Below are 144179 nucleotides of genomic sequence, written 5' to 3' on the forward strand. Positions count from 1 at the left end.
ATGGACCTCGATATTTGGAGATGTATACGACAACGTCGAAATCGACTCTGGCACCCCCAAGGGGTGTGTGGGTCTTGAACCTCCAAAAGATCCATTTTTTCTATAATTTTTTTTTTTAATTCATTCAAAAAATTATTTTAATCAAACTTAAGGCATATGAGAACAATATTTTAACTATATTTCTTGAAATTTTTATTCAAAAATGTTGAAAATTAAGTCGTTCTGAACCAGTTTTCGGAGAACCAATATTTCCGTGGTGGACACCATATCTCTTGCTAGCTTCATCAGAAAGAACCAAATATCTTCTTTCAGTAGATGAGTATAACTAGTGAATGAACGAAGGATTTTTTTCCTGCAGTCAAAACTCATTTTCCAAAGCAATACACGGTGTAAATTGTACTGAAAACCGTACTTTTTTTTGCGAAAAGCCAAAAATACAAATTTCAATTAAAAAATGCAAAACCTTTGTTCATTTACTAGTTATACTCACCTACTGACAGAAAATATTTGGTTAAAGATAGCAGGAGTTATCGTGTACACCACGGAAATTTCGGGTCTTCGAAAACCAGTTCGGAACTTCTGAATTTTCAACATATTTTGATATGAATTTTACGAAATGCAGTTCAAATATTGTTTTGTCATATACCCTAAGTTTGATTGAAACAATTCCTTTGTTAAATTAAAAAAAAACTTATACCGTGTGTCCATGAGGAAAGTGCCCATCTTATGCGCGCGCATCAAATCGCTCGAATTTTATTGACCGACAGTTACCGCCTTATTGAGCCGCTATTAGGGCTCCTAGGGACATTCTCTGACAGTCGCCATTGGTATTGGGTCGGCTGCTCAATCAGGCGGTAACTGTCGGCCAATGAAATTCGAACAGTTTGATGCACGCGCATAATATGGGCACTTTCCTCGTGGACACACGGTAGAAAAAATTAATCTTTTAAAAGTTCAAGACTCACGTAACTCTTTCATACGACTGAATATAGCCACGGGAGAAATAATCGTTACATGAGTTTGTTGTTTGAAGTTTAAAATTGTTTGTATTTACACTTTTTCGACACACGTGGCCTTATTCAAAACATTCGCGCGATAACATCTTCGTTTAACGCTTAGTTTTGCTTCTTCATGGTTATTTTTTTGTTCATTTCTGTTATTTTTTTGCGGTTAAAAATGAACAATTTATACAAGACTGTTTGATAAACAATGACGCCAATGCTCTATAGTTGAAGAAAGAAAATGTTGACACTCTCACTTTTATCATCGCTATCCAAAAACATAAAGAAGTAGGTGCTACGTTAGTAATGAAAAATATGAGGGAATGGTTTAAAAGTCCATGGACACCGGATTACCAAAGTTTTTGAGCTAAAAGCAGTATAAGGATATATGTTTTTTTTATTTAATCTTGAGTACCTCTCTCTTATTTCAGAACGTTCAAATTGTTAATTTATTTGAAAATATTGAAAAATAATTGTAATACTAAGAGTGTTGCTTTAATCAAGTTCTGAATTAATAATTGCTAAATAAGTGACGTCACAACAGAGACGGAAGGGAAGTCGCGGGGGGGGGGGGGGGGGGGGAAGCAATAACCATGACATTAGTGTGATGTAATTTATGGATGACCCCTATCCGGAAGTGAAAACTATTTTTCTTATATCTATTTCACTGATTGAAAGATATTCTTTTCGTAAATTTGTTTAATTTACTTTTTTTACTTTCAATTATTTATTTATTTTTATGCACCAAGTGGATGAGAAATTATACGTATATAGTCCAGTCAGGTGGGGTAGAAATGATTTTGATATATGTTATTTAGTTCCAGGCCCTGATAAAAAATCCAAGTTTTCGACTTGCGGAGGGACGATGGTCAATTCGGTCCGCCGTCTTGGATTAAAGGTACAAAAATTGGTATCTTCAAAATAATCCCTCAACGGTTGATCCTACGACAAAAATGTCGAATACAAATTTGAAGAAGACTAAATTTCTTACATTTTTTGTATAAACACTTTTTGTAAGTCTAATGTAGGTATTACGAGTTACAGCGACGAAAACGTGAACATTCTTCCAAAAAATCTTCTCATTTTACGAACTCATTTCTAGCTATTCACTACATAATTACGATAATTTTGTAAATTCAAAATCCATTCATGTCCACACCATCACGAGGTGGAGTAATTATGGTATCCCCTGTAGGCCTAATCCATAAATGTACTTTTTTTTGGAATTCAATACGGCTCGTATACCGTAATTTATGGCCCCGGATATGTTTCTATAATTTCTTTCTTTTGACGGTGCGGGTCGGTTGGTGTTTATGCCTTTGCCTTCATAATCGTCTTTGTTGTCAGTGTTATCCTCTAACCCATTTTCCGCACTGAGAATCTGGGCTTCCATCCATTTCATTGCGTCATCTTCGTCGACGCTCTCGATGATGACCCCTGGTGCATTCTGGCATCATTCACCTTTGCAGAATCCGTATACAACAGAACACTTCAACCCACCTTTCCTGCAGCCACAAGTTTCACCGCATCCCTTTTCGCAATTGCATGAAATATCATTTAATAAGGTATCTGGAGCAGGTTTCTCATTGGTACTGAAATGAGCCCACTAGCATTAGAGTGGTACCCATTGGTACCAAATTTCCAGTCCCAGTTGCATGGTGGTAAAGAAGCTAGGTTGAATTTGCTTTTTATTGTCGATTTTGCGTAACGTTAATAGCGGACTTCTCGTAAGGTTTCCTCTTTCACGTTACCATCATACAAAGCAACGAGAAAGCGTGCTCCAGCGTATGTGATGTCATCTGGTTTAGAATTCTGATCCTTGAAGATGCCAATGACGGAATTGAGTTTTTTGTTTTTTTGCACAAGCAAAAAAAAAAATGTATTTTCCCTCAATTGAACAGGGATAATGCCGTGTTACAACCGCTAACCACATGTGAAAACAGGATATTTTCGGCTGCTTCTTTCACTTTCAAACTGTTCGCAGAATACACTTTTTCAGCAGCTTTCCCTCTTCCAAGCTTGTGAAGGTAGATTTTGGTTTTGGATGATCCTAATGCTGTCATCAGAACTAAAAGATCGAGGTCTTCACCAATGATAAAAACAGCGTCGAAGGATGAGCAGAAATAAATCGCTGTGTTAGCAATCCAGATATCAACATCTTCTTCAGCCTGCTCAACAGTAAAAGTAACCTGTTTTTTTTCACTTTTTTTTTCACCATAAAAATCAGACGGGCTTCACTTTTTTCATTGGTCGAAAATCGTTCTTGAAAAACTTGACCCGTCATTGTCTTATCAAAGAAAATTTCCGCAAATATCTGCTTCTTCGTTCGGCGAAGTCTTTCTGCGCTCTTTGTATTTTTCTTGTCATCATCAGATGGATATCCATCGGAAACAACGACTGCATTTGAGTCGTAATGATTTCGTAGATATTGAACGTACTTCTTACAAATTTACTCGAAAGAATCATTACGATGCCATACAAATTTATGTCAAAGATACCCCCATCCAAAACATCGATTTTGTTATTTCCAAGTTCTACACTTTTTAGCAGTAGTGTGAAAATAGCATAGAACGAAGATTTCGTGCCTTTGCGCTTTCCATCTTCCGAAAAAGCGACGAAGGGAATGGAGCAGGTTTAAATATAAAGTAATCCATCTCGTTATCGGATTTCTTCGCGATGTATATTGTCTGAAACAGTATTAGTAGGTTGATGGTATTGTTTCTGCAACACTTTTCATGCTGCTGTTGACTGCTGCCAATGGAATGACCTTGTTCTTGCGGTTAAATTTGATGGACTCGTAATTTTCGTATGTGATCATCATGTTCAACACACACTCAATATTTTTCTCTCTTGCGAAATGACAGTTTATCTTTTCATATCCTACAACTCCAGTACTTATGGAAAGAAGCGAATCAATTTCCGGAAAAGTCAGATGCTGAGAAAGCCAGTTTAATATTTTTTTCAAGTCTTGATCGTATCGAGTAATTCGTGAAGTCCTCGTATGGACATGTTACTCAGATGTGTTGAGATGAACTTTACAATATTCTTCAATGGAGTCACAAACGTCGTTCAAAGATATCATCCCTAAAGTTCACAGTGCAAATATGCTGCCACTGATTCAAGACCGACGAGGGAGGGTCACAGAGTTATGCATTGTCCGCGTCAAAGTTTGGTCAATGGTCACATCAGACCAAATTCCGGGCCAAAATTTGTCGGTGCACCGAATTGAACAGTTTTCCGTGCTAAATTCGTGCTATTTAGTCAGGTTCATTGTTTCTTCCGAATCAAACATGTCTTCCAGAAACAGATGAGCACATTTTGCATTCCATAAATGTCCACTTGAATAAAAATAGGGAAGCATTCTTTGAATAGTGTCGAGATGCAGTTGCCAGCTTCCCATTCGCTGAGCTGCAATGAAATGTTTGACGAGAGTAACCTCTTGACAATACTGCACCCATAGTTTTGTGGTAGGACCATGTTTTTTTTTGGTAAGCAATTCTTGGAATTTTGTCGCAACAACTCTGAATGGTTCGTTTTCATCTGGTTTGAGAATCATCGATTTATCCAAATAACCAAACAACTGTTTCATCAAACCACACTCGTCGTCAGTAAATTCAATGTATTCTAGAATTACGTGTGCCACCGCTAGATGTCAAAACATATGTGCACAAATTGCACAAGCGTATGCGTGATCAGCTGGCATTTTCTCTACATTATTTTCAGTGTCAAGACAGTGAAGAGTTCCTTCGATTTGCTTCCGGCTATTGTGTATCCTATAGCACCCAAAGAAGACATGGGCAGGTGAAATCTTCTCAGTCTGACGATGACCTTTGTGAATATAGGATTATTCGCGACCATTTCTTGAACTATCGCATAGAGAGGCTGACCGAAGGTAACGAAACACGTTGTTTGGTTGGACGTATTACATTTTTTGACAGCCATGAGAAGAGCTGTATTAATTGTGTCATACTGACTGGGTAAATAGTGTGTTATTGGAAAACATATTATCTTTGAGCGCGTGAAATATTTATCAGAATTTGCCTGTTCCATGAAGACATTCGCTTCTGGCGGTTCAAATTTCGACCACTTGCCATAGAGCAAAAGAAAATAAGGAGATGAAGGCAAGATGTCTTTTGAAAGGTGATGTTTTTCTTCGACTCCTGCAATTTTTTCATTGTTTCTAAGCCCATACTTTGTTTTTTATTGTAAAATGAGAGTGAAATAGAGCCAACCTCTCCAATAACCTGGGGTGATGGTAATTTTGTTAAACGTGAGATATTTCCGTTGGATAATACAGCATCGTGAGGGCATACACATTGGATAACTCCCATAATGTGAATGGTATGTGATCCTTCAATAGTGCTGACATCGTGGTCCGCATTATCACAAATAACTTGAGAGACTGCATTTTGATGAATCTATACAACACGACGCACAACGGCAGATTTTCTAAAAGCGTTGTTTCCGAGTAAGACGCCATAAAGCCCGATGATGACAGCACGTTATTGAGTTTTCTTGAATTTCTAGTATAAACATGTACTGACTCAGATTAGAAGCGACGAAAAAAAAATCGAGGTTTTGCTGCAGAAACATTAGCATGCGATAACGATTTGCATGTCCTATTCTATTTATCAAAAGAACTTCACTTCTTCTTCACACGTATTTCATGAAAGAATACCTGCAAAGATTGTGGAATCACACAATTCACCTAATTTAAAAAACGGTCGGATGGTGGATAATCTGACATGTCGTAGTTGTGTGATCGAATATACACCAAAATAACAGCAACTGCTTCTTTGACAACTCGGAGCCGTTCTTCTTCGGGATTTAAATGTTGTGCCGTGTACGAACTTTTCAAGAGAAGCTTGTATCCTGTGTCCCGGAAGCAGAAGACACGTAACTGATTATTTTGCTCAATGACGAGTATATCCTCTTCATACTTCTTCAGAAGATGAGATTTTACGATCCTCATATCCGGACGGTATTTACCTTCAATTTGTTCCATGAGTTTATCAAGGGAGAATTGACCTTCTTTGCAATTTTAGGTAAAATATGTGAAGATGTGCTCCATCGCTTAGTCAACGTCCGTCGCGGGCCGATATTCTCTTTTCCGTCCGGATGGTACTCGATTACATAGCCGCTTCTGGCCAGACAAATGGTACCTTGATTTCACAGCAACCAAGTCCGCTACATGTTGAATACGCTGTATTATCTACCGTCCCTATTCATCACCACGTTCGTTAGCTGCTTTCAAAATCGTATCTTTTACTCCTAATTTTTCTACCCGACAGATGACATCTCGATTCGATAAACTTTTTTCTGTCTGTTTATTTAAGAAATCGAGGGTAATTTCTCCAATTCGCAGGAACATTGGGTACCAAAATCAAAACGTGGAGTACTCTAACGCTGTGACATCGACGACCCTGGAGGTGCATCAGATATTTTATGGGGATGCACAGCGATCACTTTTTTGTTATTATAATTCTTCTCACATGCGACATGAACAGTGACTGAGAATAAAATTCTCAGAATGTGCATGTGTTAGCATTTTCCTTGTTCCACGTTAGATTTCAGAAGAGTCTGCACACCTCCCTCTGTCACGCCAACTGTTTCACCTTCTTTCTAATTTTCATCTCAAATGAAACAAAAATCCATTTCAGGATTTGCCACAGGGAAGCGTGATGCTACTACGTGCGACCGAACTGTTAGCTGCAATTATAATGACCTTGTGTGTGTTGAGTTGTGACCTCGGGCCTGCTGTCCTTGCCGCTTTATTTAGAGAGGCGAGACGAGGACGTGTCCCTTTCGACTATTATAAAGGAAACAAAAACGAAAGACGGATTCTATCCGCTTTGGGAAATGCCCGTTACAAAACTCATCGAAGGAAACTTGGAAAATCCATACACTAATATTCAAATGTATAATACTTGGTATAAATTCGTGTCAGTGGCAGTAAAAAAATGTATACGTTACAAGAAAAATCATTTCAATTTGAAGTCGATTTCGCTATATAATGTCATTCGGATGATAACTTTATTCATCATCATTTTGAAAAAAATTTACCGTGAGATTAAGCTTGACCATTTTCAGAAAGAATGTTCACGTTTCTGCCGCTGTAATTCGTTACACATCAGACTTACCAAAAAAGTGTTCATACAAAAATGTAGGAAATTGAGTCTTCTTCAAATTTATATGAGACATGTTTGCAGTAGGATCAACCGTTGAAGAATCACTTTGAAAGAAAAACAAATTTTTCTTACCTTCAATTCAAGATAGCGGATCGCACCCCCCACCTAAGGTCAAAAACTTCGATTTTTCATCGCGGCCTGGAACTGAATAATCAAAATCATTTCTACCCCAGCTTTAGTAGGGCAAAGGCCCTTTTCCGTCCGTATTGACTGGACTAATAACTTGCGTCTCCTAAAACTTTTCTGGTGTAACAGAATCTCCAATATCAGAGGTCGTGTAATTGAATGATGCAAATCGAAATGAATTGTGACATAATTGAATCGATCGCCTAAAATGCATTGAAGTTTTACTGTTTTCTTCTGCATAATACTTCCAGTTCTTCAGGATATGCTGCTACCAGTGGCAATTGTACTTTACCTACGTGGCAACAATTCTTTACAATTCTTTGGAGTGCGTTGACAAATGAAACAGCCTTGCGATGCTTATAACTAATGGTCATATACCCAATACGTAATATTTCTATAGTGGCGAATATTTAGTTATAAATATCACCGTCATAATAGCTTCCATTTTTAATTTTATCGATCAATTCATATACTATTCGCCTCTTTTGTATTTTCTATGTAAGCTTATCTTTATGTGTATCCAGTACCTTTTTTCTCACATCTCCTTTATATTACAAGTTAAATCCTTTCCGCTTTATCAACATACGACATTCTCTAATCCGAATCTTGCAATTATCAGTCTCTTTTCCTTTTTTGCAGTAGTAATAACTTTTGTAATCTCTTTTTCTCTCATTACATTTCCTTCGACAATTTCGCTTAACTTAATATTTTTCTTTTCGTTGTATCGACGATTCCGTTCTTTCCTCACAATCAGCTCATCCTTTTATCCTGCAGTGATGCCTACCTGTTTTTACCTGTTTCTGTGGTAATAATTTTTCACTTTGTAAGTAACAGTGCATCTAATTCTAATTCATGAATGTTTTTTTCTGTCGTGATTGATTTTCGAGGTCTAACTATACACTTATTAGAGTGTTGACCGTTCTGATTGATCTATTTCTATTTGCAGCTCCAACACAAGCTCCCGATACAAGTTTCTTATTTTCTACACATAAATTATATTTTACGCGCTTAATTTTTCGATTACCAGTCTTCCCTATCTCTTTCTCCGTAATAATAAGTTTTTTCTTGGTAACTAACGCTACATTTAGTTACCTATTCCGAGGGCGACAGATACCGCAATGGTGGGTGTACATAGGTTATACTTATAAACAAAACAACACCTTAATCGAATTGAATAATTGGTTGTCGAATTATGAATTATCAAAATTCACTTTCTCCTTCAGCCGTATATTTGTATATGCTCCCTTAATTCTGTTTACCGCCAGTAAATAACAAATTTCGTTTTCTACGAATAAGGTGACGAGAACGTGGAGGTATTTCCGGGTAACATAGCTGCGGCTCAGTTGATCTACAGTTGCCTTGGGGCATTTTCGAAAGACGGAAAAACAATCGAGGCGAATTTAATGACATCATCGACCTCTGCAGATGGCACATCACAGACCATTACGATTCAAATACCGTCGAAAGACTTGGAAGGTACGTTGCCCACGAGTGAACACGTTTCCAAGAGCGGGAGTTTGACGATGGATCAAGAAGACGACGAGACGATGCATTGCTTCTTGGCAATCCCTAGGGAAGAAGAAGAGAATATAGACACCGGGGGTATAACTATTCCTGCAGAACCAGAAGCGACTATTGATACAGCAATGGATGTAGTGATTTGAATGTGGTTGTACGAGTAGATAAAAATGGAACCGAAAATATATGCTGTGTTCCAAATTCGACGGTTAGATTATAAAAACGAGAAAGATGTTTTTAATAAATGTGAGCTTTATATTCAAGTAAACAACTGATAAAACGGTATTTTTTCGTACACAATAGAAATCCTACATATTTGAGATTACATTCGTAGAAAAGTTGACACCTACTCTTATGGTTTACTTGATGACTCAAATCGTACTATGTACCAAAAAATTCTCTTTTAGTTAATTTGAGTCGTAGTTACAAGATGTCTTATTAGTTTTAATCTAAAGGGGTTCGTGTATTCCAGAAAAAACTACAAATAATTTTCAATAATTAAGTCATATTGACAGTCAATTGACGTTCGTGAAAATGTTCAGAATTCGGGTACGAATCAGCGGTCATTTTTTAACATGGTCATGTTATGATCTTTGAACTTTGGACTCTTCAAGCATTCATTTTTTAATCCTGCAACATGTAGACTTGCATTCAATTTGAACGTTTTGGAAAAGCAACCAAAAGAATTAAAACTGTGACTGTGGCATTTGGACCCTAACACTCGATTATAATTGTGAGTTTTTGGAGTATAAGTGGACAATTTATCAAGGGAAATACTGGTGAAGAAAATTCTTATTTTCTTCGACGTTTTACAGAATTTAGAACGTATCGTATTCCATCGTATTCTCAGGCATTCTCTAAGTATATGACGTATACTAGGGAAAGCCTTATGTGTCTTCCTGCCTGACATCTGTCCAGAGGTATATCTGCTAAACCGCCTGGATGACAGAAGTCCCCAACTGGTTTTGGGATAATCAGTAGTTTACTTCAACCTGCCCTGTCTGTCAGAAGCTCGATTAAAAGTTAGTGGTTCACACAATATGCATTCATGTGTTTTCTTAAAATATCTGCCCGTCCGAAGCTGTATATAACGCACCACTTGGACGACAGATGTCCATAGGTGGTTTTCGAATAGCCAATAGCTTACTTCAACCTGCTCAGTCAGTCATGGTTAGTTGGAACCTTGATGAGAAGTTAATGGCTAACACTAGATGTATATTTGTTTTTCTTAAAATGTATGTCCGCCCATTAAATCAATTAGAGTACGGTTCGCAGGTAGGTCGTCGGATTGCCAGTGCCCCATTTCAACACGGCTAGTCAGCCAAAAGTTTGCTCTGAACTTCAGAGTTCAAACTGTTAAAATATGATTAATATGAGTTTAAACGATAAACCATCAAACTAATCTAATTTAATTAAAGGAATCATTTGCAGTTTGTCTATAGATGATTGTAGTGCAGTTGGAATTCTTTGATAGCTAACCGATCTTTGAAAAAAAAATAATGAACAATTCTACATGTATCTAGCCAACAATCATGTATAAAGTTCAATATTTTCAATAAATTCTGTCACATATCGATATAGAGAATCGTTTGTAGGGCAATAATTGATTGTTGCAATTGTTTGATAGTTAACCCCTTCTTCTGATTTAATTAAATTATAAAATTGCAAAGTTGGTGTTATGACGTCATCATTGGACAAAGATACTGTTGTAGAAAAGCCGAGTCTAGCCCACCGGTTACCGGCGAAATAATTTTTGTCTATTCGTCCGGCTATCTGTAGAAATTGTTGAAAATTTATTCATATGGATAGCGAAATATGATGAAGCATGTTGTACATCTTTGTGATAATGCTTCAATAATTGGTTTCGGTTATGCCCCTGTCAGACGTAGGCCGGACCTATTCCGTTGACTGAAGAATTCTTCAGTCAACGCCTATTCTAACCTTTGGGATGCCGCAGCAACCTTCCAGGTTTATAAAGTTGGCACCCGAAGTCAAGATAATCGACTGAAAGTTGTTTAGATCGTTTGCGCATAGCTTGAATATGAAGAATAACATTCGGTCTCGTTTGCGCGTTCACTCGTATTTGAGAAAAATGCAAATAAAGTTAGGGTGCTGAATTTCAGCACCCGTGTTTTGAAAATGGTATCACGCGATAGACTCACAGAATTTGAGATATTTTGTCGAGCCAATCGTTTGCGCGTCGTTTGCGCAATCAGCACCGTGAAATAATTCCGCAGAAAGAAATAAAATCACCAGTAAAAAAAATTATTTTTGATTATTTACAATTATTCGATTATTTGGCACCAGAATGAATTACTGCGCATGCGCCGGAAGTAGTTCAGTTCCGTGCGGTCCAGATTCCAACCGGACAGCCCATAACACGTAACAAATGTAGCAAATAGCTTTACAGCTAAAATAATGCGTTGCAATCATTTTAAATCGTTTACGTTGTTTGCGCATCGCCCAAAATTTAAAAATGTCACAATAAATCTTTTGCGCTTTCGCGCGGTGTTGAGAAAAAGTGGAATGTACACCGGGTGCTGAGTTTCAGCACCCGCGCTCTTCAAATATCAATCGCTGCGCTGGCTGTTGAGGCATGCGCAATTCTGACGAATAGATAATATGAACGGGTGTAGAATTTTTGGGCTCCTCTTGGGTCCCCTAATTTCTCTTTGCTCTGTATTGTAACACGAACGTTGTTATTTCCTGGATAATTGTTGCAGGTGCTGTTTGCGCAAACAGCGTGAAACGATCTAGCGACGAGATGCCTCGAATTTTCCAAACTGGGTTCCTGTGCGATTGATATTTGAAGTGCGCGGGTGCTGAAACTCAGCACCCGGTGTACATTCCACTTTTTCTCAACACCGCGCGAAAGCGCAACGAATTACTGTGACATTTTTAAATTTTGGCCGATGCGCAAACCACGTGAACGATTTAAAATGATTGAAACGCATTATTTTAGCTGTAAAGCTATTTGCTACATTTGTTATGTGTTGTGGGCTGTCCGGTTGGAATCTGGACCGCACGGAACTGAACTACTTCCGGCGCATGCGCAGTAATTCATTCTGGTGCCAAATAATCGAATAATTGTAAAATATAAAAAATAATTTTCTTACCGGTGACTTTATTTCTTTCTGCGGAATTATTTCACGGTGCTGATTGTGCAAACGATGCGCAAACGATTAGCTCGACAACATATCTGAAATTCTGTGAATCTTTCGCGTGATACCATTTTCAAAACACGGGTGCTGAAATTCAGCACCCTAACTTTATTTGCATTTTTCTCAAAAACGAGTGAACGCGCAAACGAGACCGAGTGTTATTCTTCATATTCAAGCTACGCGCAAACGATCTAAACAACTTTCAGTCGATTATCTTGACTTCGGGTGCCAACTTTATGAACCTCAACCTTCCGCGTTTTTCCCACGTGACGATGTGTTGTGGCTTCGGAGGCCGAACTATTCTAACCCTTGGATGGGCTGCGACAGTCACCTTCCGCGTTTCCACAATCGAGAGGTTTGTTTCTACTAGTTTGTTTCTACAAGTGGCGATCAAATGATTTGAATTAAATTAAATTAGATGAAATTAAATTAAATCAAAAGATACGAATTTAATCATCAAATGTATGAAAAATGAACTTGTAACGCCCAAAAGGCATTATGTATTATAATCCACGGAAGCAACCCACTTCCCTCGAGTCAACCACTCCTCGAATTAACTTTAGCCGTCACAAAGCACGGATATAACATATAAAAGACTGAAACTAGCCCTATAATATTCAAAACGAGTAAAGCCAAAGAGAATAGAATAATATGTATATACTAAGAAATATACCTATGTGAGGCACGCTAATCCGGCACAGCAAGCAAAAACCCATATCTATATAACGCACGGCGTCCGAGCCTCGCGCGCCGACAAAGAGGGGGAAGGAACCAAAATAGTATATAAGCCGGCACCTCGGACACAGGAGGATACTCTCTTCTTCCAGCTCTCCTTTGGAGAAGCTAATTCGCAAACAAAGGATCAACTGAGATCGCTCAGTTGATCCAATTATACCTATACATTGTGTTCTAACCGTATAACGGCTATTTAAAGAATTGTATTCTTCTATTTCGAAATCTCAGACCATTCCAAACAGCAAACCTATATAAATTTATATTATCTTTATTTACTGCTCTGCAGCTCGTCAACGACTCATAACGATCGTCATTAATTACAATACACGCATTTAATCAATTTATTCGGTAGCTGGCGCCGATATTAGGCCACACAACTTTCTGTACTATTTCACTATTAATACTTATCATTATTATTATTTTATCACCCAACATTGGCTGATCCTTTATTTTTCTATTTTTTTTGTATAATGTTATACGCCGCAGGCGAAATAGATTAAAATTCTTATTTTTATCCAACACACGCGCAAAGAGAGATTCTGTCAATCACCCACCCCTTCATCCCACCGGCTGCGTCTTCTCACTATTGCAGTGAAAGGTTCATTGCTGACACACACACACGGCTGCGGTCGTGCGCTAGTGCAGCGCACTCTGCATTGCTAAATCACACACTCACTCACACCTCCGGCTGCATCTTCTCACTAGCGCAGTGAAGGATTCATTGCCACTACACACGCACACACGGCTGCGGTCGTGCGCTAATGCAACGCACCCTGCATTGCTCAATCACACACCCATCCACCTCACCGGCTACGTCTACGCACTATTGCAGTGGTAGATTCTTCGCCACTTCACCCACGTAAATCCTCATACTCCCGAGCACAGCGGTGCACCTCCGCATCGAAGGACGAGCAGCACCCTTGGGCAGGGACCGCCCACACCAACACTTATCAACATAACCGCCCTTGAAAAGGGGATAAAGTACGTCCAACGCGTCTGTGACAGCCACAGAAAAACGAGACGTTACAAACTTTTAGGGTCGTAACTTGTAGAAACGAACCTCTCGGTTATAGGAACGCGGAAGGTGACTGTCGCACGCCCAAGGATTAGAATAAGCTCGGTTTTCGAAACCACAACACACCATCATGTAGGAAAAACACGGAAGGTTGCTGCGGGATCCCAAGTGTTAGAATAAGTTCGGCCTACGTATGACAGGGGCATAAACGAAACCAATTATTGAAGCATTATCACAAAGATGTACAACATGTTTCATCATATTTCGCTATCCAGATGAATAAATTTCAAACAATTTCTACAGATAGCTGGACGAATAGACGAAAATTATTTCGCCGGTAGCCGGTAGGCTAGACTTGGCGTTTCTACAACAGTATCTTTGTCCAATGATGACGTCATAACCCCAACTTTGCAATTTTATAATTTAATTAAATCAGAAGAAGGGGTTAACTATCAAACAGTTGCAACAATCAATTATTGCCCTATAAACGATTCTCTATCGATATGTGACAGAATTTATTGAAAATTGAACTTTATACGTGATTGTCGGCTAGATACATGTAGAATTTTTTTTTTTATTAAAGATCGGTTCAGTATTAAACAATTCTAATTGCACTACAATCATCTACAGACAAACTGCAAATAATTCCATTAATTAAATTAGATTAGTTTGATGGTTTGTCCTACCTACCACCCAGGGGAAGTTTGCGAGACAACATATTTGTAGCTAAATTTATAGTTCATAGGTTGGTAGTTCTTTCCCGCGCGTTTCCGCACATCACTATAATGCACGTCGGTATGAACAAAAGATTTACAATCAGCAAAATACCCAGAAATCTTATTGCTTACCTGCCTGTTTCCCAACACAAACAAAGGTAAAGCTCACGGAGTAATAAGATTAGATGTCGAATGTCATAGCTGATGAAAAACTGAAAAGTAACTTTGGATATCTTCAGTGGAATCTAGTAAATAAAGTATACCAGAGAGTATATTACTTTAAAACTGAAATTCACTGTTTTTTCTCCTTTCGATTCATAAACACACGTGTTTTGGAATATTTTTCTAACGCATTGCCATATACTCATCATCGAACATGTTGATAATTATTTTTTATTGAGTAATAGAAAAATGAGAAGTTACACACTTAAAAAAAAATATATCATACAACCTATGACAGGGCAAAATATCCTTGGCCGCGGACTGAAGATGTGTTAAGATTGACACATCTATGTAAAGTTGGCCCGCGAACTTCATATTTCTTTAAAAAAATTTACGTCAAAGAATTACTCCGAAATTGCTCTTAAATGCTATGTACTTTTCATTAATTGCTTCGCGGCGGATTTCGAGATAATTTAAAAAAAAAAAGTAAGGGTAAGTAGGTAAGATATGACGATTTTGGACCACGGCATACTCACGGGGTAGCCACCGATTCCTGCCTTACCAACAGTCGGTATGTTACTTACGTAGAGTAAGCCTTACTCACGGCAGTGTTACCGACAGGAACGTTACCATAGATGGCACTACCTGTACTGTCGATCGATTTTACCAACAGAACGTCCGTAATGAGATTTTGTGCTGTAGGATGAGCGGACATTTTTAATTTTTTTTTTTTTACCATCAGATTAGGGTGAAAATCTTACCTACGGAAGTGCTGACACAGGTGGCGCCCCCTCTATTGATTAGTAACTGTTATAACTGTCAAGTCTGTTATGTTCCCAATATTCACTGCAAGATGATGTTACCTCCCAACCTTGCCGATAGTTAGTATCACCTGCGGGGGGTAAGATATTGCCTGGACTGCTGATCGATATTACGGACAGAGAGTTTGATAATTGATTCTTTTGCCGTTACATGCAGACATTTTACCGAAGGAAGTATTACCTTAGGTGGCATCCCCTTTATCGATCAATCGTTGTTCTATCGAACGACTCTGCTTCGTTTCCAATATTTACGTTTAAAAATAAAGGTTGGATGCTTTGAATGGATGTTTTCACCCATTGTGATTATTTTTTTAATCTTGCCACGAAACTCCTGTTGAGTCTTGGTTGCTGGAAAATCATGGAGGCCGGAAATGTTTTTGTCAATAAATCAGTCATCGTGAAACGTTGGGGTCCATGAAACGGGAAAATTTCCGAGAAATAAGACCTTTGAAGTTGCGCCGAAAAAGGGTGACATGATAATTAAATAAGTCTGAAATGTTGTGTTACCAAGTTCGTAAAATTTTTTTTTCCAAGAAATGCATGTTGAGTCTTGTTCGACGGAAAATTATGGTGGGGATAGATAATATGTCTTATTTCATTAGTCACTCTGTTCTCATCGTCTTCTCGTCGTGAACTGTTTGCACTTGTGAAAAAAGAAATTCTCACCAAAAACGCAATGGATTTGGGAAAAATCAAATACGTCAGCCGCCTGGAGAATTTGCCGACCAAGAACATGTCGGAACACGGAATAGGCGCGGTGCATGATGTCACCGGGATAAGACAGGTCGAAACGAAATTCGGGGTACATATTTTGGCGACGATCGATGGAGAATACAACGTCTTTTTACCACCAAGAATCGCTAGGGTTTTACAAGAAGATTTTGATCAGCTGTCTGAAGAATATAATATGGCTGGGTAAAATCGTCTGCAGTTTAAATACTATCGTGGGGAATTCAACGAGTTTGAATTTCCATACAGTTATGTACCGTGAATAATCTACGCTATCTCCTCCACTTACACGAAACTCATCCGCGAGGGGATGAAAGCAGGTGTGCAGGAGGCTGAATAGTTAGTCTTCTAGCAGTATTTGAGAAAAATCAAACGCCATATAAACACTGATCTCTATACTACACTGGATGGCGTATCACGTGTTAAATTTTTGTGTCGACTTGACGCTTTAAGGCGGCGACGTTGTTTGTAGTATGTACATTTGTTAAATTCAGCGGGAAATTAAATAATGATACGAAGAAATTCAACAACTGTGCAAACTGATTTTTTATTTTATTTCCTTTTTGTTTATTTATTTCTACTAGTTTACAAACAGATATTAAATTGAACATTCTCCATTCTGACCATTTTTTAAGTGAGTGTTCTCATGAAAACTCTACGAGACAATATAAAGTACGGAAAATCGATAACATGAGTTTGAGGTAGAGTAAGGTAATAAATTGATTCCGTAACAAATTGAAATCACAACCTAACAATATTACTTAGCTATTTATTAATTTTACTTTTGATGAATATAGAAATATTTGGAATGCCGTGTTGTATTACTAAATTCAAAATACGTTATTAAATCTTATAAAAATATAGAAGAATATTGATGGCTCTGTAGTCTCAGGCGCTGGGTTGTTCAAAAGTTGTAATACTTAGCATATTAAATAAATCAACAACATTTTATTTACATTGATTTGACACGTTTGTATATAAAATGTAAAATTGGATTTATTATGTATAATGTAAATTGGATCAGCAGTATTGTGCATAAAATTTAAAATTGGATTCGTTCTGAGGGTTCGATTAGTGAAGTCGCAATCATCCTTCACAATTATTCTGTAAAAATTGATCTGATATGTACATACAATCGTAAAAGTGGTTGCTCCAGATAAATGTAGGCAGACTTCATCGACAAATTTTCATCTAAAAACAAGGTCAATTACCGAATCTCAAGTAATGTAAAGGGACTCATCCTCCAGGAGTTCAGTAAAGACATCAAGCAATCCTTTCTGCGTGAGCTTGTAAAGAGATAAAAAGGTGAATTAATAAAACTTCGATTCCCATCAAAGTTTACTAGTAGTTTATTTTTAATAATATGTGTTCTTACAATTAGTGAAAGAAACACACACTGTAAATAAATAAATTACTTTTGCATGTGGTAGTGTAACAAGCATGAATCTCTATATTGAAGTACGCCATACTATTGATGTTGCCATATAATTTAATACGTCAGGTGGTGACGAACTATATTACCGACAGCAGCTCCTGAGACCAACTTGGTCGCAGCGAAAAGCCTCAGCTTTGCGTAAGTGGTACACATGTTTTTCGTTAACAGCTATATGTGATTGGAATCTTTTACCGCATCATCGTACAAATGGTCATTCAAAAATGAAAATAGAGTGCAAAGGTGGCTGCAAAAGATGGTGCATAATTTTGACTAGATGCAGTGCATCAAATAAAGATAATAGAAATTTATATAGGCTTGCTGCTTGAAATGATTTGAGATCTCGAGTGGAAGAATACAACAGTTTAAATAGGTGTCATACCATTAGAACACAATGTGTATAATTGGATCAACTGAGCGACCTCGGCTGATCCTTTGTTTGGAAATTAGCGTCGCCAAAGGAGAGCTGGAAGAAGAGAGTCCCCTCTTGGGTCCGAGGCGCCGAGTTATACCGGGACCATCTCTAGAAACTATACAAGAACTGCGCATACGCGAATTTAAATCCGCCGTCCGTGCAGTCAGGCCACCCCGAGACCCTGCTGTCAAACTCAGTTTCTGTCGGCGATGTAGTTCGCATGCATTTTTGAGGTGAAAATCTCAAGTCATTGAGATAGTCACTCGAAAAGGCTTGGGAAGCATTTGTTATTGAAAATTGATTGTTCAAAGAACGGTCGGAATTTAATGCTGATGCTCTTTGAAAATTCGTCCTATTCGATTGAAACAAGAAATCTGTTCAAGTGTTGGGTGCTTGGAACAAACGAAGCAGATAGGTGGGGACAATTTATTCAATCATTTTCATTACTTCATACATTAAGAATAACAATGAAATTTTTTTCTTTTAACAGAAAATACAGCCAAAATAATAGCATCTCTGCTGTTCGCTGATATCTTCTCTTCCCATTCAATTCATGACACATGCAGAGATCATCGGCTACTTTTGTTGGTTGGCAAATGAAGTTGTAGATCTTACGGTTTCTTTCAATTTTAAATCTAATCTAAAAAAATCTAATCCGGAGAGTAAAACTCAGAAACATTCTGTGACACAAGTTCAAAATCAACATTTTCAAAATGTGCCTCAGTGTCACAATTAACTTTGAGGATAATCATGTTTAAGAGTAATGTTCAGAATGTTCATATGAAAATATTGACTTATCGGATTCAACATTGCACCCCTTGTTTCTTTGAAACAAATGAATATCTAATTTTCGACGAAGTTCATGAAAATATTTACTTGAACCTAAATCCAATACAATATCTTGTTCATAGTGCTCCGAACATTCTCCAGTAACATGAATATCCGGAAGGAATCCCTCTGTCGCAGAAACCGTTATAAGTTTCTTTGTTTTTAACTTGTGCCACTAGATAACTTTTGCATTGCAGATTCCATTTCCAATCTCAGTATGAGATTTTTTGTTTCGAACAGTGTTAACATGGGATGCAGAATTAATTGTAATAAATGGAGATTCACAAACTTTCAGTTTCAGTGAAGGACCATTGTAAGAGTATAAAATTGAATCTGATTTCAAGTTTTTAATAAGTTACCGGATAACTCCCTGATAAAGATTCATCATAAAAAAGTTAGTCAGCAAGTAAGTCCTATTGTAGACAAAGTGATCATTTGTAACGTGTACTAGTGAGTGAATGCATTCCTTAGACCTTGCTGGGGTTGAACGAGGCTCAAGCAAGGATGATGATAGCTGCAACTAGCTAGTCAGATGATACTGTCGATTAATATTGACTTTAAAGACATTTTCAACTGAAGTTATCCAACATTTTGAGATTGAGATTGGTTCAGTTTACACATCAAAATTCATCCCTGGAATCTCATTCAACACTTGAAACACTATTCATCTGAATTCAATACCAAGAGAGTAAGAAATAAAATATCAAAACTGCAGAAAATAAAATTTAAAAAATAATGCGGGCCAATAATACTGCTTGGATCACAATGGTGCACGGAATGATTGATCTGTAAAATTAGTTAGCAGCAATTGTTGAATAACAAACTTATTACTATTGGCTCGATAGATCTAGAATGGTGGAATATTCAAACACCATGATCTGTAGCGTGTCGTGCTCTTCAATTTTGCCACGACTGATGTTCAGAAGGTGACGATGACCAGAAGAAATTCCCTCGGATACCTGTTGTCTGATGGAACAACGGAACAACTAGGTTCGATGGTTGGAACGGTGGCACAAATCGAGAGATTTCTAGGGTCCTAGCCACCAAAACATTTTGACCATCAGGTAAGGTATGATTTTCATCCTATTATCCAAACTTGAAACTTTAAGTCTGTCAGAACAAACGAATTTTATCATTGAATACATGTGAAAATATTGTAATATGCAAATATCATAGAATCAGAAATTAACTTACACGTTTCGAAGCCTGACAACTTTAGTCTCGCTTTGATGATGGTTGTTTCCCACCTGAAAATATTAAAAGATATTATTATCAAACAAGAGCTTCTAATTGTTTTGGATACCACTAATTTTCAATAAATTGCGAGAGACAAACGAATTGCTACTTTTTGTACTTCTAAGCTTTGTGTTTTGAGATACACCATTTCTTTTATTCCTTGTTACTGATTTTATTTTAATGTTTCATGTTCATCGGTACTGAATACTGGCTTCTGGAGCACTGCACTGTAACAAATCTACTCCGGAGCAACCTTCTACTGGGTTTCAACAATCCATTTATTTTTAATTTGATGTAAATGAAGAATCTGTTTAAAAGAAACAATATTTTTACTCACCTGCCTCAGTTTGTTTAGACTCCCACTCGTTGATGACGTTCCACATTTAATTTCAGATTTCTTCTTCCAATAAATAACTGATCCAATTTCTGTAGCTTTTGATATTTGTTTCTCCATTGACGCCTTTATTGTGTAGATTAAATATCTTCTTATATCAACTACGGTATTGCTGAATGACACTTTTCTTAGAAAATTCACGATAAGTAGGAATAAATATCAACATAACCTCAATACGTTACTTTACGCGCGAGATATCCAGAGCCTTGTCACATTTCGTGTACGTTGGTCGCCTTGGTTAGCTGACGAAAATTACGCCGCGGGGCAATTTCGCTGACCAATGAAATTGAATCATTTGGCGCATGCGCAGTTCTTGTATGGTTTCTAGAGATTGTCCCGGTATACTATTTTGGTTGCTTCCCCCTCTCTGTCGGCATACGAGGCTCGGACGCCGTATGTTCTATAGATATGGGTTTTTGATTGCTGTGCCGATTTAGCGTACCTCATATAGGTATACTTCTTAATATATACATATTATCCTATTCTCTTTGGTTTTACTTGCTTCGAATATTATATGGCTAGTTTCAGTCTTTTATATGTTGTATTCGCGCTTTGCGACGGCTAAGCTTAATTCAAGAAATGATTGATTCGAAGGAAGTGGATCGCTTCCGAGGATTATAATACATGATTTTTGCCCTTTTGGGCGTCACAATAGATTCCGTGAAAAAAAAATTCAGCCAAATCAAAAATGTGTCAGTCAGAGAGGTGTTCGGTTTGTAAAAGAAAGTCCCAAATCTGCTGATGAGCATCTTAGGTCTTCTCATTCAGCTCACCTAAATTCTTTTGTTAAATATGGGTCCAACCCATCATTACTACGCGTAATTGAAATAATTATTTCTGACAACACATGGGTTTAATACACGTTTATTTACACAATCTCCTTCAAGTGCTCAATAGTAAGTTTGACAATTGTTGTATAAACTGATCATCATTTATCATATTCACAAACTGTTACCAAGTCTAGGAGGTTCTGAGTTTAATTATTCTATGATTTGATTCTCTGACTATTCTGTTCGACGTTTCAATATCTTCTGTTTGGCGTGTAAATCTCTTTTGCTTTCTATTATAAAACAGGGTATTGAAAAGTTGGAAAAGTAGAAGGAGTTTAAAGGAGTCGAGGTTTCACGTGGATCTAGAATGAACGGTTGAGGTTGACTAATATTTGAGGATAAGATCTCTGATTAGCGAGTAATATCCTGGCGGGAGGTTCTCGCGAGGCGATTGGCTCAGGGAAGCAAGCGGTGAAGCGCGAATTGGTAGCATCGTCGTTAAAACAATGGCCCTACCCCTAGTTCTGAGAATAAGGCGTTTTATTATCTCTCTGTGAGGTATGCATGGTTTCTTTTCCTACGTTTCCTATCTTTAGTCTACAAAGTTATTTTAATTGAGTTATGAGTTTGAAATGTATTGCAAGTGTTCATTACTTTGAGTCCTTGTACGTGAGATTACACATTAAGGATTTTATGTAAAGGCTAATGTTGAATGGTCAAATACGGAAAAATATGTTTAAGCTGCTTAGTGCTTCGTAGATATAGGCTGATGAAATAACGGGTAATATGGCGTATGAGAACTATTGATATAAGAGTATTGCACGTTAAGATAGTAACTGTGTACGTTGACTGAGGATATGTAAAGACTTAAAACCCTGGGTTATTTTTCGTAACAGTTCTGCGGGCCTGGGTGGGCCCGAGGGTATTAGCAGTTTCACGTTTTATCAACTAAACAGCCGAACATGCCGGTAAACGAAGTTCTTCATAGCCAACAGCTACCGCGTGCAAAACATTGGTAACATACCGTCGTCATCGTGAAATTGATAAGATGAGAAAGTCCCGTACAAGAAATATCTACGCTGCGAAATTAGACAACGGAACCAAAAGTCAACCTTGCATGAACGAGTATTGTATATATTAGCTCAACTTTGACAACTGTGAGATACAAATATTTTGGAAAAAATTGACACTGTTTCATTTTTAGTTTCAATCGTTCCAAGAATATTCATATGAAGAATTTTCGGCTTTGTTGTGCACTTTTAAAATTATGAATTGAAAAAATTCAATGTCTCAAGTTTTAAAAACATCCAAAAAATTCTGAAAGACTCCCTTCTTTGCCAGAAGCATGTTGAAGATATCTTGAACGCTGAACCTATTTTATGAGTCTTTCCCAAAATTTGGAAGCGTTCATTGGGTTTTAATTGAGAAAAATTACGCAAGGACAGTTAGCCACGTACAAAAGCACTCACTTTATTCGGGAAAACTTATACTATCAGTTATTTTTTTGTAAATATGGCACGATTCGTAACGGCGTTTTTCATGTGACAGCAGCCCGTTCATGGTCCACAAGAAGTATGTCTCGATCTGTAACTGACATCATTAGTTGGATCTAACAGAACAAGCCAATGAAATCAGCGGCCTTAGTTCACCGTTCAACGTTCAGAGCTGCACGTATTTATGACGTCACGATTTGATATTTTCAAGTCAGGTCAGCGGCGCCTTAACGTTCTCTACAAGTATGTAGATCTAATCCACCTGCCAAAAATATACTTCTATTCCACACTCCAATAAGCCAATTTATAACTCCTTCTTCATCGAGTTCAACTCCTAGCTTTTATTATCTAAGTTCTGATTACTCTGGAAGTATCGATTCCAACATTCATGAAACCTCCGAATCAAAACTTTCTACGGATGATAATTCCACACTCAACAGTCGCTTAATATCAATTTAAAGCAGTTTTTCCCGTTGATATCACTTATTTCTCAGTTGTATGAGTGAAACGAGGGATTGATGAACATCAAATTAAGTTCAATTGCTTTACTCTACTTCGGCGAAACCTTTTTCGGCGAAATAACTTTTATTCATAATAATTTATAAATTTGACCTCCTCAACACGACACACTCAGTAAACTTTCAACTTTCATCGTCAACGCCGGAATTGCAAATTATATCGTTATTGTAAATTATATCAATAAAGCGGACGGATATGCGCAATTATAATCTAGGCTATTTGATAACAAATTTCTGAACAATCTTGTGATTCCGGGTTAGCAGGCAGAGCCGCAATTTAGCCAGGTAATATAATTAGAAGTTGAAAAAAGGAACCCTGATCAATTTTAAATCTGTTTCTATCACTTTTGTGATAATGATGGCCCGAAGTTCATCGGCGTTTGTTCAGCGTGAACCTTAGAGCATATAGTAGATGGAGGGAGCCTGTCCTATCCTGGCCCATAAGTGGCGATGTTACCAAGGATAGATAAAGTAGCATGAGAACCTATCTCTCTCTTACAAAATGTGATTGGTCAGTTCAAATCAGCCACGTGATTACGTCAGAGCTGTACCAAGCAGTACGGTAAGGGTGTAGTGCCCGATGTGCCCATGTAGTGAGGCCTTAGAGCTAAGAATGCAGCAGGAAGCATTACAAAGCGTGCACTATTAATGAAACATTAACAATCGCGTTAGTAACCAAATTTCAGAATGGTTCTGAAATGCATAGTTTGTAAAATTCTCAATTATCAATAATATTAAGTTTTGTATGAACACAAGTACTGGAAATATATTTATTCTGAGTGCTTAGTGTCAAGTTAAAGTAAAGTGAGGTACTAAGTTAAGTGTACAGTTTAATAAGCAATTGTCAAAGTGTCATTATATGAATAAAACTATTATTCTTTTGTCACAGTTAATGCATTAGGGCATCAATGATTTCTTTAAACCCAAAAATTCAATCTAAATCCTAAATTCGGAAAGCAAGTTTTCTTTCGAAAGAAAATTATCCTTTTTTGTTACAATTGTGATCAATTCTTCAGTGTAAATATATTATGTATATTACATTGAAATGTATATAACATATTATATAAGATATACAATAATTATAAATTCCATCAAAAAATTTAGTTAGGTGCCTATCATTGACGCGGGTACTAAATTTACCACGCTACGCTCCTGGTTTAGAAAAAGACAGGTTCTCAAGCTACTCATTCCCTCTCTGTCGTCACACTTTTCGGCCAGAAGGCTCCCTCCAAAGAGTATAGGATAGAGTGGAAGGTCCCATAAGAGCCAATGTATAAAAGCGTACCTCGATTTTCAGCACGCTCTGGTAGCTCTGAGGAAAAGTAAAGTACCCCCACTACGATTTTGGCGCTCCCTTTAAACCGGGGAATACAGTGAAGAATTCTTAAAACTTCTGATAATAAATTTTTTGCAATGAATTCTTCAGTCAACCCTGTTATTACAGAACGATCTCATATTTTTCTCCATATCTGGCAGCCTATAAATATGTTTGCATGGATACAGAACATAACGTAAGCATCGTACATACACATTCCTTCTATGAATGTATGTGAATTTAGTATAAGACAAAATAATGAAATAAATGGCAACAAATCAAACACATTGTATCGAAATTATATATTTAAATAGGTAATCTTCAATATATAACATCAAAAAAGTACTTATATTTAAAAAACGTAAACAGTAATGTCAAATCTTAATAAAAATATATATCCGTACATAATACTGTATCATAAAGAATGGTTACATAAAATATTATATCAACTCAAAAACCTCTTGTATTTTTTATTAGTTTCTACCAAAACAACCATACACGAAAATCATTACATTTATTTTCACAACAAATGAAGAAACGTGAGCCACAACATTCCCGCGAAAGTGAGGTTATATATTCATATTTACTTACAGTTGCTGTTTATTTGGTAACGAGAAAACCGTCACTTGTTTCCCGTTATTTATGCTTCGATTTTTTACATATTTGTTATTGTCACATAATTTGATGTCACAAGAAATTGGCATCTTTGGAAAAAGTTCGTTTGTTACTCAACTCTTACCATGTATTCTTACCACTGATTCTTACTCAAAGAATATGGCGACCGCGTCATCACACCAACAAACAATACTACATCGCATGTTCACTGACGCTACACATACACGTTATACTTTTCCTCAGAGCTGCTAGGGGCGCTGTAATAGGGCGATACGGGTACCTTCCACTCTATCCTATACTCTTTGGCTCCCTCCATCTACTATATGCTCTAAGGCGTGAACTCAAACACTAGTAACAATCGATGGTTACTTAATTTCTAAGAAATATTTACAAGTAGTTTTTTTTGTCTAGAACGGTCTGCGTTTTCCGATGCAAATAAATTACATTTTCGAAAAACCATGGAAATCTAACGTAAGTTAGGAAATTAGTTTTATACGTTAGCTGCATCTTCGTTCGCAATGAAGGTATGAGCCTTGACTGAATACATATATATTCAGTCAATGGTATCAGTTATGTAATAAACATATGTACACAAATTACATAAGGTACATATAAGAACAACTATATATCTTCGTCCTTTGATCAATTTCTTTGACAATTTCTCCAATCGTTTACACCAAGAAAAGGTTTCTAACCCTGTTAACAGTAAACCAACTGTATGTTTATTGTGCACCTGTTTAGATAACATTATTTTTGTCGATCTGATGAAGTTAGATTAACAATGCTGAATTTGCCTCGAATGAATTTACAGTTCAAAAGTATACGGCGTCCATACGGGGTTCGACGAAAATTTCAGTTTGTTCCCGTTCGTCATTCGATTGGCAGAATAATATTCGACTCTACATTATTTGGGTACACACGGTGAGCGATGGTAACATCAGTTCTCGTCGCCTCTACGTACCGACCGCTTGCCGACTTGAGTTCCGTGTGCAGGGGAAAACGCAGAGGGCGCTGCTTGACTTTTTCTTGTTCATTTTCGGTTACGAAAAGTCCCATAAGGTGATGAGTCTTCAGATATTCTCAGTCGTGCGTAGCTGAACTAACATGGAACTAACACTATTTTCATGGATTGGGGTTGTGATACTGTCACCGTAACCGCTCCGCTAATACACGGTGACGCAGTACCCGCGGACTACCGGGCACTGACGGATTCCTTGCAAAGAAATAAGACTCAAATTACTCTTGACAATTTTTTTTTTTTTTTAAGCAACGGTTTTTGAGTTAGTGCCGTTTGGAGTTCACCAATCACGGCGCAGATGAGACCGAGCACGCGAGCCAAGTGCGAGACTAGTGAAGCTGAGCCCGATGCAACGTACGCTAGCCTCGCGCTAGGCTCGTGCGCCCGGCCCTATTCGTGCACCGTGATTGGTGGACTTCAAACGGCTCTAACTCAAAAACCGTTGCTTCAAAAAAAAAAAATTGTCGAGAGTAATTTTAGTCTTATTTCTTTGCAAGGAATCCGTCAGGTGTGTTGGTTCTTTAAGCCGTAGCGTACCTAGGCTTGATTCTATCTGCTGCCTTGCAGACGCAGGATATACTTCGTTGCTGCATTACAGACTCAGGGTGTGATTTTGTCACTGTTCCCTGAGTAACCTATGTTTTGCAAACGCAAGAAATGATTCCGTTTGTTGAAAATGTTTAACGGACGCAGTACGTTATTCCATTGCTGCTCCCTGGCTATTGTTTGATTCTACTGCAAATATACAACTTTTTAGCTAGTAAAGAGGCAAATGTGTTTTCAATCAAGGCAGGATAGCTAATTTGGGCACTTGAAAAAAGGCTATTTTTATGAATTTTTTATGAGATTATGAATAAAGATATTGATGTGGGGTTTGTTAGGCTTAATAAATATACTCTTGAAATATATTAGAAAATTGTTTATTATATATTTTATGCACGTTTAACTTACAAATACACCATTTGAATACAACGCCTCGATTAGTAGGTAGTCAGCGCTGGTGTTGAAATTTAAAAAATGGGCCATCTAAAGTTGAAAAATTTTCAATTTTTGGGTTCAATATATCACTAGCAACCGACTGAACTAGAATTTCAAATGCCGAAGCGTAATTAACAAAATGGCGGCGAAATAAAAGGGACAAAACTTGCATGTTTTTTAAATATTTTTTGCCAAAATAAGTGGCGAAGATGAAATTTTTTTAATAATTTTAGTTCAGCGGGTTGCTAGTGAAATATTAAAGCTAAAAATTCAAAATTTTTCCGTTTTAGACGGCCCATTTTTGAAATTTCAATACCAGTGCTGACCCACCTACTAATCGAGGCATTGTATTCAAATGGTGTTTTTGTATGTTAAAAGTGCATAAAATATATAATACATTTTTTTTCAATGCATTTCAAGAGTGTATTTATTGAGTCTGACAAACCCTACATCAATATCTTTATTTATAATCTCATAAAAAATTCATAAAAATAGCCTTTCTTCGAGCACCCAAAGTAGAATACTGCCTCAAACGTAAGTTACTCAGATATTTTACAAAAACTTCGGCAACAAGGCCACCCATGCTCAGATAAGAACATAAGTCATGTAAATTGATAAACTAATAATAAGGCAAATTAAATATTACGTAATTCTTCGGTTACGCTCTTAAATTTTGTATAAGTCAAGTTTCGAGTCTATTATTCAATCATTACGATTCTCTGCAAATGTTTATTACTTTCTCTAGGCAAGTAAGCCATTTTGCCTTTAATTTTTTATCAATTGAACGGAAAATAAATGAAGATAAATTGTCACTTGTATTTATATTGATGTCCTGTGGCAAGGTCGACATTTGAACGACGAAAAGATTAGTGGTGTATGGTTCGTACGTCAGTGTGACCTGCCCGCTGTATACGTCTGATACGTTTCTCTTACGATAGTGCGTCGGTGTGGTCAGCTGTTATCTAGAAAAAAACATCTGAAATGTAAAAAATCCCCCAAGTTATCGAAACCAAATCACAATAAGAATTTGAGAACAACTTAGATATTGCCAGTCTCTGTCGTGAAATCAGACAAGAACCCCAAGCCCTATGATCTCGCAGCAAGTAGGCATACATCGTGAAATCAGACCTCACTGTTTCGTGTAGTGATGTCGAAACTTTATTCCAAGTTTTACGTACTTAGCGCGCACATTTTTTGTTGAAAATCAATTGCGAATAGTATAGCGACAGAGTCATCACGGAGTTTAATCCATCGCATCAATTCGCGGAATCATGAAGTGAGAATATATATTGTACATGTTCTTAACTGGATTACGAATCAAAAGGCGTAAATAAACATGAGAAATGTTTTGAAAATGTTTTTATGTCAAAAAGACGAGTATTCCGTTTAAGGTCTGGAATGAGACTGTCTTTATAATAATATGTGTTTCAATAGCAACCTCATTCTTTTTATAACATATGAGTGTCTCTACATGATAATTACTAGATCATCACAAAGGGGGGTAAAACGGGAGATTTCTCCCTTTGTAACACTGCTCCTCCTGAAGAAAAAGAGTCGTCCCGACTCGGGTATATCGTGTCAATATAAAAGCGATCTAGTAGTCAACGCTCTAAGGTGAGTCGGAGCTATGGCTCTAAAAATTTGAAGGCTCCCTTCTTACTACCTGGCATTCGCCAACAGTCTCAAGGTAAACCATAGAAAACCTTAAGCAAATAGCCGAGCAATATAGCCAAAATCCAATATTTTTACATTATTCTGTCACATGGGTTTATCGTGTCAGTGTAAAAGTTTTATGTAATCCTCTTCATGTAAAAATCCAAGGGTGTCACAGGATCCGGGAAATCAGGAAGGACTCGAGCGGAAGTCCAAAAGGGATCCTGGAGTTATGATATCACCACTGGGAAAAGGAGGAGGAAAGGTGGTGGGCCGGTTCTGGGATTTCTCCGAAAACAGCACACCCTAGATTGGGAGGACAGACGTGAGCAGTGGTGATCGGACATTCGAAATTCGTTCAAAGAATTTAGTTAAAGAAAGATTCATTAATAAAGATCGTTATTAAATCATAAACGTTTATTTCTATTAAAAGAAAAGAAACGATCTTATCTGAATCTGCAGAAGAAAAACCCAGCTCGTCGATCACCAGTCGTTCTCTGGAATGAAGAAAGGAATCACGGGAAAGATGTTGTGACAGGAAACCTGAAAATGCTTACGAAATCTGACACAAAGGGTTAATAAAATACGAAAAGCATTCAATCGCTTGTCGACCTCGAAAAATAATAGTGGCTGTTTTCACTTCGTTAACCTAATCAAACCGTACCTATTCCAAAGCTCGATCTACGAAGAAAAAGCTTCTAGAAAGAAACAAAATCAGAAGAAATCAAATGAAGAAAACAAAATCAACGTTGCGTTTCTTGGTAGATTAAGACTTATACACGCTTTAGTTGGATTGAATTATAGAAATTTTTATAAACTTGATCAGCGGAGGATTCAGCGTCTATAACTAGAACAGGGGCAGGTACCGAAGAAAACTTCCCTCTGATTAGCCAATCCTCATGAACCTCAAAAATGGTTCTGAGCAACTCTAAACTCAGACCTGATTCTTCCTCACGCGATCGGGAACAGACCCGAGCGAAAGTGGTCTCTGGGGAAACTCGCAAATAAACTATCAAATCTACTGCGAGTTTAAAGGTTCGAATGAGAAGCGCGGAATTTTCTCGGAGCAAATGAGACCCAAAATCTTGGAAATTTCTCAACCTTCGACGAGTTTCGACAAAACAATTGCTACTAAAATTCGATCGTTCCATTAGTTTGACAGGCAAAGAGGTTATCTGTAGGTGTCTTTGACACATAACCATCCGAGCGTGATGTTGGAATTGATAAATGTACCGATCCGGATCTTGATATATCTATTCCAAGAGGTTAATACCAGCCACGTTTCGATATTTTTCAAGCGGTTCAAGCAATGTGAAGAACTGAGGATCCATCAAGAATCTTTTGGTGAAGGTTGACTTTCCACATCCAATATTTCCCTCTACGATGATTGTCAGCGGGCGCGTCTCTTGCAATTTAATTCTGAAGAGGAGGTTTTCTTTCCAATTTACGACAGGCTGGAAGGTAGTAAAGGTGATTGTAGTTATCTTAACCGAATCTTCAGAGATCAAACCTCGAAAGATGTGCCAGGTCTTGGCAAGGCCGTTTGAGGTCGTTGTTCTTCTTCAAAGGGAGCAAGTCGATCTAGGTGGACCACCTTTACTTTGAAGTGAGGGCCTTTTCGAATCCTGTAAACCACATCGTTGATTCGGTTAATCACTTGGTAAGGACCTTCCCAATTTCTTTGGAGTTTTAGCTTTTAATTTATCCGAAGCCATAGAAATGCTTCCCCTGCCAAAACTATGAATTTCTTCCAGGTGTCGTTGTGAATAAGAGGCATAATAGGCATAATCTGTCTGGGGTTGCGTTTGCACGGGAACAGGGCCCTTCTCTAAATCTGACGGGAGTCGAAGATTTGTCCCTGTGAGCATGGAAGCTGGCGTCTGTTTCGTTGTCTCGTGGATCGCAGATCTATAAGATAAGAGGAGAAAGGGAATCCAGGTGTCCCGATCCCTCCGATTCTGTTCCACGAAGGACGACAAATACTGAAGTAAAGTCCGATTCAAACGCTCTATCATGCCGTCAGATTGAGGGTGGAGGGGAGCTGTACGAGTTTTTATAACTCCTAAAATCTAAGTAACCTCCTTCATTAAATTTGACTTAAAATTACGGCCGTGATCAGTATGTACTTCTAGAGGAACTCCGTGCCTACAGATAAACTCTCTAACGAACGCCTGAGCTATGATAGAGGCTTCTTGATTATTAAGTGGGACCACTTCTGGCCACTTGGTGAAGTAATCAGCGGTGACCAGCGCGTATTTGTTTCCACTGTAGGTTGTAGGAAGAGGACCGAGGATGTCCATCGCCATCCTTTCGAAAAGAGCTCCCACGTTGTAAATTTGAAGAGAGCTCTGTCCTCTTTCTCGGGGACCTTTTTTCGCCGTGCAGACATGGCATCTTCTGCACCAGTCGACGTCTGTCCGGCTGCGCAGCCAAAAGTAGCGTTGGCGTATCCTGCCCAAAGTCTTATTGGAGGCGAAGTGTCCGCCTGTAGGAGAATCGTGATGGAGAGCAAGAATCTCTAGAACTCTAAGCCTGGGAACCAAAAGCTGCCACTTGATTTCTCTCAAGTCTGCGGATTCCCATTTACAGTATAAAATTCCGTCTATTAAAATTATGGAGTCCCATTGAGCCCAGTAAATTTTAAAATCCGGTCCGGCTGAGGATATTTGTTGCCATTCCGGGCGAGCCTCTGTTTCTTTCCAGGATTTCACTTGGGCGAGAGTTGTATCTTCTTGTTGAGATGTTCTCCAATCCTCCAGGTCTCCTTCGAGTGTCAACTTTCGAATTAAAGAAGGAGGGTTCCGGTATTTTTCCAGTCTTGCGCACTGTCTGCAGCCTGGTGTCTCTTTGCAAGGTCTTCTAGAGAGAGCATTGTTGTTAAGTTGTTCTTAAATTTTTATTATTTATGAAACGTTTCCTACCCCGAAGGGAGGGAAACGGTTGTTTCAGGTCTTGCCATAGGCTTGACCTGTCGGAGATTACCTACCATTCATGCGTAAAGTTGCTGAACTTTGGCCTCGGTTGAGGTTCAAGAAGGGGTAATCCCCCCCCCCCCCCTTCAGTCTATGGCTTCACTGGTGCCGAGTAGCACGTACCTCCGAGGTCCGTGCGTCGTCAGTACCTACTCCGAACCACGCCGGCAAGAACTTGCTCAGGTCAAGTCTTTGGCAAGACCTGAAATAACCGTTTCCCTCCCTTCGGGGTAGGAAACGTTTCATATTTCAGTTCTGTGCCTTCGGCTTGACCTATCGGAGAGGTGTTTAGCTACTGCCGGCACCAACCGCGTACAGTGACCCCGAAAAGAATTACCCTATCTACCCTAACTACTTGCAAATAAATCCAGGAACTTTTTTTAGATGCACATTTATTAAACACAACATCGTACAAACCATAAATCTAATTTCAAGCAATAATCAAACGATAAATCATCAAAGATGAATTATTAAGAGAGAGAATTTTAACATCTTACCATAACTATTCGACTTGACTGTCTAGCATGACTAGTTTAATTTACTGGTTCGAAACCATTTAACACTGCATGACTCTGAGACTTTGACTTTGGCCTCTGCACCTCTTTGCAGTAATACCTGAAAAAATCCTTCGCATTCTACCAATTGCCTCGCTTTAATATGTCGTTCAACTCCATACCTTGCTCGAATCTGTACGAAGCCACCGCTGAACGTATGGATCCTGGACCTGTGCTAATGTTCAGGTCCTTGAAAATCGTCTTTATCCAACCAGCAATTGTCGCTCTCGAAGCTTCTGCAACCTTACCCCTTGTCGTGATGAACAGCTTAAGCAAGCCTGGGACAGCTTTGTGCCTCTCTGCTGACACCTCTATCACTCGTTTCACCCAGTAGACTAAGTCAAACTCTCGCTGCTTTGACTTTGATAGATTCCACCCAGACTGCCTATGCCGAATGCTGACCGTCTTTGACCCAAAGTTTGGCCAAAGGGTGACAGACCTGCATGTCATCCTTTGCGCCAATAGCTAGGAGCGTAAGATCGTGAACACGCCTTCCGGATGCTAACAGCAGCAAGATCTCAGTGTGCCTGGAAACTTGGAAAAGGCTACCCTGGTCAGGGGGATGACTTTTCAACCACTCAATTAACACTTCAACATTCCAGATACTTGATCTAGCAGGTGACTTAGCTGTTTCTCGATTACCGATTGCCTTGATCATCGACCTGACCAACGGATGAGCACTCAGCCGATTCTCATTATTCGGGGTGACCAACGAGCTGACCGACTTTTTTGTTAAAATAGTCCGGTAACCCAGTTTTGCCTTGCTGTCGCCCGCTTCCAGAGTGACATATGTTTCGACTACCCTCGAGCGACTCGTGGCAAACAGATCTATCAGCGGAGTTGCCCACTTCTTGAATACTAGTTGCGTTGCTCGGCTCTTCAGATGCCAGTCCGTTAGGGGTAGTCCCCGTGATAACCTGTCCGCCCAGCAGTTGTATATTCCCGGCAAGTAGTAGGGGATCAGATGTATCTGGGCTTGGTGACTGAATATCAAGATTTCCCTGACTACTTCCAGCAGAATCTTGGATCGGGTCCCACCCTGCTTCTTGATGTAAGCCACCACAGTTTTGCTGTCGGACTGCAGCATCACCGACCTGCTCCGTAGATCCGTCTCGATTTCTTTGAGCGCTAACAGAACAGTGTAAAGCTCCTTGCGATTCACGTGCCAATTCCTCGGCTCCTGCGACCACTGACCTGCTCTCACCTCGCCGTTCAGATGAAATCCCCAGCCCTTCTCGGACGCATCTGTTGTCAAAAATATCGTCGGGTGTTCCTGGAATAATGGACTTGTCTGGTGGATGTTTTGCTTCCACCAGATACAGTCGTCCCTCGCCGATGGTGAAACTGTCCTTTTTTCTTTCGGTTCGTCTTCTTGAAGCTTGAAGCTCGCTCTCTGCAGGTTCCTCGAGAAAAGACGACCCAGTGGGTTCACGATTGCGGCAAAGTTGATCTGACCTAGCAAGGACATTCCCTTCAGCCAACTCCACTTGTTTTCTGCCAGTATCGAGTCGACGACACTCAGAATCCGAATCTTCTTGTCTTTTGGTAGGATCCTAAGGCTTCTTTCGGTGTCCCAGATGATCCCCAGGAACTCCAAGCTTTTTGTCGGGGTGGTAACCGATTTCTTGAGGTTTACTACCCAACCCAGACGCCGAAGATAATCTATTATCCACTTCACATGGACCCGCAGCGTCTGCGCATCCTGGTGCACAATGAGAAAGTTGTCCAAGTATACCAAAACTCTTATTCCTAACTGACGAAAAAGGTTCGCCAACCAGTTGCTGATCCTTGCAAAGGCCAGAGGGGCCGTCGCTAGGCCGAATGGGAGGCACGTCATGTTGTAAACTCGGCCCTTGTAAACCAGATACAGGTATCTCCGATGGCGTTCGGCAATTGGCACGTGGAAGTATGCTTGAGAAATGTCTAACTTTACTATGTAGTCGTCCCTTCTGAGAAAACGAGGAACTTGACGTTGGTTGACTAGTCGAAATTTGTGTAGCTGAAGATAGATACTGATTTAGCTGCTTTAGGTTGAAAATCTGCCTTACTGATCCCTCTGACTTCGGGACTAGAAACATGGGAGGGATAAACCCTTTGGACCACTGCTTTTTCCTACACTCCCGCTTTCAGGAGCTTCTCTATTTCCAGCGACATTTGCCAAGACTCTCTGGTCCCAAATCTTCCTATATTTCTTTTTGAGAACGGTACCGTAACTGGTTTCTTCACGAAGGGTATCTTGTAGCCTCTTAACATTTCTAGGATGTAATCCGGAGCTCCCAGTTCTTGCCACTGGTTGACAAAGTTTTTTAGCTGACCCCCGCAAAACGAATAGTCACAATCTCCTGGGCCGGTCTCTTCTGCTTGTGCTGGTTTTTGAAGACGACTTTCTAGAGCTCTTGTTTCTTGGTTTTCGAAAGGAAGACGGACCTGATGGCCGGTGTGAGCTGCTTCTTTGGTCCCGGAACTAACTTGAGTTACCTGAAGCGCGACTTGGCTGGAGTTTGGAGCCACGATAACCTCCCTCTCTAGGGGTCTTTGCAAGAAAATTCTGAGGTTTTGGGTAGAAAACTTTCTGAAAGCCACCCCGTTGGTCAAAGAACTTCGACAAAGCATCCTCGTCAAATAGGTGAGACTCAGAGGGAGGAATCTCAGCTAGCTTAGCCACTAGGTATTAGTCCTTAGGCTTAAAGGATTTTCTTTTCAACTCGATAAATTCTACCCGCTTAGCGCATGTATAGTGGAGCAGATCATCCGAAACCTCCTTGAAAGCCGAGTCATCTAAAAGGTTGTCCTTGATTTCGCTGAAAGCGTCAGGATGCTTCTGCGCGATCTTCTGCAACGCCTCAGAGAACTTTTGCTGCTGCTTCAGCAGACCATGCGTGATTGTTCCCGCCATTTCATTCATTTTTTTCAACATCGAATTGGCAAAAGTCTTAGGTACCAGACTCTCTAGCTAGCCGCTTACCCTGAGAGTGTCGAATACCGGCGAGGCTTGAAGCTTTTTCTGAACTTCTATGTATATAATTTTGTTCCAGCCTGCGATACCCAGTTTCTGACACTCCAAGCCCTGCACTTTGATTTCCGGAGCAGGTGCCGGCACCGCCCGCACTTTCCTTAACCTGAGGAACCAATGTCAAAGCATCCAGGTTAACTACCTGCCTTTCTTGGGTCGGCAACAAAGCTGGCGCTTCCCACGCCGTGGGATCCACGGCTGACTCATACTCTGACAAGGTCTCGTCTGTAGAGCCATCTAGACTATCCTCAGACCACTCGGGTTCAGCGCCCCTATTCTCGATCTTATCCATCAAGACCTGGAACATGTTCTCCATTCTTTCTTCTATGATGGAATATCTTGATCTTTTGGTCGGTCGGTCCTGCTGACCCGAGCCTTTTCTTTTATTAGAAGGGTCATTTTCATCCTGCTCCTCATCTGAGGTCTCTTCCTCAGGCCTCAACAAGTCTGCTGTCTGCCTGCGGGAGATGAAATGCTCCTTCAAAGGCCTCAAGGCATACAAAAATAGCTCTGCCTGGGTCGCTGAACGTTTTACCTCGTTGACCACTGCCGGAGGACTCATAATCAAGGCCCTGCAGAAGGCCCAGTTCAACATTTAGACCTTGTAGTCCCGATACTGCTTTTCCGGGAGGTCTTGGATTGAGGAATTGAAGGCCCGTGCAATCGCTACCGTGGGCAAGGCAAATCTCAATTTGTTGAGCATCTGGGGATCCAGCTCATTCCCGAAAATCTCCTCCTTAGAGAGGCTTACTACCCTCCAATTCCTCCAACTGACTGGCAACCACTCCTCCGCCGCTAATTTCAGCCTATCCAGAATCTTGGTCTGCTCCTCGGTTCCAGCTGCCTCCTCTACCAACTCTTCCACGATCACGAAGGCCGACGCTGGAATCTCCATCTGCAATTTTACGAAGAAGACCCAATGTCAGCAAAGGGTCTTAAGTTAGTCCGCTTGAGAAGGGTGGCTGCAAGCAGGCGATATAGGAGTTTGCGCTATGCTAACACGATGCTACTGTGTTGCCCACATGATCGCTCCCTTTTGATTGCTTTACTAGGATTTAACACCGGCATCGGTAAGCCCCCGAGCCTAAAGGCTGCGGAGATACTCCTCGAGCCATTGAGGCTGCATAGCGGAGACTTTCATAGGCGGTTGCGTGTCAACCTGAGCAGTTGAGCCTTCGCCGAGCGAGCCATCGGGGCTCCTCGAGCCATTTACATCTGCTGCTAGTTCGTCCCGAACTGCACATGCGCTTCCGCCCAGGCCATGGCCGCGTACCACGGTCTTACATACAGGTCTTGCAACGAAGGTAGTGGGGGTGGTTCATTTCACGGGCGGTTATTTATTTCACTTTGTGGCCGCCAGGACGGCGTTGTGATCGTAGGATGGATAATCAACGCGTGCGCAATACAGCGCCAACCTAATAATAATATTATTGTTATTATTACAAGCAATGAATTGTTATGAATGAAAGTAGTTAATACAGTATGATGCACGCGCTGATTTTAGGTTATATGCTTCATGTCAAATATAATTTTGGTGGCACATTTTCATCCCTACCCCACGTCATCCCTAGATAGCAGCGCCGCGACATGGCTATTTCAAACACTTAAAACACGGACAACAAGAGAACCACGCCGCTCTGTAGAAAATTGGCTTCGTTGCCAGACCTGTATGTAAGACCGTGCCGCGTACTGAGAGTACCGAGCCATGACGCCCGTGACTGCGTCGTTAAAACCGCTGCCGCGGCTGGCGACCCGCCACATAACCTAAAACAAATAAACTCATTCATTGATATCTTACCTTTATTTCTCGGCTTACAAGTACGGGTAATTCTTTTCTTTTATTTCAAAACCGTTTACTCTAAATAAAGATTTGTTACCGATTTTTCACGCATGCCGGTAATTTTTTACCGACATTACACGCATACATTACCGGCATGTGCGTAATGTCAGTAACAAATGCGGCCAAAATGAGATTTCGGTGTTCTTCGTAATCGAAAACCAGATCAGCTGCCATTTCGTCATTTTACCATCAAATCTCATGGAACTTGGCTCAAAATGTGTGTTTCATGACCGCCGAGTGGCATCATACCGGACAGTCCAATCCATTTAGTGCAACTGTGAAAATTTGACCAATTTCTGTGGGTGGTAACCAATCTGTGAATATTTTTTCTAAATTTCGAAAAAGTAAAAAGACGCTCCACTTTTTGCCGAAATAAGGCTTTAATTGCCCAAGTTTCACTCTGACCGCTTGAGCGGTATAGGAGTTTTGCATCCCCGCGTTTTCGAGGTGTACAACGCGTCTTCATAAGCACCTCAAACACAGAATTTTAGCATCGAAATCTCGCTCCCTATTGATTTGGGCATGAATCTGAATCCGTATTCGGCCGGTATAATATTGTTACAAAGGGAGAAATCTCCCGTTTTACCCCCCTTTGTGATGATCTAGTAATTATCATGTAGAGTTACTCTCATGAGTTAACACTCATATGTTATAAAAAGAATGAGGTTGCTAATGAAACACATATTATTATAAAGACAGTCTCATTCCAGACCTTAAACGGAATACTCGTCTTTTTGACATAAAAACATTTTCAAAACATTCCTCACGTTTATTTACGCCTTTTGATTCGTAATCCAGTTAAGCTCGCGAACCTAGTATTCTTTTGTAACGTCGTCCAACGTTACATTGGCGTCAGAAGCGGGATATAGAGGTTTTAACGGGTTCGAATCAGTGCGCGAATTGTAAAATGAGCGTAAGCCGTGGTACTCGTTCGCGTCGTCGGGGAGTTGTGGAGATAACCCCTCTAGAACGGGTCCACAACTTCCTGCGCCGGTTGTTTCAACTCAAACGGCTTCAGTTCCCGTCACTTGCGAGACCCCTTCAGCCGCACCTTCATCAACTGCTGTGTCCACCATGGATCTTCTCAAGATCTTGCAGGCACAACAGGAAACGGTAGCTCAACAACAGCAGCGACTCCAGGAAATCGCTGAAAAACAGCAACAAGCGGCTGAAAGGCAGCAGCAACAACTTATAGCTCTTCTACAGGAACAGCCAAAGGAAAAAGTTAGTTCGGAGTCTCAGATGCCTGAGCTGTTTCGGACCACGGTGACGGCCCTGCAAACGGTGAGAGAATCGACAGAGACTCCTCAACACTCTCCCGATCCAACCGCCAGGCCTTCCCCTAACCAGGAAAACCTAAGGTCTGTCCTATTCCCAGAAATAGTAGAACCCACCACACTAACTAGGTCAGAGATGCGAAAGAGGGTAACATTTGATGTGTCCCCCTCTCGCCCGGTAGTCAGGGATGACCGCGTCGTAAACGCGATGCGGAATGCCCCTTAAAATACCTTGGACGATTCTTTCTTGAGCCTCCCCGAAGGCTACCGTGAAACACGTCAAAATCTTAAACATTTCGCTTTGGTGAAGCCCCCTATATTTGACGGACAAATTTCCTGGACTGATTTTGAAAGCCAATTTAGAGTAGCTTCGATTCATAATGAATGGGATGCAGAGGCAAAAGCAATAGATTTAGCGATGAGCCTACGAGGCCCAGCAGTTTCAATTTTGTCGACCCTATCTTCAACGGAAATCGACTATGACAGATAAGCTCCGCGCTAACACTTAGATACGGTAGCGAACACTTAAATAAATCATATTTAACTCAGCTACAAAATCGAAAACAAAAACGAGACGAAGACCTTCTAGCTAGAGCAGCCATCCCGGATGGTGACAGTTCACGCGATTTCATCGCAGTTGAGGCCTTTATAAAAGGAATTAATGACCCCGATATAAGACTAGCTGTTAGCACGTCTGGAGTTTCCACATTGCGAGAAGCAACTATTAAAGCCCTCGAAATTGAGGCATTGAGAAACCAACATTTAGGAGCCCTAAAAATCCGTCGGGTAGAGGTGACGACAGAAACCTCAACTTAACCAAGGGCTAGCTCAGAGAAGACTCGCCCAAATACCCAAAAATTAAATACGAATAATAGAGGTAAAAATAATATGACTTGCAAAATAATAAACGTGAAACTTCTAATGATAGCAATACAGAATAACCGGTTCTAAATTGTTTCGCTTGTAATAGAAAAGGGCATGATGCCAATCATTGTTTTACTTTAGAAAAACTTTTCGGAGAGTCCTTTCGAAGCTCGAATTCAAATTCGAATACACAGAATTGGCGTAATAGGGATGCGAGTAAGAGAGAAGAAAATCCTCAATCGTCTATGTCCACTGAAACTAATACAAAAAACTAGATTCGGATGATTCCTCAGGGCAAGAATCATCGCGAATAGTCGATAGCGAAAGCCCTTTAAATGAACGATTTTTAATTAGAAGTCTAAGACAGTCTGGTCTTTACGCGCGTGGTACCGTCAACGGCGTCGATTGCCTCTGGGTGATCGATACCGGTGCAGAAGTGACCACCGTTCGATCGGATCTGTTGAGGACTAGGGAATTATTAGAAGTAAGGTTGGTATGCATGCGAAGTAGCAGCAAGAGATTGCCGAGAGCGTGTGCTAACATGGATGCAGCTTGTTAAATATATATTACTTGTATTGCCTTAATAAAATGTCATGAAGACTTAATTATGTGTTTTTAATAACATACTAACATGGCGCAGTCGGTCAAGTGAAGTCAAAAGTTTAAAAAAGAAAGGAATAGTGCATCAAATTGTCTACAGTAACTGAGCGTCAACGATACACGTGATTCCACAACAAGATGGACGCGAGAATACCGGGTCCATGTAAATTTGAAGGCAACATATTGGAAAATTTTAAGAAATTTAAACAACATTTTGAAATTTATTTGCTAGCTGCGGAAAAAAATAACTCAACAGATGAGGTTAAGGTAGCGGTACTTCTGAATTTTATGGGTGAAGAAGGAATTGATATCTTCAATAATTTTAAACTGTCAAATGAAGAAAGAAAAGAATTCAACCGCGTAGTACAAGAATTTGAGAAATATGTGAACCCAAAGAAAAATATTATTTACGAAAGATTCCTGTTCTACAACCGAAAACAAGAAGAAAATGAGCCATTTGATCACTTTGTTACTGACCTAAAAAAAAATATAAAAAAATGTGAATTTATAAATAGTGAAGATGACATGCTTCGGGACCGAATTGTACTCGGAATTGCCGACAGAGGATTGCAGGAACGACTCATCGGGTTAGAGGAGGTGACCTTAGAGAAGGTAATAAAAATCTGTAGATCCTGTGAAGTAACAAGGGATCAAGTTAAAATTGTGCAGGAAGAAAATAAAGTCAGTGTTGTCAAGAAAAAAGAGTACGTCAAAAAGTCAAAAGAAAAACATAACACATTTTTATGCACGAGATGTCAAACCAAACATGGAGTCAACCAGTGCCCAGCATTTGGAAAAAAGTGTGCTCGATGCGGGAAATTAAATCACTGGAAAGTCGCTTGCAGAGTGAAGATCGTTCAGGAGCTTGAAGAGGCGGATGAAGAAAACAGTGACGAGATAGAGACGTTGCTAGTCAAGTCTGTGATAAATGTAATATCGAAAGTAGAGTCGTTATCGTGGTATGAAAATCTAAAAGTAAGTGACAAGATTATAAAATTTAAGTTAGACACAGGCGCACAGGTAAATATAATACCTAAACAAGTGTTAGAGTCGCTGGGTGGTAAAGAAAAAATTGAAAAAACCAAAATAGTATTAGAAGCGTATGGAGGTACGAAATGGTCACCACTTGGAACTGTAAAATTAATTTGCGAAGTCAAAGGAACAAGAAAATGTCTGAATTTTGTAATAGTTGATAATGATTCGACACCGTTGCTAGGACTAGAGTCCTGTACTCAGCTAGGGTTAGTAAAAAGGATTGAAAATGTAGAATATAAAGAAAAAAATGGACTTATTAATAGACACCGAGATCTCTTTGAAGGAATAGGTAAGTTCAATAAAAAATGTGCAATCAAACTGGTAGAAGATGCAATACCAGTTGTTAGGGCGCCTCGTAGAGTCCCGTTAGCAATAAAGGAAAAACTGAAACAAACTTTAGATGATTTGGAATCTAGAGGCATCATACAAAAAGTTACAGGCCAAGTTGAGTGGGCAAGTAATTTAGTTATTGTGGAGAAACAAAATAAAACACTGAGGGTGTGTTTAGATCCAGCAGATTTAAACAAGTATATAAAGCGAGAATACTTTCTAATACCAACGGTTGAAGAAGTTTGTTCAAAACTAACAGGAAAAACTTGGTTTACAGTTCTAGATTTAAAAGATGGGTATTACCATGTAGAATTGGATGAAAAGTCAAGTGATGTGTGTACATTCAGCTCACCGTTTGGATACTATAAATTTTGCAGAATGCCTTTTGGGTTAAATATGGCACCGGAACTATTTCAAAAAATAAATCAGGAAAATTTTGGGGACATAGAGGGTGTAATAATTTACTTTGATGACTTGTTAATTGCAGGAACAAGTGAGGAAGAACATGATAAAATTTTAGCGAAAGTGTTAAACAGAGCAAGAGAAAGAAATGTTAGATTCAACCCCAATAAAGTACAATATAAAGTTGATAAGGTTAAATATCTGGGTCACATTTTTTCAGCTCAAGGCATAGAAATAGATCCTGAGAGAATTAGAGCAATTTTACAGTTAAAAGCACCAACAGACAAAAATGGCTTACAAAAAATTATGGGGATGTTCAATTACTTCCGAAGTTTCATGCCAAAATTGTCAGAGCTATCTGCTCCACTCAGAAACTTACTAAAAGAAGATGTAGTTTTTGCATGGACCAGTAAACATGAAAAAGCACTGTCAGAGTTGAAACAATTACTGACGCGAGCGCCAGTACTGTCAAACTTTGATTGTAAAAAACAAATAACAATACAAACTGATGCATCAAAAGATGGTTTGGGTTGCTGTCTGTTACAAAATAATAAGCCTGTATCATTTTCTTCAAGGAGCTTAACGGATGCAGAAAAAAACTATGCTCAGATAGAAAAAGAGTTCTTAGCGGTTTGGTTCGCTGTCAAAAAATTTCACTATTACATCTACGGGAGACATGTTAATGTGTGGACGGACCATAAGCCGCTAGTTGCGATAATGAATAAAAAATTAGCTGACATAGTGTCACCGAGGCTTCAAAGAATAAAAACGAAACTCAATAAATATCTGATAAATTTGTAATACATGCCAGGAAAGCAAATGTATGTGGCGGACTTGTTGTCTAGAAATTATTTGAGTGATGTCATAGATGACGATCCAACAATGCTAGAAGTAATACACAATGTCCAAGCAATAGTGAACATAACGGATGCTAAAAAATCAGAGTTCCAAAAAAGAATCGAAGAGGAACCAGTGTTGAAATTACTAAAAAAATTCTGCATTGATGGATGGCCATCAAAAGTACCAGATGAAGTCCAAAAATTCAAGAGCTATAAAAGTGTAATTAGTCTAGTCGAGGATATCTTGTTGTATAAGGATAGATTAATCGTACCAAGTAAATTAAGATTAGAGATGATGAGATTAGCTCATGAAGGGCATGTAGGGATAAATAAAACCACAGAAAGACTGAAAGAGGCATTGTTTTGGCCAGAAATGACAAAAGACATAATTGAGTTTGTATCCGAGTGTAAGAGTTGTGAGCGATATTTGCCAAATAACACAAAAGAACCACTCATCAATCATGAAATATTGGATAGACCTTTTGCCAAAATCGCATCAGACATGTGTGAACATGCAGGAAAAAATTACTTAATAATATTCGATTATTTTTCAAAATGGCTTGAAGTGATACCAACATCGGGTAAAACTGCTGACGAATTAATACAGAAATTTAAAGTGTGCTTTGCAACCCATGGGATACCTGATATGCTAATAGCGGACAACATGCCATATGCGTCATATGCATTTAAACAATTTGCAAAAGAATTTGAATTTCAGATAATTAATAGCAGTCCGAGATACCCACAAAGTAATGGATTTGCAGAGAGTGGTGTAAAAATAGCAAAAGCGATACTAAAAAAAGGTTGTGATTTAGATGTAGCATTGCTTAATTATAGAAACACTAAAATAACTGGAATTGACTATACCCCATCAGAATTGATGATGAATCGCAGGTTGAAAACGAAGTTACCAATAATCCAAAAATCATTAGAACCTAAAGTCATAGATAATAAGAAAGTATGTACAAAATTAAAGCATAAGCAACAGATAGTAAAGAAACAGTTTGATAAGAAAAGTAAAGAAAGGCCTGAGCTAGAGCTAGATCAAAGTGTTTTACTTCAGAGAGGAAGGATGTGGGAGCCTGCAAAGATAATAGGTAAAAGTAGTGCCCCAAGGTCGTACTTTGTTCAACAAAGTGAAACTGGTCAGGTTTATCGTAGAAATAAAATACATATAAGAGAATCAAAGAATGAGTTCCCATGTAGAACTCATGTAAGCATATATGATTCAATAATTGAAAATCAAATGAGAAATGAGCCAAATGTTGTGATTGCTGATGAGCCAAATGCTGTGATTGGTGATGAACAGAATCGGGGTGAGAGACCTCAGAGACTAAGGCAGCCTCCAGTAAGATTCAGAGATTATGAAACTTGATTTAAAAAAGGGAGATGTTGAGGACTAGGGAATTATTAGAAGTAAGGTTGGTATGCATGCGAAGTAGCAGCAAGAGATTGCCGAGAGCGTGTGCTAACATGGATGCAGCTTGTTAAATATATATTACTTGTATTGCCTTAATAAAATGTCATGAAGACTTAATTATGTGTTTTTAATAACATACTAACAGGATCTCTTTAAATCCGATGATCAGACTGTTCCCTCCCTATCGCTGCAATCAGCCACTGGAGAGACAACCCCGATTGTGAGTCAGGTTGTTGTACAAATTAACCTGTTCGGTTGTATCGACTCTCCTCATAAGGTTTTTATAGCAGATATCGAGGATAAAGGAATTTTGGGAATAGACTTTCTTACAGTTCATGATTGTGTTATCTCGACTGAGAGAAACTCTTTAGCTTCGAACAATCGCGAAATAGCTCTTTATACGAATAGGAATGGAATTTACTGGACTCCTCCTAGAATTCGAAAATTAGAACTTTCTCAAGACGAATCGCTAGATCGGTTTCCGTCACATTTACAAAACCTAATTGGAAGATCTTCGACTACGTTAGACTCGGCCCAATTAGAATCGTTTAGGTCTCTTTTATTAGAGTTTTCAGATTCTTTCGCCAAGAACAGTGGCGATAAAGGCCGATGCACTTCCGTCAAGCACAAGATCGACGTTGGACAGAATTCCCCGATAAAACAGGATCCTCGGATACTCGCGCTCAACTCCCGGGACGAGGTGAAGAAGCTTGTCGAGGATATGCTGGCGAATGACGTCATCGAGCCATCGTCTAGCCCTTGGGCTTCCCCAATTGTCCTAGTGAATAAAAAAAACGGGTCAAAACGATTTTGTATTGATTACAGGAAGCTGAATGATATCACCAAAAAGACTCGTATTCTTTACCCAGGATAGACGAAACTCTCGACCTGATTGCTGGCGCCAATTGGTTCAGCACCATAGACCTCCAGAGTGGGTACTGACAGGTCGAGATGGACTCTTCCGACAAAGAGAAGACAGCTTTCGTAACGGGTTTAGGACGATTATGGCAATTCAAGGTTATATCGTTTGGCTTGAGCAACGCCCCGGCTACCTTCGAACAGATGATGGAAGCCATCCTCCAAGGACTCATTGGTAAAATATGCCTCGTCTATTTAGATGACATAATTGTTTTCGGTCGGCACAGAGCAGAGGCCTGCCTGTTTCAGCCTGGCGAAAACTTCCTTAATATTTTGTATTTCTTCTTTGAAGTTCCGACCGAAAACAATTATGTCATCTAAATAGACGAGGCATATTTTACCAATGAGTCCTTGGAGGATGGCTTCCATCATCTGTTCGAAGGTAGATTCTGAACCAATTGGCGCCAGCAATCAGGTCGAGAGTTTCGTCTATCCTGGGTAAAGGATACGAGTCTTTTTAGTGATATCATTCAGCTTCCTGTAATCAATACAAAATCGTTTTGACCCGTTTTTTTTATTCACTAGGACAATTGGGGAAGCCCAAGGGCTAGACGATGGCTCGATGATTTTCATTATCTTTGACAGCTAATACTGCAAAAACCACTTGACAGATTATGATCGGACTTTCACACTAAGATTACATCGGCCGGGAGTACCAACCTTGTGTTTCATTTAAAAATATTCACGCGTTCCTGAGATATAACGACATGCTTCTACACGGGAAGATGGGGAAGTAGTATTAGGCCGGGTAAATAATTCTCGGCTAGCTCTCGCCTTTCACTTAACTTGGCGGACGATTCTCTGGTGAAAATATATTTTTCCTTGAAGGTCATCGTCAAGGTCTTGATTAAGGTCATTACTAAATGCGCCTTAAAATTCGTAACGTTGTTCGTTACAAAAGAATTTGAAGGGCTTCTAATCCCAGAGGTATCCACACCTTGTTTAAGTTTAATTGACCTTAAAGTTACCTTTGAAGTAAAAATGTAAGAATGATCTAAGTACATATCTCAACGTAAACTTTGGTGCTCTATCGCTTGGCGATGTCAAAAAGGAGGCTTCTATTACGAAAAAAAAGTTGACCTCGAAAGTCAAATTCCTCATTGAAAGTTACTGCTAGAATGACCTCGACCTTTTGGAAAAATATCTTGCCTGAGGAAATATTCAGCCGTCCCGTTAATTTTGTGGTATCCTCTGTATACATATATATATATACACACATATATATATATGTCGAGGAGAAGCCTCGGAAAGGCGGTGAAGACGGAAAATGATCTTCCTGATTTATATTACTCATCTTTAAGCGTAACGATCCCGACACGTCTGGTCAACTCTCTCGTTTTCCCGTGACTGTCGATTTCGTTCAAGCGTAGTTATCAACAACCCATTTGTTTGTTACTAAGGTCCATCGCCATGCTATATTCATAGCTTACCAAAATAACGCTTGACGCTTGATATGGCAGACTCATCAAGAGTTCAAATTCTTATTTATTGATTTCAATGTGATAAATTAAACAGGGATTTGTAAAAGAATACAACAACACATATTTGAAATACTCCGACATATATATATATATATATATATATATTGTGTCAAATATGCTGCTATTTCATTTATAAAAGTTTTCCTCGTGTCAGCATATTTGACACAATCTGAAAAAAATCATGTATCCTGTTTTCTGTCAATTTGTAAAAATGTTTAAATTGAGATTGGGCTTGGATGAACCGTCCAAGGACAAGACCTGGTCTTTGAAAAGTGAATATATTTGAGAAACAATTATAATAATTACAATAGAATTAGAAGGGTAAAATAGAAATCGTAAAAAATAATAGAGTTTTCACAACCAAAATGCCCTGTACGACGGAACTGTCTGAAGAGAAAAGAAACAGTATTATTTTGTTGTTGATTGAAAAGGGTAGTCTGGTAATGTAATCACAAGTGATATTTTCATAGGTGAGTAGATGTCGTATTCAGAATAAAGCAGGTATGCAGAGAATGCTTTCAATATAGTAAACGATCAAGTCGTTTATGGAAAATAGCGCGAACTAGGCGCTGCGGACCAGGTTGCACGAACTCGGTGCAAGCAATTACAATGCATGAATTAAATGCTCTCATGAAAAGTGCACGAACTAGGTGCCTTGAACTAGTATGCACGAACTAGGTGCAGTTTGACTAGGGAAAGGATTTCGTTGTCAATCTGTAGATTCGTCTGACGTGCGAAGCTGTAGTTGACTCGGCGCTGGTCAAACGAGAAGTGCCTCTCGCTCTGTGGTGGCGCTTTTATAAGAGACGGTTGGTCGGATCATCGAGCGCTCAGCAGTCGTTCGGTGACGTCACCGACATAGAAGTAGCGACTGATAACTTCTCTTCTTCCTTGCCGAGCTATACTTTTGAGTGATCATTCATTCATTGTCTGTAGGAGTGCGTTTGATAGCGTAAATCCATACATACAGAATTTATTAGTTCTGTTACAATAAAGAAAAAATAGGACTGCTAGGTTCCTAAACAGAAAATCTTTCATGAAGTGTTCATTAAATAAAAACTGAAATAATATCAAATCGTAAAAACTCACGTAAATTTGGGGGGAAAATATTAATGATAAAAGGGTAGAAGTTTATTTAAAAAAAACGATCACAAATTATTTTAAACGGTTTTATGTGTCATTATTCACGGACCTGCCAATCAGCGTATGATACATTTATACCGGGACAATCTCTTGAAACTATACAAGAACTGCGCATGCGCGAGTTAAAATCCGCCATCCGTGCAGTCTGGCCACCCCGAGACCCTGCTGTCAAACTCTGTTCTGTCGGCGATGTAGTTCACATGCATTTTTGAGGTTAGAATCTCAAGTAATTGAGATAGTCACTCGGAAAGGCTTGGGAAGCATTTGTTATTGGAAATTGATTGTTCAAAGAACGATCAGAATTTAATGCTGATGCTCTTTTAAAATTCGTACTATTTGATTAAAACAAAAAATCTGTTCAAATGTTGGGTGCTTGGAAGAAACGAAGCAGATATGTAAGGAGAATTTATTCAATCATTTTCATTACTTCATACATTAAGAATAAGAATGAAATTTTTTTCTTTCAACAGAAAATACAGCCAAAATAATAGCATCTCTGCTGTTCGCAGATATCTCCTCTTCCCATTCAATTCATGAGACGTGCAGAGATCATCGCCACTTTTGTTGGTTGGCGAAGAAAGTTATAGGTCTTACGGTTTCTTTCAATTTCAAATCTAATCCGAAGAGTAAAACTCAAAAACGTTCTGTGACACAAGTTGAAAATCAACATTTTCAAAATGTGCCTCAGTGTCACAATTAACTTTAAGGATAATCATGTTTTAGAGTAATGTTGAGAACATTCATATGAAAATATTGACTTATCGGATTCAAGATTGTACCCCTTGTTCTTTTGAAATATATGAATATCTAATTTTCAACGAAGTATATGAAAATATTCACTTAAACCTAAATCCAATACAATATCTTCTTTATAGTGCTCCGAACATCATCCAGTAACATGAATATCCGGAAGAAATCCCTCTCTCGCGGAAACCGTTATAAAGTTCTTTGTTTTTAACTTCTGGCACTAGATAACTTTTGCATCGCAGATTCCATTTCCAATCTCAGGATGAGATTTTTTTTTGAACATGTGCGATGCAGAACTAATTGTAATAAATGGTGATTCACAAACTTTCAGTTTCAGTGAAAGACCATTGTAAGACTATACAATTGAATCTGGTTTCAAGCTATCAATAAGTTACCGGATAACTCCCTGATAAAGATTCACCATAAAAAAGTTAGCCAGCAAGTAAATCCTACTGCAGACAAAATGATCATTTGTCACGTGTACTAGTGAGTGAGGGCATTCCTTAGACCTTGCTGAAGTTGAACGAGACTCAAGCACGTATGATAGCTGGAACTAGCCAGTCAGATGATACTGTCAATTAACTATGACTTTAAAGACATTTTCAACTGAAGTTATCCAACATTTTGAGATTGAGATTAGTTCGGTTTACCTATCAGAATTAATCCCTGGAATCTGATTTAACACTTGAAAAACTATTCATCTGAATTCAATACCAAGCGAGTAAGAAATAAAATATCAAAACTGCAGAAAATAAAATTTGAAAAATAATGCAGGCCAATAATACTGCTTGGATCACAATGGCGCATGAAATGATTGCTCTGTAGAATTAGTTAGCAGCAATTGTTGAATAACAAACTTATTACTATTGGCTCGATAGATCTAGAATGGTGGAATATTCAAACACCATGATCTGTAGCGTGTCATGCTCTTCAATTTTGGCTCGACTGATGTTCAGAAGGTGGCGATGACCTGAAGAAATTCCCTCGGGTACCTGTTGTCTGATGGAACAACGGAACAACCAAGTTTGATGGTTGGAACGGTGGCACCAATCGTGAAACTAGGGTCCTTGCCACCAAAACCTTTTAATCATCAGGTAAGGTATGATTTTCCTCCTATTAACCAAACTTGAAACTTTGAGTCTGTCAGAACAAACTAATTCTATTATTGAATACATGAGAAAACATTGTAATATGCAAAGATCATAGAATCAAAAACTTACTTACACGCTTCCATGCCTGACAACTTTAGTCTCGCTTCGATGATGGTTGTTTTCTACCTGAAAATATTAAAAGGTATTATTATCAGACAAGAGCTTCTAATTGTTTTGGGTACCACTAATTTTCAATAAATTGCGACACTAAAACGAATTGCTACTTTTTGTACTCCTAAGCTTTGTGTTTTGAGGTACACTATTTCTGTTATTTCTTCTTACTGATTTTATTTTAATATTTCATGTTCATCGGCACTGATCACTGGCTTCCGGAACACTGCACCGTAACAAATCTACTCTGGAGCTACCTTCTACTGGGTTTCAACAATCCATTCATTTTTAATTTTATGTAAATGAAGAATCTGTTTGAAATCAACAACATTTTTACTCACCTGTCTCAGTTTGTTGTTCATCTGCTCAGACTCCCACTCGTTGATGACGTTCCACATTTAATTTCAGATTTCTTCTTTCAATAAATAACTGATCCAATTTCTGTAGCTTTTGATATTTGTTTCTCCATTGACGCCTTTATTGAGTCGATTAAATATCTTTTAATATCAACTACGGTATTGCTGAATGACACTCTTCTCAGAAAATTCACGATGAATAGGAATAAATATCAACATAACCTCAATACGCTACTTTACACGTGAGATACTCACAGCCTTGTCACATTTCGTGTACGTTGGTCGCCTTGGTCAGCTGACGAAAATTACGCCTCGGGGCAACTTCGCTGACCAATGAGATTGAATTATTTGACGCATGCGCAGTTCTTGTATAGTTTCAAGAGATTGTCCCGGTATGTAAATGTACATGATGCAATTATATAACTTATGACTATGCATCGTTTTTACATGAATCTGATGCAATGCGCAGGGGTTGAATTACCTGATGCATATATTATATATCTGCAAGAGAAAATAATACCGGACAAGTTTCTTTGACCCACTGAAGATATTTGAAAAATTGGAAAGTGGAAATATCAATGATTAAAAATAAGTTGAATTACCCGCAGGAAAAAAAATTGAAGGAAAATACGCATGTGTAACAAATAGTTAAATTGTCTCAAAAAGGTTGGATTGATTACATAGACATGCAATATAAATAGGTGGTTAAAAATGTGTATAATCAATATATTAGTACACAACTTCACATTCATTTGACCGCTTAATTACAGCAGTATAATTGTACAACATACAATAATTAATTATCTCGATATTATAATACGTAACACCTATAGACATTTATATAAGCGTTTGAATTCCAGTATTTTGTACATAACACACAGCGATCAGTTACATATAATTACCATTCGTTTGTTTTTTTATTCAAATTTTTTACATCTTTTTTTGAACCATCTGTTTTCATTTTTAATTCCTTTTCTGTCCATTCCTCCTAGAATTGTCACGTGCAATGCTTCGCGCGAATCGATAATGCATACGTTACAGAGGCAGTCGTACATAATTATGTCACTGGTTATTTATCCGTACAATCATTGGTCGTTATTGCCATATAAATATGATATAATACAACGTAGTCATGAAATATACATTATATTATATGTAATGTGCATATCGCGTATTGTACAAGTTATATGTAGCTTTGGTAAAGTGATAATAAAATTTTATGACATTTAAAAAAAAACATAATACAGCATAATATAATGTAATTGAGCCACACGATTTGTAATCACGTTTGTAACTAGTCGCCTGGGTGTGCAATGTATACATATATACATACATGTATTCCTTATGTAATCATGTGTATTTATATCATTATATGAATGAAATATATACTCCTTATAAATTTTGGGTGCATGATAAATACGTAAATGGTGTATAGTCTGTTAAAAAATGTAAGTCAAAAACAGTTATTACTAAAAGAAAAGAGTTGAATCTTATGTGAAAAAGTTAACAAAAGAAATATATATTCTAATATACGGAGTTTGCTCGTCAATAACTTCAGAACAATCTGTTTATTCGCAATCTGTGGAGAAATGGCTTACGAATCAAATGAATTTCAACGTATCAAAATTGGATGAAAAGTATGTTTGAAACCTTAATTGAAATCATGCAGTACTGTAATTGCTCTAAAATGTATATTATTGATTTGTTTGGATTGAGATTTGTAGGTATCTCTTTCTTACCACCCGAGGTGGAAATTTTTCAATGAAATTCAACTTAATTTACTATAATCACAGTTTTTAAGACTGTTTGGCAAATTTTTGTTTAATTGTTACAAATTTTTTTTTTTTACTTTTTAACTTTATATTGATACATCTGTAATCACAGGATAAGACACACTCCATACACCATACTGCAGAGTAACACTAATTTCACTTGCATTTAAAGTTTCTGTCGTTTAAAAAATTTCAATGTTATTTTGTTCTTAGAGTTGGTGAAAAAAATGAGTGAAATCGATTCTAAGCCCATGATTTCCAAAAGTAAGTACCAAAAACTGAAAATCTATATCCGAAATATGAAAACATTTATACGGAGGGGCACAGCTGTGGACTATAAAAAATGTGAAAAAAATATGACGGGATCAAAATTTTGTCGCTTGGCTCCCAATATTCTTGGTCCGTTGTACAATATTTTCATTCATTTACTTTAATTTTATTCATATATGTATTATTATATTTATATATATTGTCTGTATGTATTCCTAGATATTACTTATTAATTATTAGTTGATATTTTGTGCCCCGTTAATTCGGGATTGGTTATACATTGAGAATTTACGTTTTGAAATCATAAATTCGAAGCGTTTCAGGTATCAATGTTTCTAGGTTGGGCGGTGCTGAGTTTCGTTTGCGTAGAATTTTCCTTAGCCCTCTTCGCCATCGTGGGTATGTGCAGGTTACATATGTATACTTGTCGTCCATGCTGTGAGAATAATTATATCACGTGTATAATACAACTTTGAATTCTAACAATACAGGCATTTGATTAGCGGATGCAAAATACTACCTGCACGGTAATATTATAATGTTTACAGTGCCACCTCGTTATATCGCGGTCTTCGTCAGCTGTCAGTTCAAAAACCATTAACTGTTCGGTGTAAACGGAAATGTGTTTTTTTTTTTTACTCAAATTTTTGAATACACGTCGTAACGATTACATGGGCATTCTTTGAAAACTCAATGACTTTTTTCCGAAGCCCTTGTAGATACCTTATAGGTGGAAGGCATTTTCCACAGTCTTCTTATGGTACAAATTTTAACTCCAGTCAGTTCAGTTGACCAAAGCCGCATATTGCATCTTGGGTAACCGAGGCACTTGTCCATAACTTCCTCCATATCACCTTACCAACCGTTATAAACCGGGGCACCATATAACGAGGTGGCACTCTAAATGTAATTTGCTTAGGCCTCGGCTGAGGAAGAAGTGAAAACAGCTACAGCACTGTAAACACTGACATTTTTTCATGTCCAGTTTCAACCGGTTCTGAATTTCGGTCTACAAAGCTCGCCAACTTGAAAAAGTTAACGATTATAAAAAAACATAATGGTTATCATTTTTTAACGGGTACATGACTCCATTCCAGAAAATATTGGCGTACATATTACCCTTTTCTACTGGGTCTTGTCTCATCTTCTTATAATGTGGAAAAGTTAAAGTGTGTCACGTATTAACGTTTTAACGCCGGGGAAATATCAGATCAAATCGACCTTCTATTAGACGTGAAATTTATGAATAAATTCAATAAACTTCTTATGTGAAGTCCCCAACCTGATAGACTACTGGTTGATATATCGACCAGCGCAAGTGGTGCTTCGAATAAAAAGAAATCTTGTTTCAAAATAACCTTCATTCGCCTTTTTCTCCCTTTTTTTTGAAGATACGAAGATATACATAAAATACTTTTTACGTTTTTTCTTGTTTCCAACAACTTTTTTTGACATATTTTTTCATAAAGTTATTCGGTTCTGAATTAAACGTCTTAATCCTTTTTCTGTAATGATCTCGGGGATTGATTGGAAAATTATTATCACTATTCCATTCAATGTAATGAATAAGACATTCGTTTGTTTATTTTGATCTGTATATAGAATGCGCTTAGCCTTTGTAAGAAATCTGGATTCAATGTAGTAAGTGATGAGGATAGGCGCATGAATCCTGTACATCCTATGAAGGTTCAGGATATTAATTTTTTTTATAATTTTTAATTCAATTGAGTGATTGAATCGTTCGAAGATATTACATGTCATGTTTCTTCAACCCTCCTCTTCAACGTATCCATTTTGCTCGAGCTTCCCCCTTTTTTGTTGCAGAAGAGGGATTGCGAATTTCTTGTTTTTACGATTATAACTAACGAACAGTGGAAGTTAGGAAAAAGTTTCAACGAAAAAATCATTGTACTTTTCGCGTAATCTACTTGACGAATAAGAACGATGCATACATTTTGCAAATTGCTTATTATTCATCGAAATATGACAAGTTTTCTTATTTTTCTACCGTAATTCACGGAGGGAGTGACATAGAAATGAAATTACCTACAAAAATATTTGTTTTTTTTTCCTTACTGCATATTCGCAATGAGCAGACTAATATATAGTATTTTACACCTTATTCCTTTCAAAAATGGATGTTAAAATGCGTATCTACTAATGTGTCTGGTCGATTAAAACTTTTCTCCGTAAAAAGAGATAACCTGCAAAGAATGATGACATAAATTTGTGATAATTATTACAGTATATGTGTCACACAACCTAAATCTGAAAAAAATTAAAGTAGTCATAATGTTTGTTTTTATTTTTAATCAAGGCATCGACAATAAAAAAGAAAGAAGTGCAATCGAACTCAATATTGACTGTATTCAGAGGTAAATGAGGTGAGAGTATTTTCTTGTTGACGAGTTACAGTAAATTCGGTGGAGATGGCCCACTAAGAGAGATAGCTGATCACTGTTATTTTCCAGAATACATGTCAGATGTCACCACGAAAATTACGAGGTGTTATTTGTCTTTTGAATGGAACATGGTCAGCAACAAACCACAATACAAACTGTTTTTTTTTTATAAATACCATCGTTTTGCTGGCGAATACCAGAAATATTAATGCCATTATACCTCAATTGTTATTTACAGTATAATTCCCACGATCCATGAGTATGAGTCAAATATAAACCTAAGAATATTGAGGTGAATGGTTTGAGGTTTTGTGTGTTAAATTTCAGCTACGTTAACGATTATGTGACACTAGTAGATATGAAAAAACTGTCTCCCCCATACTCGTATTTTTTGTCATTATGTGCGATTCAGAAGTTTTCAAATAACTGCTATCATACTGTCAATATCTAATAGGTGCTGTAAGAAGTCAGTATAATTGAAATTGTGATTTGGCAAATTAACGATTTTTCATCACATTTTCCGCTGAAGGATAGCATCACTACCGGATTTACCCTGTAGCAGGAAAACGAAAGTCTCTTATTTTCAAGAGTACTGTTTCCCATCAGGTAATTAATTTTTTTCCCAAACGTTCAACCGGATTAAAAATTTTCGCGGAGACATAAAACAAGGCAAATATAATGAACTGAAAAGTTTGCAATTGTAGAGTGTGGATTGACCCCTTAGAATTCAGGTTTCCCAGAAGCAGAAAAATACATGTCACATTTTTTTAGCTACTCTACTATTCTGAAAAATGTTAACAACATCGAAGGCGGACACCTCGCCCGGTTTCTCGTCAAATTGATTTATTTTGCAGAATGGGAATATTGTTTTATTTGTGTTCACGATTATTTACACTAATAACATTGCTGAAGATTATTTAAAAATATTTTGTTCTTTCCCGAACTTTTGAATTTTTAATTCAGATTCCACGGCTCAGTCATCCTTACTATGGGTTCTTTCAGATTTGAAAAAAGCTTATTGTCAGCTAACGTAGAAAATTCGGTCCTTTGTGAAGGCACCCAAAGATAATAAATAATAATAATTCTCTATTTTCGAAATCTTACAACATCATTTTCATCTTTAACCACCATGCGTCGAAGAAATCAAATCGCGTACCGAGATTCTGTAGTTCCTCTCACTTCCATCGTAGATTCACACCAGCCGATAACCCTCTTATGATATATTGCAATCATCAGCGTGGGCGTCCCTGATTTGTTGCTTCGTCTTTCTTGAGGCCCGTCGTATCAGACTTCGGCTCCTGGGCTTACTTCTAACTTCATCTGCAATAGCAACTACCGTCGACCCTTGCGCCGCTAAGAGTTGCTGCTGCTGCTGCTGACCTCCAGGACCGGATCCTGCACTTCCGGTTCTTCCGCCGGGCGACCCTGACCTTGAACAAAACCAACATTTTTGGTGGACACATATTTCTGACTACCGTTAAACAGAATTCTGCGATATTATGAGACCTCTGACAAAATCTGATTATATCAGATTAATTTCTGATTACATTGAGAGAGATTCCTAATTATAATGACGATGAACGGTTTTCAATAATTCTAATTTTCACCATATGGTCACGCTTACGACATTCCCTTGTAATTATGGCAATAATTTAATAGTGTTCCAACAATTAACTGATATTAGAACCGTATTTCATTGTTAACTAAACGAACCGATTTGATATAGTATGCAACGTTGGGTTTTATTGACGCATATTATGGACCACTATCTCCACCTTGTTGCAAATTTAGAATGGTAGCGACGAGAAGTCAAGTCTCACGATACGGTAAAAAATAGACTTTGTGAGCCAGATTTTTACTGCACTCGGCCACCCAGAGACGTGACCGAGAACATACCGCATTCGCAACGAATTGGCACCCGCCACGGTAGCTGAAACATAATTCTACAAAAAACATCGCAAGATTTATTGGGCGCCTAGCGTGATCAACACGACTCGAAATCTTTGCCTTCGGTAAGCTTCCGATGATATGCTCGGTAGCTCAGTACCGCGGAGAGGGGAGAGGTAATTTTTCAGAGAGAGACACTCGGTAACGACACGCTATTCCACAAATTTAAATCAAATAATATATTCTATCAAGAAGTGATAAGAAAAAACAAAATTCCAGATTCGCTCTTCGTTATTCAAAACCAAAATGCAGAAAGTTATCGTGAACTATATTATTTCTCAATCTATCGAGCTTTTTAGCTCGCTAACTAAAACCAAACGCCACTAAAAGTTCTCAAAACACTACTAAATCCTATCGGAATCTAATTGTACTCAAAAATCGATTATCGCTACGAAGTCGGAACTCGGAACTATCAATAATCCTGGACGGCGTACCGACCCGGTTACCCCGGGATCTTAACCTTGACTTAAAGTCAACCAGACAAAATGGGGTAGTATTCACTCAACACGACTCAAATGTAATCATAACTCAAAATGTAACTGAAATTCACAACTGTAAAATTCGTATCGTAACCACAAACTAAATCCACACAAATAAAACTCAAATCTTAATCACAACTTATCGTAAATTGCAAACTCAAGCACAACTAAACGCAATCTCAATGCGTCCAGACTCAAAACTTTTTTAAAATTCATAAATACTTCATTCGCCAATCCGATCACTCGATTTCGGAAATTCATAACCTGCATAAGAGGTGACACTGAATAACACGATACGGTGGCTCGATCCTGTACAGCGGAATTTGTGCGGTACGCAAATAACGAACAAAATAAACCCAATTTGGAACCATGATTCTATTCAACATTGTCAACAGATCAAAAATTTACTCCACTAAATAGCGCAAGATTCAAACTACGGTTACCAACCGAAAGAATCGGTGAACGAATTTCGAAGACTTATTGACAACGTTATTGCAAAATGGCTATCCGTTATTTGGCCAGCTTTTATTTTGTTACTCTCGAAATTCGATCGCAAGAATATAAGCATCGCTTATCGCTGAACGGCCAGAACAAAAAAAACACCAACCCCCTCGAAATCTTTCGAGATAATTTTTTACGATCTCCAAAGAAAAACACTCGCTATCGAAATTCAACTAGAATACGTCAATCCCACGCGATCGCTATGAATAGAGTGATTTCAAAATGGAATGAGCTGCCCACAACACGGCTATGCGGGTTGACAGATTACGCAACTCGTCGCACAACTGCGAGAGCATCGTGACGATACAGGTCTGGAAACTCCCGTGGTGGGGGCTGAACACTTACGACATAGCATTTAATTCCCGTTGGGGCCACGCAGAGGCGGGGTGGTAGAGTACGGCTATTTAGAAAGAAAATAGAAATAGGTCTATTATCTCTGTCTACCTGTATTGTCGGTTTAAATGAGTTTGAATAAGATTTGAATGAAACAACCCAGAAGGTTAAAGCATATTTGATAGTAGATGATAATGGCACACGTTATTTAGAGATTGTGTTTGCGAATATTACCTTACGACAGTGCGAACTAGTGACAGCGTCGAGACACAAAAAATGCTGCGTAAGCGTATTTCCCCCACCACGCAAAGGGCATAGCCGAATTCGCATGCCAAAAGTGCCCTTTCACTAAATGGATTCTTTTGATGACCAATTGTTTCCTCTTGGTAAATGATTGACCCATACCAAATTTTAGCCTTCTACCTCCATTTTGTTCGAAGTTATCGCAAAAAACGTGATTTTCAGCCATTTCGCGATAACTCCGATATTTCTACTCGAAAAATTCCAGAAAAAATCACAAATCTAGCAGACGTGCGTACACATATCGAGGATTTTTTTTCAGATTTTTCAGTATCAACCTGGACCTTACAAAAATTTTTGAACATTTAGATCGCTGGTTTCCGGTGGATTTTGAAAAGGTACCACCTTGTTCTTATTACAGTATAAACATCCACATTTATGTGATTTTCCGTAATTTTCTCAGATTTTTACGATTGGTGCGTCATTGTCAAAAAAATCAAAAACTGACATTCTTAACTATTTTATGGGCACGACTTCAAGATAAGGGCACAGCCAGATAGGCCGGTCAAAAGTGCTTTTTCACCACACAATTCGCGGACTAAATTTCGTTCCGAAGCAAGTGAAATACATATTTTCACATGTAAGTTGATAAGCCCCTTTTCTCAATTTTTTCTCGATGCGACACCTATCATAAGAAAAAATCGGCCAGAATAAAAATGTTCCTGTTTGCGGAAAACGTGAATGAGAGAATGGAATTGTGAATACGTGATTCACTGATTTTACAAAACCACACTATGCAAATCGGCATAGCACATGCCCCTAGAGGGCGATAGCTATGATGGCGTTCGATATGCCATCTGTAGGAAAAATTGGTCGAAGTGTAGCATATGTGTATTCGTCGGGCTGTTGTGTCTGGCTGTCAACCGCCCGATAAAAACCTAACCTCAAAGTGCCATTTCATCTCGCTATATCGAGACCTCATTGCATCATTAGTATTTCGGAGGTCATTCAACCTAAGGTACGTAATTTCGCAATATTACGTATATCACAGAAACATTCACCGTCACTTCGATTATAAAACATTTTTTCAGTATTACCTTTAACTTCTCGTTTTTATATTTTTAGAGCAATGAAATCAGACCATGATGACATTTCTCGAAAAGGAAAACATAGCCTACCTCATTCCTCGACCAATCGTACAAAATGTGTGGTTTGTAATGCATATCTCGGTAAATCCTCCGAACGAAAAAAGATCGTAAATTCAGAATTCGAAGTGCAAGAAGTGACTGCTCTGGGTTCTGCTCGACCTATGCGTATAGGTGATCATCTCTGCAATACATGTAGACTGAAAATGTATAAAGTCAGAACGCTACATAAAAAAGCAAATGAAGTGGCAGGGCCAATTGATGCATTGAATTCGCCATCCACCTCTCAAACTGTGAATAAACCAACTGATTCACAAAAGCCAGATGCACCCATATCTTCTCAGACTTCAAGCGCACCAACTACGTCTCAGTCTTTGTCGCAAACTACTGATTCCTCGACAGGTGATCCATCTTTCTCCGTAAAACCTACAGAACAAGATGCAGTAATTGAACGCGTAGAAATTCCATTTACTCGAGTTGTATCGACTCATAATTATTGTTTTATCTGTGGATTTAAAAAATCCAATCTGATTCAGGTTTCGTTCGATGCTCGATTACAAACTTTTGCGAAACGACGATTATATACACCTCAGGGGAATAGGTGTTGCCGAGATCACGTGATTGGAAAACGTTTTTATAATGATGAAATTGATGCTATGCGAATTTTTTCCACCAGAAGTACGGTAGAAGTATCAGAATTAACACAATTTATCGATCGTTTGGCAATTTCTATGGACAAAACTCTACTAGACAAAATCGGTGACTTCAATATGTCCGAGGAACGCTTAACGGTATTCACCGGACTATCATGGGAAAATATCATCCAACTACGCACAATGCTTGTTTCCATGAGGAATTGAGAGTGCAGAAATGTCACTCAAGCACTGATAGTTTTTCTATTCAAAATGCGTAGTGCCAATTCGAATAAAACGATTGCTTCAATATTTGACTTAGAACGTGAACAACAGGTATCAGAGATGCGAAATTCCGTATTAACATCATTCGAGAAAGATATTCTTCCATACCACACCGGATTAGCAAATAATTCACGGGAAGATCTGGAAACGAACCATACTTCTGGACTTGCAAAAAAATTGTATGGATTAGATAACAAGCTCGTACTCATTTGTGATGGAACATACATTCGTCACCAAAAGAGCTCCAACAATGAGTACCAGAGGAAGTCATACTCTGGTAAAAAAAAGTGCCCTTGTATAAGCCGTTCACTGTGTGTACGACGGATAGCTATGTGGTGGACATGTTAGGTCCATTTGTAGCTAATAAAAATGACGCTGAAATATTGCGTGCAGTTATTACTGACTCGAACAATATGACTGATCTTATGAAAAATAGTGATATATTTGTACTAGACAGAGACTTTCCTGATATCAAAGGGTATTTGGAAGAGAACGGTTACAAAGTTTTGATGCCTGCTTTAAAGGGTAAAAGATCACAATTGTCCACCGAAGAGTCGAATGAATCGAGATTCGTTACTAAATTGAGATGGGTCGTAGAAGCAGTGCATGGGATTGTGGAAGCAAAATATCGTTTATTTGATCAAAAATTAGACAATAAAATGCTTTCAGATACTGGAGCTTACTGTCGTATTGCGTGTTTTTTGAACAATTTATTTGGTAAGCGACTTGATTCTGATCTTGACATTGCTGATGAAATTGTAACCGCTATGAAATCCCGACGTGTTGAGAAAAATACTTTAGCCTTAGAGGTTGAAACAAAACGGTGGGGACGACGTAAGTAACCTTTTAAGGAACTCACATCAGAGGAGGTATCAGATTTCCTTGAGCTAACCGAGAGAGATTTGAAATTTTTTTTCAGTGGCTCATATCAGCTAAAACAAACTGTTTCGTATCTTGCCGAAATGTTAGATGATGAAAACAGGATTACACTGAGTTACTGCAAGGCATATACCAATATCGTCAAAGTTCTTGTTCGATCACGTCATGTAAATACTAAGACGTATAAATGCTTTATCGAGTACGAACCGCATGCAACCGGGTACTCTAGCATATTGCGGTATTGCTGTGACTGCGCCAATGGTAACCGTACTGTAGGTTCTTGTGCTCACGTCGCAACAGTAATTTATCACCTTTCAAACGCACGATATTGTTCCAAAATAATTAGGCCAGCAGAGATGCTGTCAAAATTATTCCTAAACGATGGTGTAGTCGTTAGTATAAATGAATGTAGCGATGAAGATTAAAAAGTATGAGTTGGCAGTTTCTTTGAATTAGTATGTAAGTAATATTTTATATTTTAAAGCTACAACAAATGATAATCCTAATTAAACGGTTGAGAAATTACCGAAAGAAAAGAGTTTGATTCATTTTTCCCATATTAATGATTAAGCTATGGTCTTAAAAAAATTCTGAAAGGAGCAGGTGATTAAAATACATGTGAAAATATGTATTTCACTTGCTTCGGAACGAAATTTAGTCCGCGAATTGTGTGGTGAAAAAGCACTTTTGACCGACCTATCTGGCTGTGCCCTTATCTTGAAGTCGTGCCCATAAAATAGTTAAGAATGTCAGTTTTTGATTTTTTTGACAATGACGCACCAATCGTAAAAATCTGAGAAAATTACGGAAAATCACATAAATGTGGATGTTTATATTGTAATAAGAACAAGGTGGTACCTTTTCAAAATCCACCGGAAACCAGCGATCTAAATGTTCAAAAATTTTTGTAAGGTCCAGGTTGATACTGAAAAATCTGAAAAAAAATCTTCGATATGTGTACGCACGTCTGCTAGATTTGTGATTTTTTCTGGAATTTTTCGAGTAGAAATATCGGAGTTATCGCGAAACGGCTGAAAATCACGTTTTTTGCGATAACTTCGAACAAAATGGAGGTAGAAGGCTAAAATTTGGTATGGGTCAATCATTTACCAAGAGGAAACAATTGGTCATCAAAAGAATCCATTTAGTGAAAGGGCACTTTTGGCATGCTTATTCGGCTATGCTCTTTCGATGATCTTTAAGACCTGTATGTAAGACCGTGGTTGCCAGTCGATCTTTCGTAGATTCAGTGGGCCGCTGTTGGCGGCGAAAACGGGGGAGATAGACCGGGAGATAGTGACACAAAATATTAGGTCATTTGTACCAGTATGGCGGTTCGTCAGGGGTCTAATTACGTAAAGGCAAAAAGGAAAATGATGGCCATAGCGCTCGCACCGGCGGCCCAATCGCGTGGGCGTTAATCGAACGCGTCGGATAAATATCGAGTGTCGAACGATTTGTTCCACAAAAATGTTTTTATTTTCAGATAGTCGAAAAAAAAGAAGTAGGCGGTAGCGTAATGCCATACTTCTCGGATGTGACTTACAGCCCGCCATACCGACGCGAATACATTAATTTAAATAAAACAATTCAACCATTTGTACCAGGCTAATTTTTGCGAAGCTAATCATCGTCGAGTAGCCATTCACGAAAATCACCTTGCCATACTTTTCCGACAGTTCCCAATGGCCGCCATACCACTGCAAAGGAGTAATTTTTTTTTTTTCGTCAAACGATTTGTACCACCCTGAAACTTTTTTTAACAGTTCCCTGTATGATCATAAATAGAAGTCTGATAATGCCATACCTGTGGGAGGTGGCGAATGTGAACAATATTATTTCAAAATCCCAAGATTTTATTCGTAATTCGAACGATTTGTACCAGTATGGCACTCATTTTTCCTGTAAGTGTGAGGTTTAACGAATATAAATACAAAGTTTCAAACACCTAGGTGGCGGCAATCTTGTCTTATAAGCAGATGTTATGTTGGATAATATTCTGCGGCTCCCACCGCTCGAAAGATTTCTCCAACTGTAGAGGTCTTGGCTCATCGTGTTTTTTTTTCATATCTTGCTTGAGTGTGACAGTCTTCCTATGGGAAGTATGGGATAATTTTTTTTAGGTTGAATTTTATCCAAATGAACCAAATACAATGATGCCATACTGTAACAAATCATTTTATGTCTTGTACCTTGAAAACGTGTCGAAAAATCAGGTTTTTCAAGTATGGCGCCACTTTTTCCCTCTACTACAAGTATGGCAAATATAATAATGGTCACATTGTATCGTATAATTTCCAAGAATCGAAATGCCATACTGGTACAAATCGTCAATTTTTTTTTTTTTTTCACCTTTTAGCTCAAGTCCGACAGTCATCCGCCCGATGGTTACAATCTGTAATAATTTTTTTAAGGTACAATTGCATCTAAATGACGAGAATATAATGATGCCATGATGTAAAACATACTTTTACGTATTTTACAGTCGTATTTTAAAAACGTGTCAAATAAATAAGTATTTCAAGTATGGCAGCACTTTTTCCCCCTACTAGAAGTATGGGATAAATAATAACGGTCACATTTTGTCAAATACTTTCCAAAAATTCAAATGCAATACTGGTACAAATCGTTTGGCGAAAAAAAAAAAAATTACTCCTTTGCAGTGGTATGGCGGCCATTGGGAACTGTCGGAAAAGTATGGCAAGGTGATTTTCGTGAATGGCTACTCGACGATGATTAGCTTTGCAAAAATTAGCCTGGTACAAATGGTTGAATTGTTTTATTTAAATTAATGTATTCGCGTCGGTATGGCGGGCTGTAAGTCACATCCGAGAAGTGTGGCATTACGCTACCGCCTACTTCTTTTTTTTTCGACTATCTGAAAATAAAAACATTTTTGTGGAACAAATCGTTCGACACTCGATATTTATCCGACGCGTTCGATTAACGCCCACGCGATTGGGCCGCCGGTGCGAGCGCTATGACCATCATTTTCCTTTTTGCCTTTACGTAATTAGACCCCTGACGAACCGCCATACTGGTACAAATGACCTAATATTTTGTGTCACTATCTCCCGGTCTATTATGAAGAACTTCTTTTACCAGCGTGGTCAGTTGCTTGGTTGATGATACGTGAAACTGCTGATACCCCCAAACCCGGCCAGACCCGAAAAACTGTTACGGAAAATAACCCAGGGCTGTAGGTCTTTATAGGTATATATGTATATATGTATACCGGGACAATCTCTGGAAACTATACAAGAGCTGCGCATGCGCGAATTTAAATCCGCCGTCCGTGCAGTCTGACCACCCCGAGACTCTGCTGTCAAACTCTGTTTCTGTCGGCGATGTAGTTCACATGCATTTTTGAGGTTAGAATCTCAAGTAATTGAGATATTCACTCGGAACGGCTTGGGAAGCATTTGTTATTGAAAATTGATGGTTCAAAAAACGGTCGGAATTTAATGCTGATGCTCTTTGAAAATTCGTCCTATTCGATTGAAACAAGAAATCTGTTCAAATGTTGGGTGCTCAGAAGAAACGAAGCAGGTAGGTGAGGACAATTTATTCAATCATTTTCATTACTTCATACATTAAGAATAACAATGAAATTTTTTTTCTTCCAACAGAAAATACAGCCAAAATAGTAGCATCTCTGCTGTTCGCTGATGTCTTTTCTTCCCATTCAATTCATGACACATGCAGATATCATCAGCCACTTTTGTTGGTTGGCAAAGGAAGTTGTAGATCTTACGGTTTCTTCCGATTTCAAATCTAATCTAAAAAATCTGATCCAAAGAGTCAAACTCATAAACATTCTGTGACACAAGTTGAAAATCAATATTTTCAAAACGTGCCTCAGTGTCACAATCAAATTTAAGGATAATCATGTTTTAGAGTAATGTTCAGAACATTCATATGAAAATATTGACTTATCGGATTCAACATTGTACCCCTTGTTCCTCTGAAACTAATGAATATCTAATTTTCAACGAAGTTCATGAAAATATTTACCTCAACCAAAATCCAATACAATATCTTGTTTATAGTGCTCCGAACATCATCCAGTAACATGAATATCCGGAAGGAATCCCTCTGTCGCAGAAACCATTATAAAGTTCTTTGTTTTTAACTTGTGCCACTAGATAAGTTTTGCATTGCAGATTCCATTTCCAATCTCAGAATGAGATTTTTTGTTTCGAAAAGTGTTAGCATGGGATGCAGAATTAATTGTAATAAATGGAGATTCACAAACTTTCAGTCTCAGTGAAAGACCATTGTAAGAGTATAAAATTGAATCTGGTTTCAAGCTATCAATAAGTTACCGGATAACTCCCTGATAAAGATTCATCATGAAAAAGTTAGCCAGCAAGTAAGTCCTATTGTAGACAAAGTGATCATTTGTAACGTGTACTAGTGAGTGAATGCATTCCTTAGACCTTGCTGGGGTCGAACGAGGCTCAAGCACGGATGATAGCTGCAACTAGCTAGTCAGATGATACTGTCGATTTATATCGACTTTAAAGACATTTTCAACTGAAGTTATCCAAAATTTTTAGATTGAGATTGGTTCAGTTTACACATCAAAATTCATCCCTGGAATCTGATTTAACACTTGAAACACTATTCATCTGTAATGAATACCAAGAGAGTGAGAAATAAAATATCAAAACTGCCGAAAATAAAATTTAAAAAATAATGACGGCCAATAATACTGCTTGGATTACAATGGTGCACAAAATGATTGCTCTGTAAAATTAGTTAGCAGCAATTGTTGAATATCAAACTTATTACTATTGGCTCGATCAATCTAAAATGATCAAATATTTAGACACCATGATCTGTAGCGTGTCGTGCTCTTCAATTTTGCTACGACCGATGTTCAGAAGGTGGCCATGACCAGAAGAAATTCCCTCGGGTACCTGTTGTCTGATGGAACAACGGAACAACCAGGTTCGATGGTTGGAACGGTGGCACCAATCGTGAAACTAGGGTCCTTGCCACCAAAACCTTTTAATCATCAGGTAAGGTATGATTTTCCTCCTATTAACCAAACTTGAAACTTTGAGTCTGTCAGAACAAACCAATTCTATTATTGAATACATGAGAAAACATTGTAATATGCAAAGATCATAGAATCAAAAACTTACTTACACGCTTCAATGCCTGACAACTTTAGTCTCGCTTCGATGATGGTTGTTTCCTACCTGAAAATATTAAAAGGTATTATTATCAGACAAGAGCTTCTAATTGTTTTGGGTACCACTAATTTTCAATAAATTGCGACACTATAACGAATTGCTACTTTTTGTACTCCTAAGCTTTGTGTTTTGAGGTACACTATTTCTGTTATTTCTTCTTACTGATTTTATTTTAATATTTCATGTTCATCGGCACTGATCACTAGCTTCCGGAGCACTGCACTGTAACAAATCTACTCCGGAGCTACCTTCTACTGGGTTTCAACAATCCATTTATTTTTAATTCCATGTAAATGAAGAATCTGTTTGAAATAAACAATATTTTTACTCACCTGCCTCAGTTTGTCTAGACTCCCACTCGTTGATGACGTTCCACATTTAATTTCAAATTTCTTCTTTTAATAAATAACTGATCCAATTTCTGTAGCTTTTGATATTTGTTTCTCCATTGACGCCTTCATTGTGTCGATTGAATATCTTCTAATATCAACTACGGTATTGCTGAATGACACTTTTCTTAGAAAATTCACGATAAGTAGGAATAAATATCAACATAACCTCACTACGCTACTTCACGCGCGACATATTCACAGTCTTGTCACATTTCGTGTACGTTGATCCCCTTGGTTAGCTGGCGAAAATTACGTCACGGGGCAATTTCGCTGACCAATGAGATTGAATTATTTGGCGCATGCGCAGTTCTTGTATAGTATCAAGAGATTGACCCGGTATAGTACTGTGTCAAAGTCAACTGTGAGCTTCGGAGCAGTAAGTGGCTTCATGTTTGATTGTGTCATTCGTTAATTTATTTACAACTTCATGTTTGTCTAGTCTATCAGCTTGATGATTGGAACATATTCCAGGTGATGGTAAAACACAGGATGCAAATCAATGAATAAACGACTCATGCATTTGGTGCAAATAAAAAGGTTGAGTCTCAAACATTCATCTGTTACATGTTATGCGAATAAATGCAATGTAATGAGGACGAACGTACGTAACATACCGTCCGATTTGAGGCATCATAATCATTATTCCACTAGATCTAGTCAGCATTGTTCTGTCAGATTCATGACGAACTAACAACTTTCTCCTGGGCATTTTCTTGCTAGCGATTCGTACGTACCACCAATATTTCTGATTATCATTTAGTAATGAAGATTCGTGACGACAAATTGGTTGAGATGAATGAGATTCATCGGGGAAGGTCAGTGACGAACGAAAACACCAAAATGCATTTCATTTAATTTGACAACGTTTCGGCGGGCCCTGCCTGCCGTCATCTTTATTTTAAGAGAAGATCAAGAAAACAAAAGAAAAGAATCAAACTAGAATATTTAACATATAAGCACTAACTCTGCGTTACTAACTCTTAAGGCAAAACTGTCCGCGTGCTTAATTAGGGCAAAGAGTATAGGATAGAGTGGAAGGTACCCGTATCGCCCTATTACAGCGCCCCTAGCAGCTCTGAGGAAAAGTATAACGTGTATGTGTAGCGTCAGCGATGTAGTATTGTTTGTTGGTGTGATGACCACGCCATATTCTTTGAGTAAGAATCAGTGGTAAGAATACATGGTAAGAGTTGAGTAACAAACGAACTTTTTCTAAAGATGCCAATTTCGTGTGACATCAAATTATGTGACAATAACAAATATGTAAAAAATCAAAGCATAAATAACGGGAAACAAGTGACGTTTTTCTCGTTACCAAATAAACAGCAACTGTAAGTAAATATAAATATATAACCTCACTTTCGCGGGAATGTTGTGGCTCCTCACGTATCTTCATATATTGTGAAAATAAATGTAATGATTGTCTTGTATAGTTGTTTTGGTAGAAACTAATAAAAAATACAAGAGGTTTTTGAGTTGATATAATATTTTATGTAACCATTCTTTATGATACAGTATTATGTACGGATATATATTTTTATTAAGATTTGACATTACTGTTTACGTTTTTCAAATATAAGTACGTTTTTGATGTTATATATTGAAGATTACCTATTTAAATATATAATTTCGATACAATGTGTTTGATTTGTTGCCATTTATTTCATTAATTTTGTCTTATACTAAATTCACATCACATTCATAGAAGAAATGTGTATGTACGATGCTTACGTTATGTTCTGTATCCATGCAAACATATTTATAGGCTGCCAGATATGGAGAAAAATATGAGATCGTTCTGTAATAACAGCATTGACTGAAGAATTCATTGCGAAAAATTTATTATCAGAAGTTTTAAGAACTCTTCACTGTATTCCCCGGTTTAAAGGGAGCGCCAAAATTGTAGTGGGGGTACTTTACTTTTCCTCAGAGCCACCAGAGCGTGCTGAAAATCGAGGTACGCTTTTATACATTGGCTCTTATGGGACCTTCCACTCTATCCTATACTCTTTGAATTAGGGTTATATTCTATTGCACTTACAATTTTGCACTTAAATGATACATTTATATCAGGGACGTGACAGAAGATTAAGTTTGTTATGATAAATGCAAAAATAAGTTGACTAAATATGATTTAACGGATTTTTGACTGTTAACTCACTTAAAAATGACATTCCTAGCGCTACAGGTGTTACATGTTGGATGATCGAGGAGGAAGTGATGTTTCATGTCGCAGTTCAAGATGGCTGACCATTTTCAATACCTGATTACAGTAGTACAATACAAATTGTGTGTTGATTTCATGAGCGGGAATTTATTTGGAATTTGAATTTGATCATGGCAGAATAAAGATGGCTTAGATTTTGGATGTCAGTTGTCTTGTTGACTGAATTGTTTTTGGAAATGTGAATTATTTCTTCAATTAATCGTAAAATGTAAACAAAAAGGTTTAATACCTTCTTTTCTGAAATCCAAGTTTGCGAATTTTGCACACCTAATCAAAGAAAGATCTTTTATGAAATCAATCCAAAAGTTACAAGGAACGATACTTATCGCCAACCTCGAAATCATATACACTCACTGCTGAACTCAAATCATCAAATAGTTGAATTCCATCTTCTAAATTCAGACTCACATCATTTAGAAAAATTCGAAGCAAGCATCATAAGCACTGAAAAAACCTTCCTGTTATGTATTGCATGGGGACACAGGTATATCAATTGAATGAAGATTTCACTGTACTGGTTTTCACAACTATATTCTATTATAGTAAAGCAAGCGTTATTACAGTCATATGTTGATGGTACCAGAGCCAAACCACGTCTGCCGCTGGTTGACGCTAATCCCCAGCACAAAAATTCGTGCGTGTGTACATTTGTGTGTAGCCTATGCTCAGTACACTACACTTCCACGCAATAAAACAAAAAAATATCAACAAAATACAAAGACTACAAGATCAGAATTAGATAGAACAGTCTATCACACTCACAGATCAATCAATGTACAACAACAAAAAAATTTCTTAAAACTCACCCAGACATAATAATAACTAAAGCTGACAAAGATAACATTACGGTTATTATGAACAAGAAAGAATATGAGCACAAGAAATGCAAAGATCTGACCAACCGCATTGAAAAACAAACCAATGACCTAATTAACAACATTGCAAAAAAGGACTTATCTCTACACAAATAGCAACTTATTTCAAGTCGCATAATTCTCTTCCTCCAAAAATATGTTTTCAACAGTAGATACATAAAGCCAATAATCCACTTACAATTAGACCAATAGTCTCCAACATTGGTGCACCCACCTATACATTATCAAAATTATATGCAAGTGTGTTATCCATCATTGTAGGTCAAACTAAATATCAATTACAGGACTCATGGACACTTGCCAAAGAGATCAGAGGATTACCAATACCTAAAGATCATGTTCTTATCTCGATTGATGTGTCATCGTTGTATACCAATATACCAACTAATCTGGCTTTAGCAATTATTAAGCAGAAATGGAAGCTGATTGCTCAACACACAGCCATTCCAAAAATAGAATTCATCAAAGCAGTGGAGATTTGCCTTACCTTAAACTTATTTTGTACACAATAATACTTCTGACCAACAAATTTTCGGAGTGGCTATGGGGTCACCAATCAGCCCCATCCATAGTCACTGAATTGAAACAATCTGTAATCAATAAGTTGCCATTTGATCTAGTTTTTTATAAAAGGTATGTGAACAACATCTTAACTTGCATACACAAAGATAACATACACTATTTAGTGACTGCTTTCAACAAATATCATCTTGGACTTCAATTTACTCGTGAACTTGAACAACAATCTAAAATTAGCATTTTAGACATTATGATCATTAATGATAATGGTAAAATTACTACGGATTAGTACCAAAAAGAGACTTGGTCTGGAAGATACATAAATTATCATTCACATCACCCTTTGAAATTTAAAAAAAGTGTCATAATTGGCCTGACGGGCAGAGCAATTTTGCTGTCTGATTCAAAATTCAGGGAAAAAATTTTTAAACTTGTGGGAGACACTCTAAAGAAAAATTGCTATCCACCCAAACTCATTGGAACATTCAAACACAAAGGATACATAAAGCATACCACAATCACACCACAAAAAATGATAGTGAGAAACAAAAAATCTCACGTTCATTCCATTTGTTGAAGGTCTCTCACAAAATATCAGAAAATATCATAAGAATCTTGAACAAGGCAAACATAAAGGTCACTTATAAAATCACCAACACTTTAAATAATCTTTTCACTGCTTTAAAATCAAAAACGTCAATCATGGACCAAACTAACATCGTATATAGAATAAATTGCAAAGATTGTAAACAATGTTACATTGGCCAATCCAGCCGACGTTTAAAAAAGCGAATAGCTAATGACAAATACGATCGACAAGTCTGCACTGGTTTATCATTCTCTAACTGAAGGATACACCTTTGATTTTGATGATGTTAAAATTATTGATGAAGAAGAACATTGCCGCAAGCGATTGATTAAAGAAATGATTCACATTTTCAACAACAATTCAGTCAACAAGAGAACTGACATCCAAAATCCAAGCCATCTTTATTCTGACATTATCTAATTCAAACTTGTGATTTAAATTCCAACTAAATTCCCGCTCATGAAATCAACACACAATTTGTATTATATTCCTGTAATCAGTTATTGAAAATGGCCAGCCATCTTAAACTGCGACATAAAACATCACTTCCTCCTCGATCACCTGACATATAACATCTCTGGCGCTAGAAATGTCATTTTTAAATAAGTTAACACTCAATAATTTGTTAAATCAAATTTAGTCAATTCATTTTTGCATCACGACAAACTTAATCTTCTGTCACGTCCCTGGTATAAATGTATAATTTAAGGACAAAATTGTAAGTGCAATAGAATATAACCTTAATTAAGCACACGGTCAATTTCGCCATACGAATTAGAAACACAGAGTCAGTGCTTATATGTTAAATATTTTAGTTTATTCATATTTTTTTGTTTTCTTTCTTTTCTCTCAAAATGAAGAAGCCTGATGACGGCAGGCAGGGACCGCCGAAACGTCGCTCAAATCAAATGAAATGCATTTTAGCATTTTCTTTCTTCACTGACCTTGCCCGACGAATCTCATTCATTAATATTTAGGCTGTTTATCAAATTTGTATCCGATTGCAGAATATCGCATCTTCGTCGGTTGAATTCTCTATTTACACCTAGCTCAGAGGATTTGTTTCCTGCAATAACAAGAGCCCGTAATGCAGATGTCAGTGATGATTAACAATCGGCAGGAAACCTCGGTCGACGCAGTATTTCCCATTGTTTCACATGTTCACTTACATAAAACCATCGGTTTGACCATCTTTCACTAAATTTACGAACTGATTCCAAGATTGGATAACATGATAAACAAATAATAATAATTTATTATAAATATTTTTACAACCAGCAGCATGACAGCGCTATTTGGCGGCCATTATGGTTAACGGTACCATCGGGTGGTTATTAGTACTACCAAAGAACATCCGCGAAGTGTCCGCCTCCGATTTTGATGACACTTGATAGAAATGTCAAGTACGCTAAAATAAGAGATACGTATTTTCTTATATCGGCTAAAATTAATTTTAAAAGGGCGAACTACCCCCTGAAATGGTATTTTTGATCATTTCTAATGTATCGCATAATAGCGCCTAATGTACAGATTGTCGGAGAACTTGATTTCTAGGGGTCTTCGACGTTGCTTTTTCCAAATTTGAAAGTTCAAAATTGCGGATCCAACATGGCCAACGTCAATAATGAAAAATCGATGGATTTTCACTGAAAGTCAGTGGAATCCGTTTTCGAGGTCACTGATCATGGATCTGACCACGAAAATTCGAAATTCGAAACGACGTATTAAAAACGATGGTAGAAAATCATCACAATATCCGCCATTTTTACGAATATTGGCATTCATATTTATTTCAATAGAATATTACAACGCATACATTTGGAAATTCTTTAAAACAGCGAGTCAAAAACGAATAATTGATATAACTTCAACTGATTACTGATAAAATTATTTGTACCATGAAGTCATCATTATATGACCTTCGAATTAAATATTCATCGTCAGATAATCAAAGTTGGGTAATTCTATTATCAATAAACACAGATGTTGTAATCACACGTTGTAAATTAATAGCGCGATGATAAAATATTTCTCAGTATTGAATCAAGCATGCACGTGAAAGGATCAGAGCTATAGTAAATGAAGTCATGACGCCAATAAGGCTCATTCTTCAATATCGTCAGATTTTGAAAATCAAACTTATTAACACTGAGCGTTAGGATCCTCTGGCACTAAACTCTTCGTATATGCATTTAATCAAACTGTTATTTATTGATTGCATACGTGACATGCGAGATTAAAGATATCCTTTTTATATACACGTATCTTCCGATAATGTGCACGCGTTATATGTTTTGCATGTCAGTATGTGTAGGTGATAACTTGCTCATATTGTATAAAATTACCTGGAGGTTGGAAATAGGTACCATTATCTTTCGTCATTTCACTGTTAGGTTGACATTATTGTAATCAACGCATTAACCTTGCTGGTGATAGAATTTGGTGGTCCAGGCAACGCAATTATAAGACTCAACCCAACGGAATTGCACCTCAAGGAATTACTTCACACAATCATCACCAATTCTCTGCATGACTGATCTTTCCTCGTTGTGCATGACACGAGATTAGAACTAGGAATCTGTAGCAGCAAGTGAAGCAGCAGCTACTGATACTGATTGGCTTACGGAGGGTAAAGCTAACATACCAGTACCAGAAAGCTTTACACCCGTTAAAAAGCCGCAGTACATACCCGAAGATAAATTAATAGACTTTGAGTGTAAACTGTCGATTACTGGCAAAGCGGAAAAAGAAAAAATCGTACTTTTGCAGTAGTTCAAAACAGGTTCAAGCGACGCAACTCTGAACAACAGTTACAAAGATGGGCGGCATGATTCGGAGGTGGTGGAACATGTAAGGATAAATTGATTCGGATTACAAAATATACGTTTGATATGTTCGTGGCAGCAATGGAATCGAGATAACCAATACATGACGTGGATCTCTGATGTTGGGTATTACATGTAAGGATCAAAGAAGACTTGTCATCATTTTTAGCCGGACACACGTGGTTATGGACATTCAAACGAGCGCACCGAATCGTTTCCCATAAGATCACAAACCATATAACAAGTGCGAGCATGCCTAAGAGGAGAACTTGAATGATCTGTGCGAAAGTTTCGTTAATGACGTAAAGCCACTTATCGAACAGTATGAACCACAAAATTTATTCAACTCGGATCAAAATGGCTTTAATTTGAAGACATATTCCGGGCGAACTGTAGCTCCTGTTGGCCTGAAAAAGATTTAAACTGGTACAATCGGTATGTTCATCGACTCACAGTTATACTATGCAGCGTACTATATCTGTTAATGGAACGCAGAGTGAGAGAAACTATGTTCAGACCACCTAATATTATGGCTTCCAGGTCTGGAAAGCTTATTAAACATCATATGCAAACTTGGCTTCGGGAAGTGTATCTTTCCAATCCAAGCAATGCAAGCGTGCTGTTACTCGATTCATGGAGTGCACAATGCGAGGGCAGTGTTCAGGAAGCAGTACCAGATGATCGATACTTGAAGCTGATGATCATTCCAAAAGGGACTACAATGGGCCATTCAACCGTTGGACGTGCATGGGTTTCGTGCGTGGAAAAATGTCGTAAGACGTTTTTCCGACATGGTGATCCTTCTTGGCTATGACTTCAATCTTCACCAACGAGATAATATTCTCAAGCTACAACCTTTGACGGATAACCAATTTTTTTCTCCACGATTTTTAAACTTAGGTACTCAAATATTCATGGCACAAAAGTGGATACGTGGATACTAGACCACACTGTTATCAAAGTCCATCAGAATTTTATTACGAAACAGACTCGACATTACAGTGTCATATATGTACCACTTCGTTTGAAACACTTTTTCACAGAATTTCATTATTGCCATGACTTCATTCCGTAGAGGAACCATTATTATCAGCAAGGGTTGTTACGATGAAAACAACAAAATATTACTATTATTGCATATTTAGGAATTCACTATGGTTGTACCATTCAAATAAAATTATATACGATTTTGGCACAATCTTACAGGTGGTACGAATAAAGAAATTCTGAATTATGATGCTTCTGCTATCGTTTCATCCCGTCATTGAACCAGAAATGGCTGGGTTCTGAAGTAATCTAGAAACAGATTTAGATACCAATTTTCGTAGAGATGGCGGATATTGTGAGGATTTTCTACGGCCTTTTTGAATTCGTCGCTTCGAATTTCGAACTTTCGTGGTCAATTCCATGATCAGTGACCTTGAAAACAGCTTCCACCGACTTTCGGTGAAAATCGATCGATTATTCGTTATTGACGTTGGCCATGTTGGATTCGCCATTTTGAACTTTCCAATTTGGCTTTTGGATTTGGAAAGAGTAACGCAGAAACCCTGAGAAGTTTGAAGTTTTCCTGCAATCTGTACATTAGGCCCTATTATGCAATATGTTGGGAATTGTCAAAAATAGCATTTCAAGAGGGGTGGGGGTGGGGGGGGGGGGGGGTAATTTCAGCCGATATGAAAAAATACGTATCTCTTATTTTAGCGTACTTGACATTCCTGCCAAGTTTCATCAAAATCGGAGGCGGAACTTCGCAGATGTTCCTTTCAGTGGCTATTTTGCTTATTGTTAAGGAAAATAACTGTTAGTCGCATTTCTATCTGTAAATGCAGAGTCTATGTCTGTCCAATAGAGCCAAGCTTGGTTCGGGTACCTTCGGCTGTTCTCGTGAGCCACCGAAGTATGTTCGCTTAGGGAAGCGTCCCTCAGTCGTATATAGTTATCTCAAATAAGAACCACGCTCTGCTACACAGTCGCTAATGTTATAAAATAAATACGTTTTTACCAGATCTAACTGACTACATGTGTTACTCTATCCCGTCCACAATCCTGCTACAACAGGTTATGGGCCCAGTTAACGGTTAACTGTGAAAAATTGTGTGACGGCGTGAATTTTCATTTCGGAGAGTCAAGCGTGGCGTTGAATAAAAGTCGGCCATTGTTGTAACTGAGCGTGTGCGTGAACAGAATCCGCGATGTCTGTGGGAATTTCGGTGAAAAGTGTGAAGCCCTTTGACGGGACGAATTTCCTGGGTTGGAAAGCCCAAGTGAGTGCGTTGTTTGTCATGAACGACGTTCTCGATGTCGTGGACGGCACGAGGGCCGCGCCGGCTGAGGGGGCGGGAAACGCTGCCGAGATAAAGAAGAACGTGAAAGACAATGCAACGGCGAGGTTCATCATTTTGTCAAATCTCGACGAAGCACAACAGGTGTGTGTGCTTTCGTGCACTACTGCGAAAGCAATGTGGGACAAAATATGCCTTATCCATGAGCAGAAGACGGCGTCCAACAAGCTGGGGCTGCTGCAAAAATTTCACGCATACCGGATGGGCGAAGCTGATACGGCAGTACAGCATGTAGCCAGGATAACAAACATGGCGAGTCAGCTAAAGGATATCGGCGAAAACGTGTCAGACGCCACAATAATGGCAAAAGTTCTTGCGAGTCTGACCACAAGGTTCAGTACGCTGCAGGTGGCATGGGACAGCGTCGAGCCCGATCGACAAACTCTCGACAATTTACAGGAGAGGCTAATTCGTGAAGACGCGAGGCTCAACAGCGATGAAGCTGGTTCGGAAGCATTGGCTGCGACTGGAAAAATTCGACAACACCAATCTGTGAAAGCTTCTGGAAACAAAAAGGCTGAAAATAAAAAGGAAGGAAAGGACATACAGTGTTACAAATGCCAAGGCATGGGACACATCGCGCGTAAGTGTAGAAACAAACGAAAACCGCGTGACGACGGCGATAAAACTAGCGACTGTGCGTTTGTAGTGCAATTAAGTGAAAGTTCAGCAGCGTCGGACTCAAAAAACGCGGCAAACGCTTGCGTGCTGTGGACACAAAGTCATGTAATGGCGGCCGATCAGAGCGACGTCTGGCTGATCGACAGCGGTGCATCAAGGCACCTGACATACCGACGCGACTGGCTTACCGACTACAAGATGGACAGCAGCGGTGGTAAGATATCACTGGGAGATAATCAAGTCTGCAACGTCGCTGGCGAAGGCACGGTGCGAATAAAGAAACTTATCGACGGTGTATGGCAAGACGCGTGCATCGAGAAAGTACTGCACGTTCCGAAATTGCGCAAGAACCTATTCTCAGTTGGAACGTGTACAAAACGCGGCTTCACAGTGAACTTTGAAAACAATCAAGTTGAAGTAGTGCGCGATAACGAGGTACTCGCGACAGGAATAAAGCAGAGTAACGACGTGTACCGCATGCTCTTCAAGGTCGTGAAAGAGGGCTGCACCGAAGAAGCGAACATTGCCACGACAAATCTAACTGTCTGGCATGAACGATTAGGGCACGTTGGAAAGCGCGCGATACGTGAAATGGTAGAAAAAGGACTAGTGAGTGGGGTGTCAATGACGGATAAAAATGACGTATTTTGCGAACCGTGTCAACTTGGAAAATCACACAGGCTACCATTTAAAAAGAAATTGGATCGTGAAGCGAAGACCAAACCGGGCGAAAAAATGCACGCGGATGTGTGTGGGCCGATGTCAACGAGTTCGATCGGAGGATCGAGATACTTCTTGGTATTCAAGGATGATGCCACCGGCTACAGACACGTGTACTTCATGAAGAGAAAATCCGAGGTGTATGAAAAATTCAAAATCTTCGAGAAGATGATTGCAAACAAGTTTGGTCAAAGAATGAAGACCTTACGTTCGGATAACGGTCGAGAATTTTGCAACACCGAGATGGACAAGTATCTCGAAGACCGCGGAACTCAGCGAGAAACAACCGCGGCCTACAATCCGGAGCAAAATGGAAAAGCAGAACGTGAAAATAGAACGATAACAGAAAGTGCGCGTACAATGATTATAGCCAAAAATTTGCCATTAAGCCTATGGGCAGAGGCAGTAAATTGTGCTGTTTATGTTCTAAACCGAACGGTGTGGGCGAGCGGTGCTGTAACACCATACGAAGCCTGGGTCGGAAAGGCTCCGAACCTCAAGCATCTGCGAATATTTGGGTCAGATGCGTACGTAAACACCCCCAAGATATTCACGCAAAAGTTCGGTCCAAAAGCAAGCAAGCAAATGTTTGTCGGTTACACAGAACAATCAACCAACTTTCGAGTCTTTAATCCGGAGACGAACAAGATTAGTATAGTCCGCAATCTTGTAGTCAACGAGAAAGTCGGTGCAACAACGGCTAGAGTGGAAGAAAGCAAAGAAGATAACGAGACAGTGCTCCCACCGCCACAAGCCGAAAACGAGAACGTGGTCGACGAAGGAGAGAACGGAGACGATGAAGAACGAGAGGAAGAAAACGACGACGAGCAAGAGGCACGAGAGGACGAGCCAGCGCAGGATGGTCCAAGAACTCTTCGAGATCGCTCGAAAATCCAAATTCCGAGCAGGTTCCGGCACAACGCAAACGCTGCCGAGTATATTGTACCAAACACGTATGCAGAAGCTACGAATAGCCCTGAAGCCGAGCAGTGGGCGGGTGCTATTCGAAATGAGTTCAAAGCGCACAAAGAAAACAACACCTGGTCAATCGTGAAAAAGACACCAGAAATGAGACTCATTGACTCAAAATGGGTGTTTCGAATAAAATCAGATGCAGACGGAAATCCGCATCGGTTCAAGGCACGATTGTGTGCGAGAGGCTTTATGCAACGCGAGGGTGTCGATTTCAAAGAAACATTTTCTCCTGTGGTGAGATATGACTCACTGAGATTACTACTGGCGACGATAGCTGCGAAAAACCTCGAGATTATGCAATTCGATGTACAGACCGCATTCTTGTATGGGAAGCTGGAAGAAAATATATATATGGAGATTCCTGAAGGACTCAAGCTGAAAGAAGATCCCAGAAAAGTTGCGTGCAAGCTCGAGAGAGCTCTCTATGGACTAAAACAGGCGCCAAGATGTTGGAACCTGCGATTCAAGGAATTCCTGAACGAGTTCGAATTCAAGGAATCCGAGGCAGACAAGTGTGTGTTTACCGGGAAGTTTAAAAATGATGTGGTGTATTTAGCACTCTTTGTCGATGATGGACTGATCGCATCGAATAATATAGAGACTTTAAAGAAAATTATCAAGCGATTAAGTGAAACGTTTAACATAACGGTTGAAAACTCGAATATATTCGTCGGACTGCAAATCGAACGCGATAGAAAGCAAAAAACGTTGAAAATTTGTCAGAGCGAATATACGCGAAAAATAATTGAGAAATTTGGCATGACAGATGCAAAAACGGTAAGTGTGCCCGCGGATCCACACGCAGCACTGTCCCCAACCGAGGAGACTGACGAAAATGAAAGCAATGTTCCTTATCGCGAGGCAGTCGGGTCTTTAGTATTTTTAGCCACCGTATCAAGACCGGATATCGCGTTCGCGGTAAACGCAGTAAGCAAGTACCTGAGTAAACATAATGTGACACACTGGCGAGCAGTAAAGCGAATCTTCGCGTATCTAAAAGGCACAATCGAATACGGTATCGAGTATGCGAGCGGCGGTAGCGAAGCAGCATTAATCGGATTCTCAGACGCTGACTATGCCGGAGACATGGAAACGCGAAGATCCACGACGGGATACGTTTTCTGTCTCTCAAACGGTGCTGTTACGTGGTCGTCGCAGCGGCAACGACTTGTGACGTTGAGTACGACGGAGGCCGAGTACGTGGCTGCGTCGACAGCTGCGCGAGAAGCTGTTTGGATAAGAAAGTTACTATCGGACATTGGATGTCCCTGTGATAAAGAAACCATTTTATACGTTGATAACCAAAGCGCGATTCAACTAGTCAAGAATCCTGTTTTCCAAAAAAGGACAAAACATATAGATGTCCATTATCACTTCATCCGCGAAAAAGTTGATAAAAAAGAAATTAAAATCACGTATGTTCCGTCCGAGAATCAACGCGCGGATATATTCACAAAAGCAATGCCGCGAGATCGTTTTCGAGAATTGTGTTTTAAACTAAAGATTACTACGATTAACGAGAAACGCTCAAACGGCGGTAGTGTTAAGGAAAATAACTGTTAGTCGCATTTCTATCTGTAAATGCAGAGTCTATGTCTGTCCAATAGAGCCAAGCTTGGTTCGGGTACCTTCGGCTGTTCTCGTGAGCCACCGAAGTATGTTCGCTTAGGGAAGCGTCCCTCAGTCGTATATAGTTATCTCAAATAAGAACCACGCTCTGCTGCACAGTCGCTAATGTTATAAAATAAATACGTTTTTACCAGATCTAACTGACTACATGTGTTACTCTATCCCGTCCACAATCCTGCTACAACACTTATCGATTCAATTCACGACTTCATAATTACATACCAACTGAATACGGATTCGGATTCATGCCAAAATCAATAGGTGATGAGATTTCGATGCCAAATATATGTATTTTAAACTTGAAGTCGATTGGTAGGTATAAGCGTTTGTTTTGTTTCAATCGTGTTCACAAGGTGTTCTGGCGTGAAGAAGAAAAGGAAAAATGTTTTCCTCCGCCATCTTTAACTACCTCTCACCTTTAAGGTAACTAGTCGGGGATTCCCTGTCGCGAATCTTGAGGTGTTATTATTTTTTTTGTAACACCTTCGAGGGAAGTTCGATTTCGCGCACGGTAAAATGTGTGCGAAGTGGCCAATTCCTGCGCTGGGCAGAGAGCGTGCGTTAATGTACGTCAATTAGGTAATATTTATTACCTAACGCCAGGTCGAGCGAAACGGGCGTAACTAGCGCCATCGGACGAGTTAAGTGGTGACTACGACCGCGTCCAGTGCCTAGAAGCAACGTTTAATGGCATGTAGCAGTCCTACCTTTACCGACCGAGCAAACTCATTCTTTTTATTTCTATAATTAATAAACAAACAAACGGATATGGTTGAAATTTGGACGGCGCATAGCTCATTCGTAGCGGAATCGAGTAAGGTTACTCACATCCCGAAAATCGTCAAAAAAATTGGTGGTTTTTTGACACGTGTGACAATGTTTGTCGTCTATTCTTTTCTGAAAGACCCACGAGAAAAGATGTATACATTCATTATTCAGACGATTTCACTACTTATCGTTGCATTCAGCAGTTTCCGTGCTTATTGGAACGTCGTTTTCACGTAGTCAAAATTTCCGAGGGGCATCATGAGTCACATTTGCATTGATCGTATCATCCCCGGAACTGTATTATACCTTGAAACGAACCTTTTATACCTCGGGTTGAAAATTCCCGTAGTCATATTCAGCGATATTCGTAAACGCCACTGATCTTGAGCCGATTAAATAACTAGGCTCCTGGGCGAGCTGTCACAGGGCCACGGTCTTACATACAGGTCTTGCAACGAAGCCAATTTTCTACAGAGCGGCGTGGTTCTCTTGTTGTCCGTGTTTTAAGTGTTTGAAATAGCCATGTCGCGGCGCTGCTATCTAGAGATGTACGTGGGGTAAGGATGAAAATGTATTATTATTAGGTTGGCGCTGCATTGCGCACGCGTTGATTATCCATCCCTCGATCACAACGCCGACCTGGCGGCCATAAAGTGAGATAAATAAGCACCCGTGAAATGAGCCACCCCCACTACCTTTGTTGCAAGACCTGTATGTAAGACCGTGAACAGGGCCCATTGTTACGCAAGCGGCACTTCGTGCTGCGGTGACTACGCCAACCAAGGAACGCTGGGCGGTACCGACCGCGTACCCAGCTGATCGCGAGAGCATCTTTTATTTGCGAAATTATTGTAATTACTAGTTCTCATAGCCTGGTCACAATATTGCATGAAAACAGTCTCACGATGGCTCATTTTACTCCTTATTTTTCGCAGAATGGCGGAAGGTACCTCAGCTATGCGCGTTTTGGTCCCTGAAATGCAGGAGATGTGGGAATAGTCACACGTGTCAAAAAACCACCAATTTTTTCGACGATTTTCGGGATATGAGTAACCTTACTCGATTCCGCTACGAAAGAGCTATGCGCCGTCCAAATTTCAACCATATCCGTTTGTTTGTTTATTAATTATAGAAATAAAAAGAATGAGTTTGCTCGGTCGGTAAAGGTAGGACTGCTACATGCCGTCAATGGTAACCTTGAACCAATATATTTTTTTGTAATCGAACTTCCCATTACAGGTTTTACAAAAAATAGAATGTGTAACTCGTGCGGGTTGGCGATTCCTGACTCGTGTGAATGTCGGCACTCGCCTTCGGCTCGTGCGGCATACTTCACACTCGTCCGGAATCGCCAACTTCCCACACATAATACACAATGTGCTATTTTTTTCTTGTAATCACTCCCACCATATTCTATGTACCCATTACTATAGTTTGTGGTTGGTACAATAAAGTGACTGGAACAAATGGATTTAATACTGCAATGACCAAAAAATGTTATAGTTCTATCGCCTATAATCACACTAAATATAGTTTTTTGTATTATATTTTCTTTCAATTGTAATAACATTGAAATCGTTGTTGTCACGATATCCGCATTCTTAGAATTTCTTAGTAACTATAACAAGCGGAATTATTCTTATTGCATAAATATTTACGTACTTTCCCCAATGAATTCCTTGTCGAAAGTAAAATCGCAGATCTAGATTTTTGAACATCTCACTCACCTTTCCCCTCCCACCCCCCTCCACCCGATTTGAGAATTACGTATGATGGAATATTCTCGGAATATGAACTGCAGTGGTGAAACTTACCTACGGGATCCGTAGGCAGAGCATCGTCTCCTCAGCCCGGATTCGGCAGTCTCACCGGCGGGAGATTTGGGCACGATACGAGAAAGCGTAACGAAGCAGCGGAAAAGCTCTTTGATGTTGTAGTCGTCTTTCGCTGAACACTCCATCACCTTCGCTCGCAGCTTCGGCAACTCGCAGAAGAGCCACTCGCTGACGTCCTCTATCTGCACCTCCCGTCGCGTTGGCGCCAGGTCCAACTTGTTGCCAGCAATCACAATCGGCACTTCCTACATTGGGTTGAAAATTTAAAATTTCTACAGCACCAATTATCACTGACATTCAGTATTTTCGTGTTTTATTTTTTTTCTTTTTGTTTTTATACGCTGATATGCGAATTGTTAAACGATCGGTTATTATTACAAGTCTGCAAATCTCGGTGCGGTCAAAAACGCAAATCCAATGTTGTCACTGAGAAGTAGAAAAACATTAACTCAAAATTCCCAAGTTTCAAAATCACTGCTTCAAGATGTACAAGACTAAAAATGAAAACATAATCCGATTCAGGCAATTTCCATGATTAAAATGGTATGAAAAATCTTTGGGAAATGGATTTTTGTTAGCATTTCTCTGTGCAAACATTTTTCCCCAAATTCCGCTTGATTGCAATACTGAATACACCGTTTGGAGCTACTGAGTTATAAGGCATGATACGCGGAGAAAACCGTGATGTTATTAGTAGCTACCAGAACTATGGATCGCAGATGGCTGGCAATTTTTTTCTGAATGCTGTTTCGTGTTTCAAAAAACATGCCTAAGGCTCACGGTGAGAAAAATATTATTTACACCTGGCCGATTTTGTATATACAACCCGAAACAAGATATCAAAAATCTGAAACGACCGATTGTTCGGAACAGTAAACAGTGTCTGCACGCCAAATTTCAGCCAAAAATATTGAAAATTGTAGGAGGAGATACACTTTGAAAAATCCAAAGTTTCGATTTTGAAAAATTTCTCAATGCCACTATTTTTTTCGTAGAGTATAGCCAATTTTGTGGAAAAAGGTCCTATACTTGTTAAATCACGAATAGTTTAGGAGATGTGAATGTTCAAAGATAAATTTTTATCACCTGAAAAGTTTCAAGGATTTATATTTATTGAACACAGAAAAATCATTCTATATTCCGCATGTTATTTCTGGAACATTTCAGATATAGTCCAAAAAATAATATTGATATGGCAGTCTGCACGTATAGTGACTAACCATACATCGTTACGTACGAAATATGTAATACGATGTTCCTACTGTAATATATTATGTAATATCTGATTGTCCTATTTAATTGTAACAATGTTTTGATGTTAGTATCAAATGTTACGCTTAATATAAAAATCACATTTTTATACATATCATGCTGATAAGTTCACTAATACACTACGACGCATCACTATATTTTTACAATTTTACGACGGTGAAATAGCTGCTATCGAGCTATTAGAAAATCGAGCCTAGTACAATATAATCCATAGTGTTAAACCTAGTTTACTGTTTTGAATATTGACGCCTTCCTATATTTGTGCGACGAATAATAAACGTCAGACAAAACGATACGTTTTGGTTGACATACGCGGATTTGTATGTCGATCGTATATCGATTTGTATATCGAAGTAACGATGCGAATGCACACTGCCATCATGGTTTTCTTTTTCTAGTCTTCAATATCGTCGCTCATAAATAAACAAATCATAAGTTAAACGCACAAATGATCACTTGTTTACATGACTACACTATCGAATATAACCTAGAAAACGTATGAGTTGCCCGAACGATATAATATAATAAGAAATTATGTTGCAGGAAGCATAACAAATGATTTGCTCGGAAAATGGTATCGTAACTTCTACTTTAACGATTTAGTGAAATGTACGCTACTTTATCGTACAATATACAGTGTCAACTTTACTCGATGCCTCAAGTCAACTCAATAATATTTGAAATCTAGCGACAAGTATGTGATTTATAGTAATAGTCAATGTATGTTGTCCTTGCACTTTTACTCTTACAGCGTACATGCTGGCATGAATATACAAAATTGTCAAATTTTCTGTTACTCGAAGCACAAAAGGTTATTAACCCGAAAGGTGTACAGTAGGGTGGTCCTTAATTGTTAAAAGAGATAGCGAAAGATACTGGGTCATCGACGTAGGATCCGTGAGTTAGCGATAAAGGACAGAAGTGAGTGAGTCGGGAGAGATGATAATTATGTTTAATTAACAATAAACAAGATACTTTATTGAGGATACACGTTACGAACCTTATAACAAGAGAACGTTTAGACAACTGAGGGTTACAAAGACAAGAGAATACACAGATGATACACAGCTGATCGTTTTTGAGGTGCGACGCGGGCAAGCGGCTAAGTTTGAAATAGAGATGGACTGGTAAACATTGAACACGAGTGTGGGTACATATGTGAGGACGATTTTGACCAGTGAGTGAAATGAGACTGGAAAGAACGCGAGATAATGCTTTTATTTGAACTGATCAAGTTCGCTACTTTTCTAAAACATTAAGAGAGTTGTTTTTTTTTTAATTTATGCTCCCATGGTCTTGAACGATTTCAAATACTTTTGTTGCTTTTTGAAATTTTATAAGTCGTTGACGAATATACCGAAAATTATGGAAAATACATTTTGTTTTAGAGAGTTGGACGCTCGACAAGAAAGCTCTGACGCATAAAATTTGTGAATGAAAGCGTTCATATGTTAATTAACGAATTGGACTAAATTTTGAACTTCAATTAACATATGAACGTTTTCATTTGCGAATTTTATGCATGATAGCTTTTTTGTAGAACGTTCAATTCTCTACAAACATATGGGGCATTCCAGCTGAGCTCGATCGACTTTTGACCTCATGTTTGCGAATTCAGTTCGCATTTTTTTCGAAATTCTATTAGCCCTCAAGATGACTCTAAATTTTTTTTAAAATTTTCAAACTAAACGGTTTCGAGTTATGATTACTACTGCACTCGACACTGCATCTAGCGAGTCTAACACGGGTCTTTAAGCTCGCAACTTCTATTCTAACCTTTCCACGAGTCACATATAATCCCACTCTTAAGACCCGACTCCTATACCTTGACCACTACGACAAATCAATTACTTAATCATTTATAACGAATGAACCATACTATCTAAACGACCTCTTCAATGACTCCCTGCATTGAGAGTAGTCACACCCAAGTGCATAATCGACGGTACGAACCCTAAAAATAGCCAAACAGCACCTTGGCTGGGCGTAGAGTAGGTTTCGGGTGCCGCTCATCGAAATCCACGTGTTCTACTCCGTAACAACCACGTAGCGTAAAGGCGTGAAGTTTGACAAAAATTATTTATAAGGTAAAAAAAAGGAGAAAAACAAAATAAAGAGCTACCGAAACGACGCGCAAACATAACCTAGAATGACGTCCACGAGGGAAATAGAAACGTTTTCCGTACAAGTGAGCGGATCAGCAGTAGCAGTAAAATGGAAAAGATAGCTAAGAGCATTTGAGTTATACATGAGCACGAACAATGTCGTGAATCCACAACGAACGTGCGGCTTTCTACTTCATACAGCTGGACTAAAGGTATAGGATATCTATTATACGTTTGGTATTGAAGAAGTCAAAAGCGGGGACATTTACAGAAAAACAGTAAAACTGTTGAATGAATATTTCAAGCCAACAGTCAATGAACCCTACGAAAGACTATTGCTTCGTGCAATAATACAAGAAGACGGCGAATCCGTTGACCAGTTTTTTATCCGTTTAAAGCAGCAAACTCAAAACTGTGCATTCGGGGGTATGGAAGACCAAATATATATGGACCAAGTAATAGAGCAAATCCAATTTGGCACATTACGCCAAAGACTACTAGAAGAAGGAAGAAACCTCACCTTAAAAAGGACATTAGAATTGATCCGGGTAGGGGAATCATCGCAACAACATTCAAACGCCATTGAACAAAAAGAGAATGTCAACAGAATACAAGGCAAACAGAATTATCAAGGGTCGATTAGACGGGATCAACCCAAACGACAAGGTCAGTTAAAAGAATCTGACAAATGCTATCGCTGTGGTTATACAGGACACTATGCAGCAGATAAGAAGTGCACAGTGTGGGGGAATACTAGCCTGGAATGTGGCCGAAGAGATCATTTCCAAAGTATATGCAAACCCAAGAAAGGTGGCACAGAAAGAACGAAAGGCAAAAAAGAAATCCGCCAGGTAGAAGAGAAAGACGAAGCTCATCAAATACATGGCAGAGCGTCGGTCGAGCTGGAGAAACAACAGAAGGAGTATGCGTTTGGAATCAGACCAATACAAGAATCAGATAGTGACATAAGCCTGGGAATAAGGATGGGCGGAGTATGAACTCAAGTGTTGATCGACTAGGAATAACCTGCAATATTATATCAGCGTCAATGGGAGTAATTGAAAAAGTACTTGAAAAAGTACTCGCTACCTCGTAAAGGTATTAAATGTGAATCTTATGAATGTAACAGATACTCTACGCCTACGCAACTATGGTAGTAAAGAACTACTAGGAATACTGGGGGCGTTCAAATGCAAAATTGAATTAACCACTAGGAAAGTAGAAGTCGATCCAGAAGTAGTAATTCTTGATGGAGAAGGTGGAGCGCTACTAAGATAAGAAACCGCAATGAAGCTAGGGGTACTAAAAATTGAGACAAGTATCAACGCAGTGGAACAGAACAAGCTAACAGAGGACTTGGTAAAGGAATTTGTAAAAATATTGTCAGGTTGAGGAAATTGAATGATTTCCAAGTACAGATACCAATTAAAAAATGTTTCGGACCGGTAGTTCAACCCGTAAGAAGATAAGAATATTACCTTAGAGGTATAGAAGGAAAACTGATCAACAAACTGTTAAAGTTGGACGTAGTTGAACAAGTCGAGACACCGACACCTTGAGTATCGCTAACGCAGTTAGTACCAACGATAAAAACCGAATAAAAACTATGCATCGAAATGCGAAGAGCGAATGAAGCGATTGGAAGAGAACATTTCCCGATACGTACCATCAAAGAAAAGTTATTTGAGGTCAAACATCAGCAAAGGACCTCAAATAATTTTTGAAGGAGTAAATTTATCGTTAAATGACAAGAGACCTTTTTTGTAGAACGTTCAATTTCTTACAAAAACATGTTTATGAATTTTCTGTACGACGCGTCGTTATCTAGTTATAAAAATCGCAAGGAGCAAGAACCATTTTTGCCATGTTATTCTTATGGAAAGTAGAAAATCGCGATGAGGCACCTCTAAATATCAATATTAAAATCTGAAATTTTTATGGTATTTCTTTTTCGTCACCTTAAACAATATTTTCAGTATACCATTGAATAAAAAAATAGTCCATTTTTTTGATACAGTCTAATATATACCTATATATATATGTCGGAGAATGACCAGATAAAACTTGTGAGCTTCGTGTTTGGCGTGTGGAACGCATTGTTACGTCCCGACGTACCGCCTCGGCGAACCTTTTTCAAAATTAAAACATAACCAAAGAATTGCTTCATTTTACTCAACAGCCACAGTGCTTGAGAGTTTCGTTTCGATGATTATAACGCAAAATATCATATTGCTTCAACCGACGAGTTCCACCCCTCCTAGAGAAAGTCACGTACAGGCCCGCGTATTAGGTTTAACTTAGTGCCATATTTAACATTACCGAGAACGCAAAGTGTGAAGTGGTGAGATAAACCCCAGCGGGGCTCAACCCAAAAGTATCTCTTCTTTTTAAGTCAAAATCATCATCAACAATTAGGCTAAACCATGCGTACAATATGTACCAAATTAAAATAGGTTGTTTATTAAGATGTATGGATGAATGTGTGAGAATTACACCTCAATATCTTTTGCTCGTAATTATAGTATGTAACCGACGAGATTGAGAATCGTCGGAACACCGTCGGAGCACTCGAGTCAGGCCCGGAGTGACGCTGACCATGCCGATTCTGGCACCGGGAGGTCGCCCTAGCATCTCATTGGCTAATTACCGCTGTAACTTTGTTGCACTGAGGGGTCTTGGACCGTCAGGCCCAAGACGCCATGTCTTTCGTCTGTTAAGTCGCGAGGTGCGTGGACGTCAACCCGTATTAGCCCTTCTGGTCGATGGTAGTGTTCGGAAAATCTTCATTGTGACCGGCCTAAAGTACCGTGCTAATTCGTTAACCTCAAGCTTTAAATTTGTATTGTGAATTGCAAAGACTTACTGTCACCTTATTTCAAATTCTTTCCTGTTCTGTACTGACTCTCTTATCTTCGCGAATAGACATTTTCATGATATTCATTTCCTTAAATAAAAATCAAATCAAGTTCTGCCCTGATTCTTCCGGGTCAGATAATTTTAAGTGATTAATAATAATAAGATATAAACATTCGACTCCATTGTTAAATTAAATGGTATAAAGCGGAATCGGAGGGGTTCAAATAAGCGAGAAAGTTATCAGGATTTCGAATTATGCCGGCAATTGATTTAATTATTGAACTATTTAATTGACACACAGAACAGCACAACAGAAATCGCAAACGGCGTGTCGAGGTTCACCTCGGCACGAAAAACCAATTACAAAATACAATTAACGAAATTGAAGCTTAAATTAATTATCTATTATTTATCGCGCGCGCTCTACTTTGTGGACTCCTCACGTTCGCGATCTTACACGCACTAATCTTGCTTTTGCTCGCTCGCCTTTTCCTAAGCTGTCTCTTGTGTTTCGGACTTCGCTCTGTTCGGGCCTATTACCTATATCCGTACCTTCGCACATACATAGTCACATACACATTTCGCATACATACATACATACACATTTCGCATCGCGCAAATCGTTAACACCTTGTTTAATTATATTTCAACACTGCATAACTTTTAAACAGTGTTAACCAATAGCTTCTTTCGCTAACTTAATTGATCCAAATTTAACGTACTGCTTGAGTGACTGTAATCCGAACCTACGATCATCAACCCCCAAGTCTGCTTTGGTGGCTGATCTCGAGCTCCAACATCCATACGTAATCCATCTATTCGTACGACTCGAGGTGAGGCTCAGGTCCAGATTACTAAGACCCTGACCGACACGATCCGACGGAACTCAATCTCGACGCACGACTCTTCAAAAGCTAAGTCAATTCGAATGTTTTACTCCAGCATCAACCGAGTCTAGATAATCACCAATTTGATTAATTTATATTCCTATTCAAATATTGCCTATTGGTAATTAACATTCTGTTTATTGGCCGGCATCTCTAGCCAAACCAAAAATCGTCTTTTTCAATTACTCATGTCTTGGTGGCAAGCTTCACTAGCCACTCCTTTAAACCACCACTGATTGTTCACCAATACCTATATTATATAAATTCCATAATTAAATCAAACAATAAAATTGGTGCCTAGCTAGAAGTCAATATCGTTTAGGTATTTCGAGAGGTATTCTCCGGCTTTCAGCTCGGCTCCTATTACCTTGGTTAGTTAATTAGGAACCATATATTGTCACCTGTGTTTTTCGCTTAAACCAAAAGTATAAAAATAAGTATATACGTTCAATCTGATCGACGGAACCACACGCACAGGATCTGTCTGAACAAGGTTATCGTTCGTGGATCCTCCTGGACACACTCACAGACAAGACACACTGCAGAGTTACTCTCCTGACGATACCATACACTATTAGGACTTTATTAATAGACAAACAAGTGTGTGTGTTTCCGAGATTAGGCGGAACATAATATATTTTGTAATTTAATTTGAGAAAGCATAAATCTAAGGAGAGAGATACAAACTACTAAAACGACCAGTTAGACTTAATGCGAACTCATTATAGATCTTGCGGCCTTAGTTTATCATTTCATGTTGTAACAACGAATTATATGTAACCTTTTTATAACTTCAACCATTATCATTTTCCAAATCGTTTGAAGAATATATTCTATCTTTTACCAGTTAAATCAAATAACCCGTTTATTTCGAACAACAACCTTTCTCAATTTCAGGATTAAATTATCACTATTATAAATTAGCATCAACCTATTTAAATCTATCTCACAGACCTGTATAGGACTATAGCAACACGATCCTACATATACCGGCGTACCGAAAGGTAGGTCTTTCTTAGTTTTTAATTTTTATTCAGTGCTGTTACGTGGGTGCATAATCGATTATTATCCTTAATAGTCGTAAACTCTTATCGCTCTTCACACGTCCACCCTCCCACGTAACAGCATTATGAACCACCGTTTATTTAACAGAATTAAAACTAAGAACTTTAATAAACAGAACTGTTCAAAAGAGATTCAATTTACAGTATTTCGTCGACACGTCAATATGATTCAATATCTGTTTGTTTACTAAATCTTCATTCTTCTTTTTGAAAACAGCCACCCTTCGAAATAATAGAAGCACGCCACGGCAACTCTACTCTTTCATCATCCTCGACATATATATGGGCAGATCCATTACTTTTCGCATAAAAGTTGCGGGGGTGGGTCATCGATTTGGCTGCTGATTTTTTTTGTCGAAAGTAGATGAGAAGAGAAGGTGATCCTGAAAATTTTAGGTCGACAGGCCGAAATCCGGCCGCTGGAGAATTTTTTGAAATTTAAAATAAGTCGATTTTTGAGTCATTTTCAAAAATTTATACCTCAGCTTCTATACGACCTAGAGTTTCCAATAAAATGGCGTCCTTCTCTGTCAACCTCATATTTTCACGAAAAAAATACTTAGTCACTCCGAATTCATATCCGGTTAAGCTGGGAGCTCCCAACTGGACTGCTATTTTAATGAAATTTTCCTAATTTTCAAAAGGCTCTAAAATCTACATTTTTGGAGATCGAAGGACGGTTGACGGCTTATATTCTTCGTTAAGGTATATTCTGATGAAATCTGCTCTGGTTTTGCTTGGTTGCTGTCATTTCACTGAGATATCGTCGCTTAAAGTAGGTCGATATTTGAAAAAACGCTGTTTTCGAATAGTCATAACTTTTTTCTGTCAACTCGAAATCCTTTGAAATTTTCACGGATTATACTTCATTGTATCCCTAAACAACCCTGAGAGTGTAAACTTTGGCTTCGACCTGGTTTCCGAGCTATGAATTTTTAAAAACTTCAAATTTTCGATCTAATATGACAATTTTTTGTGGTTTATTCTAAGTTTCGATAATTTTACGCAATTAATTATTACTTACGTAGAATTATATAGTAGAGTAGGGGGCAAAATGAGCCAGATAAAAAAAAACTACTATATATATATATATATATTCTGGGACAATCTCTTGAAACTATACAAGAACTGCGCATGCGCGAGTTAAAATCCGACATCGGTGCAGTCTGGCCACCCCGAGACCCTGCTGTCAAACTCTGTTCTGTCGGCGATGTAGTTCACATGCATTTTTGAGGTTAGAATCTCAAGTAATTGAGATAGTCACTTGAAAAGGCTTGGAAAGCATTTGTTATTGAAAATTGATTGTTCAAAGAACGATCAGAATTTAATGCTGATGCTCTTTTAAAATTCGTACTATTTGATTAAAACAAAAAATCTGTTCAAATGTTGGGTGCTTGGAAGAAACGAAGCAGATATGTGAGGAGAATTTATTCAATCATTTTCATTACTTCATACATTGAGAATAAGAATGAAATTTTTTTCTTTCAACAGAAAATACAGCCAAAATAATAGCATCTCTGCTGTTCGCAGATATCTCCTCTTCCCATTCAATTCATGAGACGTGCAGAGATCATCGCCACTTTTGTTGGTTGGCGAAGAAAGTTATAGGTCTTACGGTTTCTTTCAATTTCAAATCTAATCCGAAGAGTAAAACTCAAAAACGTTCTGTGACACAAGTTGAAAATCAACATTTTCAAAATGTGCCTCAGTGTCACAATTAACTTTAAGGATAATCATGTTTTAGAGTAATGTTGAGAACATTCATATGAAAATATTGACTTATCGGATTCAAGATTGTACCCCTTGTTCTTTTGAAATATATGAATATCTAATTTTCAACGAAGTATATGAAAATATTCACTTAAACCTAAATCCAATACAATATCTTGTTTATAGTGCTCCGAACATCATCCAGTAACATGAATATCCGGAAGAAATCCCTCTCTCGCGGAAACCGTTATAAAGTTTTTTGTTTTTAACTTCTGCCACTAGATAACTTTTGCATCGCAGATTCCATTTCCAATCTCAGGATGAGATTTTTTTTTGAACATGTGCGATGCAGAACTAATTGTAATAAATGGTGATTCACAAACTTTCAGTTTCAGTGAAAGACCATTGTAAGACTATACAATTGAATCTGGTTTCAAGCTATCAATAAGTTACCGGATAACTCCCTGATAAAGATTCACCATAAAAAAGTTAGCCAGCAAGTAAATCCTACTGCAGACAAAATGATCATTTGTCACGTGTACTAGTGAGTGAGGGCATTCCTTAGACCTTGCTGAAGTTGAACGAGACTCAAGCACGTATGATAGCTGGAACTAGCCAGTCAGATGATACTGTCAATTAACTATGACTTTAAAGACATTTTCAACTGAAGTTATCCAACATTTTGAGATTGAGATTAGTTCGGTTTACCTATCAGAATTAATCCCTGGAATCTGATTTAACACTTGAAAAACTATTCATCTGAATTCAATACCAAGCGAGTAAGAAATAAAATATCAAAACTGCAGAAAATAAAATTTGAAAAATAATGCAGGCCAATAATACTGCTTGGATCACAATGGCGCATGGAATGATTGCTCTGTAAAATTAGTTAGCAGCAATTGTTGAATAACAAACTTGATAATATTGGCCCGATCAATCTAAAATGATCGAATATTCAAACACCATGATCTGTAGCGTGTCGTGCTCTTCAATTTTGGCTCGACTGATGTTCAGAAGGTGGCGATGACCTGAAGAAATTCCCTCGGGTACCTGTTGTCTGATGGAACAACGGAACAACCAGGTTCGATGGTTGGAACGGTGGCACCAATCGAGAAACTAGGGTCCTTGCCACCAAAACCTTTTAATCATCAGGTAAGGTATGATTTTCCTCCTATTAACCAAACTTGAAACTTTGAGTCTGTCAGAACAAACTAATTCTATTATTGAATACATGAGAAAACATTGTAATATGCAAAGATCATAGAATCAGAAACTTACTTACACGCTTCCATGCCTGACAACTTTAGTCTCGCTTCGATGATGGTTGTTTCCTACCTGAAAATATTAAAAGGTATTATTATCAGACAAGAGCTTCTAATTGTTTTGGGTACCACTAATTTTCAATAAATTGCGACACTAAAACGAATTGCTACTTTTTGTACTCCTAAGCTTTGTGTTTTGAGGTACACTATTTCTGTTATTTCTTCTTACTGATTTTATTTTAATATTTCATGTTCATCGGCACTGATCACTGGCTTCCGGAACACTGCACCGTAACAAATCTACTCTGGAGCTACCTTCTACTGGGTTTCAACAATCCATTCATTTTTAATTTTATGTAAATGAAGAATCTGTTTGAAATCAACAACATTTTTACTCACCTGTCTCAGTTTGTTGTTCATCTGCTCAGACTCCCACTCGTTGATGACGTTCCACATTTAATTTCAGATTTCTTCTTTCAATAAATAACTGATCCAATTTCTGTAGCTTTTGATATTTGTTTCTCCATTGACGCCTTTATTGAGTCGATTAAATATCTTTTAATATCAACTACGGTATTGCTGAATGTCACTCTTCTCAGAAAATTCACGATGAATAGGAATAAATATCAACATAACCTCAATACGCTACTTTACACGTGAGATACTCACAGCCTTGTCACATTTCGTGTACGTTGGTCGCCTTGGTCAGCTGACGAAAATTACGCCTCGGGACAACTTCGCTGACCAATGAGATTGAATTATTTGACGCATGCGCAGTTCTTGTATAGTTTCAAGAGATTGTCCCAGTATATATTGATATATTGTAACGAGCTTTTGCTCTACCCGGGGGAACGCGGGCTCAGCACAGAGGCCAGTTTCCAAAATTTGTGCCTTCCTTAACGCGGCAGATAAATGATGCAAAATAAACGGCTTACAACACGCAATACCTAACTGTATTGTACCCACGATTTCTATCCCCTTAACATTAACAGCTTCTTCTAAATAAACGATTTGATACCATTTAACTATATATAAAATCTGCGTATTCTCTCAGGTTATGGGCCTAGGTGGTGATAACGAATAATAAGTTTATCGTGTCAAAACGTGCGGTCGTGTGTATTCGAGTTAGCGTTTGGTACAGTTTTCCGTTATAGATGGCTACGAGCACCACTCGCTTAGAGTTGCTGTCTGAAGATAACTATGATACCCAGAATATGCAGGTGGAGGTCCTTCTCACGTAGAACAACTTATAAAACAATGTGAACGGTGAAAAAGTGATACCGCCTGAGCGTTCGAATTCTGGTGTAACAGGAACAAGAAACAAGGATTCCGACAAAAAGGCGAAAGCTGATCTGATCCCGTTGATTCATCCTTCTCAAGTCAACAAATTCGCGGTTCTATTACATCCCGCGATGTGTGGTTGATGCTCGAATCTGTTCATGCCTCAAAGGGGCCAGTACGATAAGCAGCGTTATTGAAACAATTGATACTCCGACGGCTGCAGGATGGCAGCGATGTTAAGGGCCACCTTGCGAAGTTCTTCGATGCTGCTGATAAGCTAGAGGCGATGGATGTAAAAATACACGGTCACATGCTGACGATCATGCTTCTGTATAGTCTCCCATCATCTTATCACAACTTACGGTCTGCAATAGAATTTCACGATGAGCTACCGTCAGCCGAAGTTTAGAAAGTAAAAATCATAGAGGAAATTGAGGTTTGGAAACGCAGATAAAGCTAGTGATACCGATAAGCGTAAGCAACGACCGAGGAGAAACAAGACAAGCGGAAATAATCTAAACAATGAAAGTGACATCGTGTGCTACTAGTGCCGTGCGCCTGGACACAAGTCCAACGTTTGCCCTAATAATAGTTCAAATTCGCTGGAAAAGCCGAAGCTAATCGCGAGCAGTGCCAAGATCGTCGTCGATGGGTCGTACCTCATAAGCGACAAGAGTGAGCCGGTGTGCTACGCGTATGACAATCGAGAAACCCTGAATCAGGCGTGGATTTCGGACAGTGGTTGTACAACGCATTTGTGTGGTGATCCTGAGCATTTTTTATGTATTAGTAAGCCCCCGCGCATGAAATTAAATCTCATGAGTCAAGCGTGCGCTGAGCTCCGACGTAAGGGTACCGTACGTGTATCAGTTGTAAATTATGACAGCCAAAAGTTTGTCGAATTTAAAGACTCTGTGCGTACCAGACTTGAGAGAAATATATTTCCGTTGCAAAAATCGCTAACAAAAGACACGTTGTGACTTTTCGCGGGAACTGTGTTGTTGTGACCGATCGGTGCGGGAAAGTTCTGCTAAAAGCCAATCGTACAGGCGACCTATACTATTTGCGCGAAAGTCTAGCGTATGTGAACGCCACTGTTCCACGCGTTCTCTCTGATCTTAAAAAATGGGTTGAACGGTTTGGACACATGAACTCGGCGGACTTGGTGAACGTCGTTCGTGACAAAGTTGTGCCCGCGGTTAGTCTTCAAAACGCCGAACAAACACGTGAGTGTGCTTGAGAAGTAAGATGACCAAGCTACCTTTTCGAAAACATTGAGAGCCTCGTAAAGAAATACTGAAAATTGTGCACTTTGATGCAGTTGGTCCTTTTCGCACGCGGAATTTGAACGGTGTGCAATGGTTCGTGACATTTATTGACGATTGTTTGCGGTGGTGCAAAGTGTATCTTCTCAGACAGAAGAGTGGTGTTTTTGAGGTATTAACAAACTGTGAAAAACTTATGCGGAAAAAGAGACTGGAAAGTAAATCAAGAATTTACAATCGGATAATGGAAGAGAATATTGCCAAAATGGCACGTTTGACCAATGTTTGAAAAAACAGCGTAGATTTTCTGTTCCACGCACTCCACAGCAAAACGGAGTTGTTGAACGGAACAATCGAACTCCTCTCGAAGTGGCCAGATGTTTAATGGTGCAATCCTCTCCACCTCCGAGTTTTTGGTCTGAAGCTATTGCCACTTCCTACCATATTCGCGGCAAATGCCCAAAGAATAGTTTAAATGGGAGAATTTTCTACAAAGTATGGACTGGGAAGTTGCTGAATGTGGATCACCTCAGAACATTCAGCTCGAAGGTAATGGTGCTTGACAAGCACCCCACGAAGGACAAGATTACAGAGGGCCTTCGAGGGTACTTTCGTTAGATACCCCCGAGATGCTAAAGGTTACCGAGTGTGGCTGCCTGAAGTGCACAAAACTATCGTCGCCCTCGATATTCGTTTCTTGGAAGGAACTCTTCCTTCGTTACAAGATGCGATGTGTACACAAAATAACTCGACCTGCTAGAGGAAGGTACGGACCAAAAATCACAAGAAGCAGAATGTCCGCAGTTTGTTGAGTTCCTCCCTCGTCCATTGAGCACAAAGAGACCATCAGCGAGTGCACCCAATACGCGGAAAGCTCCTCCTGCAGTGAGTCGAGCTCCTGGAATTCTAAGGCTCATCCGTATTGGAAGCAGGGGACGACCGAAGAAACTCTATCATTCGTTACCCACTTTATTACCAGCAGAAGATACTCCTGTCGCAGTCAAGTCAGCTGGGGTTGACAGAGACGACGACGTATTCGCCGGCGTGGCTGAAGTCGCGGATCAGCGATGTCTTAGAAAGTGAAGATTGCGAAGAGTGGAAGGACGCGATTGAGTCTGCAGTTCTGAGCCTCATAAGGAACGACACCTGGGATGGGGTTCAGAGAGAAGAGTACCAGGTAGTTATAAGAAGTCGTCTGGTGTTTACAAACAAACACAGCCCCGATGGTAACGTCCATATCTACTATTATATCGAGAGAGTGCAGCAAATTCATAATCTTGTTGAATCAAACTGGGACAGTTTGAATATGGCATCGAGATTAATAATCTTGGTAATTAGGAACATGGACGTAGCCAAGCTCTATGTCCATGTATCCATTAAATATCGAACATTATCATGAAATTATTAAATTCGCTACACTCTCTCGGTGTAATAGTAGAAATCTTTTACTAACTAGAGTGGCGCATCATCACATTGGTAAAACTGAACACTTACAAGTAAATTGATCTTCATTTGACGCTTACGATTTGATCCTGTGTTAATTTTGGGTTTAAAAATTATTTAATTCTGAATTAGGTGATAAAAAAATAGAATAAAATCGGCCCACGTTTTCATTAACGAGGGGTGTTTTGTGTCATTCACTAGATTCTTAAGAATTTTTTCAGATTTTAAGAAATGGGCATTCGCGATCGACTTGAAATATTTATAAAATATAAACGGAACGACAAAAAAATTTTTTTAATTCAGGTCGCGTTATTTTTCTAAATAGAATGTGAGAAAAAAACATTAAATGATTTTGAGATGGTCAATTGTATACATAGTCTATTCTCTGTACTAATTCTATTCTTCCTGTATTACTTTGTTTTCTCTCTCTTGTTTCTGAGCCTTCTCATCCAGTTGTCGAGTATTGACTGTCATGTCAACACGCTCTTGTAAATCGCCCGCTATATCGGCACGCGCGATAAATATATTATAGCCACGATTTCTATCGCCTTAACATTGACAGTGCCTTCTAAATAATTGTTGTTGTTGTTCTTTTCCATTAATATTCTAATTCTAAAAAGTTGACGTCGTCGTCGTCGTCGTCGTGATATGTATGCAGCTATATCAAAAACTAGTGAATAAAAAGACTTTTTATGAGCATGTGTAATACAAATTATTGAGAATTTATCCTTCCTGATTAAACAAATCTCATTCAGGCAGGGCTACAGGCAGCTCCAAGTTAAATTCGGCGCTGTCCGTAAACCGACATAAAAAAGGCAATAGCGTGCCTGCATCCACCTGTTAAACAAGTTACTAAATTCATGGTAGTTTACAGATATTTTATGCCAAAATTATTGTCTTGTTCATATCAACTGCTGCCGCCCACTCGTAAAATTTTACAGTTTTATTGACTCTTGGCTTGTGTACACCATCGATGTTACGACTTACGATTTACTACGCATTTCGTGTTCTGGACTAATTTTTTCTGTCAAAGTGCATGTTGAGCTGAAGCAACGAACCTGGATGTACCCAATCGCTACCTCGCCATTACTTTCTCGAGCAGACCTAAGTGTAGAGAAGTTATATTTGTTGGGTAATACATATGGCAAATGTAGATGCTCATTGATGGTAATGAATTTATAATTTCTGTGTACTCCACCACAGCTACAAGACGACATTACGGTTACCGGGACGGGAACGGACGGACAGTGTGTCGAGCGCGGGTAGCACGGCGAGCTGAGCCTCCGCTGCATCTGCAATTGGCACAGTAGGTACTGGCACAGGAAATGGACTCAACGGACCTGCTCACAGTCTTACACAGGACAGCGACAAACATGACTGAGGCAGTGGCTGTACGAAACAAAAATGAACATGACCGCGAAACGGGGTATAAAGACGATCATTGAAGCTGCCGATGCTGCGCTGAACGAGTACATTAAGACAGCCCCGAAAGCACGCAAGACGGAATACGAGGCGTCAGAGACGGAAGCTGAGACGAAGGAACAGTAACAACAAATGCCACGGTCCAAATGTAAACGGGAGGCGACCGGGACCACTCCAGAGTCCTCTTAAAAGAGTCCAACGGCAATATAACCGGCCGCAGCCTGGTAGACGCTGACAAAAAAGAAGACGAAAACGACGGACCGAAAAACAAGGACGAACGAGACGAGCTTCATGACTCGGGCTGAGAGGCGCAGACCTGCTGCCCCAAACACTGGGGGGTAGCTGTGCTCGTTAGGCTCGGGGAAAGGAGTTCATACTTCGACATTTTTGAGAAGATAAGGATGACGATTGACCCGACGAAGAGTCGCAAACAAGTAATGACTGTAGAGAAGACCAGAAACGGATCTGGTCTCCTTAAGATCAAGATGGACGCAGACGGGCGAGACATTTTACGGTACGTGTTACAGGATGCGGTCGGGGATGCAGACAGCGTCAGGGCCGGGACCTCCTGGATTCACCTGGAGATCATGGACCTGGGCTGCGTCACAACCCAGGCCGACGTGATACAGGCGCTGCGACGAAAAACGGGACAAGACGCGGACTTTGGCGTCCACATATTCGGTATGAATTCGGCTGAGCAGTACATAGCGGTATGCGACCTCAAGTCGCAGGAAGCCAAGATGCTGCTTGGTAGGGGACGGATCGGGGTTGAATGGGAGGGTTACCACGTCCGACAGCGACTGACAATGACGAAATGCCACTAGTGCCTTGGCTAAGGTCACACGAAAGCGAACTGCACGAACAAGAACCAGACGACGTACTGCAAGAAATGTGGCCAGACAGGACATTACGCTACGGACTGCAAAGACCAGCTTCTTTACTGTACGCCAAGGCAGAACACGGTGATGCGGCGCATCTCGCGGAGTCCGAGAGACGCGTGGGTGTTCTGATTGCGCTGGAAAAGTGCAGGAAGTAAGCCAAACGACGGACAGGATAGTTCAGGAAAGCCTGAACCGAAGTAGGACAGCAGACGTGTTACTACCACAGATAGCAGACGAACATGACGCCGACGTCCTGATCCTATGCGAACCGTACAGGGCACGACCTATGCAGAATGGATCACAAACGAAACTGAAACAGCAGTTATCTGAGTGAGGAGCGCTGCCTGGGCTCGAACAACCGGCCGTGTCGTGAGGACGACTAAGTCTGAGCTAGGGTCGGCACTGTCACGTAAAACAGCGTCCACCTGACCCCAAACTACGCTGCGGCGGATTTGCGAGGAGGGTGGCCCTTCTCGAAGACGGAATTAAGGACCTACCCGGAGACGTCGTGGTTGCGTGCGACTTCAACGCGAGGGCAGTCGAGCGGGGTATGACAAAGACGAACAGATGGGGATGGCTACTGCTGGAAATGGCTGCAAGATTGCGCATAGTGGTGGCAAAAGCAAGGAACTCACTGACGTACAAAAGATCAGGATTTGTAGATTCTATGCCGGACGTAATGATGACGTCAGACAGAATACTGCTATGGGTAGGGCGGTGGCAGGGGGCTGAGGATTATACGGCTAACGACCATTAGTAGATCGCCCTTAAAGTGTCACGACAGACAACAATGACGATACGAACAAGGACCCACCAACCTCCGCGGACAAACTGGACGTACGGAAGTTCTCCGAGAAACTGGTGGCTGCGCCAGTCCCGACTACAAATGTTCCCGTGGAACTGACTGGCCTGCGAAGGGCGAAAAGACTGGCAGAGGAGACGGCCAAACTAACGGGTTGTTAAAGAGTATTTATGGGACAGGCGAATAACATACGCAACAGTCGAAGGACAAGTGACAAAACAGGTCACCCACGGATCTATACTTGGACTAGACTTCTGGAACGGTATTTACGACAGCCTGCATACGCCAATGGAGTGGTGACGGCGATAGTCAAGCGATCTTCAGAACTGGCGCAGTATAAGCTGAACCAGACGATGAGACGGGTTGGACGATGGATGACTAACCACGGGCTGCAACTCGCAACGGAAAAGATAAAACTGGTGATTCTCACCAGAAAACGCATACAGATGAACCTACGAATGACAGTCGGGACAGACGAGATCAAGACCGGAGGGGAAGTCGAGTACCTGGGTATAACCTTAGATACAAAGATGGACTTCTGGCCTCACATACAGCGGACAGCCCGGAAGGCGGTCAAAAGAATAGCATTGTATCCTTTAATAGGAAATAAGGAAACACTTGTTAACAGTAGCAATGAGATGTATTTTATTCGTTACGAGTATATACAAACCGTGGTGCGTCAAGATGGCGAGGCAACTTCATGACCGTGTGCAAAGAAGACTAACGAAGCGGGCAAACAAGCGCCAGCTGCTGGCGCTCTGGCATTCACACGCATAAACATTGAACACGATCATTTCCAATAATTCCTAAGCTATTTGATAGCAAACACGAACGGACCAAGATCGAGAAAACCGAGACTTTTAATGTCGACGACGCACTTGATTCGACCGTATGGTGCACATATGTGAGCAGATTCCCTGAAGACGCGTACACAATACGACAGAACGAAGCAACGGCAGAAAAAGACAGGACAATGCAGACACTGATACAGATGTGAATTTCTACTTCGCCCAACTTCTGACAGGACTCGGCTACTAAAGATAATACCTGCACATAGACCGGGAGATAGTGACACAAAATATTAGGTCATTTGTACCAGTATGGCGGTTCGTCAGGGGTCTAATTACGTAAAGGCAAAAAGGAAAATGATGGTCATAGCGCTCGCACCGGCGGCCCAATCGCGTGGGCGTTAATCGAACGCGTCGGATAAATATCGAGTGTCGAACGATTTGTTCCACAAAAATGTTTTTATTTTCAGATAGTCGAAAAAAAAAGAAGTAGGCGGTAGCGTAATGCCATACTTCTCGGATGTGACTTACAGCCCGCCATACCGACGCGAATACATTAATTTAAATAAAACAATTCAACCATTTGTACCAGGCTAATTTTTGCAAAGCTAATCATCGTCGAGTAGCTATTCACGAAAATCACCTTGCCATACTTTTCCGACAGTTCCCAATGGCCGCCATACCACTGCAAAGGAGTAATTTTTTTTTTTTTCGCCAAACGATTTGTACCAGTATTGCATTTGAATTTTTGGAAAGTATTTGACAAAATGTGACCGTTATTATTTATCCCATACTTCTAGTAGGGGGAAAAAGTGCTGCCATACTTGAAATACTTATTTATTTGACACGTTTTTAAAATACGACTGTAAAATACGTAAAAGTATTTTTTACATCATGGCATCATTATATTCTCGTCATTTAGATGCAATTGTACCTAAAAAAAAATATTACAGATTGTAACCATCGGGCGGATGACTGTCGGACTAGAGCTAAAAGGTGAAAAAAAAAAAAAAATTGACGATTTGTACCAGTATGGCATTTCGATTTTTGGAAATTATACGATACAATGTGACCATTATTATATTTGCCATACTTGTAGTAGAGGGAAAAAGTGGCGCCATACTTGAAAAACCTGATTTTTCGACACGTTTTCAAGGTACAAGACATAAAATGATTTGTTACAGTATGGCATCATTGTATTTGGTTCATTTGGATAAAATTCAACCTAAAAAAAATTATCCCATACTTCCCATAGGAAGACTGTCACACTCAAGCAAGATATGAAAAAAAAACACGATGAGCCAAGACCTCTACAGTTGGAGAAATCTTTCGAGCGGTGGGAGCCGCAGAATATTATCCAACATAACATCTGCTTATAAGACAAGATTGCCGCCACCTAGGTGTTTGAAACTTTGTATTTATATTCGTTAAACCTCACACTTACAGGAAAAATGAGTGCCATACTGGTACAAATCGTTCGAATTACGAATAAAATCTTGGGATTTTGAAATAATATTGTTCACATTCGCCACCTCCCACAGGTATGGCATTATCAGACTTCTATTTATGATCATACAGGGAACTGTTAAAAAAAGTTTCAGGGTGGTACAAATCGTTTGGCGAAAAAAAACAAATTACTCCTTTGCAGTGGTATGGCGGCCATTGGGAACTGTTGGAAAAGTATGGCAAGGTGATTTTCGTGAATGGCTACTCGACGATGATTAGCTTCGCAAAAATTAGCCTGGTACAAATGGTTGAATTGTTTTATTTAAATTAATGTATTCGCGTCGGTATGGCGGGCTGTAAGTCACATCCGAGAAGTATGGCATTACGCTACCGCCTACTTCTTTTTTTTCGACTATCTGAAAATAAAAACATTTTTATGGAACAAATCGTTCGACACTCGATATTTATCCGACGCGTTCGATTAACGCCCACGCGATTGGGCCGCCGGTGCGAGCGCTATGACCATCATTTTCCTTTTTGCCTTTACGTAATTAGACCCCTGACGAACCGCCATACTGGTACAAATGACCTAATATTTTGTGTCACTATCTCCCGGTCTATGATGAATCTTGGCTGATAAAAGAACTGGCAATGTCGCGTATAAGAACTATTGATATGAGAATACTGCATATTATGATGGTAACCGTGTGTGTCGGTATTTGTCCAAGTACCAGAGTAAGAGGGTGATATGCTCTCTTACGGTTATTGGACGTTGGTAAAGTACAGCGCAGGAGGGCGCCGCCTTAGTTATCGGCTGGGGCACAACAGCTGGGTACTGCCAGCTGTGGTCCGACAGAGACCATGGAGCACTATTTTGCCCGCGGACTCATTGGTTTGGCTGTCGGCAGAATAAATTGACGAAATTGTATGAATTGAGCAGGTGAATTAAAACAAGTTACAGGTGAAATGATGTGAATAGATTGGACAAATTCTAACGCATGATCCCACGTGCAACCCACTCTATGGACTTCAGGATATACTCCAAGATATCTACTTTTTCATATATATATTTTTTAACGTGGCATTTTGAAAGCCCATTAGAAGAAGCTCCCGGAACCCTGGATGGGACGAGATTCGAAAAAGAGTCACGCATCCAGAATTCAAAGAGGATACTGTAGCAAATAGCGATTTAGATATTACAGGCTTTTTGTTTATTTTATTTTTCGAGTTTCAACGGCGCCAAGCAGGGAGTCGGTGACGATTGGGAGGAAATAGAGGATTGGCGAAATAGCGTCGAAATTCGGAAGAAGGACGTCGATGCTGTGGAGGAGGAGCCAACGTAGATCCCTGCATCACCGGAATCCAAGGCGAACGTGATTCCCGTTGGTGTGGAAAAGTGGAGCGTTTTTTTTATTTTTCAATTAATTGAAAACCAGATCAGCTGCCATTTCGTCATTTTACCATTAAATCTCACGGGACTGGGCTCAAAATGTATGTTTCATCAGCGCCGAGTGGCATCATACTGGAGAGTTCGATCAATTCAGTGCAACTGTGAAAATTTGGCCAATTCCTGAGAGTGGTAACCAATCTGTAAATTGTTTATCCAAATTTTGAAAAATTGAAAATATGCTCCGCTTTTTGTCAAAATAAGGCATTAACTGCCCAAGATTCAATCTGACTGCTCGAGCGGTATAGGAGTTTTGTAACCCCGCGTTTTCGAGGTGTACAACGCATCTTTATAAGCACCTTGAGTCCTGCGTCGCGCTGCTCCAGCAGGTGCGCCTCAAGTTATGCAATCTACGACATCGATGACGGATCAATTGTGTATTCTTATACCGGGACAATCTCTAGAAACCATACAAGAACTGCGCATGCGCCAAATGATTCAATTTCATTGGTCAGCGAAATTGCCCCGCGGCGTAATTTTCGTCAGCTAACCAAGGCGACCAACGTACACAAAATGTGACAAGGCTCTGGATATCTCGCGCGTAAAGTAACGTATTGAGGTTATGTTGATATTTATTCCTACTTATCGTGAATTTTCTAAGAAAAGTGTCATTCAGCAATACCGTAGTTGATATAAGAAGATATTTAATCTACACAATAAAGGCGTCAATGGAGAAACAAATATCAAAAGCTACAGAAATTGGATCAGTTATTTATTGGAAGAAGAAATCTGAAATTAAATGTGGAACGTCATCAACGAGTGGGAGTCTAAACAAACTGAGGCAGGTGAGTAAAAATATTGTTTCTTTGAAACAGATTCTTCATTTACATCAAATTAAAAATAAATGGATTGTTGAAACCCAGTAGAAGGTTGCTCCGGAGTAGATTTGTTACAGTGCAGTGCTCCAGAAGCCAGTAATCAGTACCGATGAACATGAAACATTAAAATAAAATCAGTAACAAGGAATAAAAGAAATGGTGTATCTCAAAACACAAAGCTTAGAAGTACAAAAAGTAGCAATTCGTTTGTCTCTCGCAATTTATTGAAAATTAGTGGTATCCAAAACAATTAGAAGCTCTTGTTTGATAATAATATCTTTTAATATTTTCAGGTGGGAAACAACCATCATCAAAGCGAGACTAAAGTTGTCAGGCTTCGAAACGTGTAAGTTAATTTCTGATTCTATGATATTTGCATATTACAATATTTTCACATGTATTCAATGATAAAATTCGTTTGTTCTGACAGACTTAAAGTTTCAAGTTTGGATAATAGGATGAAAATCATACCTTACCTGATGGTCAAAATGTTTTGGTGGCTAGGACCCTAGAAATCTCTCGATTTGTGCCACCGTTCCAACCATCGAACCTAGTTGTTCCGTTGTTCCATCAGACAACAGGTATCCGAGGGAATTTCTTCTGGTCATCGTCACCTTCTGAACATCAGTCGTGGCAAAATTGAAGAGCACGACACGCTACAGATCATGGTGTTTGAATATTCCACCATTCTAGATCTATCGAGCCAATAGTAATAAGTTTGTTATTCAACAATTGCTGCTAACTAATTTTACAGATCAATCATTCCGTGCACCATTGTGATCCAAGCAGTATTATTGGCCCGCATTATTTTTTAAATTTTATTTTCTGCAGTTTTGATATTTTATTTCTTACTCTCTTGGTATTGAATTCAGATGAATAGTGTTTCAAGTGTTGAATGAGATTCCAGGGATGAATTTCGATGTGTAAACTGAACCAATCTCAATCTCAAAATGTTGGATAACTTCAGTTGAAAATGTCTTTAAAGTCAATATTAATCGACAGTATCATCTGACTAGCTAGTTGCAGCTATCATCATCCTTGCTTGAGCCTCGTTCAACCCCAGCAAGGTCTGAGGAATGCATTCACTTACTAGTACACGTTACAAATGATCACTTTGTCTACAATAGGACTTACTTGCTGACTAACTTTTTTATGATGAATCTTTATCAGGGAGTTATCCAGTAACTTATTAAAAGCTTGAAATCAGATTCAATTTTATACTCTTACAATGGTCCTTCACTGAAACTGAAAGTTTGTGAATCTCCATTTATTACAATTAATTCTGCATCCCATGTTAACACTGTTCGAAACAAAAAATCTCATACTGAGATTGGAAATGGAATCTGCAATGCAAAAGTTATCTAGTGGCACAAGTTAAAAACAAAGAACCTTATAACGGTTTCTGCGACAGAGGGATTCCTTCCGGATATTCATGTTACTGGAGAATGTTCGGAGCACTATGAACAAGATATTGTATTGGATTTAGGTTCAAGTAAATATTTTCATGAACTTCGTCGAAAATTAGATATTCATTTGTTTCAAAGAAACAAGGGGTGCAATGTTGAATCCGATAAGTCAATATTTTCATATGAACATTCTGAACATTACTCTTAAACATGATTATCCTCAAAGGTAATTGTGACACTGAGGCACATTTTGAAAATGTTGATTTTGAACTTGTGTCACAGAATGTTTCTGAGTTTTACTCTCCGGATTAGATTTTTTTAGATTAGATTTAAAATTGAAAGAAACCGTAAGATCTACAACTTCATTTGCCAACCAACAAAAGTAGCCGATGATCTCTGCATGTGTCATGAATTGAATGGGAAGAGAAGATATCAGCGAACAGCAGAGATGCTATTATTTTGGCTGTATTTTCTGTTAAAAGAAAAAAATTTCATTGTTATTCTTAATGTATGAAGTAATGAAAATGATTGAATAAATTGTCCCCACCTACCTGCTTCGTTTGTTCCAAGCACCCAACACTTGAACAGATTTCTTGTTTCAATCGAATAGGACTAATTTTCAAAGAGCATCAGCATTAAATTCCGACCGTTCTTTGAACAATCAATTTTCGATAACAAATGCTTCCCAAGCCTTTCCGAGTGACTATCTCAATGACTTGAGATTTTCACCTCAAAAATGCATGCGAACTACATCGCCGACAGAAACTGAGTTTGACAGCAGGGTCTCGGGGTGGCCTGACTGCACGGACGGCGGATTTAAATTCGCGTATGCGCAGTTCTTGTATAGTTTCTAGAGATGGTCCCGGTGTAGTACTATACCGGGACAATCTCTTGAAACTATACAAGAACTGCGCATGCGCGAGTTAAAATCCGCCATCCGTGCAGTCTGGCCACCCCGAGACCCTGCTGTCAAACTCTGTTCTGTCGGCGATGTAGTTCACATGCATTTTTGAGGTTAGAATCTCAAGTAATTGAGATAGTCACTCGGAAAGGCTTGGGAAGCATTTGTTATTGGAAATTGATTGTTCAAAGAACGATCAGAATTTAATGCTGATGCTCTTTTAAAATTCGTACTATTTGATTAAAACAAAAAATCTGTTCAAATGTTGGGTGCTTGGAAGAAACGAAGCAGATATGTAAGGAGAATTTATTCAATCATTTTCATTACTTCATACATTAAGAATAAGAATGAAATTTTTTTCTTTCAACAGAAAATACAGCCAAAATAATAGCATCTCTGCTGTTCGCAGATATCTCCTCTTCCCATTCAATTCATGAGACGTGCAGAGATCATCGCCACTTTTGTTGGTTGGCGAAGAAAGTTATAGGTCTTACGGTTTCTTTCAATTTCAAATCTAATCCGAAGAGTAAAACTCAAAAACGTTCTGTGACACAAGTTGAAAATCAACATTTTCAAAATGTGCCTCAGTGTCACAATTAACTTTAAGGATAATCATGTTTTAGAGTAATGTTCAGAACATTCATATGAAAATATTGACTTATCGGATTCAAGATTGTACCCCTTGTTCTTTTGAAATATATGAATATCTAATTTTCAACGAAGTATATGAAAATATTCACTTAAACCTAAATCCAATACAATATCTTCTTTATAGTGCTCCGAACATCATCCAGTAACATGAATATCCGGAAGAAATCCCTCTCTCGCGGAAACCGTTATAAAGTTCTTTGTTTTTAACTTCTGGCACTAGATAACTTTTGCATCGCAGATTCCATTTCCAATCTCAGGATGAGATTTTTTTTTGAACATGTGCGATGCAGAACTAATTGTAATAAATGGTGATTCACAAACTTTCAGTTTCAGTGAAAGACCATTGTAAGACTATACAATTGAATCTGGTTTCAAGCTATCAATAAGTTACCGGATAACTCCCTGATAAAGATTCACCATAAAAAAGTTAGCCAGCAAGTAAATCCTACTGCAGACAAAATGATCATTTGTCACGTGTACTAGTGAGTGAGGGCATTCCTTAGACCTTGCTGAAGTTGAACGAGACTCAAGCACGTATGATAGCTGGAACTAGCCAGTCAGATGATACTGTCAATTAACTATGACTTTAAAGACATTTTCAACTGAAGTTATCCAACATTTTGAGATTGAGATTAGTTCGGTTTACCTATCAGAATTAATCCCTGGAATCTGATTTAACACTTGAAAAACTATTCATCTGAATTCAATACCAAGCGAGTAAGAAATAAAATATCAAAACTGCAGAAAATAAAATTTGAAAAATAATGCAGGCCAATAATACTGCTTGGATCACAATGGCGCATGAAATGATTGCTCTGTAGAATTAGTTAGCAGCAATTGTTGAATAACAAACTTATTACTATTGGCTCGATAGATCTAGAATGGTGGAATATTCAAACACCATGATCTGTAGCGTGTCATGCTCTTCAATTTTGGCTCGACTGATGTTCAGAAGGTGGCGATGACCTGAAGAAATTCCCTCGGGTACCTGTTGTCTGATGGAACAACGGAACAACCAAGTTTGATGGTTGGAACGGTGGCACCAATCGTGAAACTAGGGTCCTTGCCACCAAAACCTTTTAATCATCAGGTAAGGTATGATTTTCCTCCTATTAACCAAACTTGAAACTTTGAGTCTGTCAGAACAAACTAATTCTATTATTGAATACATGAGAAAACATTGTAATATGCAAAGATCATAGAATCAAAAACTTACTTACACGCTTCCATGCCTGACAACTTTAGTCTCGCTTCGATGATGGTTGTTTTCTACCTGAAAATATTAAAAGGTATTATTATCAGACAAGAGCTTCTAATTGTTTTGGGTACCACTAATTTTCAATAAATTGCGACACTAAAACGAATTGCTACTTTTTGTACTCCTAAGCTTTGTGTTTTGAGGTACACTATTTCTGTTATTTCTTCTTACTGATTTTATTTTAATATTTCATGTTCATCGGCACTGATCACTGGCTTCCGGAACACTGCACCGTAACAAATCTACTCTGGAGCTACCTTCTACTGGGTTTCAACAATCCATTCATTTTTAATTTTATGTAAATGAAGAATCTGTTTGAAATCAACAACATTTTTACTCACCTGTCTCAGTTTGTTGTTCATCTGCTCAGACTCCCACTCGTTGATGACGTTCCACATTTAATTTCAGATTTCTTCTTTCAATAAATAACTGATCCAATTTCTGTAGCTTTTGATATTTGTTTCTCCATTGACGCCTTTATTGAGTCGATTAAATATCTTTTAATATCAACTACGGTATTGCTGAATGACACTCTTCTCAGAAAATTCACGATGAATAGGAATAAATATCAACATAACCTCAATACGCTACTTTACACGTGAGATACTCACAGCCTTGTCACATTTCGTGTACGTTGGTCGCCTTGGTCAGCTGACGAAAATTACGCCTCGGGGCAACTTCGCTGACCAATGAGATTGAATTATTTGACGCATGCGCAGTTCTTGTATAGTTTCAAGAGATTGTCCCGGTATATATATGACGATATGATATACCGGGACAATCTCTTGAAACTATACAAGAACTGCGCATGCGCGAGTTAAAATCCGCCATCCGTGCAGTCTGGCCACCCCGAGACCCTGCTGTCAAACTCTGTTCTGTCGGCGATGTAGTTCACATGCATTTTTGAGGTTAGAATCTCAAGTAATTGAGATAGTCACTCGGAAAGGCTTGGGAAGCATTTGTTATTGGAAATTGATTGTTCAAAGAACGATCAGAATTTAATGCTGATGCTCTTTTAAAATTCGTACTATTTGATTAAAACAAAAAATCTGTTCAAATGTTGGGTGCTTGGAAGAAACGAAGCAGATATGTAAGGAGAATTTATTCAATCATTTTCATTACTTCATACATTAAGAATAAGAATGAAATTTTTTTCTTTCAACAGAAAATACAGCCAAAATAATAGCATCTCTGCTGTTCGCAGATATCTCCTCTTCCCATTCAATTCATGAGACGTGCAGAGATCATCGCCACTTTTGTTGGTTGGCGAAGAAAGTTATAGGTCTTACGGTTTCTTTCAATTTCAAATCTAATCCGAAGAGTAAAACTCAAAAACGTTCTGTGCCACAAGTTGAAAATCAACATTTTCAAAATGTGCCTCAGTGTCACAATTAACTTTAAGGATAATCATGTTTTAGAGTAATGTTGAGAACATTCATATGAAAATATTGACTTATCGGATTCAAGATTGTACCCCTTGTTCTTTTGAAATATATGAATATCTAATTTTCAACGAAGTATATGAAAATATTCACTTAAACCTAAATCCAATACAATATCTTCTTTATAGTGCTCCGAACATCATCCAGTAACATGAATATCCGGAAGAAATCCCTCTCTCGCGGAAACCGTTATAAAGTTCTTTGTTTTTAACTTCTGGCACTAGATAACTTTTGCATCGCAGATTCCATTTCCAATCTCAGGATGAGATTTTTTTTTGAACATGTGCGATGCAGAACTAATTGTAATAAATGGTGATTCACAAACTTTCAGTTTCAGTGAAAGACCATTGTAAGACTATACAATTGAATCTGGTTTCAAGCTATCAATAAGTTACCGGATAACTCCCTGATAAAGATTCACCATAAAAAAGTTAGCCAGCAAGTAAATCCTACTGCAGACAAAATGATCATTTGTCACGTGTACTAGTGAGTGAGGGCATTCCTTAGACCTTGCTGAAGTTGAACGAGACTCAAGCACGTATGATAGCTGGAACTAGCCAGTCAGATGATACTGTCAATTAACTATGACTTTAAAGACATTTTCAACTGAAGTTATCCAACATTTTGAGATTGAGATTAGTTCGGTTTACCTATCAGAATTAATCCCTGGAATCTGATTTAACACTTGAAAAACTATTCATCTGAATTCAATACCAAGCGAGTAAGAAATAAAATATCAAAACTGCAGAAAATAAAATTTGAAAAATAATGCAGGCCAATAATACTGCTTGGATCACAATGGCGCATGAAATGATTGCTCTGTAGAATTAGTTAGCAGCAATTGTTGAATAACAAACTTATTACTATTGGCTCGATAGATCTAGAATGGTGGAATATTCAAACACCATGATCTGTAGCGTGTCATGCTCTTCAATTTTGGCTCGACTGATGTTCAGAAGGTGGCGATGACCTGAAGAAATTCCCTCGGGTACCTGTTGTCTGATGGAACAACGGAACAACCAAGTTTGATGGTTGGAACGGTGGCACCAATCGTGAAACTAGGGTCCTTGCCACCAAAACCTTTTAATCATCAGGTAAGGTATGATTTTCCTCCTATTAACCAAACTTGAAACTTTGAGTCTGTCAGAACAAACTAATTCTATTATTGAATACATGAGAAAACATTGTAATATGCAAAGATCATAGAATCAAAAACTTACTTACACGCTTCCATGCCTGACAACTTTAGTCTCGCTTCGATGATGGTTGTTTTCTACCTGAAAATATTAAAAGGTATTATTATCAGACAAGAGCTTCTAATTGTTTTGGGTACCACTAATTTTCAATAAATTGCGACACTAAAACGAATTGCTACTTTTTGTACTCCTAAGCTTTGTGTTTTGAGGTACACTATTTCTGTTATTTCTTCTTACTGATTTTATTTTAATATTTCATGTTCATCGGCACTGATCACTGGCTTCCGGAACACTGCACCGTAACAAATCTACTCTGGAGCTACCTTCTACTGGGTTTCAACAATCCATTCATTTTTAATTTTATGTAAATGAAGAATCTGTTTGAAATCAACAACATTTTTACTCACCTGTCTCAGTTTGTTGTTCATCTGCTCAGACTCCCACTCGTTGATGACGTTCCACATTTAATTTCAGATTTCTTCTTTCAATAAATAACTGATCCAATTTCTGTAGCTTTTGATATTTGTTTCTCCATTGACGCCTTTATTGAGTCGATTAAATATCTTTTAATATCAACTACGGTATTGCTGAATGACACTCTTCTCAGAAAATTCACGATGAATAGGAATAAATATCAACATAACCTCAATACGCTACTTTACACGTGAGATACTCACAGCCTTGTCACATTTCGTGTACGTTGGTCGCCTTGGTCAGCTGACGAAAATTACGCCTCGGGGCAACTTCGCTGACCAATGAGATTGAATTATTTGACGCATGCGCAGTTCTTGTATAGTTTCAAGAGATTGTCCCGGTATATATATATATATATATATATATATATATACGTATATATATATATAGTCGTATAGTCGAAAGCACCGACAACCCAAATATATATATATATATATATATATATATATATATATATATATATACGGACAACTCCGTACTTCTGTGCAACAAACTTTAAAGATATACAATATTCAAGCTCAGAAACAAGAGGGTTGTCGGTGCTTTCGACTATTATCCTGAAAAGTTGCTAGAAAAACGAGGCTGAGTCAACATGAAAATCTTAGATAGAACAGGCGTGTCCTTCTGATATTGAATATTGTATCTCTTTAAAGTTTGTTGATCAGAAATACGTAGTTTTCATAATAAAAGGTTCAATATGTATCCCACACGCAAAGCACAAAGTTCGTGAGCGATAATTAGCCATTCCCAGACACATATATTATAACGGACAGGTGTACGAGAGATGCACACGTCACTTCCAGGACAGGCGATCGCGAGTAGGACGAGACGACGGAGAGGGAGGCTAATCCTTTTCACCGGACGGCCGATACGAGGGTGTGCAGACGACATCGAACCGAATTTTATTTTTAATAGGCGTCCGAAGAAGAGCTCCGCAGCAGTTACGTAGCAAAGCGCTCGATTGACGCACCAAATGTAAAGAGCAATTCCATAGCAGAGCTGACTCAGTTTGTTACATATATGGGATCGCTTAGACTCATTTCATGATTTTACCTTCAATTTACGACCATATAAATATTTTGCTTAATTACATTTGAAGCTCCAGCTTTATGAAATCGAAGAGCCATTGCGATAAAAGTATCGGTCGTACTTTTTATTTTTGAGTATAGAAATACCGAAGTCAGACTGCGTATAGCACAGGTCTCAAACCGTCGAATTAAGACTAAATTTTCTATTTCATTTTACATATTGTTTAAATTTCTGTAATCTTGAAAGAATCGCTATTGTTGTTTTATTTTCATTTCTGTAAGTTTGTCTGATTGTATGTTGATCGAAAAAAAAATCTGTTTCCTCATTCGGATAGCGGCAGGATAACAGACAGCTTTGGTGAAACAAATGACGTTGAACGGCATTGTTTATTCCGTGTCCGAAATCGTTATTTAGGGATTTCGAATTTAGTCGACAGCCCAGTTCTCAGCCTGGTCTGTAGGTCGGTTAAAACTTGCGCAACATAATTCAGGCACGACAGACGCGGAATTACGGTTTCCTTGTTCTGTGGAGGGAAGCAGCTCTAGTAATAACCCAAGTCCGTGACACAGTGGTGATAGCTCTGGCATTCATGCCCGAGTTCACGCAAAAGGCAGCTCTGGTAACTTGTCACCCAAATCTGTGACAAGGCAGTTTTGGTGAAAGTCCGAGTCCGTGAAACGATTCCGCGTAGTTAAATATGGCCGTTCGTGTTAGCAAACTCAGCCTTACTTTCTTCTCAAACAAAAAGAGTTTCTTTTCGTATTTTTATTAATTAAATATTCCGTCTATTTGATCATTTCTGAAATATATCTGTATCCTGGTTACTACCAAATGCAATGTAATCTAGAATAATGTTTATCCTATAGCCTTCTAATACATTTCTCATTCCTCTAATATTTACACTCTGTATAATATCTATAAATTTTTGGCCTTTGCGTATATAGGACTCAACTTGTCAAGAAAAAAACACTCACCGAGGATCTGATCTACAATAGATTTCAGATTGGGAAAAATCTATTCTTTCGCACTAAAAACATTTTAGTTTATACTTTTTTCCTGACGGCGGGAAGTACCGAAATTTTGAAGACAGAAATTCAATTCGAAAAAGTGATTAAATTGATCAGTGTATTTTTCGTAAATAGTAGGGCCCTCGGACCAAAAAACTTAACACTTTTCACGTTTCTGTGTACAGTGCACAGCATATACAAGTCTTAGACCAATCGAAATTTCGGCGCTTACTAGTCTTAAGATCCGTTGGTATTTCGTGATATTTCGATAAACTTCTAACCTCGACTTTTTATCTTCAATTCGTTCGAGAATATTCTAAATTTTCGTTCGAATTTCAAGACACTACTCTATTTCAATTATTTTTATACGAACGTCAAACTTTTGAAACTTCTGAGCTGAAATCGTTATTATCAGTTGGCTCAAATAACAGTCACATAGTAGTATTGTTTGCATTAATTTTTTTTTGTCAAATTCGAGAAGTTTGAAATTTGTTATAATTAATCTCATAATTATAAAACACTATTCAAGTTAAATTTATAAATATTTCAGCTATTACAAAAGACATTATTCTCATGTTGAAAATAAAATAAATCTCTTCAAAATGAATGAACAGCCTGGATCACAAATACATATTCATTTTCGAACCTGACTTATAATGAATCATCATCATTTGACACATCATGATGATAATTTTTTTATTAGTGTAAATAGTGCAGCTCGCAATTCTGAGTGATCAAAATTCGATCCGATAGGTCATTATGACGAATCCCATATAATTTTAAAGGTTTGTAACCCGGCACAGCTTCCATTTCAGAAAGTTTCTGCAAAATAAATCATGAATGCAGGTCACACATTTTTCTCAATCAAGTAGGTGCTTTTATAATACCTATATCGATCGTTCGAAATTTCAACTATTAGGAATTTCGAACCTTTGTGCTGACAAGATATGACATAATACTAAATCAGAATTTTGAGTACAACTCGTAGACTGGAGGCAATCTGAGAGCGGAATACAAGTGTCCTGGTGCCACAAAATCGTACAAAATCCCACTCGGCCTAACGATCGGCCTAGAATGACTCTATGGAGCGAATACAGCTTCTCGAATATTTCGGGATGTGAATGGATATTTTCCAATGACACCTTTTTGTAACTTTTGAATAAACAGAACGGAGAACATGCTCCGCTGCAGTTAATTTTGAAGTAAGTATAATAATTAAACATTTCTGTACTTCATAAGCAGTTCGATTTTCGGGCCGCTTATACGATATGAAATAGGTTATCTGAATACCTGGAAGTCTGATCGTTGCTCGCGAACTTCCTCAAAGCATCTTTTTACGCACTCGAAACTTGGCTGGGAAGTTGAAGCGTAGACTAGCAGGAAGGCGTGGGCTGTCGCAATGGAAAGCCTCCTCATTGCCGGAAACTGAAGATCTCCTAAATAGTGAATAGTGTCATGACAACTTCATCATACACTTGACAAAGAATTAATTTATGTACTACGAAAAGCTATTTCAGTGACTAAAATACTCACAAATTAAAGTAACAATACTACTTGCGGCGATACAGCGCGTGATTCCTCCGATGGTGAATGAAGAATTTTATTACTGTAAGTCTGTAAGTTTATTTTTCAAACCTATGTTTTTCAGCAAATTCTTGTTGTTTTTGAGAAACTCTGAAAATTTTCCTCGCGTATATTTTTTCCGATTCTGTAGGTTTTAAAAATTCCTGTTTTTCAGGTTTCAAGGAGGTATGAATTTGTATAAAATTTAATCGTTTAAAATTATCCATTGAGTAATGTAATGTTTTATATTATTATGATATCAATATCTTTTTCGTGCCAAAATCTTTGACAAACAATATTTAGAACAAGAGCTTCACCATCATAAAATTTAGACGTTACGCTGTTTTTCAAAGCTTGATTCGATCCGATTTGTCCTGAGGCGAATGACGAGAAGTTACACCATTTCAAAAAACACGTGATCAAAAATCTAGAAAGTTGACATTGTTGAATACTATTGATTCTTTGGTTATCATATGTATTGAGATTGTATGTGGATTTATCGCCTTATATAAAAATAACTGCAATTCCTAACTGTCTCAAATTTTTTTGTGCCCGATCCATGCAACATTTTAGGAAATTCCGAACGAGTAAAAATTCGAACAAGTTGACGGCAATTGAATCTAATCAGCAGTTGGATGCCGATTTCGCTACATTCGAGTCGCAATGCACAAGCATTTCTGGTTATAACCATGATATTGCAATCTTTTTCCCCCCAGCATACAATTTGACACCGATATACCATTTAACCCTTGGTATCCTATTACCCACGGTACCCCATTTCACTTGGCATTCATTGATATGCCACTTTATCCTCAACACCCCATTTGTCCGTAATACCTCACTACACCACAAGTATCCCAGTTTTCCCCAGTCTTCAATTTTCCCAGTTCTCCCATCCTGCTCCGGTCTCTCATTTTCCCTGGTCCTTAATTTTCCACAGTATCCCATTTTTCCCTATTGGGGAAAGAGGTGATCTATTTTGCCTCAGTCTCTCATTTGCCTAGATATCCCATTTTGCACCAGGTATTTCATTTCTGCCCAGTGTTCTATTTTTCCCAGTACTTCAAATTGCATTGATACCGCATTTCGTCCCATTTTCCGTTTTACCTAATCATCTTATTCTGGGACCACGTGTCTCGTGCAATGTAATGAGAAACATTAATAAGTAGAATAGTTCTCACCTGCAGTGTCCAGTAGATCGACTTTAAGGGTGAGAGTTCCGAGTATGCACTCCCTGGAGTAGAGATCTTCGACAGTGGCTTTATACCGTTCGGTGAATCCCTGGCCAAGCAGGCGTCGAACAATCGCACTTTTGCCGACACCAGCGCCACCCAAAATCACCAAGCGAATCCTCTCGTAATCAGCCATGTTCTATCTTGCATAGACAGCTTGCTGCTGCGACTTAAATCATCACTCTTGACGAAAGTTGGTCCAATGCTGCTCGATTTGTTTTCAAAATTTCAAATTTTTATCGCAATTTCGGATTTGATAACTAAAACAAGAACTAATAAGTACTCCTTCGATAGGGTATCACGGTATTACTGTACACGAGCTTAGCAAAAATGCGAAAAAAACGTATTCTAAAGCGCGGCAGGTAACTGGTGTTCAAGTTTAATTAATTTTACGTAGAAATGAGTAGAACGCTAATTAAAAAATCAGGGTACGAACGGAAAATTGAAAGTTTAACCTCTCGCATATAGTCGGTGTCGGCAGTTCGTACACACGAAACAAGGTGTGCGTTTGCAATTACTTTTTAATTGTTATTCCAGGCTGCTACTTGGGGTATGGAAGAGACCGTAATCCCGTCTTGAAATGCTGTTTTAATCACGGTACCCATCAACTTCCTTCTAACTCCATCACTCTATTTCTCTATTTCTCCCTCTCTGCGTATCTCCATCCCCGTTGCTCTTGGGGTGAATAAGTAGCACTCTTAATAATAAATAAATATTGAGTGAAACAATCGAATTGTAGAAAGACACCGGAACTTCTTTACTTTGTCTCCTTTTTTTTTATGAGCGGTGTATAAACTAAATTCGAGGAGACTGCTTCTTCGGAGCTAACGAATTAGAGATATTCCCTAACGTTTAGTCAATCGATAGTATTTTCAGACGTTTTCATGAATTCCTATTTCCGTTTGAATGACTGCTGTATTTGCATAACCTGACCACTTATGACGGAACCTGGAACAAAGAAGAAGAGAATAAAAGTTGCTACTATATGCGAAGGCCTAATTAGCAGAATCTGTAGTAGTGTAAGATTAAGGTGGTTCTCACGCTAACCGACTGACCTAAGTGATGTTTCATTGTGTGATAACGTGATCAAAAAGTGCTGTTCTGTGTATGAAATTTCGGAGATAGTTAATAGAAGAATAAGATAAACAAACGATCTCGAAAAATGGTGAAGTCGCACTTTCTGGCACGGAGGTTATGGCCGACCGGTTTATCTCAAAATTGTAATCAACGTAAGTAATTGTCACGTTTAGCAACTCAAGATTGACATAATTAACCACCTATATTTACTTAAGAGCATTAGGATTCTGTAGATTACAAAGTTAAATCTATTCTGGACGTCTTTAATCACTTTCACCGTAGATTACAATTTATATGTGAAGTAGAATTTGAATGCAAATTCAGCTTTCTGGATGTTTTGATTATCCACGGAAACCCAATTAATGATTAGAACCGATTGGTGTCACGAAAAAACTTGGTCATAACGGTATTTTAACTTTCAGTTACATCACCCTAGATAATACAAGATCGGCACTACTGTTAATCTAGTGGACAGAGCTATTACATCATTTAATCCTGAATTTTACAATAAGAATCTGTTCTAGATTCATAATGTTTTACGCAAGAATGATTATCCGCATTGTCGAATCAACAAGGATTCTCAATAGAAATATAACTCGATCCTCACGTCTATTGATTTCAGAAATAATGGTTTTTCTAGGGTGCAAAGCACACCAAAAAATGATGTTTCCATTCCATATTTTGCAGGTTTATTTGAGTCCTTGAATAAGACCTTTTCCATACGTAATATCCATTTTATTGACAAAAACAATCATGACCGACAATCTGCCTTTGATTCCGGGAAGGATTCTCTACCTCTCGATAAACGTTCTTGTGTAATCTATAAAATTCCGTGTAAAGATTGTAATGAGGTCTATATCGCCATTTCCACGTCAAACCATACACTGAATTTTAATCAATGACTCCGATTTTTTTCTTAAATTTTACAGACACATTCTACTAATGAAATACTGGAACACGTGTTTCACGGAAATAATTTGCGATTTTTCTTGAAGAAGATATGCATGGTTGAAAATTGCAGGAAATCACAAAAAACGTCGCGCATGCGAACATTCAAACTGCTGTATCTTCGAATCCATTGGTCGTTCAAGAAAATACAAGAAATCGATTTTGAAGATCTTGAGTCATTCTATGCAGTGATACATTCCAAATTTGCATTTGACATTATTGAATAATTATTATTTTGTTTATAAATTTCATTTGATATTTTCATCATCAACTCACCAACTCAAAATTTTGAAAGAAATATCATCGTGTACCCATTTCAATTCTGAAAAAACAGTCAAAATTTCAAAATGGACTTCGAATGGGATCTATTTTTTTTAAATTGCTCAAAAAGAGTGGGACCGCGCGGCTTAACATGTCGCACGGTCAGCTATCGTCAGCGCAGAGTACCTACCTACGCTTACAAGGGACGATACGTAAAACATAAATGGCGTAACACATGAATTAACGAATCAAGTGAGTGTTTATTTTTATTTTTTGCATACATTTGCGCTAACGACAGCCGTCCATGCAACATATCACGCCGCCGCGCCGCGCGGTCCCACTCTTTGTGAGCTGTAAAAAAAAATAAACCCCATTCGAACTTCATTTTCGAATTTTGACTGTTTCTTCAGAATTGAAATGGGCACACGATGATATTTTTCTTCAAATTTTAATTTGGTGAGTTGATGATGAACTTAGCAAATAAAATTTATAAACAAAATGACAATTATTTGATACTGTCAAACGCAAATTTGAAATGTATCACTGCATAGAATGACTCAAGATCTTCAAAATCGATTTGTTGTATTTTCTTGAATGACCAATGGATTCGAAGATACAGCAATTCGAATGTTCGCATGCGCGACGTTTTTTGTGATTTCCTGCAATTTTCAACAATGCATATCTTCTTCAAGAAAAATCGCAAATTTTTTCCGCGTAACACATTTTCTAGTATTTCATTAGCAGAATGCATCTGTAAAATTTAAAAAAAAATCGGAGCGATAAATTAAAATTTTTCCCAAAAATCGTACAGTTTGACGTGGAACGAGCGATGTAGGATAAACTGGCAGACAGTTACATACTAGAATTAATGAGCATAAGAGAAACATTTATGATAGGGACGAAAATTACACTGTATTAACAAAACATGTGGTGAAATTTGATGGTTTCAATTACGATTAGCCCAGTATATTAGATGATGAATCGGTGTATTATAGAAGACTCCGTCTGGAGATGTCTAATGTTGTTGCACATCCCAATATAGTCAACCTACGTTGTAATGTAAAACATTTAAGTACAATTGATACCCATGTTGTAATGTAAAACATTTAGGTACAATTGATACCTCGGCGATATATAAATTACCTCCACAATATCGTACCTACCGACTGATTGTTGAGCCGGCTCTGTCCACTTATATTCGAAATACGTAAAATTTTTAACAACTAAATTCATGCTTAGCGCCACCATCTTTTATCGTTCTCTTCGTTTTCTCAGTGTCGTCTTTTCCAAATTTTATAAGTTCTTTTCAATTAACTTAACTGTGCGATGGGAAGCTGGGAGCTCAGGGTTGTACTCCTTCACTCGATCATGGGTAGGTGATTCATCCTTTCCCTTTTCTCTATGTTCATCGTTCATTCGTTTTTGAAAACTTAAAATTTTCGTCGCATAACCAGGTAAAAATTTGAGGTTACATTTGAAGCATGTCTTTAACATCATTTTCTTTTCTGTTTAGTTTAGTTTATGTTAATATTAATTAGTGCATCGCTTGTTATTTATTTTTATCTTTTATTTTGCAATCTTTCTATGTGTGGCCAATGTCCAATAAAGAACATTTGTTTTCAGGAGGCCCCCTAATCGGGGGAGGTTAGTAAGTTATGTGTTCCGCCTCATTGACCTTCATATCCAAGAAAATCCCAATTTCATTACAAACAAGATATTGGTAATTGGAACTTCTAAAGAAATATTAATGATGAGGCGAGGGAAAAATATACAGAACGCGTTTGATCGTGAGCGCGTTGATATTCGACGACCTCTTTATATTCAACCCATACAGCATTTTGTATTGCTACAATATTGTACAAAGCTTAAAATCTTGCATTATATTCGCAACATCTATGATATATTTCAGTTATATTGTACTGCAATATGACATAACAGTATTGCCGACGTAATACTTGTAACTCACATGGCAATCTTGAATTAAATATTGTTTTGTTAACTATAAGATACGAATTTTGGGAATTTATATGTTATAATTGGATGCAACTCGTTAAAAATGTTCCATTATTATAATTTTATGTTCGCATTAAATTCACAAACAAATGAGGCCCATATCACATTTTTTTTGCCGATTCATCTACAGCATTTGCGCATTAAATTAAATATGAAACTCGGTGAGTGGATCAATTTGATAATAGAGCAGGTTTCGTGCAGACTTGCTTGAATTTAGAGTCTGGAGTAGGTTTCACAGTCGACCACCAGGCACGGAGAAGAGTTTGATAATCTCAAGGCTGGAACAGTACACTGTCATAGACTTATTTAGCTCCAGCAATCAGAACTCGTTAGTTCATTCGGCATTCGGTTCCGCAACTCAACACTCAACATCTATGCTACTCATGATGTGTTTTTTATACTCCCACCAAAGTTGTACATGCAGTCCAAGGTGGCTAATCATATATATATCGGTTTTAATTGTAATGTATATTGTTGCGTTCTCGCAGTAAAGTTTACTGCATGTCAGACAACCATCCAATTTGAATATCACACCCTAATGTAGTTACTATTGCCAGAACCTCTTCCCAGCGGAGTACTAAGCAACATTGTTACAACATTGTTGCAAGGTAATTTTAACATTACCAACCCTGCAAAACAATTTTGCTGCAATCTTATGGCAACATAACGTGGTTCAAGCAATATATTTGTTAGAACTGGAGCGAACAAGCGTCGTAGATTGCGTCGACTTAACCTCGGGACATGCTATACGTGGGTTGTATACGAAAAAAATAAACACGATAGAGTGAGTTTACTTTCTAACTTTGCATTGAATTTCTATCAATGATAATCCAGAGGCTTGTACTTGTTCCAGCTGGTTGTAAAGCAATTATTGGTCAATTTATGGAATAGCAATTGCTTTACTTACCGCTTGTGCTCGGTGAAATCGGTCATTCAAAAACCATATTATAGCTCCACGAATAACCAGGTTCACGGAGTGCTCACAGTGTAATGATCATCAAAAGAAATACTTATCGTCATCAATGTTTGTCTGTACAGATTCGGAAAATGAGAGTTAAGATGAAGTTTCAACAAACGAGATATATCCACTATTTTGAACAACAAAATGGCTCAACTGTATTGTGGCTCGGACTATACCTGACTAATTCATAACCATAAACTTATAATCTAAATGAAATCGCACCATGAAATATTTCAAGCTCCGAAAACGTAACGCTTTCCGGAATTGAAAATTACTTCACGTCAAGATTCAGATTCATCCACCGAGCAGCATTACACATGCAAGTTTACTTCTACACTGGTGCGACTTATATGCACCGTGACTATATTATGATCAATCTATGCTCTCATATCCCTCTAAACCCTGAAATTTTTTCAGATTTACGATGGTGTCAAATTAACAATATGGGCAGATCATCACGCTTTTCAACCTTCTCTAGACCTCAATAGTATCCAGTTATATAAATATTTTCGATTCAATTATAACAGCACTGGAATAGACTTGAGTAACTCTCATATTCAGAAGTAAACCCTAAAACCAAGACCGATGCATAGAAGCAAGTATTTCGTGCAAACTATCGTTTGTCGAAATTAACGGGCACCATTCATCAATAACAATTATTTAATGCAATAGAATATTATAAAGTAGCGTCTCCCAAATGTACATCAAACAGAGCAAAACCACAAATAATTCTATCGATCGATCCGAATAATTATGTACATGTACAAGATGTCACAGATGCGGAAGGAGTATGGGATAAGCTAATGCGAGCTTTTGAAGATTCAGGATTTACGAGGAAAGTTGGTTCACTCCGTCAACTTGGCATACAAATAAGATCCGATTCTATAAAAACGAAACTCCTACAAGATGTCAAAGTAAGTGGAGAGCCCCGAGAAGAAGAAGCAGATATTGCCATGTATTCAAAAGGAAATCAGGACCGCGGAAAATTTGGCCCACGCTGTTACAACTGTAACAAAATACGACACCTGTCGAAGTTTCGTCGAAACAAAAAAAAAAACCGAATAGCAGGGGAAACCAAGAAGAACACACGGATAAAGGTACGGCGAGGCCTAAGGCGAAGGCCTTCTACGCTGTTTTCTCCTCAGCCAAGATGGAACAGCAGGCATGGTATATTGACTCCGGCGCATCATTGCACATGACTGCGGACAAAAATTGTTTCACAGGGACAACGTTAGAATCAAGTGCAGAGATTACAACGGCCGGTAACACGAAGCTGACCGCACAATCCATCGGAGATGTCACTTTCCCTTTAGGAGGGGACGTTGTTGATCAAACTGTAACTGTAAAAGACGTATTGTTCGTTCCAGGAAACGCAGTGAATCTACTCTCTGTAACTAAAATGGTACTAAAGGGCACACTCTAACCTTCAAGGAAAAGGGATGATATATGCCATATTTTTACGGGGAACGACTAAAACCCTGCCTTTTACTGCAAAGGAAAAAAGAGACCATTCGACATTCTAAACAAGAATGCAAAATTTCAACAGGCTTTTTTACAATTGCATAGCGGGCGTATCGAGCTATCTACATTAAGTGAGGTTTTCGAAATATTTGAAGAGTATGTATGCAGACTCTAAGGATTAAGAATAAAAAATGATATTAATGAAGGACAGTACGAGTTGTTTCAAAAAGGATGTAGATCAAAGAATGAAAACCAGGCAATTCTTAAAAACAATCGTAGGATAGCATCCCTCTGCTCTACCGCCAACCAAAGAAGAATTGTTGCAGCAAACGAAACAGACATCATACACCTGCAATATATGGTGTAATACACACATGCGCAGCCCCACCGAAATTGGGCACAGAATGAACTGAATTTTTGTCTTACAGTTATTAATGAAAAAAGTAATACCGTGGTATCGACAAATTCCAAGCGTAGGACTGGGAAAACGTACCACTCAATTTGTAGGACTATGTAGCCATTTCATTATACAAATATTTACTAAGCTGCAACAAAAAAAAATCAGCTGGTTAGTAATGATTTTTATGACCTCGTTATTTTGACATATTGGGAGTGAAGGACGATTCAGTTTAAACCATTCATTTTCTAGGACAAACGTTTTTTCGAGTTTACCACAAAATTATCTCAACACTTAAATAAAAAACTAACTGTAAGTCAGAAAATTTGGGCACTCCACCAAATCGACATATTTTACGCCTACACACTACATTAGCTACCACTATTGAGTATTTTCGCAGAGGGACAAGTTGGGCGCCTCGTCAAACCGAAGCTCCTTACGGAGATTCAGCCTGTTATTAATCATCAATAAAAAAAAAAAACAGGTGATATTTTATGATAAATTGGCAATCGGCTGGAATATACGGCCTAATTCATTAACTAGTTTGGAGCCGGAGAAAACTCGACCTGTATATATGACTTCATTTTGCAATTCATGAAGTTCGATTTTACATATTATCGAGCATATCATTATTTTAGAATATTTTAAAAAACTAACGAAATTATGCTGCCATCAATCTGAATTTCAGGTCGATAGACAAAAGTTTGAAAAACATGGAGAAGGTCAATTTGGAGAATAACGTACATTGGTTACTATGTGAATCCCTTCCGCTAATAGATATACCAGAGATTAAATTTCTGGAAACAAGACTACAAGAAAATAAAGACCACGTAATGTCTGAGTTTGTAAATGTTATTAGACAGATGTTCTTGAGCGCTAACAATCATACATTCAAAATAATATTAGAGTATATTTGCAGTAATGAAATTAGACGAGAGTATGAAATCTAATATGAGTTATTATTCATTCTCAGAGCAAGCTGGTTCGTAAGGTTGGAGAAGACTCCCCCGAAAGGTCATGTTCAGAGAGCCCTGACATTTTTTTTTCAAATTACCGTGCTACTAAATGCACATGGAAAGGCGAAGGAGAAACCTATGGTGTCAAGGAGTTATTGATAATGCGAATCATCGAGGGTATGCAATTAATTTATTTTTTATCGATAGAATTGGTGTCTATTTTTTTTATCTTTTATTTGTTTTTTTATTATGTATTCCGATAAATCGTATGCTGAAAATGTACAAGTTATAGGAGGTAAATGCTGCTTCCAATCATATATAGTTCATCATATGTGAACAGTGCCCACTCGGAAATAACATAAATAATCTACTTCTATTTTCTTTTTTTTTATTGCTGAAAATAGCCTTATTTAAACCGTTTTTGTAATGAATAAAACTTTTTATAATTGCTCATTAATCAACCAAAATAACGTACATTTCCCACAGATACGCTCTGCTCATCACACTCATCTTTGACAGGGAGAAATTTCCACAAGATTGCGGTAGAAGGGTTCCGGTTTGGAAAACAACGTTATGATCGAGAAAATTTAAAGGCAGCAGAAAAAAAGTGAACTACAGTATAATATGTATCAGAATGATGTGAAACTTAGGGACAAAGACCGCAATACCTACAAAATGTGATAACGAATACCACTGAATTGAAAATAATAAAAAAAAAAAACGATGTAAAATAATAACTATGGAGAGAGGTCCATCATATCATGTAACATAATAAACTTTACATTGCAAAAATATATGACAGCTATATTTATTTTGGTATAACTCGTACATTACTGTGACATAACAACAATATGATCTGTTTGCATAACGTAAGTGTTACTGTTATCTAACAAGAGGAACATATTAATATAACAATATTACATTACTGTTGCGCAACATTTATATTGACATTAAGTAGGAAATTGGTGTTACACTGGTGCTACACTGACAATGAGGTTATACTGACGCTATTGTAACATGGTTAAGTTTGTAACAGTACAGTTATACAAATATTATACTTATTGAAGTGTTTTCTGGGTAGATTGGTTGACCCGAACAGCTACAGAGTCATAAAGAGCAGAGACGTTGTTTTCTTTAAAGACACAAGAAGCAAGAGGAGAAACCAAGAAAGCGATGAGAAGAGCACTTACGAGCTCGACCTGAGCGAAGAAAACCAAACAGGTGATCCAGAGACTGAAAATCCACAGGAAATGGATGAAGAGCACATAACAGCGAAGAATCCAAAACAGGTTCAGACGAGGAGGAATCAATCCCCGCAAAGGAGGAATCAGATGAATACTATAGCCCGAGATCAGAAGCATCTTCAGAAGCATCGTGGGATCCCGATGAAACGATTCAACCACCCGAAGAATATGTTGAACCAAGGCGATCAGAGAGAACCCTAAAACCATTGATAAGAACTGATTACGTGTTATACTTTACGCACGATCAGCAAGCAACAGATCCACGATCCGTCAAAGAAGCATTAAATAGTCCAGATCGAGACAAATAGAAGAGAGCTATAGAAGAAGAACGAAACTCGTTAATACACGGAGAGAAAAATCAAGCTTTGAAACGATGGAAACATCTCAAGCTTTGAAGGCTTGGAAAGACCATCCTTTTAAAGGATGAATTCAATCTTCTAAAGCTTGGAAGGTGTTCTGCTCGAAACGCATGAAACTCATGCTTTTGCAGCAAGAACCTCGTCGTTTAGGACCATGAATACCACCGAGCAGAAGCTTGCAGTAGCTCACGGTCCGAAAGCAAGACTTTCACGGTTCTAAACTGTGAATCTCTTGGTCTCGAGTGTTAAAATTAATAAGCCGCTAGAGCAGGGAGGGGGAACGCTCGAGATTCACAGTTTCAAGCGGTGGAGTTCATAGTTTGAAGGCTTGAATCATTCCGAGCGTTTAAACGATAGACTCCATGCTTTCGGACCACGAAGTCCATGCGGCTAAAGCATGGATCTCCTCCTTCTAGCCCGTGAATAGAGTCTTGCTTTTAAATGATGAATTCACCGGTTAAACTCGTGAAATTCATGCTTTGAAAGCATGTAAAAATGCATGAAGGTTCATCGTTTCAAAGCTTGATTTTCTCTCCGTGTAGAAAAAAAACTTGAGAAACAACGGACCCACCACCACAAAGAAAAATTCTTGACACAAAACGGACATTGCGAGTAAAATGCAATGCAGAAAGAAAAATCGAACGACACAAAGCAAGGCTTGTCGTACGAGGCTGCGCACAGACCGCGTAGATTACAATGAGACTTACTCACCTGTGATGAGACACATCATAATGCGTTCTCTTTTCGTATTTGCTGCAAGACATAGCCTATCAGTCAAGCATCTAGATGTCGCGATAGCATATCTACACGGCGATCTAGTGGAGGAAATATACGTCAAACCACCGCAGGAATTAAGGAAGAAGGAAGATGGAGAGAAAGAATGGAAGCTTCGAAAAGCTATGTACGGTTTAAAGCGAAGCGGGCGATCATGGAATCGTAAGCTAAATACTGTTCTCGAAGAATTAAAACTGAAAGCATCCCGAGCAGATCAATGTATTTACACTTGAAAGAAAAATGGAAAAATTTGCGACATTTTAATTCTGTCAAACGATGAAGCACAACAGAGAGTCATCAAAGAAGCACTCAAGAAAAATTTTAAAACAAAAGAGTTTGGCGAGGTAAACCATATTCTAGGAATCAAAATAACACGCAACAAAAAATAAGGAAAAATGTCGTCGGATCAACATGCATACATCGAAGAAATATTGGAGCGGTTTAATATGCAAGACTGCAAACCAGTTTCAACACCGCTCGACCCAAATCAAAAGTTGGATCAAGATTCAACGGAATGACAAGACGACGAGGCTCAAGAAATGTCAAAGGTACCGTACCAAGAAGCCTTAGGGGCCCTACTCTACGTAAGCCAAGGAACACACCCTGGTATCACGCACGCCACGAGCCTTCTCAGATTTAAGCATTCACAAAAAAAAAATCCATTGGACAGCGGTGAAACGTGTTTTTAGATAACAAGGTCTAGGTACTTTTTAGTCAAACTAGAATTCCATCGGAGAGGACCATGTCAAGTCGAAGAATATGGTGAAGCAGACTGGGGAAACGATTCAAGTAACCGTCATTCAATCCCTGGTTATTTATTCACCTTCCACGGCGCAGCTGTATCATGGGGCAGTCAGAAACAGAAGACAGTAGCTTTATCCACCACCAAAGCTGAGTATATGGCCCTCACGACAACCTGCCAAGAAGCATTATCGTTGAGACGACTCATATCTGAAATAGACGTAGGTGCAGTTACAGGACCAACAAAAATGCACAGTAATAACAGAGGTGCAATTGCGTTGGTTGAAACATCAGGCTACCGTCAAAGAACCAAACACATCGACATAAGTCACCATTTCCCGCGCGAACTCGTTGAAAAAGAGGATATAAAACTGACCTACATTCCGACGGAAGACATTGTAACGCCCAAAATGCATCAGGCGTTATCATACTTGTATATTCCCTGTACATAAACAATGCACTGTAGTCAAAACCAGCAGAAACAAGGCTCTAATTGCATTTGAGTGCAATAAGAGACCTCCCACATAAGCGCGTAGGCTAAACATTCAATTAAATTAAAATAAGACAAGCATGAGAAACCAAGAATGCGACTGAAATCGTGACAATTTGGATTCAGTCAAATCGGAGCAAACAAGTCAGAAAAATAATAGTTATAGCACATCTCGAGCTGAATTTGGACGGCCGACAAAGAGGAGCAACCCCTGGAAAGACTATATATGGGTCATTCCATGCCAAATCGACAACTTTTGAACCCGACCCCTTTCGATTTCGCTGAATTTTTTTAAATCATTTTCTACCTCATGAAAGACGTCTCTGAATTTTTTCAAATTCTTTTACTCCACCAAAAAAAAATCATAAATTTAAAAAAAAAATGGTCTATTTTTTAAATCGCCATAACTTTTTTAAAAATTGACGTATCGGGACGTTTTTTTTTTTTGAAATTTTTGTATTTCAGTGTACTTTTTAGAGAAAAATGATTAGAATGATCAACATACATCTTCGATGTTTATTTTTACATTTTCGGAAAAAATTTTCGGAAAAAATCGCGAATTTTTTGATGATTGTCACTTTTAATTTTTTTAATTTAATTTTCATGAAAAACTTTATCGTTTTTCATAGATTCTCAAATTTTTTCGGAGTGGGATTCTCTCATTTTCTATTTTTTTTTTTTATTAAAATTTTTTTTTTTTTTTAAATTTGGCTTATTTCACATAATCCCACCCTGAAATTTTTTATGAATCTTTATGAGATCTCAAGAGTTGAAAAAAAAATTTTTGCTTAAAAATTTTAAGTGATAATCATCGAAAAAATTTCGATTTTTTCCAAAAATGTTATAAAAAAAATAAAAAAACAATTTTACAATTTTTCTGTATTTTTTTCATAAAATACGTTCGAAAACGAAGAAATAAAAAAAAAAAATTCACATTAGCTTCATTTTTGACTGAACCATAAGGTTTTTAAAAATTTAAAGTAGTTATTGCGGAATGAAATTCATTAAGAAAATTTTTTTTGAACGTTTTTTTTTTGCTTTCACACCAAAAACAAAAAACATTTATTCATCAACAATCTTACTGACAGTAGCTATAATTATCATATAATTTTATTTTTTTTCTGACATTTTTGGAAAAAATCGGAATTTTTTCGATGATTATCACTTTAAATTTTTGAGCAAAAATTTTTTTTCCAACTTTTGGCACCTCATTGTTACGGTACAGAGGGACGGTAGTCCTTGTACCCACCCGAGATGTTGATTCGGGTGCTATTTTTTGGTCCGTTCTCGTCACTGTCCTCGTTCAGGGAATGAAAGAGGGAAGAATAATAATTAGAGAAGGATTATCTTCGATAAGGAATAAACTTTTATTGAGATTTGGAAATGGGGTGAAATATGCGGCGAAGTCGTTGGGGAGTAGTTGAGGTGATGGGAGGAAAAAAGTAGGAGCTCGATCTTGTTGGGTTGAAAGTTCGGATCGGAGTCACATCTTCGGCGTGAGAAAAGGAGCGAGGATCCGGGGCAGAGGGGAATAGAAATAGCAAGGTAAGGGCGATAACGAGTGGCGTAAGGCAAGATGGAAATAGGAGGACAAGATATGGAGTGTAGCATTACGATGGGAATGGCAGGTAGAGGCGAGAGGTTGTCGAGGAAGGTGGAGGAGACGTATGGCGGGACGCCGGACGTAACATCATAAACATTCATAAAAAATTTCAGGGTGGGATTATGTGAAATGAGCCAAATTTGAAAAAAAAAATTTTTTTTTTGAAATAATAAAAAAAATAGAAAATGAAAGAATCCCACTCCGAAAAAATTTGAGAATCTACGAAAAATGATGAAGTTTTTCATAAAAATTAGATGAAAAAAATTAAAAGTCACATTCATCAAAAAATTCGCGATTTTTTCCGAAAATCTAAAAATAAACATCGAAGATGGATGTTGATCATTCTAATCTATTTTTTTCTAAAAAGTACATTAAAATACAAAATTTGAAAAAAAAACATCGCGATACGTCAATTTTAAAAAAAGTTAAGGCGATTTAAAAAAAAGAAAACCATTTTTTTCAAAAATTCATGATTTTTTTTTCGTTTGGTAAAAAAATTTGAAAAAATTCAGATAGACGTCTTTCATGAGGTAGAAAATGATGAAAAAATTTTAGTGAAATCGAAAGGGGTCGGGTTCAAAAGTGGTCGATTTGGCACGGAATGACCCATATATATTAGGGTGTGTCAAAAGAAAATTTTTTTTCTTCTATTTTTTCTTGGAAACAGGCTTGAATGTTTCATTTAGACATATGAAAACTCGAGTTAAAATTTGGAATTTTAATATTAATATTAAGGGGTGGCGCATCGCGCTTTTCGATTTTCCATAAGAATAACATGGGAATCTTTTTTTTTGCCTCTTCCGATTTTTATTACAAGCTAACGAAGCATAGTACAAAAAATCTGAATACATATTTTTTTAGGAAATTGAATGCTCTTCAAAAAAGGTCTGTATACAAAATTTCGTAGAACAAGCTATATCAAAGATCCAGCGCGTCAAATCCATCAAACGTTAAATTACGGAAAGTGCTCGAAGCACAGGGGAAAAAACTATTCAGATTTTCACAGAATTTAGTACTCAGGGATTTTTGGGGTTGCTGATTATGATTCCGCCTTCAAAATTTTGAAATTCTAAATGGCGAATCTAATATGGCGGCCGAAAATGCAATAATTCAGTTGAACCGCATGAAATTTGGTATTCAGGGATTTTGAGGGTCGCTGATTACGATTTTGACCTCTAAATTTTTGAATTAAAAATGGTGGACCCAAAACGGCGCCCAAAAATGCATAAATTCATATAAATGGCATGAAATTTGTATGAATTTATGCATTTTTGGCCGCCGTTTTGGATTTGCCATTTGGAATTTCAAAATTTTGAAGGCGGAATCATTATCAGCGACCCCAAAAATCCCCGAGTACTAAATTGCGCGAAAATCTGAATAGTTTTTTTCCCCCGCGCTTCGAGCATTTTCCGTAATTTAACGTTTGATGGATTTGACGGGCTGTATCTTTGATATAGCTTGTTCTAAGAAATTTTGTATACAGACCTTTTTTGAAGAGCATTCAATTTCCTAAAAAAATATGTATTCAGATTTTTTGTACTATGCTTCGTTAGCTTGTTCTAAAAATCGGAAGTGGCAAAAAAAAAGATTCCCATGTTATTCTTATGGAAAATCGAAAAGCGCGAAGCGCCACCCCTTAATATTAATATTAAAATTCCAAATTTTAACTGGAGTCTTCATATATCTAAATGAAACTTTCAAGCCTGTTTCCAAGAAGAAATAAAAAAAAAAAAATTTCGACACACCCTTATATATATAGTATACATATTACATATGGGTCAAAATTCCGGACGACAGCATGCGTTTGGGCCTCATGGTCGACGATTGTTCTGTGACTTTAGGGACACATAGTACCATATGAGAGTACACTCTGGAATTTTTTTTGGATTTTTAAACCCACCAGTTTCGCTGTAACGATGACGTCATTTTTTTGAAATTTCTCGAATGTCGTGTTTTAATCAATTTTTCTGGACGTGAAGCGTTAATCCTTTATGCCAATCAACTGAGACCACTCAGCCAATTCGGTCACATATTAAATTCTTCTCTTCTCGTCAAAGGCTGACATACATTTTCACTGCTCCTCTTGCGAATATCAACCTACAATTTATTAATTACCGAGTACCTGATTACGCTTATTAAGCAAATATTTATTTTTATAATCCCAGTGATTAATTATTTCAGTAGTTGGCGCCGTACGCATTAGTTCATACGCGTTGATATTAATGATTTCTTAATGATTATTTCTTTATTGTGTGTTCACTCACACGCACGCACGCATACACTTGAGCTATTGAAGCACACAAACACATTGCTCACATCGATAGATCCGCACATACACCAGTGACGACTGCGCGTCATTGTAGTGCACAGGCGGTTTACTGAAATACCCACATACACCAGTGACGACTACGCGCTATTGCGGTGTACTGGCGGTTTATTGAGACACGCACACATACGTACAACAGCCGGTTTGCTGAAACACATAAACTCACCACCGACGACTACGCTACTAAGAGTGAACATCTCAGCTTCGGAATTAGACAAATCGCTTCGCAAAAAAGAGATGATACATACGTCCGACAAAACAGCGGTTGACGCTGAAACGGGACGTTACAACATGAAAGCCGATATGCTAACAAAAGTTCCACCAAGCCTAAAGCACAATCGTTGTTGCAGAGGTATTGGCATCGCAACAAAATAAAGACTTAAAAAAAACGATGAAGAAATGTATAATTTGGATATCAATGCACAGCTTCAATATCATTATGAACGAAACTATTCAGAAAAGAATCGCTCAAATCTCAAATAATTTTTTGAATCCACATCTTCGAAATTTGACAGATCTTGTACGAAATTCGGACATTGAAAAATACAACCCTAGCTCCTTTTTCCCAACATTATTAACACATGGATTTCAAATAACATTTAAGTGATTCTATTCCCGTGAAGTTGCCCAACTGATAATTGAAATGGCCAACCAAGGTCAAAAAGATGACCTCAAACTATGCGGCACATACCTAAAGAATGGTTTGAGGACATGGCCTTAAACTATTCGTTGCCTACATCAAAAATCCCAATTTTATATATTATGGATTATAGTCGAAAGTAATCGAAGATTGACTTGTTAGTAAAATACAGATACATTTTTTTTGTTACCATTTTCACCTATTTCACGTAAGATTTTCCTTCGAAAAACTATTTTGAATCGCCTGACAATTAGATAAGAATTTTTTGTCTCGCATGTTTTTTTTTCTCTTGAGAATCACGAAGAGACATGAACATTGAATTATAATCCAAATTCATTGTCAAATTGCAAAATCACTTACCAGAAGTTTTTATCAAGACTGCACGACATCTCGCTCCAGATTTCCACTTAACTTGACAATCCATATCCTGGATAATGCTGACTCGATCAGATGTGATGATGGAATATTCACCGTCATCAAATCGCATCAAAGAAAACATGGTTTTTGTGTAAAAGATGACACCCAATACGAATCCTGATGGAATAAAAAATTCTAACTAAATAAGCCTGTTGATGATGAAGTCGAATGCAATAACCTCTAAGTACTGCATGTTTACGGAGAGAATAACACTGTCACAGCTAATAATATGTATATCATCTAGCATCTGTAAGGAATCAAGTACGAAATTCAGAACTCCATAATAAGAAAAATATACGTACTGCAGAAGCGGTATTTAGCAAACCCACGTTGCGGGAACCCCAAAATCACCCGCTTGCGCCGGCTTGAGTGCGCAGTGAAAGGAATGCAGCGTGGATAGCGCGGGAGTTATTTAAGGTTAGGTAAGATCCGCATTCTGCACGTAAGCGAATCACAGCGAAATGAAATACGGAACATCCGCAAGCCAATGTTTGCCTATTAAAGATTGTTTAACTGATTTATGTTTGTTCACTTTAAAATTATTTAAAAACTTACTTTTAATTATAATTATAATATTCCAAAGACTAGATAGTTATCTAATAATATAAAGATAATCTATATCTGATAGCAATGATAAAGCTTAACCTAAATTATCTGCGAAAAAATAAAAATCTCTGATTTACGTCAAACTGTGAGTTTTAGTGTAACTGATCCTTTTCAAACAACGTTTTATTATTCAGCAAAACGAGATTGAATCTTACGTAAGAAAAGGGAGGGGGGGTTCGAGACATCTTATGTATCCTTACATGGGGGTAAGGGGGGTTAAAAATCGTCAAAATCATCCTTACGTAATTAATGAATGGCCCCTAAGGATCTATAGAAGAAATTTTATGATGTACTAACGCCAAAAGGGCGTATCTCAAGACATACACCCTTTTGGCTCTCGGAAAATTTTCCTGTGCATGCCAAAATTTCCCTTAAGCCAAACGAGGGTATAAAAAACAAATCAAGTTTCACTCTGAAACATGACAAGAAAATATCAATTTTTTTTCAATATATACTTTTTTTTTTTTTAAGTAATCAGTTTTTTTTTTCAAGTTTGGGATTATAATGTGTTTACAAAACAATTGGTAAAACAAAAAAAAATTATACGCCCTTTTGGCATTTGGTATGCAACACGTCGCCGTCATCAAGATCCGGTGATCCATTATTGAGATATCCTAATTGTTACTTCTTTTTCTTATTTTGTTATCCAAATAACTTTAAAACTGTGTGACCGATGATATCCAAAATTTTATTAGTTCTACGCTAAGAAGAGCCGCGCCGATTGAGACCAAAATCATAAAAATCCGTTAATTGACCTTAAAGATATCATCATTTTGATTTATTCTTTGATGTGATTATTCTAATTGCTTAAAAACTGCTGAATCGATGAGACCCAAAATCTAATCAGTTCTTAATGAAATAAAGCCTCGTCCTCGCACACGCACACACACAGACGCCCATTCAAAAATGGTCGGAACTGAATCTCTAGACACTTAAAACGTCAAGATCTGGTGAGAACTCAAATTTTCATTTTCTAGTTGATTATAATAACTTTACCTTTTCTCTTTGTAGCAAAGCGAGAAGTTAATAATATTCGACTGCTAACCCATACGTATACGTGTAAACCAATTCATGCATCCTTATGTTTTAGCTGCAGAGATTGAAACCCGACTTCAGTTTTGGGATCAAAATCCGGAAATACCGGAATGCTACCGTCAAGGATCATTCAAACATATCAATCAATGCAGTAATATAACTTTTTTTCTCTTTTCCTCCCTTGTCTTTTTTATTGCCGGCAGCTGAGGGTGAATAACCGGAAGCGAAATAATTCTGACGCTTCTGATCAGCCAACCTGCAGCAACACGAGTGTAGCTCTCCGTCTCGTGTATTTATCCAATGGCAAAAAACTGTTCGTCTTGCTTATTACGCTCGGTTAAGAATGAGAATCAATTACCCGGTCCGAATGCCTTTTCCCTCGGGATCAGAGAGGGAGAAGGAGAGGGTGAGTGAGAGACAGAGCTTTTCCCTAAATTCGTGCTACCGCACGCGATTCGATTGTTTCCCTTATTTCGTTTCACTTTACTTTTCCTTTCGTCTCACTACTCTCTCCACTCAGTCTCTTTCTCTCCTCATTTTCCTCTCTCTTGACTTTCCGATATACTGGCCTCTATTTCCGCGTGTGGATGGGAAACTTTCACAAAACCGGGAATCTTCCGACCCTCGAAGCTTTGCATCCATCCCCTTCACTGGATTCGACTGGCCTCCCTTTTAGGTATTTCCCGTTTCGCTTTCTTCGCACAACCAACGGAAAAAATCAACAATAAAACCCATCGCACGTAGTTCACTGGGGCATTATTTGCAAAGGCCAGCTTCCGAGTACGTGATCAAATCCACAAGACTTTTAAGAAAAGTTCTCCAAAAATACAACCATTTAAATAACATTGAAATACAATTATATCAGTTTTTTTGTAAAATTTTCGAAAATAATCATGACTGTGGTTTTATACAAATATGAATATGGTTTACGTAATCAATAAGAATTTCAGAACCAATTGAAATCAAAATTTTTTACATGTATTTTTCAAAGTAGTTAACTAAAGCCGATCTCGCATGGTCTACGAAAACAAATGTACTGTTATTTGTATTATAGCGATATACCAATTCAAACGTCACACCGTACTACATAATAATTCCCTGATCTAAAATAATCCATTTTTCACGCCTTATTATCACAATATATCCTTTGGATTAAAAATGGAGTGATGGATCGTGAAATCATTTTATACTGTTTTTTTTTTTTTATCGCAGGGGTCTAATATTTAATCAGAAATTTTCACCATCAAGTCAGACGTACTTAAAAAAAACTCGTATTAGTAAAATCAGACCCAGTTGATTGAACCTAGCGATGTTTTTGAACTTGAAACTCACTTAAATATTAAAAATTTATTAGAATCATGCGCAGTTTGCAATATATTGATTTCGACTATAGCTTATAAATTACTACGACCAAATAACTGTTTGAGAGATTCGGATTATTTGCATGTACTGATTTTTTTTTCTTTCGAAAAGATAAAAAAAGTACGGTGGATTCGTCAATTTCACGTTATCCAGATATTCTTATAAATGTCACCGTGGTCATATATTGATTTTTCGAACAAAATCATGTGTTCGATTGAATCAATAATTGTCAAATTATATTCTTGAAGCTAAAAGCGTGCACAAAAAATGAGGAAAATTTGTAAGGACTTTTATTTGTAGCAAGCATTTGATGTGGTGCGTGAAATCGCAATGCACTTACTCATCACAAAATAATTCTGTCGCTCCTTTGACACAAGCAGCAGCACGGCCGCATTAAGTTCACTGAAAAATGAAAATGCAAATTTTTATAACATTAAGGTAGCTTCAGCGTCGAATAAGATTGTGAGAAAATAAATGACTGAATTGAATTACGTACATGTTTGAATTAAAAAAGAGTCATGAATCATGAGATTGCTCAGAAAAGAAAAATATACTTAACGAATTCACTTACTCATTTTTCTTCTTGAGATAATTTCACCTTTTTTTGTAACCAGAAATCACTTAAAATAAATTAATTGTAAGTTTTGGATATACGTCACACATGAGATAACAATACTATCGTGAATTTTACCGCCTAATTATATTCGTAATGAAATCTGGACTTCGTATGAGTGTGGTGAAGGCTGGTATGTTCTTATTCATTGATGGCTATCCTCCTAAGGAGACGTGCCAAGGCTGGTATGTTAATACTCTAACAACTCGAGGTTGATTCTAAGCTCTGCCATTGCAGATCATAATTGACAGTACGAAACCATTGAAATGTACATGATATAAGTATGAATGTCAAATTATTACGATTTTTTCGTTGTTTCGATAGTATAGGTCACCACAAGGTAGATTTTTTTCTTAATCAAATAAAAAATATGAATAATAATGGAAGAAATGATAAAACAAGAACGAAACGAAAGACAAGAAATTAAGGTTTCGTCCCTTGGAAGCTTTGAATATTAATCTCCTTATCAAATTGCATTTTTCTCTGTCTCTTTATTCCTCTCGTGTGTTTTAATTCCTTTTCTATCTATATTGTTTTGTACTTAATTATTAATGTAGGCGAATGCAGTTTATATAAAGAAGCCTGTTTTACAGTTTTTTGAAGCATTCAGTTAACGAGTCCTATTTAGATCGTTCAATCCTCGCGCTTTATAGTAATATTATCATATTAGGTGTAACGGTGAAACCCTCAATGCGTTATAAATAAAATAATCCGGCGATTGATGTTCATGGCTAGATGCGATTAAATTCCCATTTTTCGAGGAAAGTTTAATAACTATGCCCGCGATGAACTTTGAAAAGAAACCTATCTTCAAGAGAAATGACGTGAAATGAAATAGAAAAAGGGGTAGTAAACCGATCCTCGTCATTTTTACTTTACAACGGTAGCGCATCTGCAATATTAATTATTCGAGTTCGGGTAGTTACAGTAATAATTACTTTAAATCCTATAGAAGTTAACTAACAAATAAATAGATAACTCCTCAACATCCCTTGCAAGACCGGAGACTGTTGATAATGTACAGAAAGAGGATAGATGATATTTAGTTTACTTATACTTTAGCATGCGTGTAGCTCATAACATCAATTATAACAAATTTCTCAATATAAATTATCGAGAATTTGTTGTGTCGTGTGTAATATTCACTTATTCGATTCGGAAGATATAACGGAATGTGCAGGAAAGATAGAAAAAACACAAATTATCAAGCGATATTAGATTTATTAGAATGGGCTCATAAGAAACGGAGTGACTCAAAGATAAACGATTTGATGAATGAGATTTCTAATCACCTGACACACCTTATATTTAGAATGTTTAATTGCGGGAGTGATATGAGCGTATACGAACCGGTTGAGCAAATGGTATAAAGATAATTAACACGATCAAAGATGCTTTCGCAATCAGCTGGGCGCACGGTCGTTACGGCTGAGCGTTCTTTGGTTGGGATGTTTCTTGGTTGGAACCACGGTCTTACATACGGGTCTTAAAACGAAGGTATTGGGGATGACTCATTTCACGGGCGCTTAGTTATCTCACTTTGTGGCCGCCAGGTCGGCGTTGTGATCGAGGGATGGATAATCAACGCATGCGCAATGCAGCTTAACGGTGCCAAACTGTGCTGAACTAATAACAACATTGTTATTAATGTTGTTATTACAAGTAATGAATTGTTATGAATAAAAGTAGTTAATATAAATATTAATGTGATATAATTATTATGAATGATATACGTATGCATGAAGACTAGAGGCAAAGAGTATCATCTCCGTTTCCTATTTTCAGCCGTCATTATTGAAATTTATGATGTACTTATCAAGTTATGAAATACTTGTATCGCTTGCGTTTGAATTAATTTAGGCGGTGAACTAACCGAATAAACCGTTAAGCACACTATACTTTATATATTTAACGCTAAAGAAATTAAATATTATACTTTAAAGGAACTTTACTAAGTATCAAACACATGAAATAACTTTGGTAACACCGAAATGACACAGTATGACGCGCCCGCCGATTTTAGATTATATGATTCATTCAAATATAATTTCGGTAGCATATTTTCACCCCTACTCCACGCACATCTCTAGATAGCAGCGCCGTGCCATGGCTCTTTCAAAACACTCAAAACCCGGACGACAGGAGATCCACGCTGCTCTGTAGAAAATTGGCTTCGTTTCAAAACCTGTATGTAAGACCGTGGTTGGGACGCACGGTCACGTGCCCAGCTGATCGCGAGAGCATCTTTTATTTATGAAATTATTGTAATCACTAGTTTTTTATTAGCGGCCTTAATGTTGTATGAAAACAGTCTTCCGATGACACATTTTACTTTTCATTCTTGGCAGAATGGCGGAAGGTCCCTCAAATATGCACTTTTGTTCCCCTGAAATGCGGGAAATGTGGGAATAGCGGCACGTGTCAAAAAACCACATATTTTTTTGACAATTTTCGAAATTTGAGTAACCTTCCTCGATTCAGCTACAGAAGAGATGCACCATCGAAATTTCAACCCACATATTTTTTTGACAATTTTCGAAATTTGAGTAACCTTCCTCGATTCAGCTACAGAAGAGATGCACCATCGAAATTTCAACCCACATATTTTTTTGACAATTTTCGAAATTTGAGTAACCTCCCTCGATTCAGCTACAGAAGAGATGCACCATCGAAATTTCAACCCACATATTTTTTTGACAATTTTCGAAATTTGAGTAACCTTTCTCGATTCAGCTACAGAAGAGATGCACCATCGAAATTTCAACCCATTCCGATCGTTTGTTCACTTAATATAGGAAGAAAACGGCTGAGTTCGCTCGGTCGGTAAAGGTAAAATTGCTACATCGCGTTAATTCTAACGCATTTGAATTTTATGACGACGACGAAGATTATGAAATAATTTCTAAAATTGAAGCCACTGTTTTCTCTTACCTTCCTGAAAATTTGTGTTCCGCATTTTTTATAGTAATATTATTATTTTGTATCATTTTTAAACCCTGCCATTAACGGATACTAAATGGGGTACACCATTTTGGCCCAAAACTGTATTCATTAATGATTCGTATCTTTTCTATAATTGGTGTTGCTTGGGATTCGATGTGTAACTGATGTCTTTCGTATAAATATAAGCAACAGTTTTATTTCGATTCACCGCAAGCGAAGTATCGCCATTTGATATTTTAAAGGATAAGCAAAGAATATATAAACATGTTCCACACATCCTGCGAAAGAATGATTTTTTTTCTAGTTTTATAGTCGATAATTTATATCACTGGAAAAAATCTGCTTTGATGTAATACAAAACTGTATATGCCAAAGTCAGTGACGCTAGTGATCAAAAAATTCTCTGCAAATAGTGTAAAAAAAAAACTAAAACTGTAAGATGGTAAAAATATGACACAAATTCAGTACCGTAAAATGGTAACAATGCAGTGTAGCGATGAAGAAATAAAATACAAATCAATTTCAAGGTGATTTGGTCGAGTTGGCTCGTGGCGCCTCGGACAACGAGCTCACAATGCAACGTTATACTCTCATCGGGTGTACAATAAGATATACCGAGTAAATATTTACGAAACGTTTCAATTTTCTTCTGTTTCCTCAGCCTGGATATTGCAAATATAACTAAGAAAATATCCTGTTACACGATGAGCAGTTAACTAACAATAAGAAGAAGACGAAGAAGCGGAGTAGAAAGGAACGCAACAAGGTCCAGAGAAACCTTCTCTCCTCTTCTTCTTATCCTCTCTTCGGTAAATCGATAAAGCTGGGAATAGGGAATATAATTACGACTTTGACGGCGTCAGGAAATCACGATTAATGCGACCAAGTTTATTAGCTCCTGTTCCAAGTCAGCACCCTCTGTACACGGGCAATATTTGCCGCTAAATTCAATTTCCTTTCCAAAATTATGTCGTCCGTATCTCAACCAAGCACATACTTATTCCTCATATTTTTAATTTTTTCACCTACTGTCGACGTAGAGCGAAATTTCAATTCAAAACGAGTATTCCAAATAGCCCTTGTAATTTGTGTCGTATAATATATTGACGATAATATCGACAGTTGAAAATTTGGGGCATTCCCCACAAAAACCCAATGTCCAGTAATATAAGTGATACTATTTACTAGCCTAAGCAACATTTGGCTGAAATGACATTGACTTGAATAGTCGACAAATTTAATTGAAGCGATGCAATTGATTTTCGATTCGGTGCAATATAATTTCGATTCTCGACTAACTGTAAGTGATTTCTGGTGGTTGTTCTAATCCACTTGACTTTTTTTTAAATTTATTTATATCATGGTGAATGTTTTTTAAGAGGTTAAATCCGATCGCAATTCTTGAAAAATCGATCTTATTGATCGATATCTTTATCGTATAGCTACATCGTTTAAGAATATTTTGGAGCAAAGCCGATGTCAAATTTCCAAAAATTGAAAAAGTTACAAGCACTTGAGTGAAACAGCGCAATGGTGTGAGCATTAATAGAACCAAGTTTAAGGCTAGAAAGATCATCCTGTGAGGAAGCTACGAATGTAACAGAAAGCCACCCAAGAAACGCCAATTAAGGGTAAGAGAAGTTTTTATTTTATCTGATAGAAAATTAGCGTCGAAACCGAGGTCAAAACTTTAAACGCGTTCATCTGAAAACTACAATTTCTAGTGAAGTGGGCCTCCTAAATCAAACACCGTTTGACGTATTGATCTTAAACTTCGCAGGTGCATTTCTTTTATGATTCCTCGTGGTATGTGAATCGTATTTTTTGATGAGCTACACCGTTTTTTGGTGGTATCTAAAATACGAACCGATAATAAATTGACAAAAACGACGATTTTGTTCAAATCGTCATGTCTTTTCGCATGTTGCACGTCGCATTTTTACGAATATTTAAAATCTCGACCATCAAACCATAACTATTGTCGTCTACATTAACACATATTCTGAATTTTTAATTAAGGATACGATGCTCAACCGCTACAGCGCCCACCGTTTGGTCCCGCGAGAATTGCAGAGGTTCGGCAATACGATTGTAACTCTTGAATATCATTTTTTCAATCGAAAATTACCTTTAGCCACATAATAAATGTCTGTAATCACTCGCCAAAGGTCAAATAAATGTACTTTTCAGATTACTAATAAAAAAATTTCAAACGTGTACCTGTGTACGCTATGTCCGGATGTGACCCCTAAATTTTTTCCAATGGCTTATTTAGTAGCAAAAAAAGACGTTCTATTTCTGTTTCCATTTGTATTGCAATGAAAAGAAAGTAAAAGAAATGTGACAATAATTAATTCGAGGAGGAGGAACTTTGGTCTGAAATGGTTCCGCGGAAGCGCATCAGGAGTAGAACAAATTAATTAAGCAGAAGATGAAAGATCACGGATTCGTTAGACTGTGAGTTGGCATTTCAGTGCTCTGAACCCTCACGAAACATGAGTATATGTATTGTGTTACAATACAAGCAGTCTCGGTTTTTTTGGGTCGAGCGTAAGTTTGCAATAAGAGTCGTAGGTGAGCACGCATACTAGCCGAAGGCGAGTTATTGTTGTTAATTTTGTTATGTTGTGTTGTTGTTAATCTTGTGGAGATCTCGAAATGATGAAGTCTGTTATTACGCGCAAAAATTGATGAATGGTTAATCAACTGTACAAAAAAAAGTCCCACCCCTTAGATTTTTCGTTATTACACCAAGGAACCCCATCAATTTATCATTTGAAAAAAATCCTCCCCTATTTTTCTTCCCGTAATCTGTCCCTCCTGCTTTTTTTTCTTTCTTTGTTGGAAGTTTCTTTTACAAAGCACGCAGTGGCTGCAGATTACATTTACCTCCTGCTGCTTGCAGACAGGAAAAGTTTCACCGCCACAGTTTGTGCCAACTAGATGAGTATATATAGGTGCCCACCTACATATACCATGTGAACATAAATCATATATGTGTATATAATATATCATTATAACAATCTTTGTCCAGTTTAGAATAGCTCGTCTTTTAACTTTACGAGTGCGCGTAATCGCAAGCTTCGAAGATTTTTTTCGTCTGTTCATCGTTCGCCCCCCCCCCCCCCCCCCCCCTCCCACCCCCAGGGACCGTGAATGGGTTACATATATGACCGAAAATTTCAGGCATCCTCGCTCAAGACTATTGAAATTACACACAGCTGTTGAACCATGAATAAAAATAAAGATTGGACAAATCTACATCATATTCTGGGCAAAAAATTTGCGATATGCTATGAAAAAAAATTTTCATATAAAAAACTCGTACTTTCGAACTTATAACGTGTATTTGTGAATTCAAAATCCAGCTTAACTAAAAGAAGTATATTTATAAGTTTACTTTCGAAAAAGTAAACGATAATTTACGATAGTTAAAGATGAGATTAATAGATGTTTCAAAGGAACCCAATTAGCATACAGACGCAACTGACACATATGGGCAATACCACCTAAAATCAGTGAAGAAATGTCCATGTATTTTTTTAATTAATTTTTACTTTTTTCACGTGTAATATATGTAGAGAAAATTTCGCATCTTTCTAAATTCAACTTTGGATTTGTAATCAGTGAACGCTTTCTATTGTTTACAGTGTTTTCAAGAATTCGGACCACTGTGCGACACGGCGCCTGACAAATAATCTGACAAAACATATTCAGAAAAATCGCTTACCTTAAAAAATATGTTTTA

General features: G+C 38.2%; 3 protein-coding genes across 5 annotated transcripts in view; 2 read left to right on the forward strand and 1 right to left on the reverse strand.

The window, feature by feature from the left end:
- LOC124414719 (zinc finger and SCAN domain-containing protein 12-like) overlaps nt 1–9096 on the forward strand; it is a 13557-nt gene extending 4461 nt beyond the window's left edge. For all 3 annotated transcript variants that reach the window (XM_046895751.1, XM_046895749.1, XM_046895750.1), the window contains one exon: nt 8612–9096. In XM_046895751.1, the coding sequence (XP_046751707.1) occupies nt 8612–8979 (368 nt within the window). In that variant the 3' untranslated portion in view covers nt 8980–9096. The remainder of the gene's footprint in view (nt 1–8611) is intronic.
- A 33432-nt stretch (nt 9097–42528) lies between these two features.
- Nucleotides 42529–43938, forward strand: LOC124414438 (uncharacterized protein K02A2.6-like). The gene has a single exon (XM_046895382.1). It carries the CDS (start codon nt 42529–42531, stop codon nt 43936–43938), a length of 1410 nt encoding a protein of 469 aa, XP_046751338.1.
- An 8412-nt stretch (nt 43939–52350) lies between these two features.
- LOC124414840 (GTP-binding protein Di-Ras2) lies at nt 52351–118077 on the reverse strand. The gene is made up of 7 exons (XM_046895934.1): nt 118055–118077; nt 117711–117901; nt 117154–117367; nt 115700–115845; nt 82276–82541; nt 55491–55764; nt 52351–52368 (listed from the first exon to the last, which is right to left on the reverse strand). The coding sequence occupies exons 3-6, from the start codon at nt 117338–117340 to the stop codon at nt 55548–55550; spliced, it is 816 nt and encodes a 271-aa protein (XP_046751890.1). The 5' UTR covers nt 117341–117367; nt 117711–117901; nt 118055–118077; the 3' UTR covers nt 52351–52368; nt 55491–55547.
- Between the last annotated feature and the right edge of the window lie 26102 nt (nt 118078–144179).

The sequence above is a fragment of the Diprion similis genome, chromosome 14, assembly GCF_021155765.1.
Source record: "Diprion similis isolate iyDipSimi1 chromosome 14, iyDipSimi1.1, whole genome shotgun sequence".
Taxonomy (NCBI): Eukaryota; Metazoa; Arthropoda; class Insecta; order Hymenoptera; family Diprionidae; genus Diprion; species Diprion similis.

Bases quoted from the DNA above. Each gene is read 5' to 3' on its own strand.
- LOC124414438 (XM_046895382.1), top strand. From the start codon at position 42,529: ATGCCAGGAAAGCAAATGTATGTGGCGGACTTGTTGTCTAGAAATTAT.
- LOC124414840 (XM_046895934.1), bottom strand. From the start codon at position 117,340: ATGGCTGATTACGAGAGGATTCGCTTGGTGATTTTGGGTGGCGCTGGT. The intron at 115,846-117,153 runs GTGAGAACTATT...TTCACTATTTAG, and splicing joins CGATCTACTGGACACTGCAG to GAGATCTTCAGTTTCCGGCA. The intron at 82,542-115,699 runs GTATTCAGATAA...AACCCAATGTAG, and splicing joins AGCAACGATCAGACTTCCAG to GAAGTGCCGATTGTGATTGC.